At 37.9% G+C, this 121,896-nt stretch overlaps 1 protein-coding gene across 1 annotated transcript; it reads right to left on the reverse strand.

Moving 5' to 3' along the window:
* Positions 1-36,043: 36,043 nt before the first annotated feature.
* C4H6orf118 (chromosome 4 C6orf118 homolog) lies at positions 36,044-120,648 on the reverse strand. Its single transcript, XM_043963683.1, has 10 exons — positions 120,607-120,648; positions 90,102-90,781; positions 85,401-85,523; positions 84,152-84,211; positions 70,121-70,245; positions 61,884-61,942; positions 53,540-53,721; positions 50,293-50,346; positions 47,217-47,278; positions 36,044-36,464 (listed from the first exon to the last, which is right to left on the reverse strand). The coding sequence occupies exons 2-10, from the start codon at positions 90,768-90,770 to the stop codon at positions 36,404-36,406; spliced, it is 1,395 nt and encodes a 464-aa protein (XP_043819618.1). The 5' UTR covers positions 90,771-90,781; positions 120,607-120,648; the 3' UTR covers positions 36,044-36,403.
* Positions 120,649-121,896: the final 1,248 nt, after the last annotated feature.

Here is a 121,896-nt window from a genome sequence, read left to right on the forward strand (position 1 = left end):
TAAATCCAGCCTCAGACATTTGACACAGATAGCTGTGTGACCCTGGGCAAGTCACTTAACCCTCATTGCCCTGCAGAAAGAAAGAAAGAAAGAAAGAAAGAAAGAAAGAAAGAAAGAAAGAAAGAAAGAAAGAAAGGAAGGAAGGAAGGAAGGAAGGAAGGAAGGAAGGAAGGAAGGAAGGAAGGAAGGAAGGAAGGAAGGAAGGAAGGAAGGAAGGAAGGAAGGAAGGAAGGAAGGAAGGAAGGAAGGAAGGAAGGAAGGAAGGAAGGAAGGAAGAAAGTTAATGCCATCCTATTCCTATTCATATCCTTGTCATGACCTATGGAGATCCAGGTCATTGCCCCTGCTCTGCATTAAGTTCAGTACCTAACTCACAGTCTTCTCCATCCCAAACCCTAACTGTTCAAACATTCTGCCTTCTCAATTCCTCAACTCCCACAAACTCTGCCTCAGTCCTGGACAAGAGTGGTCATATTTCAGATCTTACCTTGCCCCAACCCTGAGTTTATTTCAAATGACAGACTCCCATTTTATTGATGAGAGAACTGAACTCTAAAGATCAAAAATGATTTTCCCAAGATCACATGGACAGATATCAGCAGTCAGGATTTAAAACCCACATCCTCTGACTAAAAATTCACCATTCTTCCCTCTATTCCATACTACCTCATTCTGTCATTTTTCTGTAGTTTTTTTTTAAGTTTACAAAGCACTTTCCTCATAACCCTAAGGAAGATAGTGTATCATTATCATCATTTTATAAATTAAAAAACAGAGATTTAGAGAAGTGAAGTAACTTAGGTAGGGCTACTCAGCTAACAAATGACAGAGCCATAGTGTGAACCTAATCACTCCTTTAACATGGCTTTGGTGTTGTTGTAGCTAAAGGCTTACAATTAAAGAGTGGACATCGCCTGCTGGTCTGTTTTTGCTGGAAACTGCTAGCATTGGTAACAGTCCCAGTGATGTAAGTAACTTCAAATCCAAAATTGAAAGGAGAAAAATGCATAATGAATCCATTAACAATTAAATATTAATCAGACATAAATGGAACATAGAAACGTTTAAAATAAATGCTCTTGGTGGTATTATTAAATGCTAAGTCTCATGCATACAAAATTGTTTTATAGCCTATTTTAATCAGTCCCCTTTCTTTTTGAATCTAGGAAATACATAATTAACATATTTTTTCTAGCCATCAGCTTAAATAATTAAATGGTGTGACTAACATTTAGATGGAACAAACACAAAAGTCCTTTCAAATGGCTTAACATTTTATGAAGATCAGCAAAAAAAAAAATCATTTATTTGGTCCTTTAAATGAGTAATTTTAAAATAGTGAAAGAACCAACTAGCTTTGGCATTCTCACTTAGAAAATGTTTTTTTCTCTTAAATTCTACACGTAAGTATAAGATCCTAGTGACAAAGTTTTAAGGGACAATGATTATTAGTTTAACTCATGAAAAATAAATTTGTTAGGATGTGACTAAGGTTTAGTACCTTAAAAGGATTGTCAGACTTATGAGAGAACGATTATAATGTGACCACTTATGGAGAACAAAACTCCATAAAACTAGATTCTTCTTATATACTCATTTGGCTCATGCTCTGTTCCTAATCCTGTGGCTCCTCTAACCCTGACCTGCTACCAACAATGAGAAAAAGGTAAAGGAGATGAGGTTTGACCTCGATGTTCCCCTACCTCTCCTCAAAATAACCATCTTCCAGGTTCCTAGGGCCTTGGTGTTTCCCCTTACCTTTGGCTGTCCTGCCTCATTTAGGTTTATTGCCCCTTGACAGTGAGTACTCCATGCTATATACTTGTACTTCTATATCAACCTCAACTATCCTTTGTTTTGCTTTTGTTTTGTTGTTTTGTTTTGTTTTGTGTGTCAACTATCCTTTGTACCATTCCTTCAAGCCACTCTGTCAGCTCTTCGGAAAATAATTTCATAAACTAATTTATGACAAACCAATTCAAAACAAGAAAAAATTGCTAAGAGAAACTGAAATAACTTAAAATTTCAAAAGCCCTTAGCTCTAGACTCCTCATTTCATGTATGAATAAATCAGTCCAAAGACATGAAGTAACATTACCTATCACAAAGTTAGTGATGAAGTAAAGACTAAAACTGGGTTCTTCTAATAATTGGTAATGACGGGGCAGCTAGGTGGCACAGTGGATAGAGCTCCGGCCCTGGATTCAGGAGTACCTGAGTTCAAAGCCGACCTCAGACACTTAACACTTACTAGCTGTGTGACCCTGGGCAAGTCACTTAACCCCAATTGCCTCACTAAAATAAATAAATAAATAAATAATTGGTAATGACGATATTTAACAGGGCTTTTACAGATACAATGCTTTAACCTAAATGTCCACTTGTAGATGACCTCCAGTATAATAATGGAAAGAACACTAAACATATCCTGGGAGTGAGAAAGCCTGGATTTAAATCCTGATGCTGCTGTGTATTAGGTTGGTGGCCTTTTGCAAGTCAATTCATTTGCCTAGGCTTCAGTTTCCTTACCTGTAAAACAGAGGTGATGATAATTGTAATACTCACATCACCTTCCTTGCAGGATCATTATTAAAACACACTATGAATGAGATCATTATTAAAGCACACTATGAATGTGAACTGTTACAGACCTTGTATCAGTTTGCAGAAAGAGACATTTAGGGACAAGGAGGAATTCCCAGTGCCCTTTAAATAAAGCATATTGATGGATTCCTACACTGACTGCATCATCAGAATGAGAGAGGAACCCACCAGTAAGACAGTGAAAACCTTTCTTGATTCAGTGGCAGCAGAAACCAGATGTAGGAAGAGGAAGATCTAGGGTGGCACAATTGATCTTGCTGCTCCAGCTATCCCAATTGCTTAAGTGAGAGATAAGGGAATTATTGAAGGATGCCAGACAGGTGATGGTGGGCTTTATAAGAGAGAGGGCCAAAGCCCTTGGGGTAGACCAGGAAACTGGGAATCCCTTATTCTATATCATCTCCTTGACATGAACCATAGAATAGCATGGTCTAGTGGATATTTAGGAGGAGTTAGCTTCAAATTCCACCTCTGACACTTTACTTTATGATCATGTGCAAGTCTCTTCTTCTCTCTGAGCCTCATTTTACTCATCTGTGAAATGGAATAATAATACTTTGTAGAATCTACCTCTAAGATTGGTTGTAGGGCACAAATGAGATAACGGTGCTTTGTAATCTTTAAAGTGCTACATAACATAAAATCAATAGAGCTTGACGATCAGGTTATGATGATAAAATGACGATCTTCCACTTTTAAAAGAGCATAAAGAAAAGTAGTGTGGCATAGTAAGACAGCCTTCAAGTCAAAAACACCTGGATTCAAGTCTTACACTACAGCACTTACTCACTATGTGACCATGGGTAAGTCACTTAACCTTTAGTGTCCCCAAAATATTCTTTAAGAATATAGCAGACAATTTCATTTTCTGTATTAGTGGAGGGACTTTCCACATGAAGTGCCTTATGGTGATGACATCACAGGTCCAGACCCACCCCTACGAAAAAAAAATAAATCAATAAAAGTTAAAAATCAGGAAATCAGCTTTTCTGCTGTTATCAGTAAGTGGAGCAGTATGCTAAATGCTACTCTGCTGCTTACAAGTTGTGCTACTCTGAATGCCTTTCACTAAAATGGTTTGGCATTTGATGCAAACACAAAGTCAATCTGACAAGAATGCTTTTTTGCACAGACTTGAGAACAAACAAGCTATGGCCTCAAGGTATTGGTGGACGTGGATTGCCCTCTCATTCAGGCTGCCTCTAGACAGGGGGTTTTGATCAGGCGAAATGTCAAGCAATCATTGTTAACAATGGTAACAGCATTTTAGTCTTGTACTATGCACTGGTGAGACTGTTTTAGACAGGATACCCTGCCATCTTGTGGCTATTGTAGAAGAAATCTCCTAGTTTTTAAAAAGAGAAATGCAAAGCCAGATGATGAGCCAAAATTACAGTTAGAGGTGAAAGAGATCTCAGAAGTCATCTGGTCCAACTTGTTCATTTTAGATATGCAGAAAATGAGTCCCAGATAGGTGGTTTCACAACCTGCTGGAAACATAGAAATCAAAAAAGAGATAAACAGGATTAGTGGAATTGAATTCACAATGTCTCCAAGATCTTTGCCCTTCTATTGGCAAGCACTGATTACTTTCCAGGTAGTTATGATGGTAGATTATTCCAAGGACTCGTTACTGGTCAGGAAATGAAAGAGGACAGAGCAAGGTTGAGATACCTGATCTAAGAGGACCCTAATAAGAACCCAGAATGAATGACTATATAATTGTACATACTCATGACACTGGAAATGCATAGAGGGATAACATGGAAGAATTGATATCCTTAATATCAGCAATCACCCCTACTGAAGTTGGTGGGCAGGGGGGCAGAGCCAAGATGGCAGAGGAAAAGCAGTAACTTCTCAGAGCTCCCCACATGATCAAGCCAAAAACCTTCAAATAATGCCATAAGACAATATCTGGAGAAGCAGAACCCACAAAAGGATGGCGTGAGATCATTTTCCAGCCAAAGACAACTTAGGAGGTCAGGAGGAAAGAACTGTTGAACCAGGGTGAGAGAGAAGCACAGCCCCACTGCTGCACATGCATATTCAGCCCCAGGCCACACCAGAGAAAGAGACCCCCAGCACCTCTGAATCAGCTGAGATGGCTTCTTCTGGAACTAAACTCATAGTCTAGTGAGAGGGCTGAGCAGCCAGGGGGAGATTACAGGAGTCTCTCCTGGCACTGAGGGGGAACTCAGTTGTTTTACCTGTGTTGGGAACCAGGAAGCCATCTTGAGTGGTGGGTCCAGCTGGGGGAGGGATGCAAGCTTGCCCCAAAGCTTGCAACCTCAGCAAAACAGATTTTTTGTTTCTGGGCTAAAGAGCAAGCAAGCCTGGGGTCATTTACAGACCAGAGCACAGGCGAAGTGATTGCAAAACATGCCTCTCCTTAAATTGTACCACGTGAAACCCCCTGAAGCTTGGGACAATGCACCCTGGAAGCAGGGCCCCACTTAAAGAAAGAGTTAAAAGTCAAGATAGAGGCTAACAAAATGAACAGACAGAAAAAGATGTGAACCATAGAAGATCAAAAAACATCCTCAGAAGTAGATAACAAAGTCAAAGCCCCTAAATCCAAAGCTTCCAAGAAAAATATGAATTGGTCTCAGTCCATAGAGGCACTCGAAAAGGACTTTGAAGATAAAGTAAGAGAGGTAGAGGAAGAAATGGAAAGAGAAATGAGAGTGATGCAGGAAAGTCATGAAAAAAAAAAAAGGCAACAGCTTGAAAAGCCAAATGGAAAAGCTCTCTGAAGAAAATAATTGCTTAAGAATTAGGATTGAACAAATGGAAGCTAATGACTTTATAAGAAATCAAGACACAATCAAGCAAATCCAAATGAATAAAAAATAGAGGTCAATGTAAAATATCTCCTTGGAAAAACAGCTGACCTGGAAAATAGATCTAGGAGAGATAATTTGAAAATTATTGGACTACCTGAAAACCATGATCAAAAAAAGAGCTTAGACATCCTCTTCCAAGAGATTGTCAGGGAAAATTGTCCTGATATTTTCATAATCATCTGTACTTCTCTGGGTGTTATTAAGATCACTGTTTTTCTGTCCAACATTCATAGGAAGGGAGGCTTATTAGGTGATCACAAGTGAAGTTATAAATCAAGTCTAAAAGTAAATAAAAGACTCTTATAGGAAGAAGGACTCAAGTAACTTTCTTTTTTCTTTCTTTTTTTTTGTGCAGGGCAATGAGGGGTTAAGTGACTTTCCCAGAGTCACACAGCTAGTAAGTGTCAAGTGTCTTAGATCAGATTTGAACTCAGGTCTTCCTGAATCCAGGGCCAGTGCTTTATCTACTGCTCCACCTAGCTGCCCCCCCCCCCAAGTAACTTAAAAGAATTTTCTTCTCTCTTTCATTTTTTATCTTCTCTGGTACTCCTCTGTCAACCTTTCCTTCATCCTACCCTTTCAACACTCCACTACTTCCAGGAAACCTGGTGGGGGGAGGAAATCTCATCATGGTTCTCCCCAGAATAATAAAACCAAAAGACTATTTGGAGGATGGCAGAGGCAGTGTGGACCAGAGCCAAGAAGACTTGGGTTCATGTTTAATCTCCTGATACTTTCTAACTGCATGTCTTATCAATATAAGCTTCAGTTTCCTCATTTGTGAGGTATGGGGTTAGTACTGGATGGCTTCTAAAGTCCATTTGAGCTCTAAATCTATCATCCTAGAGTTTTTTGAAGTCAAAATGAGTCACTCCAGTGAGTAGTAATCTTGTACATACATTCAGAGTTTCTTTTCTCTACATTATTGCGGGTCATAATATAAATGGTTTTCCATTTCTACTCATTTGACTCTGTCAGTTCATATAAGTCTTCCAAATTTTCTCTGAGTTCATTCTTCGGGCACAATAAATATATGTTTCATTAATATGCCACAATTTGTTTAGCCATTAATGGGCACTCATTTTTTTCCTCAATTCTATACTACTACAACATTTTTGTAACTTTGACTTCTTCCATTCTGAAACTATAGTTATGAAGTAGCTTTTCTCTAAGTCTTTCTTTTTGAGACTGTGGACTTCTGCTGTCTTCTAACACTACAAAGAATAGGCCAGTGGGCAGCTGAAGTTTTCAAACATTGGAAAGTATGCTATGCATGGTTTCATGTGGCTATGTAGGTAAGTACTCATAATGCCATGTACTGGTTTCATTGAGCCTTTTGTCTTATGCAGATTATCCACAGTCAATTTAACTCTATATTGGAAAGGTCATGGTTAGGGTCCCCTTGGGCGTGGTAAGACATGAATTTAGACATAAATCCTGCCAAACCAAATACTTCTCTGAGCAACTTGGTCTCAAAATACTAGAATGGACTAGAGTGGGGAAAATTAGGCTAGGAAAGAATACACTAAGGAATACCTTTTTATATAACACTTTGGTTATTGTAGAATCAGAGATATTCCTGCAAATACCACCACTAAAATGTTTCTTATTTTCATCTCTTTTACTTTTTAAGATAGGATCTATACACAACAATTCCAAAGATTTGCTCTTGTCTATGCACTTCTGACAGTCATCCAGTCGAGGAAAGCAAAATGGGTAAAAATACATATTGCCCAATGAGCCTACTAGTTGATACATTGCATTTATTCCTTCAACTTCAGTTATCCTTTAAACTAGTTTTAAAACTGATCTTCTTGATTTTCATCTTGTACTCATTCACTGAATTCTATTATATTATTAATACTATTCTACTATAAATCATAGTCTTCTAAATGGTTATAAAAATAATAATTAAAATTTTGTTATTATAGTACAAATACATCTGTCACCTATTCCTTTTTCATCCTGCCTTTCAAGTACAGTTTTGAATGTTTTATCCCTTACTCTTTCATTCTTCATGCAATCACCAATAGTCTAATTCAAGATTATGCACAGTATAAAAAACAATGTGATTCATATCACCTTTGTCCCCTTTGCAGCCATTCTCCAAAAATCATTGCAGAAGATGGAAGGGACTACACAGGACTGAAGACCAGCTTGTATTTTTCTTTGCTTTATGGGTTGCCATGGCCTAAATATTCATTACTGGGTGGGCAGCCTATTAATGATGAGGCTTTACTACTTCAGTTTTCAGAAAGCAGACTTGGTCTGCAGTCAAGGTCATACATAAGGAATAATAAATAGGTGGCCAATACAAGGACTCCGCTGCTAGCCTTGTGATGTCAGAGGAAAACCTCCAGAATGCTGGTTGGACATACTCTGACCCAGTGGTGAACTAATGAGAAGACATGAACAAAAATTGCATGGAATGGGCAGAGATGGATGGACTGCTATCTGTATCATTAAAGGGAACTTTCAAATTTATGACTTCACAGATCCATCAAAGTATTTTGAATGTGTGCATTCGATCACCTTCCCAATTCAGTTGCTTTATCTGTGCTCATAAGTGTTGCCCAAGACTTTTATCTCATTTCAGCTGAAGTAGATTTTGCTACAGACCCTTATTTGAATCGTTATGTTTCAAATATGATTCTTGTAAACAACATTTTGTTGGATTCTTTTTTCTAATTTGTTCTGCTATCCTCTTCCATTTTATCAGTGAATTCATTCCACTTATAATCATTAGTTGTGTACTTCCCTCCCTCATGTTATCTACTTGTCCTTTTTGTTTTCTGACTCCTCTTTATTGATAAAAAGATAGCAAAAAGAGTATGCTTAGCATCAGTGCTTTGTGTTTGAAGTGTTCTGCTTCTACTCTCCCACCCTCTTCTCTTTCTTTACTCAGAGTCCAATCAATATTTTTATAATATTTCTCTTTTCAATCCCTCTTCATGATACACCCACTTTAGAGTTGATTTTGCTTCTAACTAATCTTTTCCTATCTTACTTTACCTTCTTTCTTTTCACTGTTCCTTCTCACTTTTGAGTGAAGTGTGTTTCTGCACCTATGTGTGTGAGTGTGTATATTATTTCCTCTGTTGGACAATTCAAATGAAAGGTTCAAATATTGACTTTCCTGCTTGTTTATATAGTCTTCTGCTTGCACACATTGATTATGTGGGGTAACTTTCCCATCCTTTCTCTCCCCTTACTTCACCAATATATCTCTTTTCCCTTCCCTTACCATTCTTCTTTTAAGATAATCAAAACATAAACAAAACAGTCTCAGGATTTCTGTCTTCTTAAAGTATCTTTATGACCTCTGCTTAACTTAGTTTCCTCATATGTAAAATGAGCTAAAGAAAGAAATAGCAGTACCCAGTACCTTTACCAAAAAAATCCAAAATGGGTCACATAGAGTCAGTCATGATTGAAACAACTGAATGACTCCTGATTATAATAGGTTTCTAAAGAGACATGTATCATTTCTACATATTAAAATGTAAACAATTTATCCTGATTTAGTCCCTTATATTTAGAGATATATATTTAGTCACCCACATTTATCTCTTAATGTTTTTCTTTACTCCTCTGTTTGTATTTCAAAATTTCTTTGCAGCTCCAGCCTTTTCATCAAGAATGCTTAAAAGTCCCCTATTTTATTGAAAGTGATTTCTTTACATAAAAGAAACAAGAAAAAGATGATGGAGTGGAGGGGAAGATGGGGAAGAAGTGGGGGAGTAAGTGAACCTTACTGTCATCAAAATTGGCTCAAAGAGGAAATAACATACACACTCAAGTGGGTATAGTAATATATTTTTCCCTGAGGGAAAGTGGGAAAGAAAGGAGATAAGGGGGGAGGTAAAGAAAAGAAGGGCAGATTTGGGGCGGGGGCAGTAAAAAGCAAAACACTTTTGAAGAGGGACAGTGTGTAAGAAGATAGAAAATAGAGTAAATATCAAGGGAAGAGAATAAAATGGAGGGTAAAACAGTTAGCAATAATAACTGTGAAAGAAATGATGAGCAGGATGATATCAGAAGGACTTATGAAAAATGCAAACCATCAACAGAGGAAGAACTGATGGTATCTGAATACAGATTGAAGTATAGTTTTATTTGTTAGCTCATCTTTCTAAAGTTATTTTGTTTATCTTTTCACAACCTGACTAAAGTGAAGATATTTTACATAACTGCACATGTATGACTTATATTGAATTGCTTGATTTCATAGGGAGGGGTGAGGAGGAAGGGAGGAAGAAAATTTAGAACATAAGGTTTTAAAAAACCAATGTGAAAAAAAAATGATTTTTTTTTACATGTAACTTGGGGAAAATTCTAAAAGAAAGTGGTTTCTTTTCTCCTTTAAGATAATACACAGGTTTTCAGGGTAAATTATGATTGATTATAAATCTCATATTGGACTACCATATTTCAAGCATACAGTGGTGGCTGATAAATCATGGGCGATACTTACTATGGCTGCACAGACTTCAATTCATCCTTTCTGGTTGTTTGTGGCATTTTTTTTCTTTAACTTTAAAGCTCTAAATTTTAGCTATAATGTTATGGGGAGATTTTATTTGGACATTTCTTTGAGAAGATGACTTATAGAGTCTTTCTATTCTCACTTTGCCCAGTGATTCTAGGAGATTTGAACATTTTTATGATTTCTTGAAATATGACTAGGTTCTTTTAAAACTTTTTTTAAGTTGTGACATTCAGGTAGTTCCATGATTCTTAAACTTTTTCTACTCAACTAATTTTCCAGGTCAATTGCTTTTGATATGTGATACTTTACTTTTTTTTTCTATTTTCAGTCTATTGGCTTTGTTTTAAAATTTCTTGGGGTTTTTAAAATTAATTATTTAATTAATTTGGAATTTTCCCCAAGTTACATGTAAAAAAAAACAATTTTTACATTGATTTTTTAAAACTTTATGTTCTAAATTTTCTTCCTCCCTCCTTCCTCACCCCTCCTTAAGAAATCAAGCAATAAAGTAAAAGTTATATATGCGCAGTCATGCAAAACATCTTCACATTAGTCAGGTTGTAAAAGAAAACAGACAAAATATCTTTAGAAAAAAGAACTAACAAATAAAATTATACTTCAATCCATATTCAGATACCATCAGTTCTTTCTCTGTTGATGGTTTGCATTTTCTTTTTTTGGTCATGGTTTTCAGGTAGTCTAGTGATTTTCAAATTATCTCTCCTGGATCTATTTTCCAGGTCAGCTGTTTTTCCAAGGAGATATTTCATATTGCCCTCTATTTTTTTATTCAATTGGATTTGCTTTACTGTGTCTTGGTTTTTCATAAGATCACTAGCTTCTATTTGCTCTATCCTAATTCTTAAGCAATGGTTTTCTTCAGAGACCTTCTGCCTCCTTTTCCATTTGACCAATTTGGCTTTTCAAGCTTCTGACTTTTTTTTTTTCCATGACCCTCCCTACCTTGTCACCAAAGAAACTTTCAATGGTCTGCTGTTTTCTCTGCCTGCTCATCTTGCCAGCCTATTTTTTGACTTTTAACTCCTTCTTAATGTGTAGTGCTACTTCCAGGATGCACTTTCCCAAGCTACAGGGAGTCCCAGCAGTACAATTTAAGGAGAGGCTTGTTCTCAGCCTGCCTGGCCTGTAAGTAACCATGGCCCACTTACTTTTTAACCGTGAAGCAGATATCTGATTGAAATCTGATTCTCTATGGTTGGAAGCTTGGTGTATGTGCCCCTTCCCCATTGGACTGCTGCCTCTCAAGTCTGCTTACTGGCTCAGAATATGGGCATTCCGCCTTAGCTCTAGAAGAGACTGCAGCTATTTCTCCCCAGCCAACTGCTGGACCCCCCTCACTGGTCTGTGAGCCAAATTTCAGAAGTAGCTGCTGATGCTGATGGTTCTGAGGCTCTGGAGGTACAGCCTGCCTAGGATAGGATCTGTCCTATGTGCCATGCTCCTCTCTCAGCCTTGTTCCACAGACCTTCCCTGTTACCCTTTTAAGAAGTCTTTGGTTGGACAATGGTTCCCCTCTGTTCTTTTGTGGGTTATGCTGCTCCAAGAATTGTCTTATGGCATTATTTTGAAGGTATGTGGATGGTTTATGTTGGGAGCACTATGGGTCACAGCCTTTCCTCCACCATCTTGGCTCTGCCAATTTTCATTTTGTTCATTCCAGTTATCAGGGATTATGTTTCTAGAGTAAGGTTTTGAACCTCTTGTGTCCAGCTGTTAATTCTATTTCCAGTGTTCTCTTCCATTGCTCTTACTTCTTTTCTATGTTTTTCCTCTAGCGATTTTATTTCATTTATACAGTCTTTTAAATCTTTTTTGTAATTATTGCTCCATGTTTTCTAGGAATCTAGTTGAAGCTGTGTCCAAGCTATGGAGTATGGAGATGGGTTTAGGGGGGGTGTCTGGCATTGCTTATAGATATTTTGAGTTCAATATTTATTTTTCTGGGTTTGTACCTTTAGTATCTGTCATCACAAGAGCTCTTTTTGTTTGGATTCTTTTTATTTTTGCTGTTTTCTCATTCTTCTAGACCACTTCCTGATTTCAAGCTTTATGTGATTTTTTTTCCCTTGGATTTTGAAGTCAGAATTTCATCTGATCATTTTTCTAGATTTTTGCATATTAGTTGTGAAATACAACCCAGTTGTACTTCTTCCTACTGCTTTGTTATCTTGGGTGGTCCATTCCCTATTTGATTTGGATTATAAATAATCAGTTAAAAATTTAATAGGCAGAGATGGAAGAAGGTAAGTGTAGTAGGGATAGGGTAGAGAGGTGGAGAGATATAGATAACCATGGATATCAGAGGGAAAAGCTTAAAATTTACTTTGTAAACAATTGGGGATGAACTGTTTTCCTTCCTCATTTTGATTACTATTATTCTCCATATGTGATTAACTATCACAAAAAATGCAGCAATCATGTATATTATTCAAATTACATAAATACATACATACACACATACACACACACACACACACACACACACTCCTGATCCCAGGACCCAGTGACAATTTTCTGCCCACAAAAGTACTTAATAAATGTATTTTGGCTGACCATAAAAAGGAGGCATTGTGATTTACTTACATCTCTAAATTTTGGTTATCATGTGCTTTTTTATAGCATTTTACTTCGTGTCACTCTACTTAAAAGAAAAAAACTTTACAGATCCAAAGAATGTTATGTAACATCCATTGAGATGCACTATGTATTCATCAATGAAAGTGGAATGATTATCACTTCCACAGTGGTACACTTCCACAGGTTACACACATTACCATGGACCCATACATCCAGTTAGACCTAGTGGATCCATCCAAATTGTTTCTTTCCAAAAACTTTATCTTCTGCCTCTAACAATATCTTTCTATTTTATTGACCTCTATATATCACTTTATTCACCATATTCTTTATGGACATGATTGATAGGAACTGAATAGAAAACCTGATTTCGGGGAGTACCAAAATAAAACTTCCTTATTAACAGACTCCACTGTCTTAAATGCAAAATACATTCCATTTGCAATCATTACTACAACTTAAATCAGTCTTTTTGTGCATTTTGGGCTTCATTTTCAGCACCAATAATAACCCTCCCCAGGCTTTAGAACATTAAGTTCTCTGCCTCTCATTTTCTATGTTAAAAACCCTCATCAAAATGAAAGATGAGTCTAAAGAAGAATCAAAGCTGTTTTTAAATGTCTTTTTGCTCTTGGGTCAGTATTGAAAAATTCCAAGGGCAAAGAAAGATTCTTAACTGCAAAGTAGATAGTTTTAAAGGATGTGTAGCATGATCCCTTAACTAAGCAACTTAACATATAAAAAATATAGCACAAGTGAATACAAAGGTATAAATGGACACTGAAAATGGGGCTTTTACTTTCCCCTTCCCACAGAAATATTCTATTTCTTTCTCATTTAAAATTTCTAAAATAACTGTGTATTATCTAAATATCTAGCGTTTTAAGAGACTAAGCAAGGTTTATTGCTATTGATTTGAGTCATGAATAGGCCATGATAAGTGGTTTCTCCCTACTTCTTGGGGACTAAAAAGGGGAGGGGGATAGAATTATCAAGAGGGTATAAATTGGAGAAAGTATTCAAGTATTCAGAAACAAATTGAAACCACTTGTGCCCCAGAAAATGCTGGCATTCTTATCACTAAGCATGAGGTTGTTAGTATTATCTAAATTTGATTAAATTTAATTCAATAAGCATTTATTAAATGCCTGTGGCATACTCCAATTTATAGTAGGCACTGGAAATCCAGAACAAACAAAAAAAAATATTTGCTTTAATGAAGTTTAAATTCTATTATAAAGACACAAAATGTACACAATTCAATAAATAGAGTAATACAAGTAGATATGTATTGGTCATTATGAGTAAGATGGCAGAGTGTTGTTGTTTTTCTGGAATCTACAAGATATAAAGACAGAAATGCCACACAAGTTACAAATCTCATGAAACAGCATCAGAGAAAATAAACAAAAACTTTCCAATGAAAAAAATGATTTATACAAACTTATCAAAAATCATGGAACAGCAGCAAGGAAATCCAGAGTTATGTAAAAGAAAAAATAAATTTTTAACATACATGGGAATAATGAAGTTAAATTAAAAATCATTGCTCTCAATATGGAATTTAAAAACACAAACAACTTAATGGAGCAAATGGAATATGCCCAGTGACACTGTTTCATTTTTCAACTGTTTTCTTCATGAATTGATATTGCTAAGAGTTAAGCCCCCCCCCAAAAAAAGGACTAGAGTAAATGTTTCAATTTAATAACAGAAATGGGATAGACAAGGGACTTCAAATTTGGTATACAGAAACTACCCTCATGAAGATCATAGGACAAAAAAGAGATTTGACAAGTAAGGTTACATAATCTATGAGCTGGAGAATAAAATTCAGATCAGATTAAAAAGATGAGGGAAAATGATGATGTCAAAGCAAGGAAAAATTGTTTTTAAAGGGGCATCACAAAAGAAAGTTACTTTTGAAAGTGGGAACAAAGGGAAGGAAGATTTTGAAATATGCATTTAACTGAACAGGGGGGAGAATTAGGAGAGGGGGGAAATAGATAAATGAAAGATACATTAACAATTATTTAAATTCTAGGAACTTGGAATAGGACAGCTGAATGAAAATCTGTGGGAAAAGACTAGTGTTAAAGGAATAAGAACAAAGCTAAATTCTTGGACAAAGTGGTGATTTAAAGGAGGAAAAGAGTAAAAATTACATGGAGTAAAACACAAGCATAATCATCATCATAATAAATTTGAATAGATTGAATTATTTAATAAAATGAAAGGAGAATAGAGAAGGAAAAACTAAATAATTCACCGTATATAAGAAATATATCTATCTCAAAAGAAAACAAGAGGCTAGGATAGTTGACCGTGCCTGGTAAGCAGGAATCTCAGTTGTTCCATCACACAGGCTTTCATGTGGAATATAAAGGGAAATTTCTTTAAATTGTTGAAAACATCATCTAAGGAAGATGTAAGGAAGGATTCCGTTTCTTTAAATAAATATAAATTGGAAAAAGTCCAGAGTCAATATGTCTCTCTCTCTCTCTCTCTCTCTCTCTCTCTCTCTCTCTCTCTCTCTCTCTCTCTCTCTCTCTTTCTCCTCTTCCTCCCTAGTCCTTCCTTTCTCCTTTCTCTCCATATAGAAAGATATGTATATAGACATAGTGGGAAGCTTTGGTCTTTTTAAGCTAAGGGTTTTTCCAGAAGAGAAGAGAGGAAGGGAGAGAGGAAGGAAGGGAGGGAGAGAGGGAGAAGTCCTCAGGGTTTCTCCCTGAAACAGAAGCAGTTGCTATTTGTACTCACTCTGAGTCACTTAGAGGCCAAACAATGGCCAATCAGGCTTGGGCTAGGACCTATTATTGACCAATATATGAGAGTCAGAGTGATTTGGGGTTAAGACTTGGTCCTTAAAAAATCAAGGCTGTGAACTTCAAGTTATCTTATGAGGTTTCAGCAATCAAAACTTATATTCCTTTGGGCAGAGCAATCGCAGATAAGGGTATAACAATAAGGGAAAGGAATATCACCACAACACTACTCTGATGCCTTACTCTCAAGAAACTGGTCAAGATGGTTTAAAAAAATAGAAATAGTCAATGTTGGAAGAACTGCTACAAAATAGGCATTTTAATCACTTTTTAAAAGCAAAGTTCCACATTGCTTTCCAAAACAGTCAAACCATATGCCTACCTCTGATATGGGTATTCTCAGGCTTTTTCATCCTGACAGAATCTCACCCAATTTCTCCCAAAGATCCCCAATCCGCAATAGTAATTCTACCCAAAGTTCTGGAGACCTTTCACTTGTTCTTTTTTTTTTTAAATAGTGGTTGTTTTTCTTGTTTGTTTGTTTTGCAGGGCAATGAGGGTTAAGTGACTTGCCCAGGGTCATATAGCTCTCTTATTCTTTTTTTATGTTTTGTGGGTATAGGATTCAGGCATCTGGTTATTACATCTCATTCTCCCTACAGGATCACCCCACTTCCTTTCCTGATCAGATATTGCTTTAAGCTTTCTGTTACTTCTTTTGCACAGGTCCTCACTGGACATATGCTATGGACTTCTTAAATCCAGCATTGCCCTTTGAGTTACCCATAATTGTGATTCCTCAGAGACCATATTGTTCCAAGATTCATTCATAACTATACAATATCACTGTGTTAAAAAAAAAAAAGGAATTTGTATTTTCATTGTTTCCATGCACTGAATGTAGTAGTTGCACATAAATATTTATTGAACTGAATGAATAAATTTTTCTACATTTAATTTCTAAATGCCCACAAATCATTTAGAATACCTCTGAGCCTTAGTTATTCATCCTGAGAGCAACCTACCAGTATAAGCCATGACTCCTTAACTATTTGCAATGACCTGAGACAAGACACAAACCCATTAAGGAAATAACCAGACTTCTCTTCCCAAACCTCAAACTCATAAACTGACAAGCATCCTTCCACTGTCTTTACAAAGCTCTCATCAGTTTAAAAGGAAAATCATGAAGATGCATGGAGTAGCTGTGAATCAAGCAGGTTGTGTCCTAGAGTAGAACCTCCCTCCCTCCTCCTTCACATAAAACAATTCTGAAGGATTTTATGGAGGGGGAGACAGAAAATGTGTAAAAGAAAAGGTGGAGAGTCACATATCAGTGGGACAGTGGTCATAATACAAGAAAAGCCTCTTTTCCTGGCTCTCTACTTTTTATGGTTTTGGCCTCCACATGAACCCAAAGAACCAGAGGCATAAATGAAATGAAAAATGAGAAAAAAACATTTTTTTCAAACCTAAAACAGGTTAAGATTCATTTGAAAAGTCCATGTGAAAGGCAGGTAGATCATACAGATATATTCACGTCATCCTTGCTTACCACATAAGGTCAGTCACATTTAAATGGCAATTTGTTTCTCATTTGTACTTGTTTTCAGTATTTCCTAAAAGAGGCACTGTGTTATATTAGTTTCAGGAAACTGAGAATCCTACCTGCACTATTTTCATAGCAGGGATACATTTTCATTATTTCTTTTGTTTTTTGTTTGTTTGTTTGTTTGTTTAGAATTTTTATTTTCCCAAATTACATGTAAAACCAAATTTTAACATCAATTTTTTTTTTTACAATTTTGTGTTCCAAATTCTCTTCCACCCTCCCTCTCTACCCTCCCCCTTGAGAACTCAAGCAATTCAATATAAGATATAGATGTATAGTCAGGTTAAGCATTTCCACATTAGTCAGGTTTCATTATTTCTTTTTTTAAGGGGCAATGAGGGTTAAGTGACTTGTCCAAGGTCACACAGCTAGTAAGTGTCAAGTATCTGAAGCTGGATTTGAACTCAGGTCCTCCTGAATCCAGGGCCAGTGCTCTATCCACTCTGCCACCTAGCTGCCCCCAGATTCATTATTTCTTTTTCTATTCTTTTCTTTCTTTCTTTTTTTTTTTTGCAGGGCAGTGGGGGTTAAGTGACTTGGCCAGGGTCACATGGCTAGTAAGTGTCAGGTATCTGAAGCTGGATTTGAACTCAGATCCTCCTGAATCCAAGGTCAGTGCTCTATCCACTGCTCCACCTAGCTGCCCCCCATTATTTCTTAATAAACTTTTCAAATGCTCCAATTCTTTCATGATGGAGCTCTAACTAATCAGGATAAAAATAAATGTGTTAGAAAATTGGTTTTATATATATGTGTGTGTGTGTGTGTGTATGTGTGTGTGTGTGTGTGTGTAGTTGTTATATATATATGGTTATTATAGAGAGAGTCTACTTCCTTGATTTAATTGTTCGTTCATTTGTTTCTTTAAGTTTAACCTGTATAACAGTCTACTCCCTGTTCTATATTCTTTGTTACGGTTATTCATAAGTTCAGGCTGGTTATATTCTACAAAATTTAATTTAAAAAAAAAACTTTTACATAAATGACAAAGTAGGCATTCTTTCCAAATTTGAAGAGGCTACACATATGAAATGAACTCATATATTAAAATCTTTCCATTTGCATATTTAAAAAAAAGTAAAGTGAATTAGAAGGCACTTCACCTCAGTCTGTAATGGACATTCCTAACCACATAACATGATGCTATCATTTTTTTTTAAAGCTGTCATAGCATTAAGATGTATAATGTGCAGAAACCAGGCATCAATGGTTTGGCTTTTATCAGAAATCATAGAATGGAAGAAGTAGAAGGGAATTTAGTAGATTTTTTTATAACTCATTATCCTCATTTCACAGATGTGTAAACTGTAGCCCAAAAAGGGTGGTTTTTTCCCAAAATCACATAGCAAGTTAATGACAGGACCAAGCCTAAAAGCCAGCTTTTTGGATTCTTATCCCAGAATTTATTCCATTACAGTAATTGCCTTCCTTGTGTAATTCCATGCCAAATTTGGGCCTCCCTTCATTAAATGGAATGGACAAAAGTAAAGCTATCCAAAAATGAGGCGTGATTATGGTTTTTAAAGAATTTGAAAATAGCTGTCGTTCATATTCCCAGAGGAATATGTGTGTGTGCACATTATAAATATATGTTATATATTATGTAATATGTAATAAATGAAATTATTAGGGTGTCTTTATATATGTGGCTACATATATAGCCTATATATTTAAATAAATATTTATTTATTTAATTATTTTGTGTATTTCTGATCTAACCTGTGATTTTATAGAGATAAGGAATTCCTAGGCTACCAAGTGGATAGAGTGCCAGACCTAGAGTCAGGAAGACCTGAGTTCGAATCTGACCTCAGACATTTACTAGCTGTGTGATCCTGAGAAAGTCACTTAATCCTGTTTGCCTCCATTTCCTGGTGTGTAAAATGAGCTAGAGAAGAAAATGACAAACTACCATAGTATCTTTGCCAAGAAAACTCCAAATCAGGCCACAAAGAGTCGACACAACTGAAAAATGAGACAACAACAACAACAAAGGAGCTCTTAGTAAGGAACTTCCCCTTCTAATACAAATTGGCACCTTCTCTGCAACTTATAGATTTAGACAGTTGTCTGAGATAATGAGAGATTAAGTTGTCTAGGATCACACAACCAGCATGTGACAGATGTGACAGATGAACACAGGTTTTCCTGACTCCTAGGCCTGCTCTCAATCCACTACATCATGGAGCCTCTCAATATGGAATACAAAATGAAATTATAGAAAATGGCATTTAAGTGAAATAAAGGGAAGTATTCTTTTTCAGCAAAGGCAATTAAATATTTGGGGAAAGTCATGAGAGTATCTTTCGGTTTCTGCCTCTGCCTCTGTCTCTGTCTTCTGTCTCTGTTTCTCTCTCTCTCTCTCTCTCTCTCTCTCTCTCTCTCTCTCTCTCTCTCTCTCTCTCTCTCCTACTCACTCTCTGTCCATCTGCCTTGTTTAGCCATTAGCACCCAGGGCTACACAAGAGTTGCAACTAAACTGTACATGAACTTTAAATTTGGTCTTCAAAGGGAAAGACCACACAGTAACATGGCTACTACAGTAATAAGCACACACACACCAAAAATGCTAACTTTCTCTATGTTTCTATGTCTTTATTAGTCAATATGTCACTTAACCCACTAACTTTTTTAACTTGGGAAAATCACTTAAATTTCTACTTCTCTAAAATGAAGGGGTTGAGTGAGAAATATTCTTAATTTCCCTTCCAACTCTTTCAGTCTCTGATTTCTAATAAAAATAAGGCTATTTACATATTATAAGGTAATCGGTTCCTTTTTAAACAGATTATACTTCTCACTATTGTGGCAGATTTTTTTTTAATTATAGCATCACATTACATACTACCTACTAAGGAATGTCCATTATAGATTAAGTTTCAATGTCTTCCAATTTGATTTTCCTTTTATTCAAATTGCCTAGTGGAAAGATTTTAACAGATGGGAACATTATAAATTTGTAAACCTCTACAAAATTTGAAAGAGTGACTACTTTGTAATCTATATAACAGTCTGTTAATTTAGAATTTGCTGAATATAGTCATTGGAAACTTACAAGTTTGCATAATACATTGGCAATGAGCACCAAATTACATAATATAGATGCAGAAATGTAAAGAAAGACTACATTCACTCACAGTGTGTATTCTCACTAATTCAGCACAACTTTTTTTTAAAAGACATGAAGATATGCCAGGCTATATCCCGTGCCAAAGTCTATGTATACAACTAATCAGTTCTCCCCCAGCTGTTCTCTTCATTAAAGAAAGCTAATGTATAACAAATATTCATTCATTTAACAAAGCAACTTATTTATCATACAAATACTTTAGGGGCTAGTTAGTTCCATTATAATTATATTCACTATAGAGTTCCTTTTTCACTGAAGTATCCCTAGACTATTTTCCAGGAAGAAATCTCTGTATTTTGTGAGGCACACCTGGAGCCAGAACTAAGGCTATACAAAGCAGGCAGCTGTTTAGGCCCAAAAAGGGAGGTGGGATCAGTTTTAAGATTATTTTTTCTAAATGCACACATTTCAATGACAAAAAAATTCTATGTTCTGTAGAGAGTGGGCATTTGTTTTATGATGTCAAGTGACATGCATTACAGTGATGTTTTAATGCCACTGGTGGATAATTAAATGCAGGGGATAAAAATTTCCAACCTTGCCTATGTTCCAACAAACCAAGTGCCTTTTCAAGGTTTTTCTGTATTATATAATCTACGTAATCACAATCAGTGCCATGATACAACCTTAACTACTTATAGGTACTTGCATATCGTTGAATTGCAGAGTCTATAGTACTTCCAGAAGTAATCTAGGCTCACTCCTACCCAAAGCATGAATCTCATCTACATTATCCCAGCAATGAGTTATTCAGTCTCTGATAGAATAATATGTGCATTCTTTTCCTGAATGCTTTCCCAGTTCATAGGCTTCTCTCAGGTCTAGAAGTCCTGGGCAATAAATAAGAAGAGTCAAAGGTTCTAAAGGTTCATTGATTCTTAGTGCCATGAATTGTGGTGTATTGGTCAGTATTGAACAACTGATTCTCTAAAAGGTTGTTGTTCAGTCATTTCAGTTATGTCCAACTCTTTGTGAACCCATTTGGGGTCTTCTTGGTGAAGATACTAGGGTGGTTTGCCATTTTCTTCTCCAGCTCATTTGACAGATGAGAAAACTAAGGCAAACAGGGTTAAGTGACTTGGCCAGGGTCACACAGCTAGTAAGTGTCTGAGGCCAGATTTGAACTGAAGAAGATGACTCTTCCTGATGCTATGACCACCACCTACCTACCTATATATGCTAGGTTAGCATATATTAAGAATAAATTTGCATTTCTCCAATTGAGAAATGATCAAAGGATATGAACAAGAAGTTTTCAGATGAAGAAATCAAAGCTTTCATAGTTATATGAAAAAAATGCCCTCAATCACTATTGATTAGAAAAATGCAAATTAAAACTAATTTGAGGTACCACCTCACATCTATCAAATTGGTTAATATGACACAAATGGAAAATGGTAAATGTTGGAGAAAATAGAGGGAAATTAGAATACTAATGCATTGTGCTGGAGTTGTAGATTGATCCAACCATTCTGGAGAACATATTATTTTGCACTTTTTTTTGTTGTGTTTTTTTGTTTCTTCTTCCTTGTGGTTTTTCCATTTTGATCTGATTCTTTGTTCACAACAGGATTAATGTGGTCTGTTTAACATTATTGTACTGCAGAACTTGGGAGGGGGAGAATAAATTTGTGAAGAAATTCATGAAGTAAAGGGGAGATACATGACAGAATGAATGAAAGTCAATTGAGAGATACACAGAAGCAATATTGTCAATGGAATGCTCTATCTGCCACCTAAACAATAAAGGGTGAGCAGATAAGGTGTTTGGGAAACAGATTATAAGCCTGGTAGAGAGACATGTTAGAGTAGTGATGAGGGACTTCAATCATCCAGACATTTTCTGGAACTTTTTAGTGAAATATAGAACAACTTATAGCTTTTTCACTTGCCTGAGTGATAATTTTATCTTTCCAAAAGTAGATGAAATAACAATGAGAAAATTAATTCTGGATCTGATTCTCAAAAACAAGGAGAAATTAATTGGTTAGTTGAGTGGAAATCATGGGAAACCTAGGGATGGAGCAGCCATTCCCTACCAGAATTTGTGATAAAGAAACAGATGAAATCTGGGCATAGTCTGATGTACACCTTATATTCTTTTAAAGGATTCAGAGAAAAGAAAGGTTGGATCCCAAGGACTAAAACAGATTAAGGGGAGTCAGCCAGGAGCAATAGAAAGAAAATGCTCAAGAAGGCATGCAGAAGCTTCAAAGGATCATTACAATAAAGAGAGGAGATGTAATTTGTCTGAAGGGAATAGTGTGAATGCAGGGAGAACTTACCTACCAATGTGACTTTTAAAAGAAATGATGGGGGGGGGCGCAGCTAGGTGGCACACTGGATAAAGCACTGGCCCTGGATTCAGGAGGACCTGAGTTCAAATCCGACCTCAGACACTTGACACACTTACTAGCTGTGTGACCCTGGGCAAGTCACTTTACCCTAATCGCCCTGCAAAAAACAAAAAACAAAACAAAAAATAAATAAATAAAAGAAATTATGGAAGCAAGACCAGGTAAACCAGGATGAATATGAGTGAAATAAGGTTCAATGAAAAAGTATAAGGAATGCTAAATTCAGAATCAGTTGATGCTGTTGAGGGATAAGATAATAACTGACAACAGAAAAAATATATAAATGCTCAGTTTCCATTGTGCTTCAATTTTTTCTATCAAAGAAAATAATTTTCTCACTGGAAATAATAGAAAAAAATGACTAATAGGGACCTGATACCTGAGATATGTAGTGATACAAAGGTGCTACCTGGCAGCCCTTGATGAATTCAAGGCACCTGACCCAGGTATCCATGTATCCTGAATGTAACAGCAAGTGTACCTGCTGATCTACTGTAAGCAATGTCTGAATAATCATGGAGAACCTGAAAGGATTCTCAGGAGTGAAGAATGAATATTGCCATTTTGGAAGACCACAGTGCCTGTAAGCTATAAACCAATGATCTTGAAATTTATTCCTGGGAAAATTATAGAAGGGATGATTGAAGAGAGTTGGAAATCATCCAAGTAGGGAAGTTATGACTACAAAATGCTAGCAAGGCTTCATCAAGAAAAACCTGTGCCAGACCAACCCTGTTTCCTTTTCTGATAGTATTTCTAAGCTTATAAGTGAAGAGAATGCTGAATACATAGTTTCCCCAGATTTGAGCAAAGCTCTTGATAATGTATTTCAAACTATTCTTGGGGAGAAAACAGAGCAATATTGATTAGATGACAATAGAATTATATTCAGTACTGAGTAGATGGAAGAGTTCATGGAGTAGTTTTTACTGGTTCTTTGTCAAGGTAGCAGGACAACTCCAGTGGAAAGCCATTGGGATATGAGATTGACCTGCTGGTTAGCACTTCTCAATGACTTGGATAAAAGTATAGATGGCATACTCATTGGATTTACTAATGACACAAAGCAAGGAGGAAATACTAATACCCTGGAGGACAGAGGAAGTGTCTTAATAGGCAGAGCACTGGCTTGAAGAAGAAGAAATTCAATAGAGATAAAAGTTAAGACTTATACCTGGGCACAAATAAAAACCTCAGAAACATAGAGGACACTAATTAGACAACAGTTTTTTAAAAAAGATCTGGTTGCAGGATGTGGTGGGGTAGTAAACTGCAAGTTTAATATGAATTGGCTATGTGATTTGGCAGGTAAAATAATCTAATACAATCTTGGACTACATTAGAGGAGCATAGCTCCAGGAACAGGGAGGTTATGATTCCCTCTACTCTACCTTTGGTAAACCATCTGAAGCAATGTGCTCCGTTCTGGGCACCATGACTTAATCAAGCTCATTGAGAAGCTAAACAATGTCCAGATGAATGCAACTAAGACAGTGAAGGACCTTGAGTCGATATCATACAAAAATTAGTTGAAGCGAGGCAGCTGGATGGCACAGTGGATAGAGCGCCGGCCCTGGAGTCGGGAGTACCTGAGTTCAAATCCGGCCTCAGACACTTGATACTTAACTGGCTGTGTGACCCTGGGCAAGTCACTTAACCCCAATTGCCTCACTAAAAAAAAAAAATCTTAAAAAAAAAAATTAGTTGAAGCAACTTGTATTAAGCTAAGAGAAGACTCATAGGAGGGGTCGGGTGGAGTGGGGAGGGGGCATGACAGCTATCTTCAAGTATAAAGGGTTATCATGTCAAGGAGAGATTAGACTTTCTCTGTTTGACCCAAGAGAGCAGAACTAGTAGCAATGTGTCAAAGTTGCAAGGAGGTCCAATTTAGGATTGGTGTTGGTTGGTATTAAGGAAAATTTCCTAAGGATTAGAACTCTGCAAAAATTGATTGGGCTTCCTCCAGAGGTGGTGGGTGCCCCCTCTTTGGAAGTCTTCACATAGAGGCTGTACAAGGTTCCCCCACACACACTTTCAAATTCTGTGATCCTGGTATATATACAAGAAATAAATGGAAACAAATAGTTTGGCCTATTCCAAAATTTGGAGAAAAGATTAAATTAGTTATGGAAAAAAATAAGAGTTTTGTTCCTGGAGAGAGCATGCTAGGGTTACATTTGTTAAACAATTTGATAATAAATAATGTGCTACATTAAAAGCATGTAGAAGACTTTCACATATGTGCAAAATTCCATACAGGTGGAAAAATAATAGAAGTCATTTCTACTACACAGTCTGAAGAGCATTCAAGTCAATAAATCTAAGTTCAATTTAAGTTGATGCCATAAGAAAATATGCAACAAAAAACTTGCATGGTGCACAGGGAAAAATAAATTATTTTCTATGGACTGAAAGGCTTTACAATAGAAGTATGGTGAAGAAAGTAATTGCTTTGAAATAGACCTAAACATGCAGTTTTTATATGGTTTTGGGGTTTCAAAAACAGTCTAAGAGTTATCTGAAGTTTAAGGTTTGTTAATGTGTAATCCTTGTGTCAAAAGTTTCCTCTTGACTTCAAGCATCCCAGTCACTTTGAGATCCTCTTACTTCTCTTTAATTTGTCTGCCTCTGCCCAGGTAAACACAGAAAATCTGAGGATCTGACTTATTTCCCCCTACCCAGTCTTCACCTCAGACTGCAGCATTCTCTCCAAGTACAATGGCCTTATGCAGTCCTAGATCAACAAATGCTTAACTGGCTCTCCAAAGGAAAAAAAAATGTACCCATGACACACTTTGAAGCTTAATCTGTTTTATAAACATTTTTATAAATATCACTTTATCTCAAGTCTAGACAATCACCAAAATAAATCAAGGCCTCTATTGTAGTGTTTTCCCATTTCAAAGATATAAATATTCACACTGAAAATTTAACAACAAGCTTTCTTTAGCCAGTATGAGCTGACTCTAGCACACCCCTATCTTTAGGGAAACCATTATCTCCTTTATAAGAACTCAAGGTAATTAGTCATCAAACACTGAGCAGTGTTTATTTACACCATAAAAAATATAGCATAGGCTCATAACCAAGTCAATGGAGAATTCAATAAGACCATCCCCCCGCTGTGGCCCTATCCTGTTTTTATTCCTCCTGCCCCCCAGCCAAGATGGCATCTCTCTTAACACTCCATCATTTTGCTGTCTGTGGCTTCTGGTCCTTCCCATCTGTTTGCCTTCCTGTCTTCCTCAGCCTAGACCTGTTTGTTGGGGATAGAAAGGAAAGAGATACTTTCCCATGTTTTTCATCAGGAGTTCTCTTCCACAGGGGAGATATGGGAGGGAGGGACAGTGCTAGGGGCTTTTGATGCATGCATCCACCACAAAGAATATATCCACTTTAAGGAGTGAATTCTTGCTATAAATATCATTGTCAGGTCATATGTTAAGTTTTAATTAATAAAAATTTTTCTCTGATGATGATGATAATGGTGATAGATAGATAGATAGTGTAACCTGGGCCTCAAGTATGACATTTGTGTAAAGCTTTCTTCTCGTTGATGGAATGATTAGTCTATGTGCCATGCCTGCATGACAGGAAAAGTTGGAAAGAACTTAGGATAAAAGAGATCTTCTGGATTTGAGAGAGGGAAGTCATGATTAAAGATCTCTTTGTGCAGATGTCCCAGGAGGGAAAGACTCAAGGAAAAAAACCGACATGTAGAAGAGATAGTGCCTCCAGCATAACCCTATTCCCAGTTTGTAACATAAGAGACTTTCAGGAATTTCCCCTTGATTGAAAAAGGGAACACTTTCTGTAGGTTGAGCTGAGATATCTCATGTCCAGTGGGAAAACTCATTGACTAGGTATTGGTTGGCATATCATCCATCTTCATCCTCATCGTCACCCTCCTCATGATCACTGTCCTCATCTCAATAATCACGATCATAGCTAACATTTATAATCTTCATAAATACTGTGTGCCAGGCACTGTGCTAAGCACTTTATAATCACCTCACTCAATCCTCGCAACAAACCTGCAAAGTAGATGCTCTTATTATTTCCACTTTACAGATGAGGAAACTGAGGAAAATAGAGATTTTTTTTTTAAGTGAATTGCCAGAGTCACTTTCATTTGTATAACTTCAGTGATTTCTGTTTGCTATCAGTTTGACTGTACAGGTTCATTTGCTGTTTACTATGAGCAATTGTCACACTATGTGTTAAATCTAAATTCTTATATAAAACTGTGAAGACAAAAACCTGGTACTTATCCTAATTAGGCATAAGAAGAGTGCATGTCAATTCCACAAGAATTTTTTTAAGTGCCTACTCTATGCTAAACACTGTGCTAAGTATTGAAGATAGAAGGGAAAAAAAATCCTTGTTTGCAAGAAATTCAGAGTCTAATCGGGCAGCCAACATACAAACAACTATGCACAAATAAGATATGGAGGGTTACATGGGGAATAATCAACAGCAGGAAGGCACTAGCCTTCTAAGGTGGATCAGTAAAATTTCCTTACAGAAAGTAGGATCTTAGGGGGCAGCTAGGTGGCTCAGTGGATAAAACACCGGCCCTGGATTCAGGAGGACCTGAGTTCAAATCCGGCCTCAAACACTTGACACTTACTAGTTGTGTGACCTTGGGCAAGTCAATTAACCCTCATTGCCCCACCCAAAAAGAAAGAAAGAAAGAAAGAAAGAAAGAAAGAAAGAAAGAAAGAAAGAAAGAAAGAAAGAAAGAAAGAAAGAAAGAAAGAAAGAGTATAGGATCTTAGCTGGAACTTGAAGGATGCCTGAGAAGCCAGGAAACAGGGAGAGTAGTCCAGGTAAGGACAGCCAGTGAAAAAGCACAGTTAGTGTGTAAGAAACAGCACAGAGGCCAGAGAATGCAGAGAGGAAGAATGTGAAAGCAGCCTGGAAAAGGCCAGGTGATGGGGGGCTTTCAATGGCAAGTAGAAGATTTTCTGTTTTCTAGTACAGGCAACAGGGAACCATTGGAGATAAGATGTTCAGACTTCTGACACCTGAGTGGAAGGTGGATTAGACTGGAGAGAGACTTGGGGCAGGGCCCAACTATGGTGAAGGCTTTTGGAATAATCTAAGCAGGAGGTGAGGGCCTGTTACCTCAGGGACAGAGCCAGTGTCAGAAGAAAGAAGGGAGAGTATTCTGGAGATGAAGTCAACAGGCCTTGACAACAGATTGGATACAGGAATGGGGTGAGATGGAAGAGAAGTACATAGGGGTCCCCAGTCTGGGTAACTGGGAGAATAGTGGAGTCCTTAATAGTAACAGGGAAGAGCTTGGAGAGAATGGGGCTGAGTTCAGTTTTGGACCTACTGAGTTAAAGATGTCTGTGGGACTTTCATTTTGAGAAGAACAAAAGGCAGTTGGAGATGAGAGAATGTAGATCAAGAGAGAGGTTAGGATTGGACAAATAGACCTGAGAGTTATCTACATAGAGATCATTGAAACCATGTAATCTAAAGGGGAGCAGAAAGATCTGTGTGTCCTAAATACTAACTCCTCCCAGCCCTGTGGCTCATAAGCAAAGACCAGCACCCCTACCCCTGCCCAGAATAGGAGCTTTAGCCATTCATTTACTTACATACTTGTCTTAAGACTTTGGCTTTTTAAGTTAAAGGTGAACCTTTCAGGTGTTTTTAGTCATTGATACCTTAAGGTAAATGATTCTGGGCTACTTTCTTAGTCACTGAACAAAAAACAAAACAAACAAACAAACAAAACGAGAGGAACAGGGAGAGTGAAGACACCAAAGTCACATCCCAATTTTGCTTAGAAGTCTCACTGACCATTTCAAATATGAACCCTTTCGACCTCAGGTGAAGACCTGGCTGACTGAAATGCCACCACTAAAAAAAAAAAAAGAAAGGAGAAAAAAAATCATGATTCACAAATAGACCTACAGCTATAAAAACTCCATCAGGACAACTCACAAAGGCCTTGGCAATTCATCAGCACACCCAGGAATGACCTACTCTTCAAAGGTATCCAACAACTTTATAGATTGTGCTGAGCAAAACTGACATCATGCTGAGCGCTTATTAATGTACCTTGAGTCGCTTATAAACCAGGCTGGAATCTATGATCAACGAAGGAGCTTGTTGCCTAGTAACAGAAGGTGTTTAGGCAGGTGTTGTAAATTAGGTAATAGCAATATAAGAACTAGATAGGGAAGGTGGCTCAATTCAGCAGTTAATTACCTCCTCCTCTTCCCTGGAACCCTTTATTTGTATCTAGATTGTGACAATCTTGAAACTCTAGAAACATGGAGAAAACTAGTTGAAGGGCCTTGTCTCTAGAGAAACACTTCTTTATCAAGGAAAAGAGAACAGATCTATGGCACACACTATTAACATCACCTGTAAAGTTAAATCAGAATTACAACTTTCCTGTTACATTTTCCAGGAAAACCTTTCATGAAAAAAAAAATTCATGTTCAGTGATTGAAAAAAAAATAATGGATTTGAAAAAAAATTAAAGTTTCAAATGGCAAAAATCAAAAGTAGAGAGTATATTTGAGTGTAAAACAGAAGAGACAGGCAAAAAAAAAATGGAATACATGTCTTTGTACCCCCAGTGTCAGGCAAATAACAGATAATGATCAAAAGTATTCACCTGAAGCTCTATTTTGTGAAATTTCCTTTTATCGATATTTTAATGCCTGTATACAGAAAATTGTCCATCTGAAAACTAAGAGATAAGAACTACCCAAAGACAATTGTTTCATGACTTTTAAAAATGATGGAATTTTTAGAAAAAAATATTCTAGTATCAAGCTCATTAATAGTAAGGCCAAATGCAATTATGTTAATTAGCAGGGATCCGGAAAGGTATAGTAGGCATTAAGAACTTGATTCCCTTTTTTTTTAAACAGGTTTACCAGATTGTTAAAGAGGGTACTGTAGGTGATTTCTTTAGGTTTCTGAAAAACATTTAACAGGTCTTTGTCTGAGTCCCAAAGGCCTCTTTGTTATTGTAGAAGACCCAGATGATTGTAGTATAGTTACTTGGAAGTTGAGTGGCTGAGCAGAGAGTCATCATTCAATGTTCACTGTTGAGTTTTACAATCTCCAAAAATATGCCCCAAGGATGTGCACTTGACCTTGTATCAAGCTATTTTTAACAATTACTTGATAAGAGCATAGGTGGCAGACTTATCCAATTTGATGACATGGAGCATGATTCAAAAAGATCTTGATGAGCTAGAACATGGGGCCAAATTTAATAAGATGATTTTTTTCTTTATTTTTAGTCCATTTATTAAGATATTTTCATTTTATGTCACCTTCTTTCTCTAAGATATTCTTTTCCACTCCTTCATCCAGGGAGCCATCCTTTATGAGAAAACAGAAAGGGAAGAAAAAGGATTACAGCAAAACCAACTAACACATGAAATGTGTTTGATAGTACATGCAATATTACACACAAACACCCCTCTGTAAAGATGGGAGGGAAGTGCCTTTTCTCAATTCTTCTCCAGTCATTATAATTATATAGTTCTCAGTGTCATTTTTAAATTATTCTTTCCATTTACACTGTTGTAGTGCTTTTGGATACAGCAGTAACTACGTGGTACCATAAATAGAGCACTGGGCCTAGAGTCAGGAAGTCCTGAGTTCAAATTCGGCCTCAGACACTAGCTGTGTCGCCCTGGGCAAGTCACTTAATCCCTGTTGTCTCAGTTCTTCATCTGGAAAGTAGGGACACACTAGAGAAGGAAATGGCAAACCTTTTTTTTTCTTTTTTGTAGGACAGGGTGACACAGCTACTGAGTGTCAAGTGTCTGAGGCCACATTTGAACTCAGGTCCTCCTGGATCCAAGGCCACCTAGCTGCCCCTTGGCAAACATTTTTGCCAAGAAAATCCCATGGGGTCACCTAGAGTCAGATGGGACTGAACAACAACAATAAAGGACCCATACATATTGTTTTTACTGGTCCTACTTACATCAGTCTACATATAAATCTCATTTCTCTGGCTTCTTCATAGTCATCATTTCTTATAGCACAGAAATATTCCTTTGCATTTATGTGCCACAATTTGTTAGCCATTCCTGAATAGTTGGGCATATGCCTCGTTTCTAATTCTTTACTACAACAAAAAGTGCTGCTATGAATGATTTGGTGTAAATGCCTTTCTGACTTTACCTTCTTGGGTTACATGTACCAAGGGTATAGGAACCTTTTAGACACACTTTTTATAGCATCATTATAAATTGGATAATCAATTGACTGGTGAGTTGATACAGTAACTTGGTGGGGATGAAGTCCAGTTACAGGACTGGGGCAATCAGAGAAAGTGTTTTCCACCAATCGGGAGAGCATGGGCCCAGTATGAGAATGATTAGCTTGAAAACTATAAAATGTAGTTGTTCGTGTGTGTGTGTGCAGGTAGGGGATATTATACAAATATGAAACTTGCCTTTCAAGTACTATGTGGAAAGGATTAGATTTGTTCTTCTTGTCTCCAGAGGACAAAACTAGGAACAGTAGATAAGAGCTACAGAGGTTTGAGGTAAGGACAAAACTCCTAGTAATTAGAGTTCAATAAATTTAAATTGGCCACTTCACATAGTAGTAACTTCCTCCTCAACTGAGGTCCTCAAGAAAAATTGGATGCCCAAATCATTTAGAATTCTTGAGGTTTGGGTTGGAGTACAAAAGCGTCACTTAGGTCCTTTTCAACTCTGTGATTCTATTGATTCTACTATAAAGCTCATTCTAAATGTCAGCACCCCTAACTGTCTACTTGAAGGAACAAGTGACTTTGCTATGCTTCCAAACAATTACCTGAGTTTGCTTCCAATTTCTGCACATTTCTGTAAAAAAATGTTTTAATGAGTTCCTTGTACATATATTCTAGACATTCCTTGTCCATGTATAATGTGTCACACACTTCCTCTACCTAGCTCTCACAATTAAATAATCAATCAATCAATCCATGACCTTTGCATGGTAAATGAATGCACAGCAATTAAAATATGCAGTCAAATCCTCCCCAAGGGTTCCCTTTGTGAACTCTAAAGTATCTAAAGATACTCTACCATCTATATGAGACCTTTTTTAATACCCCTAGTTGCTAGTACCCTCCTTCCAATATTATCTTGTAAATACATTTTGTCCCAAAAGTCTTAGTGAAGATTTGTTAAAGATTATAAATGCCTAAATAAGTGTATGTTGTCTCCTCAAAGAGAATGTAACATCCTTGAGAACAGGGACTAGCTTCACTTCTATCTTTGAATTCCCAACTTCTGCACAGTACCTGGCACTTAATAGGTATTAGACACTTAAAAGCATTTGTTGATTGACCTCATCTTCCTCTTCTCCTCCCAGGTCTTGCTTCTATAGACTCTATCAGAGTATTTAAATCCCTGGGATGGCCTCAGTCTGGAAATATGAAACAGCCATAGATGCTCTTAGTGATGAGAAATCATATATTGGAACAATGTTGGACTTCCTAAATCTCTTCTTCTTTGCTTATCTGAAAATCAATATGAAAATGTGATATCCAAAAATATGGCAGCTAGTATTTATTTTTTGGTCCTAGGTAGGCTATCATGCTAATGTAAACAGAATCTAGACTCAGAGTAAATCAGAGTAAGGCAGCTCCCATTAACATTCTTATTATGAGAGCCCTTTACTTGGCCTTAATATTGCAGCATGATAGTGTATGATATGATTATGGATTTGAGTCAGATTAAACTCTGAGGATGGGGTCTGGAAGGTACCCAGCCCTGACCCAATATAGTTAGTTTAGAAGTTTATTGCTTGTCAAATTCTCACTGTCTCCTTTAAGTTTAATTGCCAATTATTTCTTTGACTTCCCAACATAGCCGAAGATAAATTTTAACCCTGTCATCCTTATCTTTAGAGACAGGGGCCTGGAGAGGGGAATCAGTGGGAACTGTGAGATTTGAAACATCTGACTCTCACTCCCCTGTTTCCTTTTCCTTTGGTTTGACCTTGTTCCCCCTCCCCTTTTCCCCCTTGCTCCTGGAACACGTATGCATGTCTCCATACATTGATCACGAGCTGAACACGCACCTTGGATGAGACAGGATTGGATGTTAGATTGTGAGCTCATCCACCCTAGGTGTACGTGGGGACAGTCCTTTTCAAGATTACTATAAAAACCTAGAGGATTGGGCATATCTTTGCAAGACTTCAATGTGTAATTGGGTTTTGCCCGTCCTCATGAGGATGTAATAAATCTGTCTCTGCTTGACTTGGTGGTCTCCTCGAGTTATTTGGGTAAACTGAGGCAGTTTGCTCCATACAATAGGAATAGTTTGTTTTGTAATGTATAGATATAGAATGCACATATGTGTTGTTGTTATTTTTTTCTTGAGAGTCCAATATTCCTGAGTGTGGGGAAGAAGAAAGGAAGAAATAATCACTTGGAAATCAATGTACTCAAAGACCTCCAGCTCTTGGGTTGAATCACTTCTCATTCATTGAAACTGGATTAGAGCAGTAGCTGCCCAAATACAGTTAGAAAAACATTACAGTAGCAAGTCACAAACACCAACCTCAGTCTAATAATAAAAAGAGTCCCAAGGGACATAGTTCTAGATAGGATTAGTTATTAGCCCACATTAGTTAGCAAGTTAAAATTCAAGAGTAAAAATGAACAATTTTTTCACTCAAATATATGTCGCAACTTCCTAATAATATAAGGGAAGAGTAGAGTTCCAGGAGGAGTCCAGGGTATACTATTCAGTTGAAAGATCCTGATTGGACCCTTCCTTCAGGAGAGACCCCGGGACCCAAAGACCGAGCCGAGACCACCAATCTGATGCAAACAACACGAGGTTTATTGAACACAGGTACCTGCGGGCGACCAGGCCGCTTGGGGAACTGGCGCGCCGGGGTTCCTGTGCGATTCCTTTTTATGGGGTTGGTGAGGCAGAAGCGCGCGTACAGAAGCAGAAGCATAGTTACGGGATTTTCATTGGCTCGTCCAAATGAAGCCATCCGTTTGGGTGTGGGCTTCATCAAGTGAGGCCATCTGTTTGGGTGTGGGCTTCAGTCCTGACACCGGGCCTAACCGCAAGCCTCGTGACCCTATTTATCAGTATCTCTTGTACTCTGTATTTTTCCACTGGGGAGCGGGCCGGGGGGGAAAGGGTCTTTTCACAGTTTGGGGTATTACATTTGAGAGAGGTGTGAGAAAATTATTGGTGGATTTCTAGGAGAAACCCAGAAGCTGCTCACTTCCCCCTCCCCAGCCTAGGATGATCCTTCAGCTTAACAAAAGTGTCATGGGGTGCAGAGCACCCCAGAAGTTCTCTGGGGCACATCAAGGAATCTTCTCCTTGAGAAACTAAACCAGAGGACAGATACAGGGAACCAAATCAACTGAGCTAGCTTCAATCTCCACCCTTCATTCTGATCTCCCTTACCCCTGGGGAGATAAATTTGGGTGTGACTGTGGCCTTTGTGTCCTGAAGAGAGATCTGTAGCCACCCCTCACCCAATTCCTCTAGTCACCACCAGTGGGGGATGGTTCTCCCTCACTAAAGGAACTTTCCACAGGCAGATGGTCCCCATCAGCCCCCTATAAAAGTACCTGCCAGTCTCCTGCTCAAGGAGATTGGTACCTCAGAACCACATGCTTTGTGCCTATCTCCCCATGAGAAGTCCAAGAATTTCTTTCATGGTTTCCCTTCCCCCCTCTTTCCTTGCCTTGCCCCATCTTATTCTAAATGCTTTTGTGTGCAAGAGGGTGTAATTCTTTAAAGACGAATTCCTAAGAACCCCAACCCCTAACCAACCCCTACCCCATTTCCCCCATAACAAAAGGAAAGCACATCAACCTTTCTGATTAGCTAGGAGAGGAAACACACCTTGACCACCCCCCAAGTCATGTCAATTAATGGAGCTGAATGATGCTAACCAATTAGCTTAGATCAATGTGTGGTGACCCGCCTCTACCTGAAAGAGGATAAAAATCCCTGGAGTCAGGAGAGTCCCTTCCTTAGGCTCTTACACTCCTCTTACTCTCAGCCCTCTCTCCCCAGTGCCTTTCCTGGGACTCTTCATGTTGGGTATGTAACTAGTGGGAAGTCAGTCAGACACGTGGTCAATACTTTAGTAATATGTGATCTTAACTAACAATAAATGCTTGCTGCTAAAACTGGTGCAATAGCCTTTAATTTATAAGTAGCAATATCTTAGAAACCCCAGCCTAGTTCCCTAATAATTTAGAAAGAAACAGTGTAGCCTCCCCAATATTTTAAATGACACAGAGGGTAGTGATAAACTGGGAGATATCGAGAGGTGGGTGACCAGGTTGGTAAAGAGCCTTAAGTTCTTGCCATTTGAAGATTGGTTTAAGGAAATGAGAGTATTTAACTTGAATAAGGGAAGAGCTGGACATAGGGGGTGTGATTGCAGTCAAAATCTTTGAAGGAAGGAGGGATTTGACTTGTTTTGTTTGGTCCCTAAGGACAGAATTAGGAGAGAGTGGTAGATGTTAGAGAGAGGCACATTTGAGTTTGATGTTGATAACTACAAATTTACTTAGAATTGAATGATCCCCACCCAGTCCCCCTACCCAGGCAAATGAATTGTTGCCCGGAGCTAACCAATCTTTGTCAATTCCAGACTCTTGATTGACTGATGGACCTCCCCCCAAGCAAACTATTCCCTCCCAATGATTCCCTACCTTACTCCCTGGACTTTATGTTATTATGTAAAAGGGTCCACCTACATTAAGTAGTTTCTATTTAGAGTTAAGTAGCTTCTATACTTTAGGAGCAGTCCTATAATACCTTTTGTTAAAGGTTCATTTACATTAAATAGTTAACTAGTTTCTGTACATGACTCTGGAGCAGTCTTTTGGTTCCCTTTGTTCTCTTACCCCATAAAAACCCTGTCCTCCATTCCCATCTTTGGTTATTCCTAGCATCTTGCTTTGCAATACCATGAGCTATAGTTCCTCTGCCCTGATTAAAGACCTTATTTTCTCCTATATTGATTGTTTTATTAATTTCCAGGTTAACCATGTAAAAACAATGTTCTTACAAGTAGAATGGGTTGCCTTTAGGAGGCTGTGGCCATTCAAGCAAGAGTAAACAGCATCTGTTGAGAACGTCATAGAGAAGTTTCTCACTCAGATACAGCTTAGACATTAAGAACCTCTGAGGTCTCCTCTAACTCTGAGATTCTGGGACCTTGTGACTCAATCCATGCTTCTAAAGTTACCCACTCCCTGAAGGCTTTCAGGGTGGAATCTTTTAACCCAGAAATTCCCAATTTGACTCATTGCTTACGTTATTACTCTCTGTGAAACTCCACCAAAGAAAAAGAAATTCCCACTTCAGATCTCTGAGCTTCCAGACCCCAAAGTAAAAAAATGCAACTTAAAATATTTTGAAGTGGATTTTTGATGAGTTATTCCCTGTCTTCACTGAGTAGTCCAGGAAAGGACCATGGGAAATATTGATGCCTCTTCCTAGCAGCAGCTGTTCATTCTGATACTGCAACCAGGGAGTCACATAAGGATAAAGATATCAGTTGTATAAATTAGGTCATCATCAGGTTTTATTAAATGCAAAAATCTGAACTTGCACTAAGCAAATATTCAAAAACGAATTGGTCCTATATTACATTTATGCTAATTTTCCTACTTATGAAAACTATGCCAAGTATTTTCCCAAAGGAAAGTTATTAAACGAAATAATTGTCTCTCCAAAGATTCTATAGATACAGCATTACAAATATATACAGATAGCAGAAAAGCATAGAAAAGATAAGCAGAAAAAATTCACAAAAATGTTTGCTCGACATATATATGTATATACATATATATGTATATACATGTGTGTATTCCTGTTTTGAGTTGGAAAATAATACTGAACTTGATTCTAAGATAAACAAAAAATGGGACCAAACTGATTTAATTTGTATGTTTCAAAATGTCATGGGTTTGTTCATGAGATCATTCTTGATGTTCACATGCCATTTTCCCAGGTAGTCAGTAGTATTCTTCCACTTCTTCAGATCTTATAAGAGCATCAAGGAAATCCCAAAAATTCCTTTAAATAGACAATTAAAAAAACTCATTAGATAGGAGGTAGTATCTTAATAATAAAAATATTTTTCAACCTTAACATTTATTTTGAAAAATTATTTACTTTGAATCAAATATTCTGGGCAATATCCATTCACCTTTATTTCAATGGGCATCTCAGTTCATTTCTACAATAACATAGGAAGTAAAGATTTTACCAATATTATAAACACTGTCCTACTGATGGTAGGGGAGGTGGTGTGATACAGTTAAGAAGCTATTAAGATTAAAGTCAGGAAGCCTGAGTTCAAGCCTTGGCTCTAATACTTTCTAGATTTATAACCATGAGCAATTTATGTAGATCAGTGGAACCAGTGCTGGTTTGGCTTCAGAACCTGCCTGTGTCCATTAAGACCTGTGTGATCATGGACAAATCCTCTCCCTTTTCTGGGTCTCAGTTATTCTATTTGTTTAATCACAGAGTTGGATGTGACATTCTCTAAAGCCCTTTGCAGCTGTAAAACTGGTTTATAACTTACAAAATTTTGGAACTTGTAAAATTCTTAAAATCCCTTGATGAAAAGGAAGCCCATGAGCTTACAGAGTAGTGAGGTCCCATATCATGTTCTTATGTCCAGTGCCCACCATCTAGCTCCCACTACAACTGATGCAACAGAGGCAATGTGTGTAGATAAGTAACAAATTACCCAGGAGGCACCACCAGTTGAGGAACAGCCTAAAGGGACTTCTGCTACCCGCCCCCAGCTGTTCCTGATCCCCCAAAATGAACTGTGTCATAGTAGATGGAAAGCTGAACCTGGTTTCAGGAAGACCTGTGTTCACATCTCACCTCAGATACTAGCTATGTGACCCTGGGCAAGTCACAAAATCTGTCTACTCCAGTTTCTTCATCTGTAAAATGGAGGTAATAATGACACCTACAACCCAGGTTTGTTGTGAGGAGTAAGTGAGATAATAATTGTAAAGCATTTTGAAAACCTTAAAATTTACAGAAATGCAAGGTATTACCCCCTGGTAAGATGCATCATGGTAAAGCTGCACTTAAAATAAGCAGAAACCTGGGTGTAGATTCCCACCTTTGATTCCTACTAATTGTGAGACTAGTTAGTCCCCTGACCTTTCTCACTTACTTATCCTGTAAAATGGGTTGGTAATACATTTTGTTACCACTTAATGGAGTTGTGAAGAACAAAAGAAGTTAATGTATATAGAATCATTTCCCAGACTTTATGAAGTGTTATGCAAGTGTTGTTCTTCCACTATTATTACTATTAAAATCACTGTATGCTTTGCATCCAAGGAACAAGACTCTGCCACAAGTAACCTGGGTAAATTGAGGTAAATCACTTCACTCCACCTATCTGATCTCAGTTTCTCCATCTATAAAATAAGGGGCTAAACCGTATGACCTCAGAAGGGGCCCCCTCCAGATCTGAGGCTATGATTATTAGGGGCCAGCACATTATATTCCAGCCACTTTAAATGAGTATGTAGGAAAGGGAACAGAACAATGTGCCTCTCCCATACCACAGCTTTCTTTTTTCAATTTACTATTTTTTGGGGGGGAAGCAATGAGGGTTAAGTGACTTGCCCAGGGTCACACAGCTAGTAAATGTCAAGTGTCTGAGGCCAGCTTTGAACTAAGATCCTCCTGAATTCAGGGCTGGTGCTTTATCCACTGTGCCACCTAGCTGCTCCCCACAGCTTTCTTTAATTCTGTTTTTCATTTCAAATGGCCTTTCTCTGACTCATCCTTACTTTCTTCTTCTTTTTTATGGGTGAACCCACTGCCCCTTTCCAAGACAATTGAATCCACTTTCTTTCTTTCTTTCTTTCTTTCTTTCTTTCTTTCTTTCTTTCTTTCTTTCTGTATGGGACAATGGGGGTTAAGTGACTTGCCCAGGGTCACAGAGCTAGCAAGTGTCAAGTGTCTGAGGCTGGATTTGAACTCAGGTCCTCCTGAATCCAAGGCCAGTGCTTTATCCACTGTACCACCTAGCTGCCCCTCTCATCCTAACTTTCACATGGTACTATCTTCAAAAGGTCAAACAGGTCCCACTATAATCATAGCCTATTCTATTCCACAACCATCTACGAGACATGCTTCTTGAGTCATAGGTATCTGCCAGCAGTGGAGCCATTCTGATCTCATTTATGGCCTACTTCTTCCCAAAATACACTTCCCAGGTGACAATGGGATAAGCAAACTAAGCAATAATTGTACATGTTGGTGTTCTATCTCATCCATGGACAAATCTATATCATAAAATGGCACCAAAAAGAACAGTGACAGGGAAAGCAGCCATATTGGAGGAAGTATGAAAGGGTGATGCAGTGGATGGAGGGCAAGGCCTGAACTCAGAATAGGTCTGAATTCAAATCCTGCCTCAGACACTCACAAGCTATATGACCTTGGGTAAGTCATATAACCTCTGTTTGCCTCAGTTTCCTCATCTGTAAAATGGGGATTCTAATAGTGCCTGCATCCTAGCATTATTGGGAGGATCAAATGAGCATTTAACATAGTGTCTGGTACCTAGTAGGCAAGATATTAAATCTTTATTGTTGTTTTTTGTTGTTCAGTCATTTCAGTCCTGTCTGACTCTTGATGACCCCATTTGAGGTTTTCTTGGCAAAGATACTGGAGTGGTTCTTCAGCTCATTTTACAGATGAGGAAACAGGCAAAAGGGTTGTGTCACACAGCTAATAAGTGTCTAGGATCAGATTTGAATTCAGGTCTTCTTGACTCCAGGCTCAGCATTCTATCCACTGCCCTACCAAGCTGCTCAATATAAATGGTTGTTGCTGTTGTTGTTGAGAAAAGAGCTCCATGCTAGAATCAATAACAATTTAAGGGCATGAAGGGACCAAAATTCAGCTTATCTAAAAGATAAGATACTAAAGGCATGGAAAAGTGTTAAGCTTTGTTAATACCCAAAAAGGCAACCAAGAAAACATCAATAATTCCTAACCTAAATTAACTGCCTTAATTCCCATCTATGCAAAATCATATGAGGATCATCTCTGCCTGGATTGAGGCATCCTTGCTGAAGGTATTAATAGGAAATAAGAAAGCTTCTGAAGGTAATATTCAGCAGTGTGCCACATCCTTACCACCTCACAACTGACTGAAAGATGGAATTAATATTAGATCCTATTTTGTTTATTGTTTATTGAAAATTAAAAAGCACTGGACTAGGCAAAACAAAATGCTGCCTTACAGGATCTTTACAACAAAATGTCTCCCCATGCTTATATCAAGATCACTCAAGATTCCTTGGAAGATTGATATAACAACAGAAATAATCCAGTTCAGTTTACTAGATCTTCAAGTAAAACATCAGGAAAAGCATAAAATATTGATCACCAAAAAGTATTTACCATTGAGACAGAGGCAACCTATTGCAGAATCCTACTTGGGGGAGGATTCCCTGTAGGTGCTGAAGTATTCAGATGCTTGTATTTGTGGATACCATTGTATTGATTTCATCAAGTTCCAAGACACTGCAAAGCTTCCTAGAAGATTCACTAAAATGGGTTTGGCCTGTCCATCCACACAGGAAAGACAAAATGGATGAAGAATCTCCATAGCCTAGATTTCAACAGGCATCTGAAAAGACACCCTATAGAGTTCATACAACTGTATGTATGTCTAGGACAGATAATACAGAAAGGGCAGTGAGCTGGGCCTAGAGTTGAAAAGAATAAGAGCAGATTGGCTCACTTTCTGGAAATTCCAAAGCATTTTTATAGACTCCAAGCTTCCCATAACATCAAAAACCCTTCCTTTCAATATGTTATAGTAATGTTGCATTGTGACCACAAGATGTGGAACATTACTTCCAAAGATCTAAAGATGAGCACCACATAGAGGACAAAGAAACCAGCTGCATCTTATAACCAATGAGGACTCTGAAGATCAGTAGTCAAGGATATCTGCAAGGAATTGTAGGGGCAAAAAATAGATGGGCAGGTCATGTAGGAAGACAAGATCTGAAACTAGAATTCTTAAACCTGGTACAAATGCAGTTGAGTGAAAGTGGGGGTGGAGAGGATCCACAGAAGAAAATTTGACCATGAATATAATCTTCTTGCAAGGGGTGGGGGTGGGACGGATAATCCCAGAAAGTATGGCGCTCACTGCAACAGGGAATGGGCCTTACTTAGAGGTACAACTCTGCCATCTGGTGGGATGGGTAAGTAGACGATCCCAACGCTTAGCTTAGCCATGAAAAACTGCCATAGTATCAATAGCAGGTCCAGTCAGCCTTTTTTTTTTAACTCCTAGTAGGACAAATTTTCTCATGCTCCTGTAGCTCATATCTATATGTATGTATGTGTGCGTCTGTGTGTGTGCGTGTGTATGTATGCATGTGTATATATATATGTGTGTGTGTGTGTATGTATATGTGCTTGTATATATGTTTGTATGTATGTGTATATATATTGGCCCAAAGCCCCAGAAGTCTAAGGTACATGACAATTATAGCAAAAGTTGTGGCAGCCTATAGGTGCCATTCAGGGAAACATGTCTCTAGATCTCTACTGGAAACTTTTGGATCCTTCAGGGACATAGTAATTCAGTATGTGGCTGTGTTAGAGCTTATGAACTTCCTAGCTTCTGATATCAATCTTGTGGCCCAGGACAGAAGGACAAGGACCTTCTAAAAGGATGAAGCCATCTTCTCCTTGTCCCCTGAGACAGAGGATATGACTTCTGGGGGCTTCTGCAATGAAAAGCAGCTTCTAACTTAGTCACCTTCAGGAGAAGGAAGCTTCTTCATTGGCAAGGATACCCACCAGCAAGAAGATTGGCCCAAGTCTGAGCTGTTTTTCCAGGAGGGGTTTGGACAGTGCAGGGCTGAAGTTAAATGTAAAATAACTGATAATCAATCCCATGAACTGCTTTACATACTGAAGAAATTGAAGCATGTCTCCTAGCCAATTGCAACAGTAATTTTAAGATAAGTTGCTAAATCCTGTTTTCAGTTTTTGACAAATAAAATTTTGTGAATCTTCAGTATTTGGCATTACTTTGGTGAGTAGGAAATAAATACCTATACATATCTGGATTGTATTGTACATTAAGTACTTTTTTTAGCTCTCCTTTTTTGGGGAGACACGAGCTGAATACTAAACTACAGGTAAATCTGTCCTAGGGGACTGGAGTGGGAGTTTAATTAACTGTAAAGTGGGAAAAAAGAGAGCTTAAAACCTCTCATTAGATATCAGTCTCTCCCAGGACAGAACCCAGTCCAAATCAAGGGCCTAGGTCAAAAGCAAAAGGCCACTTATCGGAGAAAAGAGTAATGTAGTACACAGATCCCAGAAGGAGTAGCAAAGGTTGAATTATCTATTAGGGCCACCCTAGGGAGCAAGTTCCTAGAAATTTCTTGCCAATTCAACCTATAATACCACATAGTTTGCCTTCTACTGAGTAAAATTTAAAAACAAAACAAAACAAAAAAAACGCTGTTTTAACAGCATAAGAAATACTTGGAGTTACCTACTTTGAAGAACTTTGTATAAGTAAAACTTTGAGTTACTTCTATGATGAAATGTACATGTTGAAATCAAGACTAAAGAAGTTGTAGAATAGGCAAAGAAATTCTTTGAACAAGAGTCACAGGCCTAAATAGGCACAAAGAAATTAAAATTAGTTAAATTCTATGTGTCTGAGTCTTAGCAGTCATTTGATAATCTTTTGCTTGGATGGATTTCAGCAATCCATTAAACAGTCTCTCCTTCTTGTGAACAATTTAGAGAAAGAGAATTTCATGTGCAATGCTAATCTTCTCTGATCAGAAGACTCCTAATTAAATGATTTTCCCCAGACAAATTGATGGAATTTGCAGGCTGTAATGAGCAAGTAACAGACACCAAGGTGCTATGATCTAAAAAGGAGTATAAAGAATGTTTTCATGTTTTTACCCCCTTTATGATGCATGAAAAAAGTTCTCCAGAATCAAAGGTTCAACCATACCCTAGCTGCCCTGTAAAAAGAAACATGCCCTAAACAGGAGACAGTGGTGAGGACTGTGAGCTCCAACAGGTGAATAGAAAGCCAACTGTGGAGAAACTACCCAGATCTCGAGAAGGAACTGCCCTTGGGAGGGAAGATTCCTCTCTCCTTAGCCCTCCCATCTGCCAGGATATCTGGCAGAACACAGCAGAAAGCAGACCTAGTTAATGAAGGCACCAGACTGGAGGAGCATTGTGACATGAGAGCAAAGGCTTTGAAATTGAGCTAACCAGAGGGACAGGACCAAGGAGTCTAGAGGAGGGTATTATCCAACAGAGATGCTTCACCCTGAGAGAGCAGCAAGGAGACACATGAAGGGAAACAGGCCATCTGAGGCTGAAAGTCCCAGAGGCATGAGTTTTGCTGCTAACATGTCTCCTTTATGGGTACACCTCCACTTGTGTTCTCCCTATCTGTGCCCACTCTTCCAACTGATAGTGTGAGTAATTGTGGCAAAATTTTATCCAGGACTTATGGGGAGAATGTTTTGTAGCTACTTTTCTTATGATGTACCATTAATAAATGCCTTTGCTTTGAGTTAATGTGCCCTCTGGCTGACTACTAAAAGCTAGTCAATTCAATGGGGGAGATTCATGAGCTAGTTTTAGGAATGGGAACCCAAAGGGTACCTTGAACCTGGGGTAGTCACCTCCCAGGTGGTTAATACAAAGGGTGTGCTAAACTAGTATTCCTTAAATGAATTATGGATGTTTGACCTAAAGAAGAGAAGAATCAGAAAGTATGTGATAACTGTCTGAGTGAGAGAATGTCTCTTGAGAGAATGATTAGAGTTGCCCTACCCTCTTCCAGAAGGGAGAACTAAGAATAGATAAGAGTTGCAGAGAGACATATCTGGCGTCTTAAGAAAGAAAGAGAGGAAGAGAGGAAGAAAGAAAGGAAGGAAGGAAGGAAGGAAGGAAGGAAGGAAGGAAGGAAGGAAGGAAGGAAGGAAGGAAGGAAGGAAGGAAGGAAGGAAGGAAGGAAGGAAGGAAGGAAGGAAGGAAGGAAGGAAGGAAGAAAAAGACCTTCCTAACAATCAGAGTTGCCTCAGGAGGTAGTGACTTTATTTTCACTAAATGCCTTTGAGTAAATGCTGGGTGATTATACTTATCAGGAATGAAGGGCTTTCCTATTAATGTGTGTTAGAAATGTTGTTCTTTGTTCTCAAAGAGGACCATGACATCAGGAAGGTGATGTCATGACTTGCAGTGAATTGGATTTAATTGAGGGAGGGCTGTGCAAAGTCACCAGCCTCACTCTTTCCTCCAGAGCCATCTGGGTCCAATGGAAAGATATACATCAGGATGACTAGAGATAGCCCTGTATGTTTAAGGCAATCAGGGTTAAGTTGACTTGCCCAGGGTCCAAATGTCTGAGGTAAGATTTGAACTCAGGTCCTCCTAACTAGCTAAATTGGAATAGATGACTTCTGAAATCTGATCCAGTTCTGAGGTCCAATGATTCATTGAATTGAATTGTTGTTTTACACAGATTATTAGCAAACCAAGTGAAAGGCTGGTCCAAATAATAATGAGAAATTTAAAATAATTCTGGGTTTTCACTTCACACTTAGCAAATTGGAAAAAATGACAAAAGACAGAAAGAGTCAATGTGGAAGGGGCCTTGGGATGACAGATATGCTAATATTCTCCAAATACAAAGGAATTCTCCTTTTCACTGGAAGGGATTTTACAAATGCCAAAGTGAATGATCTTTTCTCAGTCCTGCTCATTTTGGCCACTCTGAAGCATTTGACATGTGGCTTACCAAATCCTTTTGTTTACTCTTTCCTCTCTAGGATTTCGTGACACTGACCTCTCCTGGTTCTCCTCTTGCTTGTCTTACTGCTCCTCCTCAGACTCTTTTGCTGGATTTCCATTGGAGTTCCACTTGATAACTTGGAGTGTCCTTCTGGGCACTCAACTCTTTTTATATGACTTGATCTCATCTGCTCTTCATAGGTTTAATTTTCAAATTTAGGTAGATGGGTTCCTTCGACTAAAATATCCAGTTCTGGTTTCACTTCTGAGCTTTAGTCCTGCATTTGCTGTTCAGTTGTTTTAGACTCTATATGACCCTATCTGGGGTTTTCTCAGCAAAGATATTGGGGTGATTTGGCATTTATTTCTACAGCTCATTTTACAGATGAGGAAACTGAGGCAAACAGGGCTAAAGTGATTTGCCCAGGATCACACAGTTAGTAGGTGTCTGAGACCAGATTTGAACTCAAGATTAGTCTTCTTGATTCCAGGCCCAACACTCTATCCACTGCACCACATAGCTGCTCAACTGCCTTGTGGACATAGAACAGTGTGGAAAATCAGTCTCTAATGCAGAGTCATTCTGAAGTGACCCCATGTTTTGACCTTGCTTGACTCTGGCTATGTGCAGCCAGCCTGCATGAGAGGGTAGTTATGTGCTCTAATCCCAAATCTCTTTAGGGATAATCTCTTCTCATAATGAATTTTAGCAGCTAGCCTGCTGCACATGCTCCCTTGCCCCATTTTCTCTTAATGAGCACTAATCAAAATACTGAGGGAGGAGCTGAGGCAGCTCTAAATCCTGTCCTTGTTGAAATGTGAACAAATCAGGTTTGTCTTTCCCATATATGGGAGTTGTTTATTCCTGTCTATAAAAAGCACAGGGTTTGAATCTCTGCTGGCCTAGCCAATGCTTACTTCCTTGGCATGTTGAATAAAATCCTTTTACTGTTTCTTCATGGGTTTGCCTTATCAATCAGGGCAAAGTCTGCACAGAGATTTCTTTTAACAAATGGATGACCTCAAACTCAACAAGCCCCGAATGGGACTCATTACCTTTTCTCCCAAACCTTCCCCTCTTTTGACTTTCCATTTTAATGTCAGAGGCACTATCACCATTCTCTCAATCACTCAGGCTCTTAACCATGACATCAACCATGACTCTTCCTTCTCATTGGTCCCACATCCAATCTATTACCAAATCTTGTCTTTTCTACCTTCACAACATCTCTCACATGTCTGTGTGTTCCCTTCTCTCCATTAACCACCACAACTGTCATTCAGGACTTCATTACTTCTTCCCTGGACTATTGCAATAGCCTTCTAACCATCCTCCTGGACTCAAGTCTTCACTCCCACTCTGATCCATCCTTCACTCAGAAGACAGCCAAAGTGATTTTCTTGAAGTCCAGGTCTGACCATGTCACCCTCTAACTCAATAAACTCTTGTGGCTCCTTATTCCCTCTAGGATCAAATATAAAGCCCTCTATTTGGGATCTAAAGCTCTTCATAACCTGGCCCCTTCCTTACTTTTTAATCTTTTTGTATTTTACCCTTCTCTATGTACTCTACTACAGCTAGATACAGCTAGGTGGTGCAGTGGATAGAGTGTTGGCCCTGGAATCAGGAAAGCCTGAGCTCAAATCTGGCCTCAAACAATCACTTACTAGCTGTGTGACCCTGGGCAAGTCCACTTAACCTTATCTGCCTCAGTTCCTCATCTCTAAAATGGGGATGCACCAAAGAAGAAAATGGCAAACTGCTCCAATGTCTTTGACAAGAAAACTCCTTGGAGGTGTCATATAGAGGTGGGCAACTAAACAACAAATGTACTACTGTATAGCTATATTGGCCTACCTGCCAATCCTCACTCATGTTACACCCCATCAGCCATCTCGGTGTCTTTGTACTAGTTATCTCTCATATACATGCAATCTCTTTTGCTTTCCCTCCTTTTTACATTTTAGCTTCCCTGACTTTGATTAACCATCACGTTCTGACTCTCCCCAGCTACTAAGAAGCCCTTCCACCCTCAGATTACTTTCCATCTACTCTGTAGGAATCTTGTATATACTTGGTTATTTAAGTGTTGTATCCCTTATTAGAATGTGAGTCCCTGAGGTCAGGGACTAGTTTTGTTGTTGTTGTTGTTGTTGTTGTTTTCTCTTTTTAAATCTCTAGAACTTCTCAAAGTGCATTACACAAAGCAGGTATTTAATAAATGCTTTTGGACTAACTATATTAATTATCTCCTTGGTGTTTCCAGTACCTTATCTACAACATGCTAAACAACAGTGAGGCAAACATGAAAAAAGAAGCTATTAAAAGGTAAATATATGCAGATGTCCATCCTGGGATATGTTACCTGAGGACAGGAATCGACTATAGATTAATACTTATAATAGATTTTGTTGTTGTTTAGTCACTTCAGTCATGTCTGACTCTTTATGATGTCATTTGAGATGTTTTTGGCAGAGATATTAGAGTGGCGTGCCATTTCCTTCTCCAGTTCATTTTACAGATGAAGAAACTGTGGAAAACAAGGTTAAGTGACTTGCCCAGGGTCACCCAGCCAGTAAGTATCTGAGACCAGTTTTGACCTCAGGAAGATGAGTCATCCAGACTTCAGGTCCGGCACTCTATCTATTGTGCCATCTAGATGCCAATAATAAATTATAGTGGGGTTTAATTAATTTGCTTTTCTTTTTAAAACTTATGGTGCCCCATCTCATTGAGGCTTTTCTTAACTTTATGAAGGAGGTACATGTATTATCACTTCCATTTTATAGATAAGAAACTTAGACCCGGAAAGATTTTCTACTTGCCCACATAAAAATCAAGAATCACAGGCAAGTGCTGAACCTTTGTTGATTCCAAGTGTGCTGCTTTTTAGTACAGTCTAATTTTGTGTGAATTGAGCAGTTGTAAAAGTATATCACTACAATTGCTTTCATTAAGTTACGCATACTTACTGCTGTTCTTCCCGGCTTACTTTATACCTGTCAAGGTTTTCCTTGATTTTTAATTCAGAGTCCTACCAAAATAAAAAAAAGAAATAAAGGAACCAGTTCATCTTGTATTAGATCAATAATGCAATCTGATCACTCCTTTTAGAGTACCTTTGGTACCTTCTTCTATTACACATCTATACATTAACAAGCATATACATATTATTAAACAAAGCACACATATCAGAAGTCAATTAGAGACAAAGTTAAGCACACCTACTATCAAATAACTGAAAGGTAAAGAGGTAGCATATAAATTGGGGAATGATTGAAGAAAATTTGGTATATGAATGTAACAGAATACAATTGAGCCATAAAAATGATGAAAAGGATGGTTTCAGAGAAACCTGAGAAGATTTACAAAGTGATGCAGAATAAAGTGAGAATAACCAGAACAATTTCTACAGTGGCAATGTAAAGACAAATAACTTTGAAAGACTTAAGAACTCTGATCAATACAATAACCAAGCATGAGTGAACTGAGGATGAACTATGATAATGCATTCCCTAACGAAGTGATGGCTTCAAAATGCAGAATGATTCATACATCTTTGGAAATGGACATTTTGGACAAGGGAATCTGTTTTGCTTGACTATGCAGATTTGTTATAAGGATTTTCTTTTTGTTTCGTTCCTTTTTTAATAAAGCTACTGAAAGGGAAAGAAAATAAATGCTTGTCACTCAAAATTTTCAAATCAAATTTTAAAAAAGAACACCTCCATTAACTTGAGGCTGACTACAGTTGTTTAGAACTGAAGTAGTGAGTATTGATTCAGATAATACAATTAAATTCCTTTTTTTTTTTTAAAGACACTTCTTACAGTTGATTTCAGTGATTGGGATAGTTATAGAAACTGGACAAAATTTGATTACAATATTACATATTGTCACTTAATAGTTATATAGTAATGGAAAAATCTGAAAGTGTTGAAGGTTTTGACCAGTCTAAATGAAATATTCAATGATAGCACAAATGCCATGCTTGGTCACATTTGTTAGGAACTGCATTTCTCTCTGTCCCCTCAACCCACAATCCAGTCAGGTTCCATTTACCTTAGAGCTTCAGGTTAGCCAATCTTAGAAATCCTTTTCCTATCTTAAAAGGAAATACATGAAATTCCAAGGGGTTATAACTCAGAATTACCTCTGTTGTCAAGATCTAGCTAACAGAGATGTGTTTCTTCTGCTGGCTGGTCCTACCCTCTCTTTCCTGGTTCATGCTCACTTGCCACCTACTTTGTTTTACCTTCTAATTTTTATGTCCTCCATGTTCTTGGTGGTTTGCCTGGTTTCTGACCTGCTGTTTGTCCTAATTTTCATTATTTATGTGTGTCCTGACTCAGCTTGCTTATTTGATTTGCCCATGATACTTCTGTTCCTTCAATGTGTAACCTTGGCTTCCTGCCTCCTACATTGCCCACACACTAGCCTGACAAAAGCAGTGATCCATTAAATATGATCTCATTGTCTCTGGCAAAGGCAGCAATGGATACTGTTAAAGCATTTGGTCACTTTCCATGACATTAATTTAAAAAGATTAGGAATATAACTTAGCTTTCTTCAATAACTACCTATACTACCTTATAGACTATTTCTGTAGGTTCCTAACTGTTCTCCTTCTATAATCTCTCCCCTCTACACCTCGCCCCTCATATACCACATCATTCTTTCATCAAGAACCTCCCCTCCTATATCAAGGATAAAGGGTAAATTTAATATTTTGGAGTTAAAGTCCCCCTATAAAACCTGACTATGACCTACCTTATTCTATGTGAGCTCAGCTGTTACCAAGACCACTTGAGAAACCTCAAAAAGTATGGACAAAATGGTTTTTTGGCTTTTTTTATGATAAAACAAAAAATTCCAGAAAACAAGAGATTTATATTAATTTATTCAGAATGGAATATGCACAAATAAAGGAACAACATACACAATACCACAACAATGCAAACACAAAGATAACTAAGGGGCAGCTAGGTGGTGCAGTGGATAAAGCACCGGCCCTGGATTCAGGAGAACCTGAGTTCAAACCTGGCCTTAGACACTTGACACTTACTAGCTGTGTGACCCTGGGCAAGTCACTTAAGTAACCCTCACTGCCTCACCTCCCCCCAAAAAAAAAGATAACTAAAAGAAGCCAAACTCTGAATAACTGGGGGGAAATGGTCTTTGATAACAGCAAAACATAACTGCTCCCTCATAACAAAGAGGTAGAGGATTACTATGGTAGAAAACAGTATACATTATAACAAAGAGTCTCTGCATTGGGTGTTTTTGCTTAACAGTTCTTTGTTACAAAGGAGAGTACAAAGCATCAATAAAACAGAAAGAGACAGAGACAGAGACAGACAGATGATACAGAGAGGTTAGGAATGGAAAAACAGATGCTAAGCATTTGGAAGATGTCATCACTAGCCTTCTCATAACTGTTGTATGTTTCACTAGAACCTCTGACCTTCTCCACTTAGTGGACTCCCAGGTCAAATTTCATTCTTGGATGCCTTTATTGCCAATAGTGCCTTGTCTCTCCTGTACTCCCAATGATGTTCTCCTTGGAAATTATCCTGAGTCAAACTAGATCCCAACCCTGTACCAGAAGCTCCTGCTGGGGTCACAAGCCCCCCCCTCAATTATGACTACAGAATTCTTTTCCTGAAAACTTAGAGCCCTTCATCCTGTGAGCATAGTTTTGAATTATTTTTCCCTAAATGGAATAACCTTATATTTCTTCAGATTAAAGTTGGAATAGTTAAAGGGTATGGATCTTAGAGTTCTGTGGCATATTAGAAAGACAGCTTGTTTTTGTTTTTTTGTTTTGTTTTTGGTGAGGCAATTGGGATTAAGTGACTTGCCCAGGGTCACACAGCTAGTAAGTGTCAAGTGTCTGAGGCTGGATTTGAACTCAGGTCCTCCTGAATCCAGAGCCAGTGCTTTATCCACTGTGCTACCTAGCTGCCCTGACAGATTGTTGATAATGTAGAAAAAGCAGATTCAAGGGGAAATTAATCTCAATATAATACCAAATCCAAAAGAACTCACCATTATTTTTTTCTTTAAAATTCCATTAACTGTCTCCAACTTAATAGCTTCAGTCTGAATGAAAAATGGGGAAAAGATTAGATATCTATTTAACAAGAATTGTGTATCAGTCTTTTTTATTTCAGTTTAGAAAAACATAGGAAAAATTCTACATGTATTTATGTCCTAAATGTAGTCAAAAGTAGTATGATATTACTATTAAATTTTAGTTGAATAAATAAATTTCAGCTTGTGTAGGGAAGAAGCTAACCAATAATGATTTCTTCCTATGAAAGTATCCCACCATGCAACTTGAAAGCTACACATGACTGATGAGATCTAGAAGTTTTGAGGAAGTGAATAAGGATGCCTTTTACCAGCATGGGACCTTTGAGACAAAAACACATCTATCTTAGAGGTGAGAGTTTCTTTTATTTTTAAGGGATTCCGAAGACAGAAAACTCCACTGCCTCCTTTGAGAAGTCAATACCATGAATAATAGCCCTCTATGTGAAAAGGAAGAAAAGAAATTCTCATAACTAATGTGAGTGTCTGATCGAATATATCCAACTCATTTTTCTTCTTCTTTCTTTCTTTGTTATTGTTGTTATTCAGTCATGTCCAGCTCTTCATGACCCCATTTGGGGCTTTCTTGGCAAAGAAGACTAAACAACAAAAATGCTATACAGATAAGTGACTCAGTGGACAGAGCACCAGGCAAGTCAGGAAGACTCATTTTTCTGAGTTCAAATCTGGCCTCAAACACTTACTAACTGTGTGACTCTGGGCAAGTTACTTCACTCTGGCCTTGGGAACTTAATAGCTGTGTGGCCCTGGGCGAATCACTTAAGCCTGTTTGCCTCAATTTCCTCATCTATAAAATGAGCTGAAGAAGGAAATGACAAACCACTCTAGTATCTTTGCCAAAAAAAACCCAAACCACCAAATGGTGTCACAAAGAGTCAGATATTACTGAAACAACTGAACAATAACATTATGAGGCAAGTAGGTGATGCAGTGGATAGAGTTCTGGACCTGAAGTCAGGAAGACTCATCTTCATTAGTACAAATCTGGTCTCAGATATTTACTAGTTATGTGACCCTGGGCAAGTCACTTAACCCTATTTGCCTCCGTTTCCTCATCTGTAAAATGAGCTAAGACCAAATTTGAATTCATAAAGATGAGTCTTCCTGACTCCAGGCGTATCACTCTAACCACTTTGCTACCTAGCTGTCCAATGAAATGGTAATCTTTGGGAAATAGGCATCCTATCAGGGTGACCTATCAGAGCTTATGTTAAAAAGAAGCATAGCTTTTTAGACTTCAAAATCATTTCCATCCCATCATGGCTCTAAAGGAGGGCTTAAGGACAACTAAATTCTTATACAAGACTATTACCTCACATCTTGGCATGGAATTGCACACTTTTAAAATATTTTCCCAGAATCTCAACTCATCTTCATAACGGCTCTATGAAGTAGATTGGGTAATTCAAATTATTCCCATTTTACAGTTATGGAAACTGAGGTTCAAAGATACTGAGGTATGCCTAAGGTTAAACTTGTGTTAGGTCCAGAACTAGGTCCTTATCACTTGGAAATGTCAGTTTGGGTGATTTCTGCATCACATTATCCCAAAATTGTCCATGAAAGATATAAAATAATGCCAGAAATATGTCTTTCTTTTATAGGAGATGGTATGCACACATGACAGTGAACCAACTCTTTTCTATCCAGAAGCACATCAAAAAATTCATTTTGGACAGAAAAGCTTTGACCCACAATGACACCTAAAACACACTTAAAAAATATTTACTGATTAATTATTTTTTAGCTTGGTGCTAAAAAATTGGGAAGTTATGGTCTTTGACCCTCAATTCAATAGCCCTTTGAGAATGAATTAGATTTTCCAGACATTCATTGGTCCAAGAACCAATCCATACTCTATCAGTCAAAAGCCATCTTTTAAGGACTCAGTATGTTTCAGGCACTAGGATAAATGCTGGGGTTATATAGGAAGGAAAAAAAAAATCCCTGTCCTCCAAGAGTTTACATACTAATTAGAGAGACACTATGCAAATAACTAGGGACATGAAACACAGAATTAAATCTATATGTATTATTAAACACACACACACACACAAACACACACATTACCAGCATGAATTCAGCAGTCATACCAGAACAAGAACTATTTGTGATACCACGGTTATGGAGTGTGATACAGTAAAAAGACCATAGTATAGTTGAACTCAATCTGCCAGGCAAGTAACTTAACCCTATTTTCCTCGGTTTCCTCATCTGTAAAAAGCAGCTGGAGAAGGAAATGACAAACCATTCCAGTATTTTGTGAATAAAACCCCAAATGGGGTCATTAAGAGTCAGACACAAATTAAATGACTCAAGAATGACAAAAATCTGATATTTAGGATTATGGATATAGAATTGAAGGATTTATGTTTGAGTCCTAACTCTGCTACTTATTCCATGGATGAGATGTTCTTTTAGGTCCCTTTAAGTTCTGAATCAATGATCCTATTAAGGCCAATATTTTTATTTTATAGATTAGAAAGACCAGAGAGAGGGAGGGAAGGAGAAGGAAGGAAGGAAGGAAGGAAGGAAGGAAGGAAGGAAGGAAGGAAGGAAGGAAGGAAAGAGAAAGGAAGGAAGGAAGGAAAGAGAAAGGAAAGGGAGGGAAAGGGACAGAGGAAATAAGCATTCATTAAGCAATTACTATGTGCCAGGTGCTTTAAATTTTTATTTCATTTGATCCCTATAACAACTCTTTGAGGTAGGTGATATTATTATCCTTATTATTATAGTTAAGGAAACTAAAGTAAGCGAAATTAATTTGCCCATTATCATATAACAAGTAATTTTCTGAGGTTAAATTCAAATGCAGTTCTTCCTAATTCCAGACCTAGCATTCTATCCACTTTGCCACTTAGTAGCCTCAAGGGGCAGTTAGGGGTAAAGTGATTTAAAAATGGAAAATGTTCCATAAATGGAAACTTTGTTATCATCATCATAATTTTTTTTTTTAAGTCTCACTGTGCATGACGTTATGGCTGGTTTTGTTAAAATGCAAATCAAACCAGCCAAATAAAAAGTAGATGAAAGAAACATTGCCTTAACCAAATTACTAACTATCTTCATTGGGAAAAACAATTGCTAAATGCAGCAAGATCCTATTGGAATAGGGTTCTTATATTTGCCATTGCTTAATAAAACACAGTATTTTTTTTAATTAAATTTTTAAATGGCATACCTCAATGCTTTTAATGCCACTCTCAGCGATGCTTACAATTCCAGCATGAGTCAAGTTGGTCTTGATGGTTTTTTCAAGAGCATAAATTTCATCCCATTTACTAAGAATTTGACATCTCTTTTCTTCAATCTTTTCAGTCACACTAAGTAACTTTTCTTCAATCACTTCACTTTCAGATGACTCTGAAAATATGAAAGCAGAATATATGATTGTGAAGAAATCACCTTATAGTTCTGTCTTAAAGTTTTATTTTCTTTAGATTGAGTATTTTAAAGTAATTTCCAGGTCTTTTCCAAGCTTTTTGATGATCTAAATTAGAATGCAAACATGAAGTAGAGTTGCATATTTGGAAAAGATTAGCTTCTAAAGTCAGCAAGCAAGGCAACAATTGTTTATGTTCAAAAATCATCTTTTTGTTATAGGGCCTAGCACACCAGAAGTTCTCTGGGGCACATCAAAGAACCTTCTCCTTGAGAAACTAAACCAAAGGCCAGATACACCTAAAGAGATAAGTGGAAGTGGATCCGGACTGAGATAGCTCCAGGACCACCACCCTTCAATCCAGTCTCCCTCACCCCTGGGGAGATAAGATTGGGTGTGGCTGCTGCCTTTGTGCAGGGAGGAGCAGAGAGATGGCTTGAGAGATCTGCAGCCACCCCTCACCCAACTCTCCCAGCCACCACCAGTGGGGGATGGTCCTCCCTCACTAAGGAAACTTTCCACAGTCAGATGATCATCCCCCATCAGTCCTCTATAAAAGTATCTGCCTGTCTTCTGCTGGAGGAGATTGGTATCTCAGAGCCACACTCTGTGCCATGCCTTCTCCCCATGAGAAGTCCAAGGATTTCTCTCTTGGTTTCCCTTCCCCAGCCCCTAAATAAACTATTATTTTATTCTATCGGATTTGTGTGCAAGAGGGTGTAATTCTTTAAAGAGGAATTCCTAAGGACCCCAAACCCCAACTCCTATCCCAAACCCCCCACCTTATTTCCCCACAACACTTTAAAATACAACAAATTGCCTAGAAAGTGCAGTAAGCTATCTTTAAACACTTGTATCTGAAAAGGGTTTGGGCCACTTTCAAAGGAAAGCAATTGGAGAAAACAAATGTATCTGAAATGGTTACTATAGTGGAGAAAATGTAAATAAATTTTATTCTACACAATGCCCAGTTGTGTGGGATAGAAATTGGGGGTCAAATTGATTGTGAGTCATCCCAAAAGAATTATAAGACTCAGTGACTCAGTTTCCCAAGTTTTATTGCAATACTGTGGGTGACCACAGGGAGAGAACCAGAATAGTGGAAAGGTAACTCTGGAATAGAGAAAGAAAAGACAGTTATATTTATAGTATGGATAAATTGATTATCAGTCTCATTATAATAATCTCCACCTTGGGGAGGTACAGGGGAGGGCTTATCCTTACTTGGGGTTCCTGGGGTCCTAAACCAACCCCGGAGGCAGGTACTTTTTTCAGTGGAGGTGTGTTTTGGGGGTTTACATGTCATAAAGGTGAATCTGGGGACAAATTTGGCCTTTTCTGCGCATGTCTTTCCCTGATTCCCATGCTTAGTTTCAAAACATCTTCATTTTTCATTAGAATTTCTATACCCTGTCTTGTGTCTAATTGTTATATGACCTGACCCTTTATGGTCCCATTATGGGTACTGATCACTGTGGGTATGATAACCTAGCATCCTGACTTGTAAGTTATCCATTAACTGGGGTCTGACTCCCTTTGAGAACTAATATCTGAATTAAAGCTTGGGTCTTAGATTTTTCTGTTAACCCTTTTTTCACCCCCTACATCAGAATAAAGAACCAGGACTTCTACCCAAATGTCAGGAAATCAAAAGAAATATATTAGGAGTCTTCTAGCTTATCTGAATGCTAAAAGGCTAGCTAAAGTTATCAGTCTCAGTTAACATTGACTCTGGAAAATTACTTAAGCATAAGGAATAACCTGTGGATAGGATGGAGGGGAGATTCTCAAATCACACAGCCTGAGGAGTTACTCAGGGAACTAAGACAGACTGAGGAAACTGCATTTTCATTCTCATTCTAATTTCAGGGAATCTGCTCATTGAGTGAAATGTCAGTCCATACTATTTAAAATGTTAATTTTGTTTGTCTGTGTGAGTTTTCCTGCTGAGCTCTGTAGGTGAATTCCTTGAAAAGTGTGTGATAGGAATTTGATTCTGGGAGTGATAATTGCTAAGGAGCCATTCAATTCGAAGTGTTCCCTAAACACTGAAGTACCAGACACCTAATTGGAATGGGGGAACCATGGTCCTTTGAGAAGGGTAAAATTACTCCCTTCGGATGAGAAGCAATCATTGGAGATTGAAATAACTGACATGAAGACACTGTGGCTTTAATCTTGGCTCTTTTGTCAAATTATTTCAAAGGAAAAAGAAGAGTTTGAAGAAAAGGAAGCTAAAATCTTCTGGGAAATTACTCCAGAAATTCAGTGAAGCTTGTAGCAGAAAACAACTGTAGAACAAACTCTAAGATACAGAGAGGTAGGGAGCTAGGTATAGGATGGGATCTTCAAACTTAACATTCAAAGCCCTCCACAACATAACACCATTCAACTAGTCTGTCCCACCTTATCTCACACTAATGTTCTTTGCATTCTCACTCTCTATTCTTCATCCAAACTAGAATACTCTTAAATCAAGGGTTCTTAATCTGAAATACTTGAACCTTGATTTTTTTTTGTTAACTGTATTTCAATAGAATTCATTTCTTTTGTAATCTTATTTTATTTTATGCATTTAAAAACATTGTGGCAATAGATTTCACTAGACTGGCAAAGCGGTCTATGCCTACTTTGTGATAATCCTCTGACATAAGGGAGTCCCTTCTTGGAGAATGGAGAACTCTATTGCAAGCAATAGGGAAGAGAAAAAAAGGAGAGGGAGAGGAAAAAGGAATAGGACATACATCTTAGACATACACACTGACAGAGTATAACACACATAAAAGCAGTGCTGCATTAGGAAACACAGAGAAATGGGTCTATTCAGCAGAAAAGTGGTCCTGGGATGAAAGGTATGCTCCCACTGGAGGGTAGAGTGTCCTCCAAAGTACCTTTCCGAGAATGGGTTTTGTATATTCTGATTTTGGGTGGCCCCCCTGGAGCCAACTTGCATATCAAGGATCAGGGCAAAATTTTATTTTAGGGGTGTGTTATCAGGGAGAAAAACAAGATGGTGGTAGACATATTTGGGAGAGGCAGCTGCACTAACCTTCAAAAAGATTATTGACAGTATTTTTCCATATAGTCTCCTTTAAGGGGAGACCATCATATTGGCTTCAAGACCATCAGACCTAATCTTATAACAATGTTTTCCATGCATAGATTCTATAAGCTACAGTCTCCTGTCAGGGGACACTATAATGGTTGTTTCAAGTATTGGTCCAGCCATTCTGGAAAGCAACTTTTAACTATATACAAAAAAATTACTGAATTGAGTATGTCCACTGACTTAGCAATACCAGTGTTAAACATATATCCCCAAGAGGTAAAAGACATAGGAAAATAGCCTATATGTTCAAAAGCTCTTAATAGTAACAATTTTTGTTTTAGCTAAGAACCAGAAACTGAGAAGGCACAAAAATTGGTTGCTGTTTAGTCATTCAGTAGTATCCAACTCTTTATGACCCTATGAACCATAGCACACCAGGCCCTTCTATCCTCCACTATCTCTCAAAGTCTGTCTGAGTTCAATATGAAGTAGAAGTGATGAACAGATTTAAGGGATAAAATCTGGTAAATAGAATACCTGAAGAACTATAGACAGAGGTTTCCAATATTATACAGGAGGCAGCAACAAAATCATTCCAAAGAAAAAGAGGAACAAAAAAGTAAAATGAGGACAAATAGCTGAGGAAAGAAGGTAAGCAAAAAGTAAAGGAGAAAGGAAAAGATATACCGACTGAATGCAGACTTACAAAGACTAGCAAGGATAGTTGTTTTCTTAAATGAGCAGTGCAAAGAAATAGAATAAAATCATAGAATGGGAAAGATGAGATGAAAATTAGAGATATCAAGAGAACCTTTCATGTAAAAATAAGCATGTTTTTATAAAAGATAAAAATGATAGGAACTTAATAGAAGTAGAATAAATTAAAAAGAGGAGGCAAGAATATACTATATAAGAAAGATCTTAATATCACTAATAATCATTATAATATGGTTAATGTTCTAGAGCCAGACATAGGCTAAAGTAGGCTTTAGGAAGGATTCCTTATAATAAAGGTAGTGGAGATGATGGAATTCCAGATGACCTATTTAAAATCCTAAAAGATGATGCTGGTAAAGTGTTGTACTCAATATTCGAGCAAATTTGAAAAACTCAACAGTGGTGACTGGATTAGAAAAAAAGAATTTACTAAAGTCGGGCAATACTAAAGCAATATTAAAAATACTGAGCAATTGTATTCATTTCACATGTCAACAAGATTCTACTTAAGATTTTATAAGATGGGCTTCAGCAATATGTAAACTAAGAACTACCAGAAGAGAAGGCTTGTTGTAAAAAAAAGTAGAGAAACTAGAGGCCAAATTGCCAACATGATTATAGTGGAATGCTATTGTGCTATAAGAAACGACAAACAGGATGATTTCAGAAAAAATCTGGAAAGGAATGAACTGATGCAAAGTGAAGTAAGCAGAACTAGGAGAACATTGTATACAGTAACAGCCAAATTATGTGATGATCAACTGTAATAGACTTAATTCTTCTCAGCAATAAAATGATCCAATACAGTTTCAAGGGACTCATGATTAAAAATGCTATCCACTTCCACGGTCACAAAATAAGCACATACTACTTTCTTCAAATTGAATTTTTTGTTCATGATCTGAAACACAGTCAGCTCCAGGTCTTGTTTTAACTGACTACATAGGGCTTCTCCACATTTGACTGGAAAATATATAATCAATCTGATTTCAATATTGACCATCCAGTGATGTCCATATGTAGAATCACCTTTTGAGTTACTGAAAAAGAGTGTTTGGTATGATCAATGAATTATCTTGATAAAACTTTACTAGTCTCTCCCCCATTTCATTTTGTACTCTAAGCCAAATGTGCCTATTATTCCAATCATTTTTTGATTACCTACTTTAGCATTCCAATCCCCTATTATAACTGATCTTTTTTGGGGGGGTGGTATTTCTAGAAGCTGTTGTAGGTCTTCATAGAACTCATCAAGTTTGTCCTCTTGGGCATCAGTGGTTATAGCATAGACTTGTATTACTGTGATGTTGAATGGTTTCCCTGGATGCAAACAGATATTCTGTTTTGTTTGAAATTATACCCCAGTACTGCCTTTCTCATTCTTTTATTGACTATGAGGGCTATTCCATTTCTTCTAAGGGATCCTTGCTCATGATACTATGTGTAATGATCAGCTGAATTAAATTCACCCATTCTCATACATATATAAGTTCACTGACAGTTAAGATGTTGATGTTTAATTTTCCATCTCCTGTTTGACCAGACCTAGCTTACCATATTTCATAGATTTGACATTCCAAGTTCTTCTGCAACATTGATCTTTACAGCTTTGGACTTTCCTTTGGTTACCAGACACATCTGCAACTGAGATTCCTTTTGGCTTTGATCCAACTGTTTCATTCTTTCAGGAACCACTTGTAGTTGTCTTCTTCTCTTCTCCATAGCATGTTGGACACCTTCCAACCTAAGGGGCTCATCTTCCAGTGTCATGGGTTGGGGTTTTTTTGTATAATTTTAATAACATCTATGGGGTTTTAATGGTAAACATGATGGAGCAGTTTGCCATTTCCTTCCCCAGTGGATCATATTTTGTCAGAACTCTTCACTATGACATTTCCATCTTGGATAACCCAACATTGCATAGCTCATAGTTTCATTGAGTTATGCAAGATCCTCAACTATGACAAGACACTGATCCAGGAGGGGCACATAAATTGGGAGAGTAACTAAATATATTATGGAACATGAATGCAATAGTATAATACTAAACCATGAGAAATGAATAGAGTTATAGTTACATAGGAAAAGAACTAGGAAAAAAACAAATGATATAAGGATTGCAATATTAAAAAGAAAAATAACTTTGAAAGAATTAAGAATTCTGCATGACTGAAAATATAGTAGTGCTCCTGACAGAAAAAGTGAAGTCTTAGAGAGGGGAAGATTTTAGGATAAAAATAATGAGTTCTGTTTGGGATGTAATGAATTTGAAGTTGGTGATAGGTGACTAAAGTTTCAGAGACTATGCTGGATATATATATATATATATATATATATATATATATATATATATATATATGTGTGTGTGTGTGTATAAACTCTATGCTTATGAATCTTATATATGTATGTGTGTGTATATATACACACACACACATATATATATATATATATATATAAGATTCATAAGCATAGAGTTGATAAATGAACACAATTAAGTTGATGAGCTTGCCCCCATGAGATAGTATAGAGGTTAAAAGGAAGGAATGCAGAGTAAAGCTTTGGGGGGGATAACCATGGTTAATGGGCATGGCATAGATGAGTAACATGCAAAGGATACTGAGAAGAAGCACTTAGATAAGAGTTTAGAGAGATTTGTGTCATAAAATTCTACAGAGGAGAGCATAACCAGGAGGTAAAGGTAAGCAACTGCATCAAAAGCTGCAGAGAGGTCAAGAAGGATAAAGTATGAAAAAGTCTATTAGATTTGGTGATTAAGAGATCATTGGTAACTTTACAGAGGGTAGTTTCAGATGAGTAAAGAGTCTGAAAGCAAGAATGTAGAGTAATTAGAAGTGTGAGAAAAAGAAAAATCAGATGCAGGGAGTGTAGATAGCTTTTCATGGAAATTAGCCATGAAAGCAAAGACAGATATAAGATGATACCTAGAAGCAATGATAGGATCAAGGAGTAATGTTTTAAGACTGTAGGAGACATAAAGTTGCCTGTAGGCAGCTGGGGAACCCATTCTGCAATTTATATCAGTCACCCAGTCTGAGGTGGCTAGTTGATACATTAGTACATAAAGTACTGGGCCTAGAATCAAATACAACCTAACACACTCACTGGGCCAGCTAGGTAGCAGAGTGGATAGAGCACTGGCCTTGAAGATGGGAGGATCTGAGTTCAAATCTCACCTCAGACACTTACTAACATTGTGACCCTGGGCTAGTCACTTAACCCCAATTGCCTTAAACATCCAGGGCCATCTCCAGTCATCCTGATGTATATCTTGCCACTGGACCGAGATAGTTCTGGAGGAGAGAGTGAGGTTGGTGACCTTGCATAGCCCTCTCTCACTTAAATTCAATTCAGTGCGAGTCATGACATCACCTCGATGCCATGGTCCTCAACAAGAATGAAGGACAAACAACAACACATTCACTATATGTATGACCCTGGGAAAATCACTTAACCTTTGCCTATAAAATGAGGATAGTAATAGTAACTACTATCCATGGGTTGTTGTGAAGATAAAGTAAGATAGGGGCAGCTAGATGGCGCAGTGGATAGAGCACCGGCCCTGGAGTCAGAAGGACCTGAGTTCAAATTCGGCCTCAGACACTTAACACTTGCTGGCTGTGTGACCCTGGGCAAGTCACTTAACCCCAGTTGCCTCACCAAAAAAAAAAAAAAAGATAAAGTAAGATAATATTTGGAAAGCATTTAGAACAGCACTTGTACATGTTGTGAGGATTGTAATGATACCCCCTTCTGGGAGGGACATTGTGAGGTCTGGCCTGAAAAGAAACCATGTGACTTCAGCATCCAGAAGTGACCTATCTGGGGTTTTGAAGGTCAGATCAGTGTCAGGAAGTGATGTTTGCCACCCCATGGGTCCTGTCAATCAGAGCTAACATCCAATTAGCTTGGAGCTGTGTGTGTGTGTGTGTGTGTGTGGACAGCCCTGTTTCCTATTTCACAGGAGGCTTCTGGGAGGAGAATAGCCTTTTCGTGGCAGGACAGGGGGTTGGTGGCAGAGACAGGCAGGATAGTGAGAGCAGGCAAATCTCATATTTTATCCACATGTTTCTCTTTACTAACCCCTAATATACTTTAATAAATAATCAATGCCCAAAGATTGGTGCTATACATTTTCTAATTTAAGGCAACCATTCATTAGATTTTAGACATCATAGCTAGAACGTTAGGCCCTTACAATGTGAAATGATCAGTTAAAGCATCTTTCCTTCCTTCCCATTCAAACAGTTAAAAACTTTCATAGAGGACCTTAAGGTTTAATAGAATATCTAAAATTGTTTTGTATATATATTCTTGGTCATAGGAAAATGTCAGTAGATAAATCATGCAATTACTTGCCTGATTTAATACTAGGACTCTTGCTAATCAGTTCTTCTATTTCCAATTCACTGCGGAGTCTATAAATACAGAAAAGAAAAGAGTAACAATTTCAATCACTACTACAATTTTCCCACTCTATACTTTGTGTCCTGATAACCATGGTAAAATAAGAAGCATTTTTTATGACTATTGCTTTTAACTTTTCAAAATTAATCAGGGACTTTGGCTCCTATGCTAAAAATAATAAAATTTTGACATTAAAATGAAGATAATAAGCCACTGGAAAATATAGTAAAGTATATATTCCACTAGTTAAAAGAGATCATCTTTTAAAGTAAGAATAACTTCCTTTCATTTTCAGTTCATCAATATGGTACGCAAATAGCTGGTTAAGGAAATGAAGTCAAATAATATTATTTGGGATTCTACAGAAATAAATAGGATTCTAGCTACAGTTCTCATATACTGATGGACTCATGGACTGATAAGGATACATTGATTTTGGAGTCTTGGAAATATTATCAAAATGGCTTTAAACTGAAATGGCTGGTAGAGGGAGAAAACTGCATATGGATATCCATCAAGAGAGTAGTTACAATTTAGGAAGAAGAGTCATGGCAAAAACTCAGAAGTAGCCAAAAAAACCAAATTCTTCAAAAGTGCTCAGACCCAACTCTTTTTGTGGTGACAAAGAATTGGAAATTGAAGGGATATCCATCAATTGGGAAATGACTAAACAAGTTGTGGTATATGATTGTAATAGAATACTATTGTGCTATAAGAAATGACAAGCAAGATGATTTTAGAAAAATCTGGAAAGGTACAAACTGATGCAAAGTGAAGTGAGCAGAACCAGGAGAACATTGAACATAGTAACAGCAATATTGTACAATGTTCAGTTATGAATGAGATAGCTTTTCTCAGCAATACGATGATCCAAGACAATTCCAAAAAACTCATGATGAAAAATGCTCTACACATTCAGAAAAAGAACTGATAGAGTGTGAATACAGATCGAAGTTTACTATTTTTCCACTTTATTTTTGTGGGGGTTTTTTTGATCTGTGTTTTCTTTCACAATATGACACATGGAAATAGGGAGGGAGAGAGGTAATTTGAAACTAAAAAAATGTTTTAAGTGAATGTTAAAAACTTTTACGTGAGATTGGAAAAAATAAAATAGTTTTAAAAGAGGAAAAAAGTGTTTAGAGGCTCCACGGTCTCAGATACTGACAAAACGTGCATTATATGAGTAACAAGGAAGGTGAGCTATAGATCATAATGAAAGGACATTAATTTGGTCTTGTCAATGAGACTTGATTAGATAAGATCAGTGATTAAAACATGACTCTAATTGAGCATAACTATTTAAAAGAAATAATAGGGGGCAGCTAGATGGTGCAGTGGCTAAAGCACTGACCTTGGATTCAGGAGGACCTGAGTTCAAATCCAGCCTCAGACACTTGACATTTACTAGCTGTGTGACCCTGGGCAAGTCACTTAACCTTTATTTCCCCTCAAAAAAAAGAAAAGAAAAGAAAAAAAAGAAATAGTATAACTATAAGGGGAAATAGAGTATAATTGTATATTAAGATGTTCTACTCATTTAAGAAAATCTAGGAAGCAGAGGAGGAAAGCATGGTGGACATTATTTTGTTAAAGATCAATGCAGAAAGAAGCAGAAGGGATGAGAGCAAACTAACATACCACCCTGACAGAAAGAGGACATTGATAAAGAGTTTAGTAAAAAGATCACAAGTCTGGCCAAAAAGAATTACAATATAGTAGTGAAGGAAGACTCTTGTCAGCACATCTACTGGAACTCTCATTCTTCCAAAATTTGGCTTGTTATAAATATGAATTTATCCTTCAAACAGTAATGAAATTAACAGGGAGGACACTGCATTCTGGATCTGATTCTCTCAAATAAGGAAGAATTGGTTGCTAGAGTTGAAATAATAGCAATCTCAGGAAAAAGTGACTACTCCTTTTTAGAAACTATGATGAAGAATAAATGCTTTCTGAAAAAGACCTGAACTGAATACAAAATTTGACTTTCAAATATAAGACCCTAGAGAGTCATAAAAAGGTAAACAGGAAAAAGAACTTATGAGGGATGTTAAAAGGTTAAACTGTTTACATTCCTACATGGGAAGATGATACTTCTAACTCTTCTAACTCATAAGAACTTTCTGAGTATTAGGGCACCTGAAAGGAATAAATTTGGATAGAGGACATAAGTGAGAATTGATTATGATGGGATGATATCTGTAAAGCAATTATTGTTTGTTTATCTTTTTTGTGGGGCAATAAGGGTTGGCAGGCATGCCCAGGGTTGCACAGTTGGGGAGTGTCTTATGTCTGAGGCCGGATTGGGGTTCAGGTCCTCTTGGGTCCAAGGTGGGTGCTTTATCTACTGTGTCACCTAGCTGCCCCATGAGGACATCTTTAAAGTAAAATTAAGGGGTGAGAGGATTTCACTGGAAGAAAGGGAAAGGGAGAGGTAGAATATGGCAAAGTATCTCACATAAAAGAAGCAAGAAAAAGCTTATGGAGTGGAGGGGAAGATGGGAGAGGAGCTGGGGAGTGAAGGAGCCTTACTCTCTTCAGAATTGACTCAAAGAGGGAATAACATACACACTCAAGTAGATAAAGTAATATATCTTGCCCTGCGGGGAAGTGGGAGGGAAAGGGGATAAGAGAGGAGAGGTGGAGGAAGGGAAAGCAAGATTGGGGGAGAGGCAGTCAGAAGCAAAACACTTTTGAGGAGGGATAGGATAAAAGAAGATTAAAAATAGAATAAATATCATGGGGAGTGAATAGGATGGAGGGAAACATAGCAATAGTAACTGGGGAAAAATTTGAAGCAGAGGTAAGAGCAATGTAAGATTGATGATGATTGTGGTGATGATACCTATTTTGCTGTACTATTGTGAATAAAATTCTTTATCAGGTATAAGGTACTATATAAATGTTAGCTAATATTGTTGCAATAATCAACCTTGTGGATGTTTTATAAGGAAATCTCCCTTCAAAGTGCTATATAAATGTAGTTTACTATTAAAAAAAAAAAAAGATGAGCAGGATGCTATCAGAAAAACCTGGAAAGACTTACATGAGCTGATGCAAAGCGAAATGTAGTGTATAAAAATAACAGCAATATTGTAAGATGATCTGCTGCAAAAGACTTAGTTATTTTCAGCAATGCAATGATCCAAGACAACTCTGAAGGATTTATGAAAAGTGCAATCCATCTACAGAGAAAGAACTGATGGTACCTGAATACAGATGGAAGTATATTTTGTTACTGTTGTTAGTTCCTTTTTCTAAAGGTTTTTTGACTGCTATGTTTTGCATGACTTCACATGTATTACTTATATTGAATGGCTTGAATTCTTAAGGAGGGGATAAGGAGGAAGGAAGAGATTTTGGAACACAATATTACAACTTGTTTTTACATGTAAGATGGGGGAAATTCTTAATTAATTAATTAATTAATTAATTAATTAATTTTTAAATATTCATTTAAGAAATTGGGAATATTTAACATTGAGAAAAGACAAATGGGACATAATATATATATATATATATATATATATATTCAAGTATTTGAAGCACTGTCATACACAATAGTTATTAGACTTTTTCTGCTTGATCTTAGAAGGCAGAACTAGAAACAATGGTGTAAATTTAAGCTTGCTGGGAGGAAAAACTTTTTAACATTTAGAGCTACCCAAAAGTCAAGTGGGTTACTTTAAGAGGTAATGGAGGGGGCAGCTAGGTGGTGCAGTAGATAAAGTACCAGCCCTGGATTCAAGAGGACCTGAGTTCAAATTCAACCTCAGACACTTGACACTTACTAGCTGTGTGACCCTGGGCAAGTCACTTAACCCCCATTGCCCCGCAAAAACAAAACAAAAACAAAAAAAGAGGTAATGGGGTCCCTCCTCACTAGAGGTCAATATATTGTAATGGGGATTCTTGATCAGGAATGAGTTAAGTATATTAGCCTCTGTTGTCCTTTAGAAGCATGATATTCTGTGGAATATTTATTGAGATCCTCCTTTGCATAAAGCACAGCAGTAAATGAATATAGCAATCTCCTGTTTGATAAATCCAAAGACTCTAGCCTCCAGGATAAGAACTTACTATTTGACAAAAACTTCTAGGAAAACTGGAAAATAGTATGGCAGAAACTATGCATAGATCAACATCTTACACCATACACCAAATTAAAGTCCAAATGGGTATAAGATCTAGACATAAAGGGTGATACCATAAGTAAATTAGAAAAGGAAGAAATAGTTTAGTTGTCAGAACTGTAGGGAGGGGAAGAATTTATGACCAAAGATGAAATAGAGAACTTTAGGAAATGCAGAGTGAATCATTTTGACTACATTAAATTAAAAAGGTTTTGTAGAAAGAAAGCCAATGAAAATAAGATTAGAAGGAAAGCAGAAAGCAGTATTTCAGATAAAGGCTTCATATCCAAAATATATAGAGAACTGAATCAAATATATAAAAATACAAGTCATTCCCCAATTGAGAAATTGTCAAAGGATATGAACACCCAGTTATCAGATGATGAAATTAAAACTATCTACAGTCATACGAAAAAAATGTTCTCAATCACTACTGATTAGAGAAATGCAAATTAAAATTACTTTGAGGTACCATCTCACACTTAACCAATTGGCTAATATGACAAAAAAGGAAAATGATAAATGTTGGAGAAGGTGTGGGAAAATTGGAACAATAATTCTCTGTTGGTGGAGCTGTGAACTGATTCAATCATTCTGGAGAGCAATTTGGAATTTTGTGCAAAAGGCTTTAAAACTGTGCATACCTTTTGACCCAGAAATATGACTATCACTAGGTCTATATTCCAAAGAGATCATGAGAAAGGGAAAAGAACCCACATATACAAATATATTTATAGCTGCTCTTTTTGTGGTAGCAAAGAATTGGAAATGGAGGGGATGCCCATCAATTGAGGAATGACTAAGCAAGTTGTGACATATGAATGTAATAGAGCACTATTGTGCTGTAAGAAATAAGCAGATGGATTTCAGAAATACCTAGAAAAAACTTACATGAATTGATGCTGAGTAAAATAAGCAGAACCAAGAGATACACAGTATCAACAACATTTTGTGATGATCAACTGTGATAGATTTAACTCTTCTCGGCAATACAGTGATCCAAGACAACACCAAAAGACTTATGGTGGAAAATGTTCTCCACATTTAAAAAAAAAAAAAAGCTATGGAGTCTGAATGCAGACTAAAGCATGCTATTTTCACTTTTCTTGTTGCTTTTTTTGTTATTGCTCTTGTTTATTCTTGTGTTTTTTCCTTTTGTTCTGATTAATATGGAAATGTTTAACATGATTGTAATGTATAACCTATATCAAATTGCTTACTGGCCTCAGGAGACGGGAGGGAAGGGAGAGTGGGAGAAAAATTTGAAGTTCAAAAAATACCTTTACATGTAATTGAGAAAAATATATTTTTTAAAAAACAAAAAGCAAAAGTGCTGTGTGAGAAAGATGGGTAAGAAATAGTCCCTACCTTCAAAGGGTTTACAGCTTGGAAGTTGGTGGAAAGGGCTGAAGATAACTCTGTTTGCTCAATAACTAACACAGTGATTTGCACATAGTAGGTATCTAATAAATACTTGCTAAGTTGAATAAATTCACTAAAAAGATATACTTTGGACTAGGTAGGCATTACTAAATGCCTTAACAGCATATCAAAAAATTGTTAGGCGGATGCAAAAGACGGTGAAATCACAACTAGGGATCATGGTAGGCATCATGAAGATTAGGCTGGCCTCTAATGGGAAAATATGCAGGAAAGGGCATCTCAAGGAAGAGAAGCAGAAGGAGGAAAGAATCAGATGTGGGGGGAAAATCCTAGAACATGTATGGAAAATAGTGAGTCTTCAGTTGTCTGAAATATAGGTTCCATAAGTAGAATTGTAAGAAGAAGGCTAAATAGGCAGGTTGATCCTAGTATCAGAGACACTCAAAATGGGAGTTTAGACTTCATTTTATGGGTAAAGGAAACTTTAAAGGTTTTTGAGCAGGAGAGTAATATAGTATTGATTGATAATACCTTATAGTTTAACATAAACATAGGCCAGTAGAATGTAAGGTCATCGAGAACAGGAACTCTTTTGCCCTGATCATTTTAATTTTTTTTTATGTTCAATACCTACCACATTACCTTGAACATGAAAGTTTTTCTTAAAGGGAGAATTCAATTTAAAAGAAAAAAATCTTTATTTAGTACTTACTATAGGTAAGACACTCTGCTAGTATAGAACAGCTAATAAAAAATTTTTAAATCTCTTGCTTTCAAGAAGCTTATATTCTCCTGGGAAATACAACAGGCACATAAATAAGTAAAAAACAAACAAAAAACCCATTGTTTGAGAAGTACTAACAGTTTGACGAATTAGAAAAGGTTCATATAAGAGTTGGCTTATAAACTGGTAGTTGAAAGAAGCCCTAGGGGGCAGCTAGGTGGCACAGTTGATAGAGCACTGGCCCTGGATTCAGGAGGACCTGAGTTCAAATCCAGCCTCAGATACTTGACACTTACTAGCTCTGTGACCCTGGGCAAGTCACTTAACCCCAACCGCCTCACCAAAAAAAAAAGAAAGAAGCCCTAGATTCTAAGAGGAAGACTGTTGAGGAAGTATTTTCCAGTCATTTTTTAAAAATTCCTCAGTGCTTAGGACAGGATCTGGCATATAGTAAGCATGTAATTAATGATTATTGATTACTTGAATGAGGACAGTCTGTGGAAAGGCTTTGGAAGCAGGACATGGAATGGCAAGTTTGAGAATAGCTATTAAGCTGGAATAGGTAAGATGTAGATTGTATAAAATAAATCTGGAAAGCTAGCCTTATCTGAGAAGTTTGCATTTTATCCTAGAGGCAAAAAGGACTACTGAAGGCCTTTGAACAGGAAAGTGCCTGTGTTTTAGGAAGATTATTTTGACTCTGGGAGGATGGGTTGGACAGGGAAGATCCTAGAGGTAATAAGAAAAACTAGTGGACCACCACAATATTCTAGGCAAGAGGATATATATGTCTGAACTGGAATCATAGCCATGTGAATGGAGAGGAAGGGACAGATGTGGAAAATTTACAAGATCTTTTAAAAAGTCTGTCTTATAGTTAGAGATAGATAATTAGTCCATAGTGATTTTCAAATGTAAGACTGACTAAAGTTTAATAAACACTATCGAGTCTTATTATGGCAGAAAACCCATTACTCTTAATTTCCTTACCTTTCTATAAAATCAGTAACACTCTAGCCCTCTCCTTTGCCAAAGAAAATGGGTTGAATTTATATGATTTTGTAAAAGACTTTTTTGTTTGTTTTAATGGGGGCATCTCCATTTATATTGGATACAACATAAGAAAGAACCACAGTATCCTTTGGTATCAGCTTACACAAACAGTAACCTTTCAACAAAGACCTGAAAGGTACCATCACCTATGTCCCCATAGAGAATGCAACTAAGGTACCAACTGAGTCTTCCCCTGAATCTGGATCTAGTGATTACCCAGTGAAATGACTGGAGTGATGCCACCTGCTGGAGAGTTACTGTAGGAAAGCTCTGCCATGAGGAGAAGGTGTCTGAGGGCAAGCCATGCAGCTTTTCCTTGGCGTCAGGAAGTGACATTTATTCATGGGTACTGTCTAAAAAACCTACCAGCCAATTAGCTTGGAGCTGTATGTGTGTGTTTGTGTGTGTGTGTGTATGGGATGTCCCCAGTTTCACAGGAGGCTTGTGGGAGGAAGAAGGGGCAAGGCTGGCTTTCTCACTCTTTTTCGTCAGGACTCTCATGGAGAGTGGAGCAGAAACGTGGGCTTCCTGAGATAGATAGCTGAATCTAGGCCTCTTTCTCTCTCTTCACCAAATTCTTATTCTCCTTAATAAATGCTTAAAAGTCTAACTCTTGCTAAAGCTTATAATTTATTGGAGACCACTCATTAGATATTGTAGACAGACTAGCTAGAATTTTAGCCCCTTACATCAGACTGAGCTCCCAATATTAAGAGGAAGCACAAGTTATATGAGTAATGGCTTGGTGAAGAGGCCACAGGAATTTAATAACAGAGTTGATAAAAGCATGTAGAACATTAAAGATCTGCAGATTTGAATTTAATCATGCCAAATATGTTTTAAAAAACAGTAAGTTATGTAAAGAATAAAATGTTAAATATTATGACACTCACTCTTCATTTTTCTCTAAAGCTTCTTTGGCTACCTTTATAAGCCTCTTGACTTCATTTCTGGCTTCTTCTATGTCTGAAGTCATCACAGTTCTCTTTTCTATTCCCTTTACTTGAGCCATCAAAGTCTTTCAGTGTAATCATACACAGGAGTAAAATGAGAAACAAGAGTACATGAGAAATTGCATGATAATTAAATTTCATTCTTTATCCAATATGTGTTATGGCCTTTCTAAAATCCTAGTGCCAGATGCTTACTGGGACATTTAGAGGTAGGAAACTTTTTATTAAAACGTTAGCTGTAATGGAAAGGATTTTTAGTAAGGGGACTCAGATTAAAATTCCAGCTATGAAATATGGTACCTAAGTGACCTTGAGCAAGTCATTTAATTTCAGTTAAAGAGGAATCAGTTTTCTCGTCTGTGAAATGATGAAGTTTGGACTAGATGAACTCTGAGTCCTCTTCCACCTCTAAACCTAGGAGCCTATGAATGGTTTTCTTCCAGAGACTTTTATGGTTGTGATTTTTTTTCCTAAAAAATATTAGAAAAATCTGAATATTTTGCATTCTTTTTTTTACATTTATGAATGAAATAATTGAGATAAAAGGTGTTCTTTGACTTCTCAGACTTGGGCATTCCCAGATAATTTTGAAAAGTTATAGAAGCTTTGATTTGTTTTGTTTTTCACACGAAACAATGAACAGTGTTGCATCATTCCCATACATTAAGGACAAGCAGTATATAACATGCCTCTGACCCTAGGGAACACTGAAAATGAAATAAATATTCTGTGCCTTTTTTGATAGTAAAAAATGATCATGGTGATTTGAATTCAGAGAATAGATCAAATAGACAAGCTTTATTGTTGTTATAAGCCATGGCAGGGAATGATAAGTTGATTGACAGGTTTCCTTCATCAGTTAAGAGCTATCTGAATAGTTATAGATGGAGAGGTAAGAGACCTGTCTCCTGGTCTTAAAGGGAAAAGAGTAAGGCAACTTGATCAGTTAGTCAGCTGATAAACATTTAAGTGCCAACTAAGTGCCAGGCACCTGCTAAGAAACAGGGATACAAAGAAAGATAATTCATACTCTCAGGGAGGAGAAAATATGCAAACAAGTATGTACAAATGAGTTATATATAGGCCAATTGGAGATAATCAATAAAGGGAAGAAACTAGAATTAAAAGGACTAGCATGGCATGGGAATAGGTGAGGAACAGAAACTTGGCCATTTTATTTCTCTTAATTTTATTTGTTTGTTTTGCAGGGCAATGAGGGTTAAGTGACTTGCTCAGGGTCACACAGCTAGTAAGTGTCAAGGTTCTGAGGTCGGATTTAAACTCAGGTCCTCCTGAATCCAGGGCCAGTGCTTTATCCACTGCATCACCTAGCTGCCCCTCAACGTGGCCATTTTGAATTTGGAGTGAGTTTTGCCAAAAGAAAGTAGATACAGGGCCTCTCTCTTATTACCTCCATATTTCTTTGCTTGTTGAGCCTAACCCTTTCCAGAGGCTGGCCAAGAAAGTATATTTGATGAGTTACAGAGCTTCAATAGAAAAGAACCTTTTCAGAAACCAGGAGGAAGCATATTAAAATGCATCAATTTGAATCATGCAAGACCACTCAACAATGATAAGAATGTTTAAAAAATGAATAATATCTGATATACAACATTTAATTTGCACTCAAAATAGTATATCGTGCACAGATATACACTTTACTTCATGAGAAACTTGAATAAATATGAGATATTTAAAGAGATCACTGACTTTAAATATTGTTATGATGTTAAAATTAAATTCTACAATAAAAATTCAATATATCAATGCATTACTAAAAAAAGTGATCATTATATGAGGATAGAGATAGGGACCAAACAACTAAGTAGTGCAGTAGATAGAGTACATGCCTGGAATCAGGAAGACTTGAGTTCAAATGTGGCCTCGGACACTTACTAGCTATGTGATCTTGGGAAAGTCACTTAAATGTGTGCCTCAATATCTTCATAGGTAAAATGAGCTGGAGAGGGAAATGGCGAACCACTCCATTTTCTTTGCTACAAAAACTCTAAATGCAATCACAAAGAGTGCGACAGGACTGAAATGACTAAAGAGGGACAAGGTCTAGACCTGGAATGTCATTGGTGTGAGGATACCCCCTGGGTAAGGAAACTCCCTCTAGCAATGCAGGTAGAGACCTTGTTTGTTATTTATGATCGTAGAGCGCCACCTAGAGCACTGAGAGGTATAAATGACTTGCAGAGGGTTCCACAGCAATTATGTGTCACGGAGATAGGATCTGAACCCAAGTTCTCCTTGCTTCAAGGACAGTTCTCTATCTACTGAACCACACTGTCTAACTGTAATATAACTAAGGTAGCCATAATCTACGTGATAATCCCTCAAATAGTTCATAGGATCATAGATTTATAAATTTTGGTACAGCCAAAAGATACACTGGATGGAGTATTGGACCTGGAATTAAGAACCACTGAGTTCAAATATGGCATCAAACATTCACTAGCTATGTGATCCTAATCAAGTAATTTAACTTCTACCTTCCTCCTTCAGTTGCCTCATGTGTAGAAAGGGTATAAATATATCACTTACCTCTAAGAGTTTTTTTAAGGATAAAATGAGATAGCATTTGCAAAGCAATTTTCCAACCTTAAATGGCTATATAAATACTAGCTATTATTATTTTGAGCTCAGAGAGATACTAGAGCCCATCTAATCCAATACTTTCATTTTACAGATAAGGAAACTGAGGACTGAATAGGTGGAGTGTCTTTCCACATTTACATTGTTAGTAAGTGGCAGAATGGGGGTAACTCAGATTCTCTGACTCCAAATGCAGTCTTCTTAATAAGTTTTTGTTTGTTTGAGCTTTTAAAATTTGTTTGCTTCAAAGAAGTTCTAGAACAGATGGGAATAGAAGCACTGAAGATTATACCAGTTGGAAATTGAAGACAGAAATCATTAAAATATTTGTTCTGCTGGCTTATAATGCAAGTGACACAGTAGCAGTCAAGCATATCATAAAGGATGTAACAGGCCTACCCATTAGGTCTGTGTGCATACCATGGCTTCAAACTGCTTTTTAACGGCATCGTAAATTTGGACAGTCAGTGAAAGTCTACAGAAGGACAAAAGGAGTTGTAAAACACGTCAAAGGTACCAGGAATCATAGAGTCTCAGAGTTGGAAAGGGCTTCAAAGGCCAGATTGTTCAACTGATCCCTGAAAAAGAATCCTCTCTGAATCTGTGCTGACCCTGTGACTTCTCTGCAGAATCTGACACTTAACAACCACACTTATTCTGGCTTCTCTCTCTTCTTTGGATGTGTGTGCCATGGCTCTCTTCTGGTACTCCTACTAACACACCTTTTCAGTTTCCTCTGCTGCTGGAACATCATAGTCCTGACCCCTAACTGGGTATAGCTCAATGTCCTATCCTGCGATAACTTCTCTTCCATCTTCACACCCTTTCCAGGTTATTTCCATCACCTCCAAACAGATAACTCCCAAGTTTCTGTCTATGTCTGTCATCTCTCTCCTGAATCACAATACAAAGAACCAACTGCTCATTGAATATTTCAAACAGAATGTCCTACATGGGTTTTAAACTCAACAAATGTCCAAAAATAGAACTTATTACATTTCCTTTGCCCCATCCCTCTACTTCCCTATTTCTGCCAAGAACACCTCACTACTCCCACTAACACTGGCTTGCCACCTCATCATCCTCCTTGTTGCTGATCTACCACTCAGCTAACACATCCAATTACTTAATAGGTCTTGTCAATTTAAGCTCCACAATATCTCTCCTATCCATTGCCCTCCCTCTACTCATAGGACCAACACCCTCATTTGTACCCTCGTCATTTTTCTTTCACATTATTGTAATAGCTGCCTTAATGTTCTGCCTCAATGTCTTTCCCTACTTCTATCCATCCATCCTCCACCTAGCTGTCAAAGTGGTTTTCCTCAAGTATACATGTGATTACATCACTCAATAAACTTTAGCGGCTTCCCATTATAGTATCTCTAGGACTGGATACAAATACCAGTTTGGCAACTAAAATCCTTCCCAGTGTAGGCTTGAATCACATTACTCCCCTTAAACACTGTATGATCCAATAGAACTGTCTTCTTTTTTTTCCCTCATATGTGACTCCATTCACCATCTCCCTGACTTTGCATAGGCTATCTCCATTCTCAGAATGTACCCCCTTCTCCTCAGCTGTAATTCTTGGATTCTGGTTTCCTTCAAAGTTCAATTCAATAAACACCTACACGAGGTGTTTTGTGATCTCTCCAGCCGCTAGTGGTTCCCCTCCAAAAATATATATTGACTTAATATACAGCTATTTCTTTACATGTTGTCTCCTTCAATAGAGTGTAAAGTTTTTGAGGGCAGGGATTATTTCTTTTTTTTTTTATCCCTAGTACCAAGTACAGTGCCTGGAATATAACAAGTATTTAATAAATGTTTGTTGATTAATTGATTGAAGTTATTATTCATACTCTACTTAATGACCTTCAGTGAAGGGGAACCTGCTGCTAACTCTTGAGCAGACCCATTCCAAATTTTTGTTATTGTTCAGTCATTTTTTAGTTGTGTCAAACTTTTCATGTCTCCATTCGGGGTTTTCTTGGCAAAGATACTGGATTGGTTTGCTATTTCCTTCTCCAGCTCATTTCACAGATGAGGAAACTGAGGCAAACAGGGTTAAGTGACTTGCCCAGGGTCACACAGTAAGTTTCTGAGGGCAAGATTTGAACTCAGGAAGATGAGTCATCCTGACTCAATCCCAGGCCCAGTGCTCTATCCACCACACTACCTACCTGTCCTAAATTACAATTTTAGGTAGCTCTAATTGTCAGAAAGTATTTCCCTACATTGAGCTGAAATCTAACTGTTGGCCACTTCCACCAACTACTGGGGGTTCTGTCCTTTGATGCCAAACAGAAAAATCTAATGTCTCTTCCACATAATAGTCTGTCACATAACTGAAAGCCATTATCATGTTCTCCCTGAGTCTTCTCTTCATGAGGTAAACATTCCCCATACCAAACATTTTTGAGTGATGGTCCCCTTTGGTAGTCAGGTGAAGCCCATGGACCCCTACTCAGAATAATATTTTAAATGCATAAAACACACAAAATTACCCCAAAAGTCAATTATAATAAAATATAGTTATCAAAATATTAACACAAAAAAAGTTCACAGACCCCAGGAAGAGAAGCTCTGTTCTATACCTTCAAAAGATCCTCATATAGCATAGCCTTGGGGATCTTTACCAGCCTGATTGCCCTGTGATCACCCATCTTATTACCATAATTCCTAAAATACAGTGCCTAGAACTGAACACTGGAATGTTGCAGATGTATTCTGACCAAGAGCATAACCTCCAAGACATTATGCCTCTCTGACAACAACATAAGATTGCATAAGATTTGGCTTGGTTTCCCAGTGCATCATACTTTTGCTAGACATTGAGTTTTCATTCCACTAAAATACCAGGTCTTTCATTTGGGAAATCCTACCCTAACCTCCCCGCGCACATACCTGTGTTGTTGTTTTTTCAATCCAAATAAGTAATTTATGATTTAGCCCTATTAAAGTCGGTCTTATATGCAATCCAATGTGCTAGCTTGTGAAGCGCTTTTTGAATTCTCTGTCTTCCGGCTTGTTAGGTATCCCGCACCACAACCCCCCACCCCATACATACATGCTCTGATGTTTGCCCTTATTTGTTCAAGTCATCTAGAAAAGTGTACAAGGCCACGTACCAATTCCTGGACCACTATACAAGTGAGAACTTTCCAAATTGATATAAAACCATTAGTACCAATTACTCTTTGAATTCTTTGATTCAACTAGTTCCAAACTATCTGATTGTACTATTTTTCTTAATTCTCATTTTTCTTTATCTCTCTATTGCCTCTGACGCTGTTTTTGTTTTTTGTTTTTGGGGGGGTTTTTACAGGGCAATGAGGGTTAAGTGACTTGCCCAGGGTCACACAGCTAGTAAGTGTCAAGTGTCTGAGGCTGAATTTGAACTCAGGTTCTCCTGAATCCAAGGCCAGTGCTTTATCCATTGTGCCACCTAGCTGTCCTCCAAAAGGCTCTTTCTTTCTTTCTTTTTCTTTCTTTCTTTCTTTCTTTCTTTCTTTCTTTCTTTCTTTCTTTCTTTCTTTCTTTCTTTCTTTCTTTCTTTCTTTCTTTCTTCTTTTTTTTTTCTTTGCAGGACAATGATGGTTAAGTGACTTGCCCAAGGTCACACAGCTAGTAAGTATCAGGTGTCTGAGGACAGATTTGAACTCAAGTACTCTTGAATCCAGGGCTGGTACTTTATCCACTGTACCACCTAGCTGCCCCTTTCTCTCTAGGTTTTCAGGACAAAACTCTCCTGTTTCTCCTCCTACCTGGCTGATCCTTCTCTTTCACCTTGCAAGATCTTATTCCATATCATGCCCTCTGACCATAGGTTCTGTCTGTCTTGGGCCTTCCTCTCTCTCTCTCTCTCTCTCTCTCTCTCTCTCTCTCCATATATATATATATATATATATATATATATATATATATATATATATATATATATATATATATTTAAAATTTCCCTTGGTGATCTCATCTGTTCCCATGGATTTAATTACTATTTTTATGACAATGACTTTCAAATGGATTCTCTCTCTGCTGATCTCCAATCTTGCACCTCCAATTGGTTTTCATAAATTTCCAAATAAATGTACAGTAGACATCTTTAATTCAGTATGTCCCAAAACTGAACTCATTATCTTTTTCCCTAAACCCTGCCACACCACAACATCTCTATTACTGTTGAGAGCAATGCTATCCTCCCAGTCCCTCAGGCCCTCACAACTTAGGCCATCCTTGACCCCTCACTATCTCTCATTTTCCCCAAATCCAAGCTATTGTCAAGACATGTTAATTTCACCTTTGGGTCATCTCTCAAACATGGTGACCCCCTTTTCTCATCTGATCCTGCCATCACCCTGATACAGGGCCTCATTACCTTATGCTTGGACTCTGACTAGCTCAAATCTCACTCACTGCAATCCATCATCAATTCAGCTGTTAATGTTATTTTCCTTAAGTACTGTTTTAACCATGTCCCCTCCCTCCCTTCCCCATTTGAGAAACTCCAGAGGCTCCCGGCTGGCTCTAGTACCAAATAAAAAATCCTAGTTTAGTGTTCAAAGTCTTTCATAAACTAGCTCTTCCCTCTACTTTTTCAGTCTTACGTCTTACTCTTGGCCATATACTCTTTGATTGAGTGACATTAGCCTTCTTGCTGTTCCACAAACAAGATAGTGTTTCTCAGCTCTGGTCATTTTCTCTGGCTGTCTTCCATGTCTGGAGGGCTCTTCTTCCTACTCTCCATCTACTGGCTTCTTGGGCCTTCTTCAAGTTCCATCTAAAATCTCACCTTCTTCAGGAATCCTTTCCCAAAAGTTCTTCATTGTGCCTTCCCTATTTTTAAGTATTTCCAATTTATCCTGTTTATAGCTTAGTTGTATTTATGTGTTTGCTTATTGACTTCCCCCTTAGATTGTGAGCTCCTTGAGGATAGGGACTGTCTTTGGCCTCTTTTTTCCATCTCCAGTACTTAGCACAGTGCCTGGCACATAACAAACTTTTAATAAATTCTTTTAATAAATTAATAATTATCTAACTAATTGACTGGCATCTATCTTATCCATCATAATAACATTGCAAACTTTGTTTAAGATCTTTTCTAAAACCTTGATGAGCTATAAATAAAGCATTTTCCTGCTCTAACATCACATTAACTCTATAATGACATCTTTTGATGAAGCCATGCTACCTCTTTCTAATCACAGCTTCCCTTTCCAGATTTTAAGATGCCATCCCTTTAATAATAAAGTCTATAGCTGAAGTTAAGGTCAGAGGACTCTTGTTCAAAGACTTCATTCTCTTCTCCTTTTTGAAATATAGGACAGAATGTTCCTTTCTTCTCTCCTGTGGCATCTCTCCTTTCCTCTACATTCTTTCAAAGTTCACTGACAGTGACTGACTCAGCAATCATATTCCATAGTTCTTCCAATATTCTGGTATGTGGTCCATCTTGATCTAGTACTTTGACCTCATCAAAGTATTTGTTATGTTATTTCCTAACTAACTCAGCCAGGGTTTCAAATACTTATTAGTGGTGTTTGTTCAGTTCCTTCCAGTCCAAAGACCATTCTCCTTGTCTTCGAAATCAGGAGCAAAGTGTTAATTGTTCTCACCATCATTCATTATCATCATCTCATGCACTCTTCATGTGATGTTCCTTCCTTTGATAGTTGCCTTCTCCAAGAAGAAACAAATGGGAAAAATTCAAATAATAAAAGAGTAGCAACTGAGTTTAGTAAAAATAAAAAAAAAACTCTTTACAAACAGAAATAGTTGAGTACTTTAAACTTCCCAAAAGTTCACACTTCTGGGTCTGTTCCTGGGAACACTGTATTTACTGAGGATATTTTTTGGGTTGCACTCCAGAACTCAAAAGAGATTTCAAAGCTAATTTCTTCAATAATCATTGGTTTTAAATCAGACAGTGCAAATGTGAGACTTCCTTTCCAAATAGCCCAGATAAAAATAACCTATTTTTGAGAATTTAATTTTATCTCCACTTTACTTATTTGCAAAAAATAAGGACAATTTATGTCTGTAAGAGACTACAAGTCTCACAGATCCAAGATTCAAAAGCAGTAATGTAAGCTAGCCTTGCTACTTCATTAGACATTACAAAAACAACAAAGATTTTTATGTTAAAGAGCAAATTTCAAATGTTGCAAAATGTAGAGTTCCTTCAGATGTTTGATCCTAAAAGGCATTCTGAAATTCAACCAGAGACATTCCTTCTATAACATGATGGTAAGACCTTTATATAACATTGCCTTTCAGTCATAGGTGCTCCCCTACTTCATATTCTTCTGTTTTATATAACGTGCAGTGTTTCATTGAAAGCTTGGGTAGGAAAATTCCTTTCCAGCTCCATTTTCTATGATGTCTACTCCCGGAGAACTCTTACCCATTGGCAGATGTTTCCAAGGGCTTAATTTCCCATAAGAAAGCAAGTCCAGTGCAGAACATGTGGATGGGTAGACCTTATTATTATTAGCAGGAATTTCTGGGTTGAAGAAGAATAAAAGAGAGCCATGTGAAAAGGGCACATTAAACTAATGCCTGTGGCAAGAAAAGGGATAGCAAGTGGGCAGCATGCTTGCTTGTTGCCAAGTATAAGCTATGGGGAGCTGATAGAGGAAAAAGAAACTTCCTTCTGTGGAGAGATAGTAGAAATCAATAGATGTTGGATATGTAATCAGATTACATCAAGTTCTCCTCATTCCTCCAAGGAGATGGTTAGGCATCCTAGGATCATAGATTTAGAATTGAAAGAGAACTTAGAGGTATTCTAATTCAGTTTCCTTATTTTTACAAATTATTTGCTCAAGATTGAACAGGTATGTGTCAGAGGTAGGACTTGAACCTAGGTCCTCTGGCTCCCAGACTACCATGCATATGAGGACTACACATTATGGATACAGGAAAAAAATCTTAGTTTCTTCATCACCTCAGTTGTAAAACAGGCAGGTAATATATTTGGGGCTCATAATTTTATAGTATCTCACTCTTACTTCATAAGAAGAATGTAGTTTCTAAAGGCCAGATCTATACTGTTTAAACATTAGATTTTGCAACCTTAATTAGTCATAGAATCATCATGTATGGCACATTAAGTTTAAAAGTATAATTCAGGAGCAGCTAGGTGGTGCAGTGGATAAAGCACTGGCCCTAGATTCAGGAGGACCTGGGTTCAAATCTGGTCTCAGACACTTGACACTTACTAGCTGTGTGACCCTGGGCAAGTCACTTAACCCTCATTGTCCTGGGGGAAAAAATCAGAGGACCTATAAAAAAATTAATGCCATTTAAAAAAAATTCAAAGTGTATTATTATCTCAATGAACTATACTTTTTTCCCCTCTTAGCAGTTTTCCTAAAAATAACTGTTTGACCAGAAAAAAAAAAACTGTTTGGTTTGACTATAATATTGATTGTTCTCTGCTAAGTTTGGGGTTTTCCTTCTCATAAATTGTCCTTGATAGAAGGTTGTTTTTTTTAATATTTTTAAATATTTCAAAGGTCCATTATTTGATTGGGAAGAGGGGTATTGCTCTCTTCATGGATGTAGCCACACCTTAATTTATGAATCAGCTCCATGAGTTGCTGCAACAAAATAGTAAGTCATCACCTGGTGTCCTATATAGCACTATTAGGAATCTTTGAACTGTTGTTAGACAGATTCTCAGAAAACAGATATAAACCATGACCCCATCCTTGAAGGTTTTCAAGCTTGGAAAGACCTCCCAGAGTATGCGTTCTGCTGACATTGCCTTCAAGAATGAAAATTTACCTTCCTTCCATAATAAGGAAAACTTTAATGAAATTAAAACTGTGTTCTCAGAAGTTCTGAAAAGAGAATGCAAACTCTGACCTACCCTAACAAAGGGAAAGAGACACTTTCTAGTTTCAGTAGCTTGTTGGTGTACTTAAAAGTCAAAAAAATTAGAAAGTAAATTCAATTCAAAAATTCATAAATATCATCTGAATTACCTATACTTTTATATTAAATGGACCACACACAATTAATCCATGATCAAAGCAAGACATGAATTATGTTTCTAGGTTAACAAAGTAAACTGATCTCTTCTCATAAAGGACATTTATTTCATTATGAAAAAATGACACTGTTCTGTGGTTTTAAGGCAGGTCCAAATTATCTGGTGATAGAATACTATACAAATGTGCCTTGTGAACCACATCATGTACACAGGCCTGTTGGTTATTAGTATCAGACTATTAGAAATTGTTCCTTAGGATATGTGAGGGAGGAAATATTCATTTATTAGCTTCTGGTTAATTGACTCCTACCATAAGATAATAAGAATATGGAACTGCAGGGGGCTGCAGAGGCCATCTAATCTAATTCCACACTTTTATCAACAAGTAATCAGAGGGCCAAAGAATCTGAGTGACTGCCCAAGTTTGGTTATACCACTATCAAGCAATAGAAAGGGGATTTGAATGAATAATTGAATGGACTTACTATATACTTAATGCCGGGCATTATGCGAAAGGGTATAAATACAAACACATAAAGAAACATGGTACTTTAAGGAGTTTATATTCTAATAAGGGAAATCCACACATATTGGGTAATGGTCACTAGGGAGGAATGTTTTGATCTAGGATGTTGCAAGGCAATTGAATGACATGCCCCTTCTGGAATGATGGTGTGAATCTGACTACTGTTCCCAGAGCTAGAGGTAGAAAATCAGGTAAGGGGAGGACAAGGGCAGTAATGTATGAAGAGAGACAGAATTGGGGGTGCCTAGATATGGTGAACCCCCACTTATAGGAACATGGTGCCACAGGGCAAGAGTTGGATCACCAATTTGGAAGTGGCGGATAGAACAAGGCAGCATGGCATAAGGATGGACAGAATGCATCATGGTGGGTCTGGAGGCACCTGTATACTGAGAACTCTCACCCTCTAACTAGAGAGCAAGTGCTCCTTCTTCTATACCACACTTCCTCCTTCTAGGAAGGACTTGCTTCTCAGCTCTATCAAAGTCATGGTCCTTACCTTTATCATTTGAGCAGCACTGGCATGGGAGCATCAACTCAGAGGATCAATGAGAGCTTGGCTATGTAACCTCAACACCCCAATCTCTAAGAGCAGAAGCTTCCCTCCTCCTTCAGGGCCTAAAAACCATCACACATGAAGCCTGAGGACCCTCCACTCTGTCAAGTGAGATCCAGCAGTGTCCTTCATTCTGAACCCTGCTTCCCTTTCTATCTGGCCTTAAGATTTCCTTTATATGAGTTCAAATGCACTCATATTAAAGCCCCATTGTTTTATACATTTTGGTCTATCTGATTCTTTTTTTTTTCTTTTTTAACTCTCTATATCCCAAGACTTATAGACTAGACTAGGACAAGTTTTTAAACACTTATTTGGTCAATAATCCAATAGGGTTGGATTATTTTCCAGCACTGGAAAAAAATTGTTTTGTTTTTACTATTTTTCTTTTTTCTGTCTAATGACAAAACACTTCCCAGAGAAAGAGAGAAACTGACAGCAAATTGAATGTTTCTTAAAAGGGTTTAAAAAGGCTCTTTCAGCTATCAAACTGACCTTGGTAATCCATTAGCACCTCCCTCCTTTATCTTTCTTACTCAAATAAGATTTTTTTTTCAGACTGCCACAATGCCCCAAAGGAAATTCTCTCAGTACCTTTGCCCACCTCACCCTGGACTATCCATCTTCTCCTGTAGCCTTCTTCCCCTGGAATATCCCCTCACCAAGCTGGTCTCCTTCTTCCACTGTTAAGTTCCTCCCTGGGCCTCCGTTTTGGGGAGGGCAGCCAAATTTAATTTACCTTCTGTTTCCTCTTTCAACTTTCTGAAAAAGGTACCTTCTCACCATCTTTTTAGCTTCCTTTTGTGAGTTTTCTTTCCCCAATAGGATAGAAAATCATTGAGAGGCAGGATTCTCTTTCTGCTTTTATTTGCATTCCCAATGCTTAGCATAGTGCCTGGCACACAGTTAAGTACTTGTTGTCTTGTTGCTCTACCTTCTAGTGATATTTCAGCTCCTCATTTTCTTCTCTTAATATTTCCTAAATGAAGCCCCATGGAGAGCCAAGGTATCAAGCATGTACCTTTAGACCTGGAAGGAACATTGGCAGTGGTTGAGTTCAACACCTTCATTTTACAGGTGAGAAAACTGAGGCACAGTGAAGTTAAAATGGATTGCCATGGTTTATATAGTTAGTATCTCAGAAAGGATTTGAACCAAGTTCTTCTTCTTCTTCTTCTTCTTCTTCTTCTTCTTCTTCTTCTTCTTCTTCTTCTTCTTCTTCTTCTTCTTCTTCTTCTTCTTGTGGGGCAGTGGGGGTTAAGTGACTTGCCTAGGGTCACACAGCTAGTAAATGTCAAGTGTCTGAGGCCGAATTTGAACTCAGGTCCTCCTGAATCTAGGGCCGGTGCTTTATCCACTGCACCATCTAGCTGCCCCTGAACCAAGTTCTTCTTAATTCCAAATCCAGTACCCTATCCTCCACCCTAAACTATCTTATCAGTCCATGGGCATGTGGTATCAAAGATGAACTAGACTGGCTCTTAACAAAGCCCTTAGGAGTCAAATGTTGAGGAGTGATAAGCTCTGAGAGCTGTCAAGCACTACTTGTTCACCAGCATAAAATGTGTCTTTATTAACAAGCATTTGTCAGGAGAACATTGTGGGTAAAGAAAGATGCTACATTTCTATAATCCTTTGTCATTTCTTTGAAGTAGCTCTCCTTGCCTTTACTTACACTGAAACACATGTTGAAATTATCTTGAAATTGAAAGTATAGTTGAAATCTGACTCAAGTTTAGTATTTCTATGAATTGGAGGATTATGCTAAGAGGGAGATAAAAATGAAATGTCACCTCAGGTCATTTATATGTCAGATATTTCTATTTTCTTAGCTTACCAATTCAAACTACTTGGGGGAATGCCACTCTGAGTGAGCAAAAACTTTAACAAGTGATGCTTTTTAATTTACTTTTGAGTTCAACAATCCCAAGAAATAACTGCAAGCAGTGTTGGAAAGTAGACATCAGTGTCCTGCTGCAATGCATTTGTAATCTCTATTTGTACTTTGTGCATGAAAGAATTGCGTGAAAATGACTGCCAAAGTGTTCAAAAGAAAGCTCCTACCTTAAAAAGGAAGACCTTCCTTTCTACACTATTGTTTATTACATTAACTTGTTTGGCAAACTTTCTCATAGCACAAGCTCAATCTTGAACTAAGCATTGAAGATCCCCAAATAGTGATGCTCACAGGGGGCTTTCTTGACTATGATGGAGGAATGATTCATGAACCACATGGTTCACCTGAACACTTAAACATCCTATTTTAAGACTTTCATGAGTAAGTATTACCTTGTATTGTGTGGATGCCTGGGAATCCAGAAGAATTGCCATGTAGAGTTCATATTCATTCTAAGTCAACAAAAAGCATTGAAAAGTGTTATGAGACAAGAGGAGACAATATGCAACTAAACAGAGATGAAGATAGTCCTTTCAGACAATTTTCTAACATTGTAAAAATCTCTTGGCAAGGATTTCTATTCACAATAAATTGTGTTTTAGGCTATGACCTATTGGTAAACATCTCATTTTCTTATTTGGGTAAATTAAAACAATCATTGTCCCTGAAAAACATTTCGACAATGTCAATTTTCAGTGTTCAATGATCTAGTACTTCATAGTATCAAGACTATATGACTTGATAGATGCCTCATATAATAACTTTGTATCACAAGACCAAAGCCAATGTATTTGGTTTGCAGCATGCCATCAAAGGAAAAGCATTTTAAAACCTAGGACTTTCTGCATTGAGCATCCTGCTGCCACTTTGGATTCAAAAGGGACCTTTTCATTCTAACTCAACATCAGCAACATGAATAATTTTTGTCATATTAATGAAGTACTGCACATGAGTCTCTGTTAGCTTATATTTCCAAATTATATAAAGAATTTATTTTTGTTGGTGTGAGTACTTGCACTAATGAAAATTGCAACCCATCTATAACTTCACTAATCATTTTGGATCATTGCTGTGTGTTGAGCAGGGGGAGGGGGAGGGGAAGAGGAAACAACCAAAAATCCATTACCCTGCAGCCAACCTTGGAATGAACCTCTTAAAATTTAGAAAGCTATTCCTTAGAAAACAGACACAAGTCAGTATTTACTTCAGTGAGTCTTACAGTTTAGATTATGCCATGTGAAAATATCTGAGCCTTTCTGATTGGGGTTATAGGGAAAGAGTACTATTCAAGAAATTAAATAATTCAAAACAAATGATCCATCTACAGAGAAAGAACTGATGGTATCTGAATACAGATTGAAGCATGATTTTTTTGTGTTAGTTCCTTTATCTGAAGTTTTGTTTTTGACTGTTTTCTTTCACAACCTGGCTAATGTGGAGATGTTTTACATGACTACTCATGTATAACATATTGAATTGCTTGCATTCTTGGCGGGGGGTGGTGAGGGAGGAAGGAAGAGAATTTGGAACATGGTTTTTTAAATCAATATCAAAATTTGTTTTCACATGTAATTTGGGAAAATACAATTCTAAATAAATAAATAAGAATTCAAAAAATGCAAATGTCTGAGGTTATGTTACCTTCACTTCCTTCAAGAGATCACCAAAGATAAGAGAACTATTACAAATGTCCTCAAAGATGTCCCCAAACACCTGCAGTCTGTTAAATTGGGGAGGAACACTATTGTTCATTTTCTGGAGTTCCTTGAAGAAAAACAGAATTAGCAATTCATTTTAGGATGTTTTCTTTCTCTACAAACTTTTTTCCCACTACTTATCCTTCCAGTCACTGTAAAATGCACTGCCTATAATATCCTAGTTTTCCAATAAAAGAAATATTCTACCCTTACTCAATGACTCACCAGATATTTCCACTTATCCCTTCACCATCTTTTTCCAAGATCATTTTTCTTTCCTCCTCCATTTCCACATCCAAAAGTCATGTCCAAGCTTATTTATTTCATATGTAGACAACTATTTATTCCTCCTTCCTGGCCTCCAACCTCCAGACTCATGCCTTTAACTTGGGGAAAAAGGGGAAAGTCCTTTGCCAGCCACTTGAATAATCTCAATCAAAACCATGTGTTGGTTCCCTGGGAGTACTTTACAGTTGTGAGGATCTCAAACCCCAAACTTAGGACCTTATTTTTTCTTGAATAGATAATTGTCATGGCCTATTAATTGTTTCTCCTGCTTCTAGTATCACTCTTTACCAGATCTTCCTTCACATAGCTGTTAAATTATTTTTCTAAGGAACATTTCTGCCTATTTCACTCCCTCATTCAAAAACCCTCTGACTCCCTTTTACTCACAGAATTTCTCAGAGTTGAATGGAACATAATAAGAAGTCTAACCCATACCTGAACAAGAATCCCTTTTATAAAATTCCAGACACTCTGGTTTTGCTTAAAAGCAGTAGTATGCTGGTAAATATTTAACATGTATGTACTGCATATTTTTAAGTTTAACTTGAATTATTAACATTTTCTCTATCACTTTTTTCAGTTTAGGCAATCAATAAAACAATAAATTAAGCCCTGATTTATAGTGTTTCCTGATTTCCAAGGTGCAATTTCTATCAGTTGGCTCATGAACTAGTATGAGCTGGCTCTAAGACACCCTTGCTTAAAGACCTATAGTAAGAGGACATTACCTACTTTCCAAGGCAGCCCAATCCACTTTTGGATAACACTCAGTCTTAGGAAGTTCTTCCTTAGAGCTGAAATTTGCCTCTTTGCAACTTTTACCCATGGCTTCTAAATATGAGCTTTCTAAAGCCAAGATGATCAAATCTAATAGATCTCTTTCATCTGGCAGCCCTTCAAACACTTCTATCCAAACATTTCCAGTTCCTTCACAGATTAATAGCTAATACTTATACAGTGCTTTAAGGTTTTCAAAGTGTTTTACATATGTTATTTGCTACAACCCTTTGGGGTAGGTGTTTTTATTATTCTCACTTTACAGATGAGAAAACCGACTCTGAGAGAAGTTAAGTGACTTGTCTAGAAGTTGTGAGGGAAGATTTAAATTCAGGTCTTCTTGCTTCAAGTCCAACATTCTACTGACTATACCATGTAGATGCCCCAATCCCCATATGATATAATCTTGAAGTAATTTACAAACCTTGTCACCTTCCCCTGGATGATCTCCAAGTTTAAGCAAACAAACAAAAAAGTCTTCTTAAAATGTGGCACCAAGAAGTGAACACAGTACAAGATCTACAGAAAATATATATCACTCCTCTTATTTTCAGCTTATTTCTCTCTTTAAGCAACCTCTCCATTTTTCATATGCTGCCCCACCTGATTTCAAATCCAAGGAACAAGATACCCTTCCAACGGTAAGCTCATCACTTCTAAACTCACTACCATGCTGCTAACTCAGGCCTGATTGACACCACCTCTCTCAGCCTCCTCTGAAGGCCTGAAGGGGAGAGTATCAGACTCCTCCCAATGCCTTCCTCTTTATAAAGGGCAGCAACTGGACTCTCAGATCACTCTATTTTGCATCTGCTACCCTGACTAGTTTCAACTCCATGGAATAAGGTGCCCCAGCACCAAGATATCCCCTGATGTCCCATGTTTCCCCGCTCCCTGCATTCCTGCCTCCTATGTGTTGACTTCCCCTTTAGATTGCAAGCTCATTGAGGACAGAGACTATCCTTCTTTTTATAAATTGTATCCCTAGAGTTTAGCACAGTGTCTAGCATTTAATAAATGTGGATTGGATTGGATTGGACATTATTATGTCTCTTGGATGCCATATCCCATTGTCGACTCACATGGAGCTTGCTATACATTAAAAACGACCAAATCTTTTTTCAAATAAGTTGCTATCCAACTATAACTTGCCATTATTTTGCATTGCAAAACTGATCTGTTGGGAGCACATGTATAAGAATGTACATTTATCCCTATGTACTGGAATCAGCCAATCATTTTCACATTTTGGATTCCTGTTATCCAAAATGTTATCTAGCTTTTTTAACTGTATGTCATATTAAAATTTGGTAAGTATGACATCAATTCTCTATGCAATTCATTAATAAAAGTGTTAAACAGCAGAGTATCCCAGGGCCCTCTGCTAGAGACCACCTACTAAGCTGACATAAAAACATAAATGACTGTAGGTCTGGCAACTTGATCATCTCTGAATTCAACTGTTACTGTTTTATGCTCAAAGAAAGTCTTAGATCTCGATACATCTTAATCCTTTTTTTTTCCTACCACATTGCCTATTGATATCATTTTCCCTACAGTAAAACACAAATACTTCAGAATATCACTTCACGTCCACCATATCACTCCAACCTAACTTCCTAGTCCTTTTTTTATAGCACCCCCCTTACATCTATGCCGTGTTCTATTCAAACTTGACTGGAGTCGTCATCTGTGCTTGGAAGATGCTCTGACTCCAACTCTGAACATCCTCATCTTCCCTCAAAGCACAACTGAAGGACCACTGCCTTCCATGTAGTCTCCCCTGGTCTTTCTTCCCCGACTGCCCCCACAATCCCATCCCGTTAGTGCTCTCTTGCTGCTCAAACACCTTATGTTGTCGCCCTCAAGGGCTTGTCAACATTTTTTTTTTCTTTTTGTCACCAGCAGTATTCTTTCAGTAATGCAGGGTGATTGTGAGATCACTCACAAGAAATATAGAGATATATTCACTGGAATAAGGAATAAGCTACAATATATGACTAATGGAGAATTATTTAGGAGAAGCAATTTAAACGATACCATTGGTCAGCTTAGTAGACCATTTCCATGAAGGATATAAAGTAAACAACTCTCATGTTCCAATGGTATCGATGCACTGTCAAATACCTCGAGGAAGGCTTTCACTCAGCATGTTAGGTAGGCCCCCTGTGGAGGATTTACAAGATAACATGGATATGCTCTATTCACTGCATCACCTAGCTGCCCCTTTTCTAGGTTTTGGGGAATATAGAATAAAGAATACAACAGGGTTGATGACATCATGGGATTGAGGACAACATCACTGAGCTGAGGCACAGGGAACAATATGAATGATTGGAGTTTTGGTAATGGGAGCTAGCAATGACCCTTTTCTTCTCTCCTGAGAGTCCAGGTGCAAGATAGTGGGCCAGACTTTTGGAGAGCAAACTAGACATTCTTGAAGGATAGCTCAGTGGTATAAAGACATTAGATCCAACTTCTTTGTGTTCATATAATCCTCCAAGGTCAGTTGAGTTCTTTGAGTCAAGAAAAGATTGGCAACCAAGGGAGTGGATTTTTTAAATTAATCTATTACAGATCAGCTAAATTCTAAACCAAGTTCAGAGACAAAGACATATGACTTAAATAGTGATATGATAAAATCAATTACTTATAAATAGGATACATACATAAATAAATGGTAAAGGATCAATTCAATTTTCTTACCACCAAGTCCTATATATATGGGTCATGACCAAGTCACTGCTGCAAAATTTTAAGTCCAGAACTTTTTTTGTTTTAGGTGGGCTAAGGTAAAAGGTTGTACCTAATGTCATTAAATGACAAGGAAAAGACACTGCTTGGTGGTATGATAGAATATAAACTACTTAAGAGCAAGTACCATTCATTATTTGTCCTTGTGTCTCCAGAGCCTAGACGGTGCCTGGTAGGGAGTTAATAAATGTTTGTTGATAAAGTGCAAGGATTCATTGCCACTACACTGCTAAATGAAAGAAACTGGAGCATAAGGCATTTATGGAAACAATCTAAATGCTACCCTATGTCTTCTGAGTACTTGATCATTTAATGCTGGTAATAATGGATAATATTGCTAATGAACATCAATTGACAAAAGTTTGAAAGTTTATTCAGCACCTATCAATATAGGTTGTACTCCACATCAGTTTTATTTGGGGGCAGTGGTGGAGGAGAAGGAAGTAGAGGAGAATGGAGAAAAAGGGGAGGAAGAGGAGGAGAAAAAGAAAGAAAAGGAAGAAGGAGGAGGAGGAGAGGGAAAAAAATAACAACCCTCCCCCCCCCCCAGGAAAAACAAGAAAGGGGGAGAGAATAAGAAAAGGCAGCATTTGTATAATTCCTTTAAAGTTTGCAAATCTTTTTACATCCATTATCTGAGCCTAAACACTTTGCAAGGTAGGTACTACAAATATTATTTCCAGATGAGAAACCTGAAACAAAGAGAGGTTAAGTGACCTGTCCATCATCACACAGCTAATAAATGTCAGACTTGGTCTAATTTCCAGAATCACAAAGGTGTGAACTTTGTAGCTAAACTGAAGTAGCATAAGATAATGTTCCTTACCTGTTCCAACTTCTTTTCATGGCTTGTGGCCACCTTACCCCCGGTGAAATCACTTTCCACGAGATCTTGCTTTGCAACCACATCCTTTTCAAATTGCAAAAACTTGAGAAACTTATCCTTTTTAGTCACGCCAGACAAATAGGAGCTAATAAATTGGTATTCATCTCCAGTAGCAGAAGACAGACACTGGCGACTATTTTTGGCTGGCTTATACTTCAGCAGTCGGAGCTCTGGCAATTTGAGATCTTTTTTAAACATTTCATCTTGTAGTTTTTTTCTCTCTTCTTTTAGTTTTTGTTCAAGAGCTATATCAGAGATTGGAAGGCTGGGAAGTAAACCACCTTGTGGCCGAGTGTCTAAAGCTTTCAAGAATGCAGAACCATCAGAAGTATCTGAGACCAGAGCAGTATTGATGGCAAATTCAGACAAAGCATCTTCCATCTTTCCTGATCTCTCATCAAAATAATCTTTTGGCACTATCCTTTTGCTGATTGGCCCAACGGAACCAGACCAGAAGCAAGTGGGCTTACTGGGAGTAAAGAGTTTATTGGGGTTCAGGTGTCCTGAGGTATAAAGTTTCACATCATCTCGATGGATTCGTTGTAATTCATTTAGAAGCTCAGAGAGCTTCCACCCCTGACTGGGGTTCAGCCTTGTAGAATTTTTCATCCTTAGGCAGACTGTTCAAAAAAGAACAAAGAAATATTAAAAACTACTATCTAAAGTTATATAGTAAGACACATTTAATATTAATAATAACAATGCCAGATTTAAAGTCTACAAAGGATTTTGCCTACAATCCTGAGAGGCAGGGCAAGTGTTCTCATTTAAATGTGATAAAAACAGAATCTTATGGTAAGAACCAAGAGTCAGACTTAGGTTTCATGAATACATGCTCAATACTTGTGGCAGAGCTAGCAATGATCTTAGAGGCCATTTAATGCCACCACTTTGTTTTACTGAGGCTCAAAGAGTTTTAAAGAACTACCCAAAGCCTCACTACGACTAAATGTAAGAGGCAGGATTTGAAAACTTTGTCCCCTCTTTCTCAACATCCTGCTAAATGCTGATGGAGCAGCTAGGTGACACAGTGGATAGAGCACTGGCCCTGAAGTTGGGAGAACCTGAGTTCACATCTCACCTCAGACATTTACTAGCTTCTGACCCTGGGTAAGTCACTCAACCCGAATTGCTTTAAACATCCAGGGCCATCTCAAGTTGCCCTGACATACATCTTGCCACTGGACCCAGATGGTTCTAGAGGAGAGAGTGAGGTTGTTGACCTTGCACAGCACTTAAATCCAATTCATTGCAAGTCATGACTTTACCCTGATGTCATGGTCCCCTTCAAGAATGAAGGACAAACAACAACAAATGCTAATAGAAGAAATCATATAACCATGCTGATTGGGTTCACTGCAAGTGTATGTTCTCTAATCTCAACTGGGCCCTTCCTCCTGTAAGGCAGTTCTTTACTAATGGATTCTATTTCTCAGACTCTCTGTGAGACGCTACACTATAGTATATTAGACCCAATCCTTCTCCTCTCTCAAGTCTCCTATTCCACCTCCCTTCTCCCTCACCTGAAACCTTACTGAAAAAATGTATGACCATGCTCTTTCCCCTATTCTTCATCTCAAAATTCCTTTTAAACTCCATTCTCTCCTAATTTATTCTAGTCCCTGATGAAGAGGTGGCCCACCCCTTTGCCATAGCCAGCCCCCCATTGGTGCTCTTGATCCCATTGAAATCCTTGTCTTCTCTCACACGGACACAACCCTGGTTCACTCCTTCATCATCTCTTTCCTGGGCTATTTCAACGGCCTCCAGACTCATTCCCCTGCATCCCATTGCTCCTCCTGCCAATCCATCCTCCACAGAGCTGCCCACATAATATTCTTGTTTTGTTTTGTTTTGGTGAGGCAATGAGGGTTAAGTGACTTGCCCAGGGTCACACAGCTAGTAAGTGTCAAGTGTCTGAGGCCGGATTTGAACTCAGGTCCTCCTGACTCCAGGGCCAGTGCTCTATCCATTGTGCCACCTAGCTGCCCCCACATAATATTCTTAAAGCACAGATCTGTACATGTTGTTATGCTGCTTATGAAGTTCCAGTGTTTCTAGTTCTGCTGAGGACGAGGGTTCTTTAAATGTTCTTGTGTGTCATGGACCCCTTTAGCTATCTGTCTCACAAAGTCTAATTGGCCTCTTCTCAGAACAAGCTTTCTTTCCTATGTTCACTGTTGAAGGAAATGATAAATTTCCACTAGAGATTAGTGAAAATAAAGAGCATTTTCCCCCATCCAAGTTCACAGATTTCCTTGAAATCTCTCTACAAATCCCTTGGGGAATCCATGTACTCCAGCTTATGAAACACTGTTCTAGAATAAAATACAAACTGTTCTGTCATATTTAAAGCCCTTCATAAAACTGGGCTCTAACCTATACCTCCAGGTTAATGGAATATTACTGTGTCCTTCAAGCAATCTGTGTCCCAGGTAAATTGGCCTAGATGTTGCTTCCCCATACATGCTATCTGAGCTTCTCATCTTCATTGCTTTACACAGGTCTCCCGATGCTTGGAACTCCCTCCTCATCTCTGCCGTCTGATTTATCTTGATTCCTTCAAAGTTTGTCTTAGGCCAGGTGTGGTTCATTTCTGTAATCCCTGACACAGGGGAGGTTGATACTATTGTATTGCTTGAGTCTGGGGGTTCTGAGCACTAATGGAATAAGCTATTGGAGTGTCCACACCTACTCTAGGACCAATACATTGAATATTTGGAAGCATGAGGCCTAAGGAAGGATTCACTGCTCCAGGTCAAAAACCAAGCATACACATCAAAACTGTGGAATTCAGTAGTGAGATCCAGGGCATGAGTGGCTGGCTGATGATGCATGTGAAAGCTGCATGAGATGGAGAGACGTAGACCACCACCACCCCTGCCCACCTAAATTGTTGTCCCCTAACAAAAGCCTATCCCAATCCTCCGGTTGTTAGTACCTTTCTCTCCTGCCCTGAGAGCAGGGATGGCTTTGTTTTGTTTTTGTTTTTTGTTATCTCCAGCACCAAACACTGTGTCCAACCTTCTGACCTAGTTCTGAATTCACCTAACTGTACCATCATCTAACCTCTATCTCTCCATCTTCTCCACAAAGACAATATTAGAAGTTCAAGTTATAACCAACCCACCTGTGGACATGAGTTAATGAATAATTTTATACTTGGAGCTCGTTATTTACTACTTGAAAACTAGCATTTCTTATTTGCTGCCACTGGACTAACAGATATTATTTTCTTTATTTAATTCCTAGTTTAAAAATAACTTATATATAAATCTATTTGAAAATGTGATTGTTTAAGGGGCAGCTAGATGGCACAGTGGATAAAGCACCGGCCCTGGATTCAGAAGGATCTGAGTTCAAATCCGGCCTCAGACACTTGACACTTACTAGCTGTGTGACCCTGGACAAGTCACTTAACCCACATTGCCCTGCCAAAAAAACGTGATTGTTTAAAACAGTGATTCCCAAATCAATTTATTGTATGGAAGAGCATATAAGATACCATTTTCTGCCTCCTACTTCTCTGCTTTCTAAGGTCTCAGCACCTGTTAAACTAAGCAGTTCAGGAGACAGGGAGCACAGTGCTGGAGAAGAGGGGATCTGGGGAAGGGAGGAACAAGAAACAAAGAAAAGGCGTCCTTACTTTTATAAATTTATGGACTCTTAAGAAAGAAGGACCTTTGGTAACATAAGTTTTGTCTGAAGCTGTTTGCCATGGAGAACCAGGGGCTGGAACACTGTTAGAGAAAAGCCAAATTTGACTTTGGACCCACCATCACTGAAGATAGCAATGACAGATCTTTTGAGATATGTTTGAGATACAACCAATGCATCTTTTCAAATCTAAACACATTTGTCATATCAAAGCACTGAATTGGGCCCTTCTTTTCTGCCATATCTTTCAGTAGAATGTAAGCTACTCAATGCCCGGGAATGTACCACTTCTTTTTTCATCTTCAAAGCCTCCCCCGACTCCCAGCCTCAGCGTGGCTCCTTGTACACAGAAGTTGCTTAATTAATATGTGTTCAGTTGATCTGCTGAATTTTATCCCTGACACCTTATACAACTTCTGGTTGAATTCTCTCCCCAAAACTGCCTTTAATGAACCATCTTTTCATCCACTCCCTTCCAGCCTTTTTCCCTTCCTGGGAGCCACTGCATATAACCAATCAATAGCAATATACTAAAAAAAAATAATAATAAAAGGTAACATCTTACCTTGGGTTTTTAATTTGGATTCAAAAAGGGAAAAAAGAGCAAAGCATTTATTAAGAACCTACTAGGTACCAGGCACTGTGCTAACTCCTTTCTAGATATTTCATTTGGTCCTCTGAACAAACCTGGGAGGTAGGTGCTATTATGACACCTATTTCTCTTACTAGATCTATGGTTAATTGAGGAAACTGAGGCAGAAAAAGGCTAGGTGATTTGCCCAAGGCCACAGAGCTAGTAAATGTCTGAAGTTTGATTTGAATTAAGACATTCCAGACTCCAAGCCCAGATATCTATTCACTGTACCACCTAGCTACCTCTTCACAAGCATATGATTAGAAGATATGGCTAGTTCAGAATGGGGAGGTACAGGATACTAAATGCAATCTAGTATAATTGTTCACAGGATGGCTAGGTGGTGCAGTGGATAGAGTGCCAGGGGTAAATTCAGGAAGACTCATCTTCCTGAGTTCAAATCTGACTTCAGATACTTACTAACCATGTGACAACGGGCAAGTCACTTAACCCTGTTTGCCTTGGTTTCCTCATCTATGAAATGAGATGGAGAAAGAAATGGCAAATCACTCCAGTATCTCTGCCAAAAACCAAAAAAACCCTAAATGGGGTCACAAATCCTCTTTATATGATTGAAATGATTCACAACACTTTTTGTTCTATCAATCCCTTTCAACAATAACAACAGAACAACAGAAATTAAAAAAATATATATTTTGCTATCTCCAGAGTAATTTAATATAATATCTATAATATTTTTTAAAATTATATTCTACCTAAGGTATTATTAATGATTTTTTTTAAAGTGAGGCAATTGGGGTTAAGTGACTTGCCCAGAGTCACACAGCTAGTAAGTGTCAAGTGTCTGAGGCCGGATTTGAACTCAGGTACTCCTGACTCCAAGGCCGGTGCTCTATCCACTGTGCCACCTAGCTGCCCCTATTAATGATTTTTTAAAAGCACAAACTCCTTGCATTATTATTGCAAACCCCAATGGGTTCTAGAATTACTAATTGGGAGTCACTGTTGCAGTGGAAAATCAATTGGATTTGATGTCAAAAACCTATATTCTGCTACCAAGTATGGCCTTGGGCAAGGCCCTTAAATTCTCTGACACTCAGTTATTTCATTTGGAAAATCAGGAAGTTAGAGAAGATGGTTCTCTCCAAGTCTAAATTCTTCTTTCCTATATAAAAGAATAGATTTGTGAAGAAAATTGGCATCTAACTTTTGGAAATAAATAAGCAATATTCTCCAGTAAAAAACATACACTTTTTGAGTGCAGAAAATCTTGTTTCAGTTTTATACCCCTAGCATCTCTCACAGTGCCCTACAAGGTTTAGATACTTTTTGAGATCATAGAATTATTGCTCTAGAACAGGAAAGTACCTCAGAGGCATAATTTATTTGCATAATTTTGAATTATGCAAGCCCCTATTATTTTGCAAATGAAAAAATGGAAAGCCAGAGGTGTTGAATAACTTGCTGGAAGTCACTTAGGTATAATTCACCAAAATGGAATTTGAACTCAGGTCCTCTGATTCCAAGACCTGTTGGTTGGATCCATTGTGGAAATTCTCATATTACATCCAAGGAACTCAAAGCATTTCAGAGAACATCTTATTATCCTTGCAACCCTATATGTTAGACGAGAAAAATGGTAGAGGAAAGTACCTTGAACAAAGTAGGCATTTTATAAATGTTTGTGGAAGTGAAAGAGAGGCTTTCTTTTCTTTTTTTTTACTAAATACTATTTTTTCCCAATTACATGTAAAGATAATTTTTAACACTCATTTTTATAAGATTTTGAGTTCCATTTTTTCACCCTTCCTTCTTCTCTTCCCCCTCCCTAAGATAGTAAGCAATCTGATATAGGTTATACATATACAATCATGTTAAACAAGTTTCTTTAGTAGTAATGTTGTGAAAGAAGAATCAGAACAAAAGGGGAAAACCATGAGAAAGAAAAAAAACAACAAAAAAAGTGAAAATAGTATGTTTCGTTCTGCATTCAGACTCCATAGTTCTTTTTCTGGATGTGGATAGCATTTTCCATCCTGAGTCTTTTGGAATTGTCTTAGATTATTGTATTGCTGAGAAGAGCTAAGTCTATCATAGTTGATCATGGCACAATGTTGTTACTGTGTACAAAGTTTTCTTGGTTCTACTCACTTCATTTATCATCAGTTCATGTAAGTCTTTCCAGGTTTTTCTGAAATATACCTGCTCTTCATTTCTTATAGCACAGTAATATTCCATTACAATTATATATCATAACTTGTTTAGCCATTCCCTAATTGATGGGTATTCCCTCAACTTCCAATTCTTTGTCACCACAAAAAGAGCTGCTATAAATATTTTTGTACATGTGGGTCCTTTTCCCTATTTCTTTTTTATGATATCTTTGGGATACAGACATAACAGTGGTATTGTTGCATCAAAGGGTATACACAGTTTTATAGCCCTCTAGGCATAGTTCCAAATTTGTCTCCAGAATGGGTGGATCAGGGGCAGCTAGGTGGCGCAGTGGATAAAGCACTGGCCTTGGATTCAGGAGGACCTGAGTTCAAATCCAGCCTCAGACACTTGAAACTTAACTAGCTGTGTGACCCTGGGCAAGTCACTTAACCCTCATTGCCCTGCAAAAAAAAAAATTTAAAAAAAAAAAAAAGAATGGATGGATCAGTTCACAACTCTACCAACAATGCATTAGTGTTCTAATTTTTCCACATCTTCTCCAACATTTATCATTTTCTTTTTCTATCATATTAGCCAATCTGATAGGTGAGAGGTGGTACCTCAGGATTTTTTCAAATTTACATTTCTCTAATCAATAGTGATTTGGAACATTTTTTTTTATATGACTATAGATAACTTTAATTTCTTTATCTGAAAACTGACTTCATATCCTTTGACTATTTGTCAATTAGGGAATGACTTGTATTCTTATATATTTGACTAAGTTCCCTATATATTTGAGAAATGAGGCCTTTATCAGAAATACTGGCTGTAAAAAAAAAAAATTCCCCAGCTTTCTGTTTTCTTTCTACTCTTGGTTGCATTGGCTTTGTGCAAAAATGTTTTAATTTAATGTAATCAAATTTATTCATTTTGTATTCTATAATGTTCTCTATGTCTTGTTTGGTCAGAAATTCTTCCCTTCTCCATAGATCTGACAGGTAATCTATTCCATGTTCTAATTTATTTATGTCTAAATCATGTACCCATTTTTTTTTTTTTGTGAGGCAGTTGGGGTTAAGTGACTTGCCCATGGTCACACAGCTAGTAAGTGTCAAGTGTCTGAGGCCGGATTTGAACTCAGGCACTCCTGAATCCAGGGCCGGTGCTTTACCACTGCGCCATCTAGCTGCCCCTATCATGTACCCATTTTGACGTTATCTTGGTATGAGGTGTGAGATGTTGGTCTGTGCCTATTTTTTACTATACTATTCTCCAGTTTTCCCAGCAGTTTTTGTCAAATAGTGAGTTCTTATTTCAAGAAGCTAGAGTCTTTGAGTTTATCAAACAGTAAATACTATAGTCATTTACTACTATGTCTTGGGTACCTTACCTATTCCACTGATCAACCACTCTATTTCTTAGACAGTACCAAATAGTTTTGATGATTGCTACTTTATAATATAGTTTTAGATCTGGTATGGCTAGACCACCTTCCTTTGAAATTTTTTTTCACTAATTCCCTTTACATTCTTGACTTTTTGTTCTTCCAGATGAATATTGTTATTATTTTTCTAGGTTTATAAAATAATTTTTGGTAGTTTGATTGGTATGGCAATAAATAAGTAAATTAATTTAGGTAGAATTGTTATTTTTGTAATATTAGCTTTGCCTGCCCATGAGCAATTGATATTTTTCCAATTACTTAGATCTGATTTTATTTTTATGAAAAAGTATTTTGGAATTGTGTTCATAGAGTTCCTGAGTTTGTCTTGCTAGGTAAACTCCCTAATATTTTATAGTTTCTATGGTTATTTTAAATGAAATTTCTCCTTCTATCTCTTGCTGCTGAGCTTTGTTGATAAGCAAAAGTGGAAGTTGATTCTCTCTTTCCCACCTCCAAATTGAGTCACTGGGTTACAATTTGCATTTTAAAATTTAAGAATGGCTTTAGGGAGGGAGTTCTTTGCCTCTTTTCCACTTCTAAAAAGTCTCCTAAGATCTCATTAATTTAATAATTCCTCAAAATGAATGTATGAATGAAAAAATTAAAAAAAAAAACATTTATTTAAGGGCTTACTACTTGCTAGAAGCTAAAAGTGAAACAGTTTTTGCCCTGCAGGTATTTATATTCTAATAAGAAAAGATAACTACTGTAGTTGAGGGTAGTTTGGGGCTGATAAAGTCCTGGAGGGTCAGTTCTATTGTGGGGCAGTTTTCTCAAATTTTCCAGAAGAGATAGATAGAATTATTGATTTGCTTACCATGGAGATTTTTTAAAAGGGTGGAGTGCTATCCCTCCAGTAGCTAGGCAGATGAGAAGATGAACCCTGGGCCCCTGTGAAGTATGGTGGGAGATCCAGTTGGATTAGATTGAGCTAAATGGACACTCAGTCTTCATCTCAGCCTCAGGGCAGGAGCTCCAAAATTAAATGGTAATTGCTGGGTAATACAGTTCTAACACTGAAGGAGTTGCTTGCTCAAGAGAAAGAGGACAGATAAGAAAATGGTAGGAATGGGATTATAGGGCACGGGCCTTTATCAGAAAGACACCTCCCAAAAAGGCAAACACCCTAACCTGCTCCTTACTGAGAGAACACAGGGAATTCCTTTGACTCCTCTCTAGTAACTTGGGCTTCCTCCTAGGCAAATGACAACTGAGAGTCAGGGGGACATACTTTCATTAGAAGTCACACCTCTATTATTATGTACAATTAGAGTATTTCTGAAACAGTTTAGCCTAATCTCCCTTGAACTTCCAAAATAAGCAGTAGGGAGGGAAGGGGAGAGGGGAAGGATTTCTCCTTTCCAACTACTACTCCCTCCCCCCTCTGCATCAGGTTCTTTCCCGGATCTTCAGTTTTCCTATCTGCCTTGTTTTTCCCCTTTTCTGAGCAGAGTTCAGAAACTAATGATCTTGAGAATGGACCCTTCCGGCCTTGGGGGTTACCTCATGAGTAATCCTGAGTTTGAGAGTTCCCAAGAGACTGAGACATTGACTGCCCACAGAGAGATTTCCTCAATTATGTAATATTTAGAGAAGAGAGATGACTGTGTTGCTGCTACTGAAGGAAGAAAGCCACATCATGGGAGATGAAAAGATCTGCTCATCCCCTCTGATATTGCTGCAAGTTGTTTAGACAATGGAGGTGCAGGTGAATGTGGAATAAGGAAAAATGTTTATTTGGCAGCCCCAAAATCTTTACCTGAGGGGGTAGCAGCAGAAGGGAATACATTCAGGAGACTGATGGGCTTTTCATTTCTAAAATCACTCATTCAAGGGTTCAGGCGAGTCCTTTAAATAAAGGCTACATAGGACCCATGTTATATGTTGAGTATTTTGGGGAGAGTTGGGGATGTGGTTACCCAAATTTGGAAAAACCTATACCTAAGCTATAGCTAAGTTTTTTATCAGTCTTGTTTTGGGGCCAGAACAATGAGCCAAAGGGAAAGATAGGGATTCCTTTGGGTCAGCATTCCCTATCCCCCTCATGGAATTAGAATCTATGCGAACCCAGCATCCATAGGTTTGGGGGTGGGGGAAAGTGAGCAATGTGTGACCTTGTCGTGTACATATATTGCATCTGATTTTCTATGTAGATATGATGGAGGAGGCTAAAAGGGTTAACAGATAGCCTACCAATAGTACCTAAAAGGGTTAACAGAGAAGCTAAGGTTTGTGTTCTTACAGTAACTAAGAGGGTTCAGTCCCTACCAACCCTCACCATCAACACATCAACAGAGACAGTAACAAGAGAAGAAGCTTAACAGCTTCCACATGCGCTGCCTTTGGCGAACCCTTGGCATATCTTGGTCAGATAGGATCACCAACACAGAAGTGCTCCAATGCACGCAACTTCCAAGCATCTACACGCTACTGAAACAAAGACGGCTGCGCTTGCTTGGTCATGTGCACCGCGTGCAAGATGGGTGCATTCCAAAAGACCTACTCTATGGTGAGTTAGCCTCAGGCCAAAGACCTGCTGGATATCCCCAGCTTCGCTACAGAGATGTATGCAAGTGAGACTTGAGGGCTCTGGGAATAGACACTGGCAGCTGGGAGGAGATGGCCAAGGACCACACCCCATGGAGTTCAGTACTCAGGAGCAGCTTGTGCAGCTGAGATGGGCCTCCAAGCTGGGGAGGAAGAAAAACGAATGAGACGCAGAAACCGACAGGCAACAGAGAGCGCAGTTTTCCGATGTCCTCGTTGCGGCAGGAGCTGCAGCTCCCGTATCGGACTGCACAGCCACACTGTGGCCTGTGGCTCTTCAAGGCACTGATCCATGGTCGTCCACAACTGGTGGAAGCCTACTAATAATATTCCTAGGTGACAGGATACCTAGAAACCAGGTCTTAAGTAAAAAGATATAAACACAGACCCTCTGGGTCTGACAAGTTTAAGTATGTCTTTATGAATATGCACAGAAAAGGCCAAGTGTGTCCTTAGGTTCAACTTATGAAGGGTAAACCCCAAAAACACACCTCCAGGGAAAAAGTTACCTGCCTTGTGGGTTGTCTTAGGATCCCAGGAAGTCCAAATTAGGATGACTTCCCATGAACCTCCCACAAGGAAGAGATTAAGATAATGAGGAGATAACTTACTTTTTCTCTCTATAAATAACTCTTCTCCCTCCTATTTGAGACACCTCCCTGGTGCTCTTCCTGTGTTCATCGGTGTTTTAATAAAACTTGGAAAACTGAGTCACTGAGTCTTGTAATACTTTCAGGACACTTCAGGATCAATTTGATCAATTAAATCCATCCCGACATCAGATATACTTCTTAATTTCCCCAATGGAAAATAAGGTTTTGAGGGCAAGAACTATTTAATTTTTTACTTTGATTTCCCAGTGTCTAGTGCTTTCCAAATAGTAAACACTTAATAAATTCTTGTTTCATGAATGAATGAATGAATGAATGAATGGATTTTTATTTGGTTCCTTTGAAACCTGAAACATAATGCTGGCTGTTAACCCTCTCTGGTGTAGTAACCTAGTAGTCCTTCAATTATGCCCTCACTCCTACTGAAATTATGCCTCATAGGGTAGCCATACTCCACCTCCAATGATATCTGCTTTTACTGCTCCTTCTTCGGGGGCATCAACACTGTCTCTGCCAGGAAAAGGGCTTCCTCACCAGATCCAGCAGTACAGCCGATTTCTTTCAGAAACAAGACCAGTCATCTTCTAAGTGGCAGCCCTAGGTAAAATCGTGAAGTAAGCAAAGTTTGTCACCCCTCACACTCCTCTGGCATACTTTCTCCCCATTTCAGTCCCTCTTCTCTTTCCTCTCTTCCAATCCTGAGACCTGTTATTTCATTCTACCATTCTCTCCGAAGGAAAATGATGTGAAAATGGTTATAATAGATCACATGCGGATAACACCCTTTTATTGGAATCTTATGTACTTGATTTTATTGAATCCAAATGCAGTTTTTAAGCTGTCAGGTACAATTATTTCATGTGTTAGCTAGTCTTGTGTCCCCAACTATATTAGGAACCTCTTGTCCTATACTCTGTTCCTTGAGCATGACATTCCTGATTCTGTGCATTTTCACTGTGTTCTGCATGACTGTAATTCTCTTTCCTCTAACTCCTGGTTTCCCTGGCTTTCTTCAAATACCAGTTAAAACCCATCTACAGAAAATCTTTCCCTATTCCCCTTAATACTAGTGCCTTCCCTTTAGGATTATCTCTAATTTATCTGTATATACTCATAATAGGCACTTAAGTGTTTGTGGGCTTGATTTTTTAACTTAGTGGTTAGGTAGTTTTTCAGTCTAGTGTCCCATGTTACACTAGGTGGCACTGTAAGGCAAGATTTTGCTGTGTGATGGATTTCCCTCCAACCTTCAGAATCTGGGAGTTAACCAACCAGGTCTGGCTATACCTATCTAACCTAACATTTGGCAGTTCTGTACCCTTGATTCCATCCCTGCAGAGAATAGGGAGGAAAGAGGAAGGAGTGAATGGGGATGTGTGACCTAATAGCACCTGCCTTGTCCCAGATATCAAAAAAGGACTTTTGACTCATTTGTAGACTAGGATTAATTTTTTTTTAAAAAAAAAGATCCTATTGAGTTCTGCCTTTAAAGAAATATTAATAATCAAAACCATAAGACTCTCTCTTACTTTCAGATCAAAGCCTCCAAGTCAAGATGAAATACATACATCACAAAATTGTGATTGCTCATTGTTTTCATAGGAAACAAAATTAGAATATAAACAATTTAATGGAATTTTAAAGACTAAGTGTGTGCCAGCAACAGTGACAGCACAGGGGGAGTTAAACCTTTCACAGCTTTTCCATAGCCCCTGTCCTGATGGTCACAGATAACAGTCTCAGTCTATTCCAACCAGCTTCATCAGAGTTTTAAGAGGCAGAGCAGGGAGTAAAGGAAGTTCTAATTATATCAGCAAGTTAATTTGGATTTCCATTCAAAGGAACCAGTATCACAGAACACCACTAGCTTTTACTAGCAACTCTTCCCCATTTCTCTCTTGCTCTTTTGCAGACTCTGCTCCAAAAGCTCAGATATCATAATTCCTATCACTTTCTTTCTTTTCTTTCTTTCTTCCTTTCTTTCTTTCTTTCTTTCTTTCTTTCTTTCTTTCTTTCTTTCTTTCTTTCTTTCTTTCTTTCTCTCTCTCTCTCTCTCTCTCTCTCTCTCTCTCTCTCTCTCTCTCTTTCTTTCTTTCTTTCTTTCTTTCTTTCTTTTAGCAACAAACATTTATTTTATTTTTTTCCAGTTACATGTAAGGGTAGTTTTCAACATTCAATTTCATAAGATTTAGCGTTCCAAATTTTCCTTCCTCCCCCCTCCACAAGACAGCAACCAGGTTATATATGTACAATCCACAAGTGCTCTTTTTATCAGTTCTTTCTATGGAGGTGGATAGTAAACTTCATCATTAGTCCCTTGGGATTGTCTTGGATCATTGCATTGCTGAGAGCAGTTAAGTCATTCACAATTGCTCATTGAACAATACTGCTGTCACTATGCACAATGTCCTCCCACTTCTGTTCACTTCACTATACATAAGTTCATACGAGTCTTTCCAGGTTTTTCTGGGATCATCCTGTTTGTCATTTCCTGTAGCACAAGATCATTCCACCACAATCATATACCACAGCTTCTTCTGTCATTCCTCAATTGATGGACATTCCCTTGATTCTCAATTCTTAGCCACCACAAAAAGTTGATATAAATATTTTTTGTACAAATTTTCCCCCTTTTCTCTTTTTTATGATTACTATTAACTGTTTCACTTCCATCCATGATATTTATTCTATTATCCATCTTCTTTCATCCTATCCATCTTCAAAAGGGATTTGCTTCTGTCTGTCCCCTCCCCAAATCTGCCCTTCCTTCTTTTGCCCCTCTCTCTTTATCCCCTTCCCCTCCTATTTTCCTGCAGTGTTAGAGAGATTACTTCACCAAATTGAGTGTGTATGTTATTTTCTCCTTGAGCCAATTCTGATGAGTATTAGGCTAATTTACTGCCAAGATTAAATAGATTACTCCACCCAGTTGAATGTGTATGTGGGTGCCTGTGTGTTAATCCTTCCTTGAGGCAACTCTGATGAGTTTAATGTCTTTGAGCCTTTTCAGATAAGTGTAAAATTAATTTACTACCCTGCTCCTCCCCCATCTCTTCCCCCACTCCATAAGCCTTTTCCTGTTTCTTTCTTGTAGGATTTCACCTCTGCCCTTCTCCCTTTCCCAGTGCATTCCCCTCACCCCTCAATTTAGCCCTAAGGATATCATGAGGCAGCTACATGGCACAGTGGATAGAGCAACGGCCATGGAGTCAGGAGTATCTGAGTTCAAATCCAGCCTCAGACACTTAACACTTACTAGTTATGTGACCCTGGGCAAGTCACTTAACCCCAATTGCCTCACTTAAAAAAAAAAAAAAAGATGTCATCATGGGGCAGCTAGGTGACACAGTGGACAAAGCATCCACCCTGGACCAAGGGGGATCCCAGCCAAAACCCGGCCTCAGACACAAGACAGTCACCCACTGCATGACGCCAGGTATGTACCCCTACTCCAATTTTTATGGTTCTCTAGGGTCTTGTATTTGAAAATCAAATTTGCCATTCAGTTCAGGTCTTTTCATCACAAATACCTGTAAACTTTCTTTTTCGTTTAACTTTTTCCTCTGAAAGATTATACTCAGTTTTGCTGGATATGTGATTCTTGGTTGTAATCCCAATTCCTTTGCCCTCTGGAATATCATATTCCATGCCCTCTGGTCCTTTAATGTAGTAGCTGCTAGATCTTGTGCTATCCTGACTAGGGCTCCACAGTACTTGAATTCTTTCTTTTTGGCAGCTTGCAATATTTTCTCCTTGACCTGAGAGCTCTGGAATTTGGCAATAATATTCCTAGGAGTTTTCCTTTTGTGATCTCTTTCTAGAGGTGATCAGTGGATTCTTTCAATTTCTATTTTACCTTCTTCTTCTAGAATATCAGAGCAATTTTGCCTAAGAACATCCTTGAAGATGATGTCTAAGGTCTTTCTTTGATCATGGTTTTCAGGCAGACCAATAATTTTCAAATTATCTCTCCTGGACCTATTTTCCAGGTCAGCAGTTTTTCCCAGAAGATATTTCACATTGCCCTCTATTTTTTTATTTATTTGGATTTGTTTTATGGGGTCTTGGTTTCTCATAAAGTCACTAGCTTCCATTTGTTCAATCCTAATTCTTAGGTAATTATTTTCATCAGAGAGCTTTTGTACCTCCTTTTCCATTTGGCCAATTTGACTTTTCAAGCTATTGACCTTTTTCTCATGTCTTTCCTGCATCACCTTCATTTTTTTCCTCTACCTCTCTAACTTTATCTTCAAAGTCCTTTTTGAACACCTCTATGGCCTGAACCAATTAATGTTTTTTTTCTTGGAAGCTTTAGATATAGGAGCCCTGATATCTTCCTCTGAGGGTGCACCTCGATCATCCTTGTCACTGAAGAAACTTTCTATGGTCCTCACCTTTCTCTGTCTGCTCATCTTGCCTTTCTTTTACTTGACTTTTAGCTCCTTAAAGTGGGGCACTGTTTCCAGGCTGCAGTATCCCAAGCTTCAGAAGGTCCCAGGTGGTATGATTTAAGGAGGAGTAGGTTCTTCACTCACCTGGCCTGTTCCCTGATCCATAGATGACCCCAGACCAACTTGCTAATCAACCAGCCTTGTGTGGTTGTCAGCTCTGATGAGTCTATGCCCCTCCCCCACCTGGACCACTGCTACTCAACCTACCTCCTGTGTCCCAGCAGGAGTGAAAAAGCCAAGTTCTGCCTCAGCACCAGCATGGACCCTGTAATCTACCCCCTGCCAAGGGCTCAGCTCTCTCATCAGACTGTGAGCTTAGTTCCAGACGACACTGGTGCTGCAGCTGATTCAGAGGCTCTGGGGGTCTCCTTCTCTGGTGAGACCTTCCTGGGACTGTGGGGTTGGGCTCCACTCCTGTCTCAGCACAGCAGCTCCCTCCTTCCAACTTCCAAACTGTTCTTGGTTAGAAGATGATTTCAGCCCATTCTTCTGTTCCAGGCCTCCTATCACTTTCAGGATAGGAAGAGAACAATGTCTGTCTATCTTCTCCCTCTCTACACACACATACACACACACTCTTACATATGTGTGTATGTATGTGTATGTATTTCTCTTTCACTGATTTGTCCCTCTCTGGTTGGAGTATCATCAAAAATATTTTTTTTTTCACAAAGTTTGGTAGGGTTTATTGTTCTGAATTTTTGAGAATAATTTTTGAAACATTCAAAATTTTTAAATTAAATATATGATATAATTTACTTGTAAATCTATTTTTGCAGAGTTTCCTTCCTTTGTTAATTTAGTTATAGCTTTCTTGATTTTTCTTAGGATTATCTAAAATCTTTATTATTTTTTAATATGTTACTTTATATTTTTATAGATAAGAATCCCATATTCTTTAAATTCTAAATTTGGCTAGCATATAATTCTATATAATAGTTTCTGGTAAGTACTTGCATGCTTTGAAGTTCATGCAATCCATATTTATTACTCAATCAAGATTCTTTCTAAATTACCAATCATCTATAGAAATTTGAGGCAGCTAGGTGGTACAGTAGAATGACAGGCCTGGATTCATGAAGATTCATCTTCCTGTGTCATTTAAAATATTGTGGGACTAGGCTGGGATTTTCTAAAATATTGTTACTTATACATTAAAGTGTATTGCACCAGTTTTGCCAATAAGCATTTATTATTAATTAAGACAACATATTACTAAAGTATTGCCCATGTGTCTGACTTCCCCACTGGTTACATGCCCAGAACATTTTTCCAAGGAGAGGAGAGGAGAGGGCAGGGACAAGGGTGTGGGTATTAGTTCAAGAGCATCTCCAGTGCAACAGAGCAAGCCTCCTTCAGTCCATTCCCCTTTCTCCTTCAATAGAGGTGGCTCTTACACACTGCTCAAAGCTAATTGCCTAGAATCATTCAATTCTATTGGTCTATGTGACCTGAGGTTGGTCCATATCAAAATATGCTCTACCATGATGAGGTCAGGGTATGGTGAAAGACAGATCCCCTAAGGGCAAAGGCACACACAAATAGGTGTGGTTTTAGCTAGTCGCAAAGAGCCTTATCTCTAATGCACTGCACCTTTGGGCTGGCTCTGAAAGAGACCAGCTCAAGAGTTCCTGAGTTAAAGCTTCAAGTGTGTATGTGTGGGGGATCCCCCCCACCAAGAACCCATTATTAAGAATTATCTTCTTACATTCCTGAGTTCAAATAAGGCTTAGACACCTATTATCTGTGTGACCCTAGACAAGTCATTTCATCCTGTTTGCCTCAGTTTCCTCATCTGTAAAATGAGATGGAAAAGGAAATGACAAACCAAGAAAACCCCAAATGAGGTTATGAAGAGTTACACCACAAATGACTGAACAAGAACATAGACATTCAGGATTTTCTCCTCTCCTCAATGAGTTCATCTGGCTCAAAGTCCTTCTCTCCTCCACAACTCCTGCCTTTATACTAGGGAACTTCAATATACATATTGATATTTGCTTAAAACCTGTAACCTCTCAATTCCTCAGTTAAGTCATTTTCATGACCTACTCTTTCACCCCCACCACAGGTACACAGAGAAATGGGTATGCTATACCTTTGATCTTGCCATCACCAACATATGTTTCACACTCATGCTCATAACCTCTGAAAATCCTTTATGTGATCATAATTTGTCATTTCGCCTCTCCCTCTGCCTTGAAACTCCAAATCCGGTTTTTTGACTTTAGTCATTTTACTTCTCTTTTCTTTACCAGAGCATCACCACTGCATTTGTTATGTTCTCTTCTGTTCCTCATCTTGACCCTCGGGGAACCAGTTCAACTCTACAGTGTCTTTTTCTCCAGTCTCTTGTCCCTTATCTTATCAATGATCTCGTAGTGTGAGATACTAGCCTTGGTTTACATCCACTGCCTTTGCTTTCACTCATATCTTGGGGAACAAAGCTGCAGAAAATTCTAAAAATGTGATGATTAGGTCAACTACATAATCTCAACTGGACCCTCATTGTAGCAAGGCAATCCTTTATACTTCCCAACATGTCCCACTCAGCACAGGAGCTTTTCCAAATCTTTTCATTCCTCCTCAAACCTCCCATAGCTTCCCCTCTTCCTACTCTCTTGATGGAGAACCTTTTCTGATACTTCCCTGAAAAAAAAAAATGAGGTCATTCACAGGGACCTCCCTCTTTTCCCTTGTTCCTCATTTTATATCATCCAGGTGCCTTCTGCCATTATCTCATCCTTAATCTCTGTTGCACATGAAGAGATAGCCCTTTTCCCTGTTTAAACCCCTCTACATACATAAGTGCTACCATCCCTTCCTGTCACTTACTCTCTCCATCATCCCTATTTGTGTACTAATTAATCATCAGTTACTTCCTGTTTACTGGTCACTTCCTTATGCCTACAAAAATGTCCATGTTCTTCCTATCTTTAAAAAAAAACCAACACTCAAATCATTTCATTCTATCACCCTTTCTTCTTATTTTCTTCATTTTTTTCAGTCTAACTTCTGACATCATCATTCAACAGAAACTGCTCTCTCTAAAGTCACTAATTATCCTTCTTGACTTCTACAGCCTTTGACAACTGTTATCACTCCCTCCTCCTTGCTCTCTCTTCTCTGTAGGCTTTCAGGATAGTTTTCTCCTGGTTCTCCTCTTACCTATTTGACCAGTACTTCTCTGTCTCCTTTGTTGGATCTTTATCCAGGTCATGCCTGCTAACGATGGTTGGCCCCCAAGGCTCTGTCCTGGGACATCTTTTTTTCCTCCCCTTCACTACTTTATTTGGTGATCTCATCAGCTTCCATGGGTTCCATGATCATTTTTATGTAGGCATTTCAGTTCTACTTGTCCAACCCTAACATCTCTCCCAACCTCCAGTTTTTCATCTCCAACTCATTGTACATTTCAAATTAAATATCCTAAAGAAATCTGAAATTCAGCATGTCCTAAATTAAATATATTATGTTTCTCTACAAACCCTTCCCTCATTCTAACTTCCCCATTACTGCTTAAGGTTCCAGTACCTTCACAATCACCTAGGCTGGCAAACCTAAATAGTTGTCAAGTCCTATCAATGATACCTTAGTAATATCTCCTGTATGTGCACCCTTCTACCCTACACTACTATCTCATCAACTCACCCTTGAACTACTGCAAGTGTCTGTTGGTTGGTCTGCCTGCTGAGTCTCTACTCACTCTAATCTATCCTACAATAAGCTATCAACCTGATCTTCCTAAAAAGTAAAACTGGCTACATCACCCCCTATCCCATGGTGGCTCATCATCACCTCTAGAGTCAAATATAAAACCTTCTGGTTGTAAATGCTCTTTATAATCTGACCCATTCCTACTTTTTTTTGGGGGGGGGGAAATGAGGGTTAAGTGACTTGACCAGGATCACACAGCTAGTAAGTGTCAGAGGCCAGATTTGAATTCAGGTCCTCCTTAATCCAGGGCTGGTGCTTTATCCACTGTGCCACCAAGCTGCCCCAACTATTTAGGGTTTTTGTTGTTGTTGTTGTTTTGTAGGGCAACGAGGGTTAAGTGACTTGCCCAGGGTCACATAGCTAGTAAGTGTCAAGTGTCTGAGGCTGGATTTGAACTCAGGTCCTCCTGAATCCAGGGATGGTGCTTTATCCACTGTGCCACCAAGCTGCCCCAACTATTTAGGGTTTTTGTTGTTGTTGTTGTTGTTGTTGTTTTGCAGGGCAATGAGGGTTAAGTGACTTGCCCAGGGTCACATAGCTAGTAAGTGTCAAGTGTCTGAGGCTGGATTTGAACTCAGGTCCTCCTGAATCCAGGGATGGTGCTTTATCCACTGCACCACCTAGCTGACACCCCCCCACCTTTTATTTTTCTTACACCTTACCCCCCACTATATAGTTTTGCAGTCTCCTGACACTGACTGATACCTTTGCTACTCTACACAACTCAAAATGTTTTTACTAGCTGTCCCCCATGCCTGGAACACCCCACCCCCTAACTTCCTTCAAATCTCAGTTAAAGTCTCACCTTCTGCAAGAAGCTTAGTCTTAGCACCTTCCCTCTGATTACCCACAATTTATCCTATTTCTATCTTGTTTATATGTAGTTGTTTGCATGTCAAATCACCCATCAGGCTGCAGGCTTCTTGAAAGCAGGAATTTTGTTTGCCTTTCTGGTACCCTAGCATTTAGCACAGCACTGAAAAACTGTTGTGGCTGTTCAGCTCCATCACTCATGTCTAACTCTTTGTGTCCCCATTTGGCATTTTCTTGGCAGAGATACTGCAGTGGTTTGACATTTCCTTCTCCAATTCACTTTACAAATGAAGAACTGAACCAAACAGGGTTGGACTTGCCCAGGGTGACACATCTGTGTCTGAGGATAGATTTGAACTAAGGAAGATGAGTCTTCCTGACTTCAGGCCTGGCACTCTACTCATTGTACCACCTGGGTGCCCCCTCCTGAAAAATAGTAGGCACTTAATAAAGGTTTGATTTTATTAGTTAGTTTACTAATATGATTTTAATATCCTTTCTTAAGAATCATATTAGCTAGCAGTTTATTTTGTCAGTATTGTTAAATGCTTTGTTTTATTAATAATTTCCAATCTTTGTTTTTCATTCAATGTCTTTCTTCTGTTCATTCAAGTAGAATTTTTAAGATTTCTTCTTTTGCATTTGTTCTTGCTTTTTAAAAAGTGTGTTCATTTCCCAGTTCAGTTCATTAATCCTCACTTTTCTATTTTGTTAATATAAATGTGTCCACTGAGGATAAGCTTAGTTTCATCCACAAATTTTTAATGTTATCACTTTGTTGTTCTTCTAATTAATATATTTATTTATCATATGTATGATTTCTTCTTAGACCAACTTATTATTCATGATATTTTATTTAGTTTTTAATTGGTTTCATATCTTTAGATTATGTTCCCTGGATTGATTGTTTTATTTTATTATACTATGGCCTGAAAATTAAGCTTGAGATTTCTTTCTATTTACATTTACAATTTCTTTATTTCCTAATTCATGGTATATTTCTGCATTTTAATGTTGAAAAATATCTATATTCTTTAATATTCCCATTCAGAAAATAATAAAAGTCTTACTCAGCTGTTTTCCTTTGTGAGGCATTTAATCAGTTTTGAAAGATAAACATTAGAGACTATCACAATTATTGTGATAATTTCAATGTCTTTTGTCATTTTTTTCTTTAAGCAACTGGGCTCTATGTCATTTGTCCATAAATGTTTGTTTTGTTGTTGTTTTTGCTGTGACTTGCCCAGGGTCACACAGCTAGTAAGTGCCAAGGGTCTGAGGTCAGATTTGAACTCAGGTCCTTCTGAATCCAGGGCTGGTGCTTTATCCACTGTGCCACCTAACTGCCCCCTCCATAAATGTTTAATAATGGTATTATTTCATTGAGTTTAATAATTCCTTTAAACAAAGTATAATTTATCTTTTAAAATATTGTCAATTTTTACTGCTGCTGTACCTGACATTATGACTGCAACTATTGTTCTTTTGGGACTATATGACACATATTTTTTTTTTCTTACCCTTATTTTTCCTTCTATATGTCTTTTTGTGTGTGTGTGTGTGTGTGTGTGTGTGTGAGGCAATTGGGGTTAAGTGACTTGCCCAGGGTCACACAGCTAGTAAGTGTCAAGGGTCTAAGGCCGCATTTGAACTCAGGTCCTCCTGAATCCAGGGCCGGTGCTCTATCCACTGTGCCACCTAGCTGCCCCATTATGTCTTTATTTTTTAAAAATCAACCTTCTAAGTAGCAAATTATTGGGGTTTCTTTTATCTCGCATTTTATTGGAAAGTTCATGTTTAAAATGATGGTATCAGGTTTTCATTTTTCCTCTTTCTAATTTTTTTGTATCATCACTCCTTTTTTCTTTCTTTTAAGTCAACATTTTGTATCCATGGTTAATTGTGCTTGCACCAATTTGGTCCTGTTTCCTCCTACATTCTTCCCATTACCTTTTTGTTCTCATTAATCTTGACTTTATTTCAATTGTTATTCTCTTTTTTTTCCTTTCTCTTTTTAGCTTTTCCCCTGCCAGATAAGGGTTAAGCATCTGTTTGTGCCACCCCTCGACATCTACTCTCAATTTCTGTAATGTTCATTTGTAGTACCCTTCTCAGGGAAGTATTCATTTATTTTACATCCCTCTTAATTCCTTTCTCTTCTGCACTATTCTGAAATATATTATTTCATCCATAGGAATTACACTTATATGTTCTTTTTTCTCTTTTTTTTGTCCCTCATACAAAGTAGGTTTCTGGATGACAGGAAATTTTCAATCTCTAATTTATTTTTGTTTGTTTGCCAATAGTACTCACTCCACCAGCCCCTAATTTAAAAAAATCCTTTAAAGGGCCTTATTCTATGTAGTCTTCTTGGAAGAATTAAATTATGAAGAAGGCAATGTGATGAGGTGGGTGTCAATCTGCATAGCCCTTGACCTAAGGGATAGGCTTCCTCCATGCCCTAAGGCTAGTTAATCCTAATTCTAGTTCATTATCTTTCTAAAATTCAGTCTGTTATCAGTTTCAGTTATTATATTGCAATAATTTACATTTTGTGGAGGTATCTTCTAGCTTCTTTTCTTGTTATCTTATTGTCTGTATTCCTTATTTTGAGGTGGGGAGAAGGGAAGCTTAGCTGATAAGTAGACTCTCACTCTGTCCTCTGGTTGAGAATTTGAGACATGCACTTTTTTTTTTTTTTTTGGAGAGGCAATTGGGGTTAAGTGACTTGCCCAGGGTCACATAGCTAGTAAGTGTTAAGTATCTGAGGCCAGATTTGAACTCAGGTCCTCCTGAATCCAGGGCCGGTCCTCTATCAACTGCACCACCTAGCTGCCCCTTCCTATCTCTTTTAATGGTTTTACTTTAAAAGTGCATGTCTCTGGGGGCACACTTACTAGCTATGTGACCCTAGGCAAGTCACTTAACCCCAATTGCCTCCAAAAAAAGAGATAGGAAAATCCAGCAAAAAAATGCATTATATACTTCAACCCATGGCTAAATGAATGCAAACGTATCCCTGATTCCAGTCAGATTAGCCTGGGAAAGCAGTATTTTTGAGATTGACACTTTTTTTTTCTGCATTAGTCATGTTATAAGAGAAGAAGAATCAGAGCAAAAAGGAAAAACCTCAAAAAAGAAAAACAGCACCAAAAACAAAAGCATAATTCCAAATTGCTCTCCAGAATGGTTGGATCAGTTCACAGCTCCACCAGATGAATTTTGTTATTATTTTTTCTAGCTCTATAAAATAATTTTTAGCTAGTCTGATTGGTTTGGCACTGAATAAGTACATTAATTTAGGTAGAATTGTCATTTTTATTACATTAGCTTGGCCTATCCATGAGCAATTGATATCTTTCCAATTATTTAGATCTGATTTGATTTGTGTGAAAAGTGTTTTGTAATTGTGTTCATAGAGTTCCTGGGATTATCTTGGCAATTAGATTCCCAAGCATTTTATATTGTCTACCGTTGCTTTAAATAGAATTTCTCTTTCTATCTCTTGCTGCTGGACATTGTTGGTCATGTATAGAAATTCTAATGATTTATGTGGATTTATTTTATATCCTGCTACTTTTCTAAAGTTGTTAATTATTTCAAGTAATTTTTGAGTTGATTCTCTAGGATTCTCTAAGTATACCATCATATCATCTGCAAAGAGTGATAGTTTTGTTTCCTCTTTGCCTATTCTAATTCCTTTAATTCCTTTTTCTTCTCTGATTGCTAAAGCTAACATTTCTAGTACAATATTAAATAATAGAGGTGATAATGGACACCCCAGTTTCACCCCTGATCTTATTAGGAAGGCCTCTAACATATCTCCATTACATATAATGTTTGCTGATGGTTTTAGGTAGATACTGCTTATTGTTTTAAGGAAAGCACCACCTATTGCTAAGCTCTCTAGTGTTTTTATTAGGAATGGGTGCTGTATTTCATCAAAAGCTTTCTCTGCATCTATTGAGATAATCATATGATTTTGGTTGGTTTTCTTATTGATGTCATTGATTATGTTGATAGTTTTCCTAATGTTGAACCAGCCCTGCATTCCTGGTATAAATCCCACCTGGTCATCGTGTATTATCCTGGTGATCACTTGCTGTAATCAATATCTTATTTAAGCTTTTAGCATCAATATTCATTAGGGAAATTGGTCTATAATTTTCTTTCTCTGTTTTTGCTCTGCCTGGTTTAGGTATCAACACCATATTTGTGTCATAAAAGGAGTTTGGTAGAATTCACTTGAAAACACATCAGGCCCTGGAGATTTTTTTCTTAGGGAGTTCATTAACGGCATGTCCGATTTCTTTTTCTGATATGGGCTTATTTAAGGATTTTATTTCCTCTTCATTTAATCTGGGAAGTTTGTATTTTTGTAAATATTTAAACATTTCATTTAGATTGTCAAATTTATTGGCATACAGTTGGGCAAAATAGTACATAATTATTGCTTTAATTTCCACTTCATTGGTGGTGAAATCACCCCTTCATTTTTGATACTGGTAATTTGGTTTTCTTCTTTTTTAAATCAAATTAACCAATGGTTTATCTATTTTATTGGGTATTTTTATAAAACCACCTCTTAGTTTTATTGATTAATTCTATAGTTTTCTTGCTTTCAATTTTATTAATTTCTCCTTTAATTTTCAGAATTTCTAATTTAGTATTTAATTGGGGATTTTAATTTGTTCTTTTTCTAGCTTTTTAAGTTGCATGCCCAATTCATTGATCTCCTCTTTTACTTTTTTATTGATGTAAGCAGTTACAGATATAAGATTTCCCCTAAGCACTGCTTTGGCTGCATCCCATAGATTTTGGTATGTTGTCTCATTTTTGTCATTGTCTTGGATGAAGTTATTGATGGTTTCTATTATTTCTTGTTTGACCCACTCATTCTTTAGAATGAAATTATTTAGTTTCCAATTAAGTTTCAGTCTACCTTTCCATAGCTCTTTATTACATGTAATTTTTATTGCATCATTATCTGAGAAGAATGCATTTACTATTTCTGTCTTTCTACATTTAACTATGAGGTTTTTGTGCCCTAATACATGGGATTGACACTTCTAAAATGAGGAAATGTCTCCCCCTTGCTGGAATAAAGCAGATGGAGCTTTCAGTGTGGGCATCCTTGGGTTTCAAGATTACTCTATCATCCATATGGCATTCAGATGGGAAAATTGAGAACAAATCTTCAGAAAGAACTATACCCTAGGATATGGGAAAAGGTCTCTGGTTTAGTCTTACTGTTGACCAGTTCTGTCCACACAGCACCAAAAGCTCTAGTCAAAGCAATTGGTGGTCTTGCCACCTTCCCACAGCATGAATGTCTCCTTTCCTTGAACTATAAGATTTTAGCATTTAAATAAGCTGTTATGCTGGTATCCCTCTTCCTGTGCCAGGTGCTGATATAATCACTTCTTCATAGAGACCCCTTCCTCCTTCTTAGAAATCAAAATGTAGATCATTAGAATCCTTTGATCACCTAAGAGGGAAAATTTTTTATGCCATGAAGAAATTCTGTGGCCAAAACTCAAAAATAAATATTACAAGTAGCCAAGAGAAAGGCTTTCTGTCAACAAGAAAAATCTGTCTTAATAGCCTAGGATATTCTTTATCTATGAGGATTCAAAGAAGATACTTAAATATTATATTCTGAAAATTATAGGAGATTTTCTTGTACCCCCACCCCCAAATAACAAACCCTGAAAAGTAGAACCTAATCACCAATTTTTTTTTAAATGGACTTTCAACAAATAGGAAGCATTTAAGTTATTAGTACAAAAGAAAAACAGAGATCAATATATTCAATACTTAAGTATTTCAAAACAAGAAACACAAAAAAGTAAATAAGAGTAGTACAAAAGACTAAGTAGTAAAATTAATAGATTAATGTTTTTAAGACCAGACAAGGCTATTAAAAAACAAAATTAAACTTTCTCATTGAAAGTCAAAGAAGGGGGCAGCTAGATGGCGCAGTGGATAGAGCACTGGCCCTGGAGTCAGGAGTACCTGAGTTCAAATCCGGCCTCGGACACTTAACACTTACTAGCTGTGTGACCCTGGGCAAGTCACTTAACCCCAACTGCCTCACAAAAAAAAAAAAAAAAAAAGAAAGAAAGTCAAAGAAGGAATATCTAGGGGCAAAAGCCTTGAAGATAGAAATCTCACCAAAAAAAGAAGATGAAAATCTAAGAGGGTAACAATTTAGGAGGAGGAAAGGAGGAAGAATTCAATGAATGTTTCAGTTATTCAAACCTATATTGCCTTGTAAATGAATCCATATTTTTTGATGAGGGTATGGATAGCACAGAGGAAAATCAACTGAGGAGAGGGGAGGCAGAGGTAGAGATTCATGCTTGCCCAGTTAGGGTTTGAGAGAAGGAAAAGTTTTGTTTTTTTCAGTCTCTCATTCTACCAGTGGAAAGGGTGAGTGAAGTTGGATAGTATGGAAAGAATAATAAGGAGGAAAGATATGGGGAGGGAGGAACAGGACTTTGAATTTTCACTGGGTAGGAGAATGATCAAAATGCTTCATTGGTTGACTCTCAACAAATTTGGCTTTATATAGGCATTGAATGTTAAAAGTTTGAAAATAACTGTCTTGAGGCAGCTAGATGGCGCAGTGGATAGAGCACTGGCCCTGGAGTCAGGAGGACCTGAGTTCAAATCCGGCCTCAGACACTTAACACTTACTAGCTGTGTGACCCTGGGCAAGTCACTTAACCCCAATTGCCTCACTAAAAAAAAAAAAAAGAAAAAAAAAAGAAAATAACTGTCTTTCAGAGTCCTAAGATTTAGAGTGAAATGTAATGCTCATTATTTTGGGAAGTTTTTCAGCAGGCAAATGTAAAAATTATTGTAGTGGAGTCTGAGGTGGCTTTAGGCAATCAACACAATTTATTTTATTTCAGAGACACCAGGTCATGCCACTACCAGATAGGTTTCAGAGGCTCTTAAAATCTGCCATCTTTGGATCTCCTTTTCCTGCTGGTCCCTTGTTAGAAACAAATTTTCCTGGGAAAGATAGCACATTAAACATATTTTATACTAATGCAGTGGTGCTTAGGAAGAATTATATTACATTAAGGGATATGGTTAGAACTATAGCACTCGTTTTACCCCAAGGTCCAGTGAGCAGCCACAGAAGAGAAAGATGCGCGCACGCGCACACACACACCGGTGTAAGATTTGTCACTGCAACAAATAAATCTTATTGAACCAACCAAATATAAAAGAGACTACATCTTCAATGATACCTTTGCACAAGGAGGCATCACTAATTGGGGTTGGTTTGCAGGACTCCATTCCCATGAAACTACATGCCTGAAATACAGACAGATGGTGTTATGAGGTGTGGATTTTGATGTAATGTCTCTTTGGGCCTAGATAGTTGGTTGGAAACATTGATGACTACAAGCTTCTCCTCCATTAGTTTGTAGTCAACAAACCAACATATGTCAAAAATACAGAAATAACAATGTTGAAATCATTATTTCTGATCAGCATATCATTCTTTTTGCACATGTATAAGTGGCTCACTTGGTGATTTAAGCTAAGGGAATTAAATTCTTTAAAAGAAAGTGTTATTACTCAGGGAAAAAGTAACAATATAGTAAATGACTTCCAAGTTGCTGTTTACCTTCTCCCCATAATAATGAACAAAATTTCGTGCAAAAGTTTCTGAATGATTAGTGAAATACAACCAGGAATGATTATTTACCAGATGTAAAGAAAATAACTGAACGATAGGAAATTTGAGGCTTAAAAATTTTAGTACAGGGGCAACTAGGTAGTGCAGGAGATAGAGCACGGGCCCTGGATTCAGGAGGACCCAAGTTCAAATCCGACCTCAGACACTTAACAATTACTAGCTGTGTGACCCTAGGCAAGTCACTTAACCCCAATTGCCTCAAAAAAAATTTAGTACAGTAGCCAGACAGAGTGGTAAGAGCATGGGACAGGGAGTAAGAATACCAGATTCCAATCATACCTCTGCTATGTGACCATGGGCAAGTCATTTTAGTCTTTGGGTGTGTGTGAATATGGAGGGGAGTTAGAATAGATTCTCTTTCTGAGGTCTCTCACTGATCAAATATTTCTTCAGGGGGTGTAGGAGAAAGAGCACTGGATTCAAAGACAGAGGAGCTGGATCTGATTCCTGGCTCTGCTGCCGCTGGCAAATTACTTATGTGTCTGTAGGACTCAGTTTCCCAATCTTTAAAATGAGGGCATTTGTCTAGGTGATCTATGATGTTCATTCTAGCTTTTAATCTTATGACCTGAAGGTCAATTGTTTTCGAACTTTTAACATCCAATGCCCATGTAAAGCTCAATTGGTTGAGACTCAACTAATTAATCATTTTGATCATCTGGACAGGAGTTCATTTCAAATTAAACTTTTCACTTTGTCAGGAACTTGTGGTCGCAGATTTAGAGCTGGGAAGACCTTAAAAGTCTCGAGTCCAGTCCCTTCATTTTTTTTTTTTTTGGTGAGGCAATTGGGGTTAAGTGACTTGCCTAGGGTCACACAGCTAGCAAGTGTTAAGTGTCTGAGACCAGATTTGAACTCGGGTCTTCCTGAATCCAGGGTCCGTGCTCTATCCACTGAACCACTTAGCTGCCCCCAGTCCCTTCGTTTTGCAGATAAGGAAACCAAAGTTCAAAAGAGTGACTCGCCAACTCCACAATAAGTCCTGGTATTCCAAATCCTTTGTTGTTTCCACCAGGTCCCACTACTAGCATAGTAGAAGGGAGGGAGAGGCAGGGAGAGAAAACATAAATGGGTGTCAAGAAATAGTATTTCTTACCTTTCTCCTGCACATAAAGGGAGGTTCCAAAGGAAAGTCAATGTTCCAGAAGGTTGCTTTTAGGTGCATCAGGACATATTTTCTTATTTGTTGTAGAGGGTTTAGAGATATTATCATAAGCACAGCTGAGGAGACCCAAGTATTTTATTATGCACGTGGGACCTGTTAGATTAGGGGGTCAATCTAAGAGGTCAGAGTAAAGGCTGTTGCAGTCCATTTGAGATTTCCTAGATTGTGAGTCAGGGTGTTCTCACGTGGGTGTGAATAAATAAGGTGTTATGAATGGTTCCTCCATAATTTCCACCTAAAATTTCCTAAAAGGCCCATGAATATTAAGAGAGTCTATACAAGCTCACTCAGTGCATGTGAAGTGAAAGGTGAAGGAAGGAGAGGGGAGTCAACTGCAATGAGATATGGGTGCTTGCCAGACCCGGATCTCATCAAGTGTTGACAAGGTACTAGAAACTTATGCCTCTCGCCTGAGTTCCTGGAAGTCATGCCCAAATAAGCACAAGGAGATAAGACCCTGATCAGGCTTTCTGGTTTGTTCCCATCTTTGCTGAGATTGTGTAGGATTTGGTGATTTACCTTCTTTGTTCTGAGACCTATAACTTCCCCTTCGAGAAGGTAGATCTTTGGAATCTCACCCATGGAAAGGACGCTGTGCTTAGGACCTTCCTGAACACAACCCTGACAAGCTGAACCTGGGATTCCCCAGCTAGAAATCCAGATGTTGTTCCTTTCCCAGTTCGGTGATGGTGTCTTTATTTTCTGTTTCTTTAATTGCTGGTTTATTAGTTAGTGCTATCTGTCTATGGTTTTTATGCTCTAAATATAATTGCTTCTTTCCTTTTTTATATATAAGTTGCTAAAGTGAACGTGTTATTATTGTGCTTCTTGAATCTGAATCGAAAGGCCTCTCCAGCAGCGTGCTTGGGATAGGGACATAGTTTTTGTCCAAGTAATCACTCAAACCCCAGTCCAATTTATAACTGAGTAGTCCCCTTTCTACTATACTACATTCTCCATTTTATATATACTTGAAGATAATAAAACTACATTTCTCTAAAAAAATTACGTAATTCAACCTTTTAACTAATTTCAGTCAGTCATTCTCCCCAAACAGTCTGAAATATCGGCCCTACACTGTATGAATTTAACTTCTGAGAGACATAGGTAAGATTGCATTTATAGCTAGAGAATTTTCCCAGACCTAGCTTGTTTTTTAAAGGGGTGTAACCTGAACTTGGCTTTAAACTCCTCCTCTTTTGACCTGTATCCTCTCTCAGCCTTCCAGATGAAAGCATATAATCTGACAAAAACAGATTCATGCACACACTATCCTACTTTTCTCTATTGCCCCCTTTAACTGACTTCATTGGAAATACCTGGCCTCGGCTTGTCAAGGGAGAACTTGAAAAGTAGTTACAGATTTTCTCCAGTTACAACATATCTCCCAGACCAATGTGCACATCTTGTCATCCCATATCCACCCTCCAGAAAATGGGGGAGGGAGGGGAGTTGATTCCCTTTTGCAAAAAAAACTTTTTGTTTGTTTTCAATCAATTCCTAAGATTCAAGAGGGTCAAACAAAAGGCAAAAGCCTAAACACAAAATAATACTACATGTCTACTTACATGCAGGTTCCAAATCCGGGCCATTTACTTGTGTCCCTACTGCAGCCACCACCATGAGCAGAAGGTGCTGGGTTACTGGGGAAACTGACAAACATTCTAAATCCCACCCCCAGCTTTTGCTTCTGCTGCTCAGCAACAAGAGGATAGAATTGCCTACACAGACCAGAGAGAATTCTCTTTTCCTGCTCTCTATAATCTTACCCTCTCTCTTTCAGGTACTGGGGTAGCCCCCTTTAGCCCTATCAGGCCATGCTAGCTCTGAAGCTCCTTTTGGTGAGTACTGTGAGCAATTTGCTTTGCCTCCTGGAGTCTCAGTTAGGTGTGAGTCAGAAAAAGTAAATCTAAAGCTAAAAAGGCTCCTCAAGAGGTAGTCTGTTTCCTATCCCTTCCTGGAGCAGGAATCCTCCTTGTAGCATGAATTACTAGAGAGTTCCTTTAACATTAATTTGATAAATATGTATTAAACAACTCTTTGGAATGTAAGGGAAATACAGGGTAGACCAAAAGTCACAAAGGGGTTTCAATATTCAATAACTTCTTTATTTTTTGTTTTTAATTTATAATACCATAGTATCACATGCAGTATATATAGGAAATGAATTTATATTATGTGTAAAAATCAAACCTCATAAATGGCAAAAAAAAAAAAAAGAAAAAAGAATTTTCAAAAAGTTATTAAAACTTTGTGACTTTTGGCCCATCCTGTACAGAGATGAAATATGGCTCCTCCTCTTGAGGAGCTAAGATACTGGGTCATAGATCAGAGGCAATTTAAATCAACATCCTTAATTCTATAATTAATTATACAATTCAGATGAGGAAACTGAGACCCAGGGAAGGAAAATGACTTGTCCAAGGTCACACAGGTAGTATTAGGAATTTTAACTTAGGTCCTCTGGATCCGAAGCCTGTGTTCTTCCCACTTCCTACAAACAAGTAGGGAAGGTTAAGGCATGTATAAAAATATAATCCAAATTAGCTTAACATAAATGAGTAAAAGGAGTATGAAGCACTGTGAAGGGGCATAGAAGCAGATAACAATAGGATCAGGAAAGATTTCATAGTACTCTGCTATAAGAGGTAGCTTTTGAGCTGAACTTTGCAATATGGACAAGAATATTAAATGGTGGAAATGGCAGGGGGTGGGGACAGTGGGGAAAGGGATGTAGAACAGTAAGTGGAAAAGAGAAAGTTTCCTTTTGACAAATCACAGTTCTCGTGATGTTGAGAGCTGAAAGGGACCTCTGAGGTCATTCAATTCACTCCATCATTTTACAGATGAAACTGAAG

Source organism: Dromiciops gliroides, chromosome 4 (genome assembly GCF_019393635.1).
Source record: "Dromiciops gliroides isolate mDroGli1 chromosome 4, mDroGli1.pri, whole genome shotgun sequence".
NCBI classification, from domain to species: domain Eukaryota; kingdom Metazoa; phylum Chordata; class Mammalia; order Microbiotheria; family Microbiotheriidae; genus Dromiciops; species Dromiciops gliroides.

What these genes read in the sequence shown, in the direction of transcription:
- C4H6orf118 (XM_043963683.1), bottom strand. Translation starts at nt 90,770, where the DNA reads ATGAAAAATTCTACAAGGCTGAACCCCAGTCAGGGGTGGAAGCTCTCT. An exon ending in GTGGCATTAAAAGCATTGAG is followed by an intron (nt 50,347 to 53,539) that starts GTATGCCATTTA and finishes TTTTTCATTCAG; the next exon opens with ACTGAAGCTATTAAGTTGGA. An exon ending in GTAAGCCGGGAAGAACAGCA is followed by an intron (nt 36,465 to 47,216) that starts GTAAGTATGCGT and finishes GTCTATTTAAAG; the next exon opens with GAATTTTTGGGATTTCCTTG.